This window comes from Netta rufina, assembly GCF_964035555.1.
Source record: "Netta rufina genome assembly, chromosome: 2".
NCBI lineage: Eukaryota > Metazoa > Chordata > Aves > Anseriformes > Anatidae > Netta > Netta rufina.
The window spans coordinates 31,493,544-31,637,722 of record NC_140124.1 but is presented as its reverse complement, the minus strand read 5'-3'; the positions used below and the strand labels follow the sequence as shown (position 1 = coordinate 31,637,722).

General features: G+C 37.8%; 1 protein-coding gene across 1 annotated transcript; it reads right to left on the bottom strand.

The window, feature by feature from the left end:
• Positions 1–55,402: 55,402 nt before the first annotated feature.
• AHR (aryl hydrocarbon receptor) lies at positions 55,403–125,307 on the bottom strand. The gene is made up of 11 exons (XM_084281311.1): positions 124,884–125,307; positions 117,161–117,348; positions 77,676–77,791; positions 73,869–73,958; positions 71,559–71,682; positions 66,536–66,666; positions 65,720–65,922; positions 65,228–65,337; positions 63,640–63,781; positions 61,814–63,095; positions 55,403–58,206 (listed from the first exon to the last, which is right to left on the bottom strand). The coding sequence occupies exons 1-11, from the start codon at positions 124,937–124,939 to the stop codon at positions 58,051–58,053; spliced, it is 2,598 nt and encodes an 865-aa protein (XP_084137437.1). The 5' UTR covers positions 124,940–125,307; the 3' UTR covers positions 55,403–58,050.
• Positions 125,308–144,179: the final 18,872 nt, after the last annotated feature.

Sequence of the window (144,179 nt, the reverse complement as noted above, 5' to 3'; positions counted from 1 at the left end):
TAACATCAATTTTTCTGTTTTTGCCAGTGGTTCAATTTATCAGCCAAGAACAAGCTGTGGTTTATGCAAACATTTTTCTAATTGGGTGGTAGTAATTAATTTCTGGTGTTCCAATAATAATCAGGACACATTATTAAACAGTTTCTTTATAAGTACTGTCAACCTAAATAGATCAGACAAAGAAAACGGGAAAGAAAAGAAAATCTGTTGCAGAGCTAGCAAGACTCTTGGTATTGTTTTGGCAAACTGCAACTTTTACCATGCATGAGGTTTTCCTAGTGAAGCTATCAGAGACATTTCTTTTGAAAACAGTATGCTTTTAATAAAAGCAAGATAGTACAAAATAGTATCTCCCTTTATTTCAAACCAAAGGTACAGCTTCCCCATGCTCAACACATGCACACACAAAATAGACAAATAAGCAAAAAATATATATATAATCAAAAGAAAGTACTGCTGCTCATTTAATGTGTCTGTGAACAAAGTTCTGACACTCTTGCAGAGTTGTGGCTTTTTTTCTGGATCACAGTTTTGCTTTGAGCTGTATGAAAGCTAACAATGCAAATGAAAGCATTTACACTGATAAATTGGAATTAACTTGGAAAACTGTTTAATAAAATCTATGCAATTGTCTCTGCAAAGTAGTAGCTGGAAGGAAAACGGTAATTTCTGTGTAGATACAACAATAATCAGCTGAACATGGTTTCAGCTCAACACTTGTCTCTCAGGCACCTCAATCTTATGCCTCATCAACATCTGCCTTAGATTAATACTCTTAAGACATAACAGCTGTATTTAATTTTACCTAGATATGACTCTGTACTCCCAAATTTTCTTGTAACATGTCAAGATTGCTCAAGATTGCCTATATATATATAGGCAGTGTATATTTCTCTGATTTTCTTCTGGGAGCTCTGGGATAGCAGTGAATAATCAGCCAAATATTTAACAATCTGCTTTTTTTTAACCAATAACCAAACAATCTAATATTTTTGTCAGTCATTCCCAATTCATTTGGACATTGATCCTTGATTAGAAATTCAGAGCGTCTCTTTTCTCCTGAGAGTTGAAAATGTAAAAGGGGTGAAAAGGGTTATCACTAGGCCCTTCCTTAGGGAAAAATGTCTGCAAGAACATTCAAGCAGGCACAGGCCTTTGGGCACAGGTAATAACAGACCTTCAAAGCAAAACACCAAGGGGTGATGGAGGCGGGTTTTGGCTGCTGTGACAGCCTCAAGACCCCATTGTGGTCAGTGAAGATTTCTCAGCTCCATGTATTTTTTCATAGTGATTCTATTTTTGTTTCCTTCTGCTTACGAAAATAAATCTTAAAACTAGATATTCCAGGATAGTATCTTCTCCTTTTTTTGACACACATGGGTCATGACATTTGTGTTTATATATAATCCAAGCCTCGCCAGCAATACGTGCAAAGCAAGGAAAAAGCCACTAGAGCAGGAAGAACTATTATTAGCAAGCAATTGACTCAGCAAATGTCCCTATTTTCTTTTTGTGAGTTACCTATTGGCCCCCACTGGATGATTTCCAAACCTGCAATAGTGTTTCTAATGACTGCTGCATGCCTCTGGCATGAGCACTTCAGTGAGCACATAACCCTGACAGCTTCTCATCCCATAAATAACTGCACAGATAAAATGAACATGAAGTTTCACAGGAAGTGAATGAAAAGGAGCTTTCAGTCCAAATGACTCAATTGCAGCCTGTATCCAACCAAATTTCCACAACTACTTATTTATTATGTTTGCTACCTACAGAATACAAAAATAATTATACAAGAATGACACAGAACTCATTTCCTTCTACAAGAGCTGGAAAATTGTGAAGTTGAAAACGACTATGTCTACTGCACAGAGTACTGGAAAGTACATTGGCTAATTCCCTTTTGTACTGAAGTAATGCAATTAAGTGTTCTTATTATGGTTAAATATTACAAGGCATATTTTAAAAACATATTTTACTGTGGTTCTTTGGCTTTTGAAATGCAAAAGCTTGTGTCAATGGCAATGCTTTTATCTTATAAAGTGGTATTGGATGCAGTAGCAATGAAATATTAATGTGGAAAGCTTATTATTTCTCAGTTAAACTAAATTCCTTACTTTACTCACCTGAAAGTGAAAAGTTATTGCTCTGTATAGGGTACCAGTTTAGAGCTAAAGTTCTGACATCAGTTCAGCATGATATTGTTTTTATTTTGTGCCTGCTTCTCCCTCTCATCTCTCTGTCTCTCTCTCTCCCCCACAGAATCTGGAAAAGAAAAAATAAAATAAAATAAAATAAAATATAGGGGAGCAAGGATAACAAGGATAATAAAAATAAATGCTAACAAATGGAAGCTGTTCAACTAACCACAAATGTGGCTGATTAGAAAATTAGAGAAAAGTGTCCTACCCTCAGGAGACTTCTGTTCTTGGAAAACAGTGTGGAAGCAGGAGACTTCAGTATGTTTTTTATTCATTGTCTCCATTAATTACATTAAAATAACTATCACAGTTTTGTTTGTGCCTGAAGTCCAAGTGGATAGCAGAATACAGTGAATGAAACATCCAACATACAATTAAATATACAAGCCAAGTCAGCCATTAATAGTTCACTCTCAAGCATCTGGATCCTGAACATACAGTTATACAAGTTGAATTAATATGGTTGTTTACTCACATTCTTCCGGAGCATTTTCAGCCATCAGGCCTTTGCAATAATATTACACCCAGCCAGGCTGGAGTCTGGTGACTAGTTATTCTTATGCAGATCCCTAAGTGAACTCCAGAATAAAATAAAAACAACAACAACAACAACAATAATAATAATAATATTAATAATAATAATAAAGTATTTATTTATTACTTCTTTCCTTGTGTCTGATATGCGAGCAATGGGATTTGAAGTCTATTTAACCTTGAGATATTTGTGTCCTTATATGTTTTATATCTAATATATACATTAGATATGGCAGAAATATGGAATACAACAACGGTTTAAGGCATTTTGATATTTCCTCAATTTTTGATCTCATGGACTTTCCTGAATACAACCAATGTTCAAAATGTTAACTTTATTTGGGAGCAAAACTGAAGCTTATTCTCCAACTGTAGAACTCAAATTCTCTCTCTCTCTTTTTTTTTTTTTTTTTTTTCCCCTGGGATCCTTGAAAAAACTCTACCCTCTTAAGAGATCATGGAAGCTCTAGTCTAACCTGATGACTATGGTTGCAAAGACTCTACATGAAAGTTCAGTTACCAATCCAACTTCTTTTTATCTTACTTTTTTTTTTTTTTTTTTTTTTTTTTCTCCCCACACTTGAGAGCTTTCTGCAAGGCTATGTACAAGCTGTCATTTCTGGGCTCTTCATCCACCATTAACATTTAAGTTCAACAAGGCCAAGTGCCTGGTCCTGCACCTGGGGCGCAATAACCCCAAGCAGAGCTACAGGCTGGGAGAGGAATGGTTGGAGAGCTGCCAGGCAGAGAAGGACCTGGGAGTGATGGTTGATAGTTGGCTGAATATGAGCCAGCAGTGTGCTCAGGTGGCCAAGAAGGCCAACGGCATCCTGGCTTGTATCAGGAACAGTGTGACCAGCAGGGCTAGGGAGGTGATCGTCCCCCTGTACTCGGCTCTGGTGAGGCCGCACCTCAAGTACTGTGTTCAGTTTTGGGCCCCTCGCTACAAGAAGGACATTGAGGTGCTTGAGCGGGTGCAGAGAAGGGTGACGAAGCTGGTGAGGGGCCTGGAGAACAAGTCCTACGAGGAGCGGCTGAGGGAGCTGGGCTTGTTCAGCCTGGAGAAGAGGAGGCTCAGGGGTGACCTTATCGCTCTTTTTAGGTACCTCAAGGGAGGCTGTAGCGAGGTGGGGGTTGGTCTGTTCTCCCACGTGCCTGGTGACAGGACGAGGGGGAATGGGCTTAAGTTGAGCCAGGGGAGTTTTAGGTTAGATGTTAGGAAGAACTTCTTCACTGAAAGGGTTGTGAGGCATTGGAACAGGCTGCCCAGGGAAGTGGTGGAGTCACCATCCCTGGAAGTCTTTAAAAGACATTTAGATGTAGAGCTTAGGGATATGGTTTAGTGGGGACTGCTAGCGTTAGGTCAGAGGTTGGACTCGATGACCTTGAGGTCTCTTCCAACCTAGAAATTCTGTGATAATCTGTGATATCAGGATGCTCTCACATTAAAATACTGCACAATTCCCTGGAAGATCCTATGTTTCTTCAAGGAATTTTACAGTCATTCAAAAAGCTGAAAAAGTCAAGATCATGTGATTTACTTCGTAGTGGAACTTAAATCTGAGATCCATATGGGTCATCTGAAGAACATCTATTTAAAATATCCCAAATCCATGCCATCTCAATGTCTCAGTAAGCGATTTGTTGTATAAAAGTAGATAAGGTTTTTGGTCAGCACTGAATAGCAGCTGTTTTAATGGCCTTAAAGATAGAATAGACTGTTTCAGCTATTACGTACTGTCATCTTTTAAAATATCAATATTAGGATTGGTAAGCAGTGAATGTAAGATACACAGTGTGTTATGAATTAAAGTGAAAATATTAATCACAATATAGAAATAAAAATAACAGCTGAGATGAAGTTTGGGGATTCTGCAAACAATTTTTATTCTGACACAACTCTTAAAACTATTTTTTGTTATTCTTCTTTCTCATGAAGTTTTAATTTTTGAACAAAAAAATCTGAAAATGTCCAAGTTTCCTGTGAGATAAAAATTCCAAATTTTGACGAGAGGTTATAGGGAGTCATGACGGACAGGCAGCTATATGTCAGCTCCCACTTCAACATTTTAGGTAAGGGCAAATATGGACAGGTAGGCAAAGAACAATCAACTTGTTGTAGTGTCAGGGAGGTTAAGACAGCAGTGCTATAACCTTTATTTTTATATATCCTATAGACAGAGTTCAGAAAAGTGTTTCTTGTGAGGAACATAATGATCCTAATCTATAGATTTAGTTTGAAGCAAAGGTTAACTTAGTTATGCATATTTGTGAAAATCAGGTTTTAGAGTATGGGGATCTCTGATATAGCTGATGAAATGTTAACAAGTTCCTATGGCTGGAAGGGGAAGCTTCAGTGATAAGTAATTCAGTGACAACGTGAAGAGCTTTGTGGCTAAGACTGGTTATTCACTAACAACATTTAGCTTTTGTTGCAACTGTAGTAATCTTTCAAAAAATAAAAATAAAATGGAAATCTTCTTGAAAGAGATTCTATACCCTTCAGATATATTGGAGACATGCTAAGGGAAAGCTGAGAGACTTTGCTATCCTGACTAGATAATCCCAAAATTGATGAGGGATTTCAGATTTCAGAGGATACTAGAGTGGTCACAGAAGGAATTTTTCTTCATTCAGAACTAGCTTACAATATAGTTAGCAACAACAGAAATAAAATGTTCTTCCAGTGATTTGTTCTCCAATTTTTCTCCCTAAAGGAAGAAAATACACTTTTTTCTCATCAAAATTGTTCACTGGCTTCCTATGGTATTTATGATGTTATACAAAATTTTGTTTGTCTGTTTGTTTTTTTGAAGACTCCTAGTTTTCCCCTTCCCTCCCTCCCACTTCACATTGACAGCCCATACACTTCCTCCCATCTTCTCTTTTTCTCCTCCTTCAGTTCTCTCTCTTTCTCTGTGTTTACCTTCTTACTTGAGAAAAAAACAAAAAACAAACAAACAAAAAAACACCTTCCTGTTTGCATTCACCTTCTTCAAAGCAAACATTATGGCTAATTCTCTTTTCATGAATGGTTGCAGCTCTGCACAGTGTCATGTATTTTCATGTATTTGTTACCTACCCCAATTTCCTGAACAGAGACACACAAGATTGCTTTTTAGGATACAAAGCATCATCCTAATGACATTTCTTCCCAGACTGAAAGAAAGACAGAGGGAGAGTGGGTGAATTTTCTGTTTTCCTGCTTCCAGCTTTATCTACTTTAGGATCAACTATTCAATCCAAGCTTAATGAAGTAATTAGGTCACTGCAAGTCAGTTTCCCAAGGGCAGAGCCTTTTGAAATTCTCTGTTCTTTCTTAAATGCAGAGATGTTATCCAGTACAGCACAACTATGTCCTACAAACTATGCTGTATAATGCAAATTAATATATGTGTATAACACAACACTGCAGCAAGTCATGATTATTCAAATTAAATCTCGTGATATTTCAACATCCTTCCCATTTTTCTCTTACTTTTGGGGAACCTGAAGAGTTTCTTTTTCTTATAAGTATTCTTTTTCTGGTCTTATTACTACCAACAATTCATTAAATTTTCTCAGTGATGAGTAGATTGTGTAATGTGGTTCAGTTAAGTACTTTTCCACTAAATGAATAAATAGTGGCAGAAAATCGTCATACTATCAGCACAGCAGTGTGCACAAATATGTATCAATATCATATTTGACAAAGCAGTCCATAAAAACAGAGTTACTCTATGTAACCCTAAATATATTTTCCTATCAGTAACATGATAAAAATTTCCCATGGCATTCTGTACATAATATTTCTCTTACAACTGTATAATTTATTTATTTTTTTCACATCAGTAACAATCACCTACAGTTTCTACATAAACTAGAAATGCTAGAATGAAAAAGATACTCTTACTTCAATTTAGCTATAAAGATTAATTGCTGGAAAGCCATAAAATACTTCTGTGCTAATCAGTTTAAGTACAATAATCTCTTTCTGGAACTAGAAATTCATTAATTAATCATCTCAACTGTAAATGTGGTCTAGGCAGAAAAATCAATAAAAAAACAACCATTCTTTTAAGGTCAGATTTTATCAACAAAAAATCCTCTGTTTTGCTTATGCAAGACTGCACAGCCAGTTGGAGATAAGGAAACTGCTGCTGAAAAAGATTTTTTGCATGTGGGGCTGAATTTTCATACAGGACTGAAGATAATATTTTCAGTTTTATTGAACTTGCTCTTGTCCTCCTTCTCACACCATTATTTTCTGACTATGCACTGCTTGCCTGTATGCAGGGAAGTAAGTAGGATTTTTATGTTGCCTAAGGCAAAAGAGCAATTTTGATTATTATTGAATCCATAGTCTTAACAGTTCTCATTCTAAGAAGGATCAGGGAGAGTACAGATATAATTTATAGGCAATGAAAAGTTTTATATATATTATAGAAATTCATGAATGATTGGGCAATAAATGTTTCTTATAATGAAGGATGGAGTGGGAGCATTCAAAGAAAAGAGAATATATGCAAAACCAGCCAAAGGCAGTATTTTTCACACACTCATAATTACATTGTGGTGCTCACTAACACAAGATGCACTTGGTACCTAAACAGTTATTAGATTTACCTGAATCAAAAATAGTTATTTATCAGCAAAATTTTGAAAGAAGAATCTATCCAGGACTGCTAAGCCTGCTCTGGCACATTAAGTGCCTCAGACACAGATTGTCTGCAGATTTGTGAGACATATATTGTAGTTTTCATGCATTCTTTCCCTCAATATCAGCTTCAGACCTTTGACAGAGGCAGGATCTTTGGCCTTTAGTCTGTCTTTAACATGAACATTTCTTATCTTCTGCCCTAGCTTTTGTATTGTATGACTCACTCGTCCATATTTCTGTCAGCAGATGGCATTACTCAATATGACCCATGAGTGTAAACAGAACAAAAGGGAGTTAATTGTTTTAGAAAAGGAAGTCTTCATCAGAGTACAATAACAAAGTAGTCTGATACATTTTCAGTTTGGAAATTTCATGCTAAATGTTAGGCAAAAATATATAAAAATGCTTCTTATACATATCTCTTAAAACATTACAAAATGTGAAGCATGAAACTCATTTTCTAGGATAACTATGAATCACAAGCAGTCAATCAACCTCTGTATTTGCCTTAAGAATCTTCCTTGAATTGTAAAATGTAACAACATCTCTTCAGATTCTATCTTTGAGAGCCATAGTCAAAGCTTCTGCTGTTGAAATGAATATGCATTGCCAAATAAAATTGTAATACTATTTAAAGGTAATGAAGAAATCAGCTTGCCAGACTAGTGACTATGACCCACTTTTGCCATCCTAACTCATGTTTCAAATGCCTTAATATATGAATACACTTGATGAAATATCTGTGCTGATATGTCCAGCTAAATATGTTGAGAATTTGTTCCTTGTTCAGAAATCTGCGTAACGATGATTATCAATGGGGAATGGGCATGTGAGGTGTGAGAGACAATGCGTGGCTTTCATTCTCCTAAACAACACTAATAGATGTTTTATGAATGTAATTCCCTAAAAGAAATGATCAGGAAGTGAATGTCATGAATGTGAACTGAATGTCATGAATGTGAACTGAATGAAAAACTTTGTTAAAATCAGGATTAAAACATTATGGCTCACCTTTGCCTTTGCTGGATAAACCAATTTGTGGACTTCGAGATACAACAAAACCTTATAACTGCCCCAAACCCTGTTTATTTAGGTTAGTCCCCAAGTGAAGGCTTTCAGAAACTGCTTTTTGCTGATCACAGTACTCTCATAATAAACACAAAATGACTTTCAGTCCATGTTTCACTTTGTTTAAGTTGCACATTTGGGAATACTTACAAATACAGGGAATGTGGTTGAACACATAGAACACCAACGCTGTACTCTTCAAAACATTTCAAACATCTAACATTGGTACCACTTCTCTTCTTCTCTTCTTCCTCCTCTGCCTTTCTGCCTTTGACTACCTTTGAAAGATCAACCCCTAAGCACCATGCCCAGAATGAAAAAAATGCAGATGGTGAAAATACCCATTGCTGTGTAATTACATGTACTGTAGAGGCAATAGAGAGCAGTCCCTTTGGGAAAACAGACTACTAAGAATTTACACACATATGTCATGGTCCACTGAAAGAAAAAAAACATTTTCTGGAGGAATGTTTTCAGGCAGTTTTTTATTTTTTTCTTATAAAAAGACCTCACTGAAAATTTGTAGAAAATCTTTTAAAAGAATTTACTTTATTTATGCTGTTTATTTTTCCAAATATTTTTGGTAAATGAGGATGTTCAACAGCATAATTATTATAAAATTAAATATATATATATATGGGAAAGAACTCCATATTCCAAATGATTAATGTACAGTCATGCTTGAAGGAAGAAAAACTCTGGCAAGTTATCTTTGCTTTTAGCTGGATAACTGCAGGTAAATGTATTACACTGTTCAGAATGTAATTCACATAGCCACTAAATTCCTGTGTGCAAAACTTAATGCATTTAAGAATGCATCTGGGCAGCATGATTTCAGACTTTATTTTTTCAACTCCAAAAATATTTCTAACTCCTATCCTTATTTCAAGAATTTCTTTCTGAAAGTCTTTTTTCCTAGACTGTGTCTACAAATAAGATAGAACTTTTCTTAGATTACTATCATGGAAAGAATTGCTGCTGTAATTTTATTTTTGCTTAAAAAAAAAAAAAAAAAAGAAAAAAGTTTATTAAGATGAAGATTTTAGGTATGTTTTGCTAAAACTGGAAATGCTTTGAAAACTTTTGTTGCTCCTACTTTTGCATAGTTTTGTGAACATAATTGTAGTGAAATCTTCTTCAAGAAAAAATAAATAAATAAAAGAAAATGAATCCCATTCAAACATGTGCAGCATTTCTGTGGATTTCTAATTTGGCAGATCTTGCAGGGGTGATTTTCATAATGTGCTTAGCACCACCCTCAGGAAATCCTTAAGATGTCTCCCCTAAAACTGGAGAAATGTCATATCACTACTTTTTTTAAATGGTTGCTTATACTTTTCTATCAGGGACAGCTAATTCTAAGCAACATATGAAGAAACATGAGAACTCATGCATGTTCCGATTTAAAGAAATCTACAGCTTAGGGGAAGAAAGAAAAAAAAAAAAAAAGAGTATTTCCATGATGGGTAAGATGAGCAGCAGGTGAGAAAAAGATGTATGGGGGTGAGTTGCAGATTATAGCTACCCATAGCTAATTGCTGTTTAGATGAAACATGTGCATCTGTTTTCAGCAATTAGTGAGGAGATCAATAGAAAACATATATATTTAATTAGACATATGGTTCAATTTACTATAATTGGATCCCCATGTCACTTCTGGCTCTCCATATGCAGTATGCTCTAAATTGTTTTCTGGGGTGTATTTGCATCATATGGAAGGTGAAGTGCAGACACCAGCTGATGCTCAGATCTCAGTGTCTCATGGTGCTGTTAAATGTAGGCATGTTCAGTGACTTAATCAGACCAGAAACCAATACAGTTTTGATTTTGAATGTCATTTAAGCCTTTCCCTAATGACTAGGCACTGCATGTCTTGCAACAACAGCAGTTAACACCAGGTCTATTCAGCAATATTCAAGCTTATCAATACTTGGAAGAAACTACTATTTCCCAAATCTCTAAGAATTAAAGAGGTTCTGATTTCATCCCTTAAAAAAAAAAAAAAAGGCATGTATATTCAGAATAAGAATGACAATGGAATTATGCTACTTTATTCACTGAATGCCTCTTAATCTTTTTTTTTTTTTTTTTAAAGTAATAAATAAATAAATGAACAAATAAATAATATCTTCCAGCAAAGTCTGAAGAGACAATCCCAACCCAGCTCCCTAGATTTACCCATTTACATAACACTTAGTACTATGGTTACTGTTGATCAATCTCACATACGTTATACTGTAAATTTTGCAGTGCCCATGAGCAGTTATAAAAAAGAACAGAGTCTGAGAGGGAATCAATACGGCTTCTAATTCTCAGTGCCCAAACTGTCTGCTTGTATATATGTGATACAATATATTGTGTCTCTAAACATTTTCAATGTTTTATTCCAATATCTAACTTAGACTCTCTTATACATTAATTTATATGTTCCAATATTGCTTACCAGATTTTTTAATTTAGCATATATAAAATGGATTATTTAGGAAAAAAAAATAATTAAAATCACAGCTTTTACAGAGTTCTTGCTCGGAATACTTCACCTTGTAAACATCTGTCTGGTTCAGGCTAGTAGATCCATTTTAACCAGAACTCTTAGACTTTCATGTTAAAGATTCTGTGCTCAGTCTTAGAAAGGATGCAGACACCAAAAAATATGGCACTGCATGTGATTAATTTTGAGCAGACTTGACCAGGCTTTCTGGTTTGGGGGTAAGGAAGGAACATCCAGAGAAGAAGGACATGTCTGAAAGTCAGCTTCCTGCCCAGGCACAGATGCTTCCCTCATCTGAGTCTTAGGGCCTTCTTCCAAAGGTAATTGCCAACCATCTGTACTACTAAGGTTTGTATGATGTTTCTTTGAAAGGATAAATGGGTACCTTTGACATCTTGTTAAATGAACCAGCAGGTAGAACTTACAAACAGAAAGTAGGATCTGAAGTTAGAGCTTCTGTCTGGGTGAAAGTGTTCCAACACACAAGTCAGGAGAGCAATTTTGCAACCAGATTCTGAGGTATTCTAGGTGAAGGAAATTTCCAGGCCTTTTGTTTTATGCTCTAATAATGTCAGGAAAGGATTGCAGTTTCATGGGGAGAGAACAGCAAGAGCACTAAGGTGCTGAGTTTTTCTTAACTTCATATCCCTTCCACCATATACAGTTTATAGGACGGCACATTCAGTGTGCATAAACAGCTTTTTTTTTTTTTTTTTTTTCTTTTTTTCCCAGGGTTATGTTTCTGGAATGGTAATCTTTGAACTGAACACTCTAAATTATAGGTTCAAAATGGGACATTTCCTCCCACTGTCCTGCACTGGAATGTCTGACTGTATGTACTAGGAATGCCACTTTCCAGTCTCATTGGAGTGTAAACCAACCACGCTTTCACTTACTGTAATGTACTGGCCTGAAAACTTTTGAAGGTACTGTAAAAGACAGATGATAAAGATTTGGCATTAAGCAAGATGAATAAATTTAGCCTTTCTTTCCAGTTCATAGGAAAATGCTCTAAACTGATAGAAGACACCACTACATGTTTATGAAGTCTGTCCCTGCGAGAGAAGGAGGTCTGCAAATTATTCTTCTCAGGAGTTTTATATGAAGAAATCTCTCTATATCTGGGGAGAAATTAGGCAAAACACTCTTCAGAATAGGGCAAAGTTGGATTTTAAATGTCTAGAGAATATTAGAATAAAGTATTTGCAGACTTAGAGGTAGGTATATCAGGAAGATTCTAGATCACCATCTAGGCTACAGGTTCTGACATGCCTCTCCATGCCTCTTTGAAGCTTTAAAGTCTTTTTCTTTTTGCAATCATCCCTCTGTAATACCATGCAAGTACCCTAAGATGTTTTTGAGCTCCGTCCTCTCTGTCTTTGCTCAATTCTTATTGACCTAAGAAACCTCTGGTCTTAAGGCAACAGCTGTATAAAGACACACTTCCAGTAGGCAAGTCAGCTGCATTAATTAGTTTTGTCAGCATGTTTCTCTTTGTCTTAATTATATAAATGGGCTCAGAACAGAGCAGACAGAGAGCATGTGTTAGAAACGCCATGGAACATCACATAGTTCCTTTCTCATGCACTGCTTCAAAGATCCACTTTGTCCTGACTAATACTTTTTTTTTTTTTTCCTTCCTGACTCTTTAAAATGAATCTGTCCAGTTCAGAAGTATTATTTTTGGACTAATGCCTATGGATATGGTCTGTAATTCCCCCAGTTAATGGGGATTTTCTATGTATTATTGTCATTGGATAAATTGCTATCACTCTCTCTATTTTACAAGGGGTAATTTCTTTCACTGTTATCTGAATTCTTGCTTGTGTCATGCTGCAGCCTTGGATATTGTTGCTGGACAGTGGAGTACACTGAAGGCCAAAATAAAAAATAAATAAAAAATAAAGTACCCAAGTAGAAATCTATTGAGATGAAATTTTGTGTGTGAAGTTTTGCATTTGCAGTGTTGACAGAAAGGCAACTGCTTCAGCCAGGTGACAGGGTGATTTTTGCTGGATCTGTAGGTGATTCCTGGCTGCACAGCAGGATGTGACCCCTATGGTCCTTCTCCTTCCCTACAGCCTGGTCACTGTGCTCAGGGAAGGGGAACACATGAGGCGTGAAGAGGAGCACTGGGTCTGCACTACATCTGCCAGGGGACCGCCATTTCCCCTGCCCTAAAACAGTCCTGCATCCCCCTCCCCTGCTGCACACTGCCATGTCAGTTGCTGAAAACTGATGTACATGACAAAAAAAAAGCCTATTCATATCAGGATACATATTTGTTGCTCCTAGCTGTCACTCAGCCACTAGCTTCGTGTGCATAAAAAGCATCAAAAAGCTCTCCATGTTAACAGTGTTGCCAGCATCTGTCCCTGTACTCACCAGCATCCTGTGCCCTCAAAAAAACAACAACCAGGGCAAGACACGGGACTGATCCCACACCTTCTCCGTGCTACCACCCACATTGAGATTATGTCTCTGTTCAAGCTGAAAGGATTACTGTTAGCTTCTGTGATTGAGTAAATGTTGGCAAATATTGACTTTTTCATGTCTAGCAGTGCTCTTAAGAATCAAAGAGAAAAGAAATACAATTAAAAAGCCATGAGTCTGTCTTGAGCTTTTTTTTTTTTTTTTTTCCCCCCACATTTTACGTGTGATTTTAAGATTTTATGAGGATTGATGAGCCTTCTTTTTAAATTTTTAATCCTCTTCTTTTTCTTTAAATTTTAGTATTCTTTTGGCATCAGAAGAGTGGGTGCAGAACAGGTAAATGTTTATGGCCGTAACCTGCGTTGCCTGGAGATCAGCTATCCATTCTAGGAAATGTACGACTTCTACTTCCCCCTCAATGAAAAGCCCAGTGCTTGCAGCCATCTCACTAACAACTCCTCTAAAGATTTAGTTGCTCTGGGGAAACTGGAAAATGTCATCTCCTCCCAGACCACAATTACTTAAATGCTCCAATGTCAACCAATATTATTCTGCTTTTATGTTTTCCTCCATTAGACAGCTGCTGGCTCTGCCTTTATGGGAAAGCCACCCTTGAAGTCACTTGACCTCTTGGTGCCTTAGTCAACACAGATGGAACATTGAATAAAACCAGGATGTTGCTAGAAATCATATGACTCATTTGAACAGGGGAGGGAGGGGATTTTGGGGAATTGTTTTTCTTTCTACTTGGGTAAATAAGAGTTTTGCTTATCTAACTATATGCAAAGGTGTACTGATTCTGTTTTGCAAATTTGTATTTTCACAGTCTGGCAGTCATCTTTGCAATGCCAACAGTTGTATAAGAAAAAGTAGCATATATTTTGTTCTGAAGCAACATCCTGTGCTTCTTGTATTCATATATGAGGATCACTGTATGGTAGGCATTGGCACATAGATGATATCTGCTATATTTATCAAGACTTTGACTTGTTTTATAATTCTAGTTGGAAGTGTAACAGACTTTTCATTACATGCAAAAAATTAATGCATTGAATATGTATTTTTTCACTGAGAACTCTACAACCCATAGTAATGACTTTTTCAGTATCATGACCCAGCAGTCTCCCCAAAGAGCTGCCAGCAATTGCCTGGAGGTCATGAGCTTGTTTCCTTCCCTTTTTTCTGGCCTTCTGCCAAGCAGATTTGTTTGAACATTAAAACCAGCTCTGCTTGCTGTTTCAATATACCAGTAATACCTTATCTCCTGCTCCAGAAAATTTCAGAGTGGATCTACTGAAACACCGTAGGAAGCAGATCTAAAGATACCACGTTGCTTTATAAGTGGGCTGAATATAAAAAAAAATGTAATCAAGAATCAAGTGAGAGCACAGGTGGAATCAGGAGAGTTTGAACTTCAAACTGGAATAATGCTCACATTACCTATTGATTTATCAGAAGGGCAGAGTCTAACTATTTTTCTTATGTCTATTTGGTTGATACCAGTTAGGCTCTCCATTGTAAAATATAGCATATTGAAAAGATGAGGCATTTAAGTACTGAAATGATATGAAGCTGCCAAATGGTGACCACTTCCAGACCCTTTAATTTATATTCTTGTAATGCAGACTGGGATGTTCTAGAGAAGCATTACAGGAATTTTACTGCAACCTCATTGTTATATATTTGGATACAGGGAATCTCTGCTCGCAAGCCAAGATCAAAGTGGCTTTGATCGGAATGCAGTGTTTTACCATCGTTCACTACTGCAGTGCACTGCTAACCAGTGTAAGGTCAGGTCTCCTTTTACAATTCCATACAAAAACTGCCTTTACTTCGGTGAAAGGACCTTATCAGTCATGATATTATCATTTAGCTTTCACATTTGATTTCAAAATCAGAAAAGATTACATTGAAAACATGCAGTATTTACAGTTTTTCTTGACTTTTGTGACCACCAATATATTGTGAAAGGTTTATGATCTTTACTGGGTCAGTTCACAATCCTGGTCTGCACTATATTCTATACAGGAAAAGATGGAATTAGGATGATCTCAGAATCCTAAAATGCCTCTGATGCATGCGGTGGCCCTTTTAAAACTGTGACATCCATTTATTGGGAGAAATAAATTCTGTAATAATGGCTGTAAAATAAATGACTGAGTGCACAGTATGAGAAAACTGCATATACTGGATGACTTGAAAGTCCGTAAAAGCAGCACAGAAGAAACAGATGCGTCAGTGAAACAGAAAACAAAGGGCAACAGTTAATTCCAAAGGAGATGATACATGAGCAGTTTAAATAAATGGCTGATCTGGCTGGAAGTCCAAATTTTAAGAGAAAGCCTTTGTAGAAAGGGTGGCAGTAGTTAGCATGGCTATAAAGTAGGGACTGCATTAATTCAGTCTTGGGGGGGTCTACTTGCTTGTGCTCACAAAAATGTTGATGGGTCTTCTGATAAGGGAACTGCCCCCAGAGAGGGCCAAAGCCCTCTTGTTGGTACATATGCCACATTCACACCACAAGCTCAGGAGTTCTGGGAAGTATTTTCACCTCACCAAATTTCTCTGGGAAAGGTGTGGCTCAAGCTGGAGCTGTGCCTGAATAGCACAATTAATCTTGGTGTTAACATGACAGATGCTCTTCAAGGTAATCGTACTTGCAACATGAATTGTATGGATAAAACTACTTGTTATTTACAGTGTACTCCACTAAATCCCAGCTTGTCTTGTTAGTGATGGGTCCTGTTAAGTACCCTACTCATAAGGCAAATAAAGTTATATTGACCATCATCACATGTTTGTTTCGTAACCTCTTGCCTATTGTGGAGCACTGGTATGTCTATGTAATTCAGGGACCTCCCTCTTGACCTACTTCAGTGATAACTGCTTTTTGTTCTGTCCTTTGATAAACATTATTTCACATCTGGAAGACAGTCCCACATATTTGTGTATCTGTAACAGATGTTTTGCATATAATTTAAAAATAGGTTTTAAGTGAAAGTTTAAAGAGCTGCTGCACATTACTTTTATTGCTGTCCTTATTGAATACAAATAATTTGTAAGTTTGCTTCCTCCACCATTACAGCAGTAGAACTGAACAGTGAATTCTAGTTGAATATAGTAGAGGTTTCTGCCCAGAAGTCATTTGATGACATTTTATTCAATTGTTTTGTTATTAACCATTAATGCAAAATCCTGAATCATAACTGTCCTCCCTCCCCCCCCCCCGCACACACACACACTCCTATGCTAGAAACCTTTCTTTCATACTGAATCTCATCGGAAGGTATGAGAAGGATATATATTCCTCAGGTAGCCAAAGGATATGGATATATAAGGATATATGTATTACAGGTAGCCAGAGGTTATTGTTTATCAGCAAATTTCATAAGTAGCATGAACTCTGATATTAATATTACAGCAAGGATTATTTTGTTTGCACACATCCACTCTGTAGGCATAAAACTTCCAGTAGACTTCACCTTCTGTTCTCTTTTATTGATACTGTCATTTCCTAACTTTAAAATCTAATTTTTCACGATTTCTCAGTTCCAAGGGAGGCATAACAGAAATCATTGCAGCAGATGATGTTAGTCTGTCTTTATATTTGAAATCTCTAGGAGAAACATTTGAAACATTTGAAATCTTCAGGACAGGGTAAGCATAGGAACAGTGTTATTATTACAGACCTATTTGGTTCTCCGCAAACCACAGCTGAATCACAGTAGCTCTGCTGCATCTGTTCTGTGCATTTAAAAAGTGTTTCAGTGCTCAGTGTACTCTAGATGGTACATGTCATGTGTGTGAACTCTTAAGGAAATGCATTCTCACCCAATATTTGAAGAGTAAAGAAAAACCTTCCCTGTTCTGTGTTAAAAGGGGTTCAATTCGGTTACCTAAGCAAAAAATGGGTTCATTCTCTCTCCCTGCATCTATGTCTTTATCCAAAAGTATGTCTGCAGAAAATAGTTGTTCATAAAGTTGCTGCATTTTTCACTGAATTATCCAAAGATATTCAGACTTTTATTGTTATTGGGACTAAAATAGTTATTCACAATCCAAATATTCACTTCCTCAAAACATTAAGAAAAAAAAAAATCACCATTTTGCAACAATAATAGCATGAATACATACTGGGAAGTTTATTACATTATAAATCACTGTTATAAAAGAGTTTTCTTTGGAACAGTTATACAATAAATTGATGAAAGACGATAAATAGAATGATTCATATGTCCATGTGAACACTGCTAAGCTACTTACAAAGTGAATGAGAGGTTTATAAGAAGTCACTGCATTCTTAGTTATGAAGTTTTGGTGTTTGATGGAAGAGTCTGATTGAAAATAATGACCTCATCTACTGATTTACAATTGACCATTCTGTTATTAGGGATATAATGAGACTTTCTGCTAATTAGAGCTTATTGGGGCTTATTATCTAGAGACTGACATTTCCCATAAAATGAGAGGGTATGCTGGAGCCACATATGTCTCAGCTATAGTCTGGCATTCTGGTATCATTTGAAGACTGTAATTTTGAAAAATAAATGAAGAACTCATGGACTGTGAAGAGGAGGAAGCAGACAGTATAAAGGCTGGGCATTGTGCCACTGTAAATACAGAAGTGTTTGCTATCCATCACATCACTGGTCTGGGCAATACCCATAGTTGTGCCTCCAGGCCAAACTCAAAATCAGGTTTTGTGGCTCTCAAAAACAATTAACTGAATCTGGTATTTGTTTAACCCTTTATTGTTTATGGAACTTATATGAAATGTGTCCGTAGATCAACCAGATATGTTGGCTGGTGTTCATGTAAACCTAAGAGAAAGCAGGGCTTAGAAAGTGTTCAGATTAAAGACCAATAATGTTGAAAAGTATTTCTTCCTAAATGTAGTATCAGAGAGATAAGAAAATACTATTTAAACTTCAATTGTGATGAACCTTCTAGAATAGCTATAAAAATGAAATATTTTCTGTTTTCTGCTTTCATAGGCTTTTGACAAATCTCCAAATTCTATTCCTGCTTTAAAATACATGAAACCAATGAAGTCAGTGAGGTTTCTTAGGTACAACAGAGATTGAAAAGGTATCTTTCTGGGCTTTGTCTTACTTCTTTTGAGGATAAACCTAGACATCTGGAGTTATGAAAAATTCCTGTCAAACTACTTGTATTTTCAAAAAATTTTTTTTCTAATATTTGTCAAACAATTTGAAGTTTTGGACCTTTTCCTGTTCTAATGGATTATGAGGTGTATACTTGGGGTACAACTTTATCTCTCATGGCCTCCTTCTGAGCAAAACAATGATTAACCATACATTCCTTTTCCTAACTGTATAGAATATCTTGGCAGATTTCCCACCTTCAAGTGTTTGTATGTCTCAGTAGAGGCATGTGGTCTGACAGCACCTTTTAATATTAACACAAACCTTGCCATAGCAACACAAGTGTTGCCACAAAAAGGTCATTCAAGTTACTTCAAAATTATTTGAATTACTATGGGGAAAAATATGGATTAAGACCAGATTCCCCAAATTGTTATAAGACACACAATTATTTCAGTCCCCAAATGTGTCTCAGTTTTACATTCCCTGTACATTTGCAAGGAAACAGCTACATTTTTCATTATATCTTAATATCAAGCAACAATACACTGGACTTTAGCTATAATTGCCAATAATTTGTAATACTTATGAGTGATTTATGGTGAACACAGAGAATCACCCCCCCCTTAACTAAGCCTTGTTAACCTGGACCCTCAGCAGATCTTTTGCTTCACCTCAGCCCTGACGATTGAGTCACCATAAGGGTGGCCAAACTCCTCTTCCAAGTGCCAAGGTGTTCAGCGAGAGGATGGAAGGAAGAAGTCAACAAACAGAGCTGATTCAGTCCATAGTGGAAACTAGCTGGCTGAAATGGTCAATACTTTAGGTGGATCTAGATGATAAGCTGTAGGACACAGAAGAGGGAATTATTGTGAAATGGTAGCCACTGATAAACCTACCAGCTCAGAGCTGAGATCTGGGCCAGGCAACAGACAGTTTTTCATGCCCTCTAAGCGTGCCTGACTTTCTCCTCATGTGAAAGCAGAAGTCTGACTTTCTGCCATGGGAGTCTGACCAATGTCTTCATGGCAAGAGCATCAATATTTTCTCACGCAGCATCTCAAACAGCCGGCGCAGTTGAGATGCACAGAAACAGAGGAGTGCCCAGGTGCATTACAAACTGTTCACATGATATTTCTCTTAATCCATCCTTTCAGTTACTCTCTGTTCTGTGAATCACCAGCACATGATTTTCCACAGGAAAAATTAATATGCAGAATCCTTGACCTAAAGAAAATAACAATGAAACCCACCAGCTCCATGGTCATAACTCTTCCACAACTCTGTGGTTCTTGAGTTCAGGGCAGAAGACAGCCAGAAATACCATGAGAAGCAGTCTCTGGTTAGGCCATGCTGCCATCCGTGTGTCAAACCACACTGTGACTCCACAGGCTAAGGTAAATTGTAGAGCGATATTCACTGTGCCCTTTCCTTAGCTTGCCCATTAAAGCAAGAACAGAGAAGATATCAAAATACACAGGCAGAAGAGGGATCTTCAGCTGTACTCTGAACTCAACTACCCTGACGAAACAACTTTTTTCATGCTTTTTGTCATGCCTTTCTGAGAGAACACTAAAGAAGCAACAGGCTTCTGTTCTTAAATGGAATGCACCATAGAATTTAACTACTCACTTTTCAAGCTTTTTAAACCCGAATACCTCCAGAAAGATTTTTCAGAAACAAAATATGGACTCTTCAGAGGCTCTCTACTTTGAATTGATGATAAAGATGCAAAATCCCTTTGCCTTTTGAAGTCCACTCATCATTTGTCAAGAAAAGTACTGAAGAAAATTTGTAGGATGTATCTGGCATTTTGGGCAAACATGAAAAGATATATCAGAAACAAAAGAAGCCATAGAGTTTGCTTTCATCGTGTGTTCAAGGATCACAAAAAATATTTCACAAGGATCAAATAGCTGGAATAGGTGTGGCTGATCTGAAGCAGCATGAAAGGACAAGAAAATTCATCTGTGCTAGGATCCTCAACTGCTTCTTGACAAATATTTTGTATGATAATGAAACATAATTTTGCAGAACCTGAGAGAAGGTGCTATGAATGGCAGCTATGAAATGATCATGTACACAGAATCTGTCCCCATCACTTTGGCAGCACTGCAGACAAGAGTCAACTGTGAAAGTATTATTACTAGAATATGTGGTAAACCACTCCCTTCAATGGACCCAGGAGTGGAAAATTGTCCCAAAGGGATTCTCAAATAGCTAAGAGAAGGCACCATCCCAGACCAGTTACATCTTAAATTCTGATCCTGAAAAAAATAATTATATATATAAATATATATATAAAATTACAGAGCTGTGGTGAAGTTATTAAGGCTGTCAACTGAAGCATGCAAAAGGATAATCTTAACAACCCCCTCATGTTTATAGGGATAGGGATTTTGACTAGCTAATTTAATTGTTTCCAAGACCTGCTAACTTGTTAATTGTGCTGGGTGGTGATGAAACAGCTCAGTTGAAGAAGTCCAGGTCCTGTCAGAGGAACATTCTAGTTAATATTTGGAGGCACAAAGCCAGAAACTGCTGCATGCACCCAGCTTTCACTGAGCTGGGAGACATACAGATGCAGTCCTACTTAAGCACTACAGTCCTCAGGATGATAGGAAAAATCAAGAAAAAATAATATTCTGTCTTGAATATGGTTGGCAGTAAATATAGTTGAGGAGCTACATCCATGGAAGATAAATGTATATATTTTCAAGTGAGAAATTGAAACACTGGGGCATATCAAAAATCTGTCTTTTAGCTAGTATTTCAAAGTTGGTAGAAGCTGAAAAGCCTTTTGCCTCCAAAAAAGACTAATCACTCTGCACATTAGCAGAGCAAATGTGGAAATATCTGGAGAATCTCTCCAGAATTTTCTCACATTTTCTAACAAGGTGAAACCCAAAGATTTTTGTAGTTTAAAGTGATAGCTTTTTGTTTAATGCTGCCTTTGAGCTCATTTAAAAGGAAATACTCAGCTTTGCTAAGAAGGTACAGAGCCACACCCATCTATTTGCTCAAACCTGCCACCTGCTAACTTTATTTAATGATCTTTTGTTTCTTGAAACAGAGGCATATAACTTTATTCACTTTCTCCATGTTTCTTACAATTCTACATCCCATACCACTCCTTAGCTTATAGGTGTCCCCATGCAAAAACCCAGTCATCATCTACATGCTTCTTTGTAAGGGCGTTTATGACCTTGCTTGTAAATAAGGCCCTGTAATACCCAGATACTGTTCTCTTCAGGCAGTTAAGTCTGTTTTCTAGGCAATCATAGATGACACAGCTCTTAAGTAGCCAGTTTGGAGGTGAGAGGAAAATGTCACTAGTTTGGCACAAGGGAACTTCTCAGACATACATTGAAGCTGACAGAAAGCAGCCAAATTTTGTGGGTCTCCTTTTTCTGTCTTCTAAACCCTCAGCTAATATGTATATCAGAGGGAAAAATCAAGCTAGGAAAGTCTGGAGGGATTGATTAAACTTCCCTTTCTGTCCATTCAGTTCATGTTCCTTCTTATCATTGGTGCTTACAACCTTTGGTACCTAAATTTGTTCACATTTCTGTCAAAATCTTGACATCATCAAAAAAATAGGTGTGTACCTCATGACTAGGCTCCGGAACATTGCAGAAATGTTAGTATGTCTTCCCTCTTAACTGCTTTCTGGAGCCTATCAGATGATTTTCAAGCAAAACATGATGATAAAAATCCCATGTCTTCCCCTGTCCTTCATCATTGAGAAGTCAATATTGAGAGGGTGTAGGTTGGATGGGAACATCCAAATTCAGATCTTTCCTCTACCTTATCTCTGTATGGGATTTAAACACATAACCACAGCAAAGCTAAAGGTGGTTCAGCTCTGATATCCTCTTAGTCTTTTCTACTGTGTAAATAATACTTAAATATTCATTGAGTTGGGACAGAGTGTAAAAAATACTATATTTAGAATCCAGACTCTGGTCATACAGCTACTAATGTGTGTAAAGTGGAACAGCTTCAACAAACAGACTAAGACTGTGCTCAGCTTATTCTACAATCTAGGTGTAAGAGAGCTCTCTTGGGAAGAAAGCAATTTTATATCAAAGGCTTGCTTCAAATCAGATGTAAGGACATGAACATAAGGATTAGCTATTTCAGCTGTGATGACAATTGGTGGTTTTTGTTTTGTTTTGTTTTGTTTTAATGACATTTTTGCATTAGTCCTACTTCTGAAGATGATTCGTGGCCATGAAGTGTATGTTTAGGGAATCCTCTGTCCCTCTAATCAAAAAAGGTGATGAACCACCTTTTAGATAAAAGCTAAATCCTGCCCCTGCCTGGGAATTCTCTTTCAGCCAGCTTAAACTGCCTCACATGCATCTGGCTGTCTTTTTGAAGCCTCCTGGGCATCAGTTGTTTAAACGCACCCTGTCAGTTGTCTGGCACCAATTTTGCTGTTGGGGATTGCCCATTTGTACATCTGTGACTCCATTTCCCCCAAACATATTGAGGCCAGCCAGGGGGCAGGGTGATGGGTCTAGTGGCTCTTTGAAGGTTATAGGGACAGCAAGACTCCTCAGCCAGGCAGAGCACCTGGGGAGGGGAAAAGTTTTGTGAGCCCCACAGCCATGGTGAGAGGGCACAAGGTACGACACAGCTCACCCCATTCTCTGACAGCACCTGGAACAGAACCTATTCTCTGAACACCAGGCAGTTGTGCAAAAGCTACATAAAAAACATATGGAAACAGTCAAATTAGGGAGCCTTATAAAAAAAAAATGCATTTGGAAAGATGAAAAACATGGAGAAGAACCTGAGAGGCTTAGCCTGAGGTAAAACTTATGGGTTCTGCCAGTCTTTTTCCTTGCAGCTAGAAACCCTTGGCCAAGGTTTGAGGTATTAGGTGATTGTTAGCAATCTTATGCCTAACCAATATCAGATTGGTACACTTGCAATATTTCCATTTTAAAAGTCTTGATTTTAAGAAACGAGGGGAAGTTAGACTTCCAGAACATATTGTACTTGATAAATACTAACAAAAACAGTTTGGGATCCTTGAAATAGTTATCCATGTTTTCCTTTCTTGTTCGCATCCCTTCACATTCTCATACAGAAGTGCGGTCTCCTAGGCCATTTACCAAGCAGAAACTTGAGGTCATCCCAGGCAAATTGTTCATCCATTATGTTTGCTGTTGCTATTTCCCTTTACTTGAAAAGGCAGAGAGGGATGTGTCTTGCCTCAGTGAATCTGCTCACCATAGTTCAGTAGAAAGCCAGAGGTACTGTTGCAAAACAAATGCAGCTAAGCTGTTCTCAAAATACTTGACTAACCCATCAGTTATGGCAGCATGCCTTGCACTCCTTATGGCAATCACAAGCAAAACAAAAGCTGACAGAGGCATGATGTACAATGTTCATGGCACAGCTGCAAGCACAGCCACAGCAAGGTTCCATAACTCTAAATATGAGTGAAAAAGTTTCTTTCTTGGAATATAATTGTCAGTCATCCTTCAAAGGATTAAAATGTTGTAGGTTAGAGTAAATTAATTGCATGCAATTAGTTGACTTATATTTTTGCAACTGATCTGCCTATTGGATTACATATGTGCTTATATTGCACAGTCTTTTTTATTTTGCTTCCTGTTCTATGTTTGTTTTATGATGTGTGCATATATCACAGTAAGTGTATTGTCAAGTGATTCATTAAACTAGTATTTCATAATTAATAAATTAGGAATTAATTGTGGGTTGCACCAAATCTTTCTCAGAATCCAACTTAGAACTTTCAAAGTTGATAAGCATACATCACCATGAATGAATCTAAGAGTCATTCTCCATAAATAAGCAAATTTAATAATTTTTATTAGATAACCACAAAAAAAGAAAAAATATTTATGCAAAAAAGATTACTGTTTGATAAAGTAAAACACACAATTTAAACAAATGAATGGATAAAAGAACATGTTAAAAAAACACGTTAAAAAAAAATAAATATATTAAAACTGAAATACTTTGTTCACACCAAAATAGATTTGAAAGGGACTGGATAATATCAACAATAAACTTTCAGCCAGTGCACCTGAAATGCAGTTAATATGTTTTGCTATTATCTGTACTTGTCTAGACTTGCTGCACTACTCCATACTCACACTAGTATGTCTGATGTCTTTGCTTTGAAACTACCAACCTCTGTTGTGGGAAATAAACAGGTCTGTGGCACACCTACTTTTTTTTTTTTTTTTTTTTTTGTTATGCCTGTGTTATCAGAGAGAGAATGTACACATTGCAACCTCTCCTGTTTTCTGTTAATGGAGAATGACTATGGAATTCTTTCTGGATTACTCTGCAATCTGCAAGAACAAGCAATTACAGTAGGTAAAAGATATTACCTATCAAACTCAGTGTACTTAGCAGAGAGTGTTTACATGATAACCATGTTCTGTAACTTAGTTATCTAAAACCCTGCTAAATGTTTTAAAGACTCTTTCACAGCGTTCCTCACCAATATCGAGAAAGAGGAGAGGAGAGGAGAGGAGAGGAGAGGAGAGGAGAGGAGAGGAGAGGAGAGGAGAGGAGAGGAGAGGAGAGGAGAGGAGAGGAGAGGAGAGGAGAGGAGAGGAGAGGAGAGGAGAGGAGAGGAGAGGAGAGGAGAGGAGAGGAGAGGAGAGGAGAGGAGAGGAGAGGAGAGGAGAGGAGAGGAGAGGAGAGGAGAGGAGAGGAGGGGAGGGGAGGGGAGGGGAGGGGAGGGGAGGGGAGGGGAGGGGAGGGGAGGGGAGGGGAGGGAAGGGAAGGGAAGGGAAGGGAAGGGAAGGGAAGGGAAGGGAAGGGAAGGGAAGGGAAGGGAAGGGAAGGGAAGGGAAGGGAAGGGAAGGGAAGGGAAGGGAAGGGAAGGGAAGGGAAGGGAAGGGAAGGGAAGGGAAGGGAAGGGAAGGGAAGGGAAGGGAAGGGAAGGGAAGGGAAGGGAAGGGAAGGGAAGGGAAGGGAAGGGAAGGGAAGGGAAGGGAAGGGAAGGGAAGGGGAGGGGAGGGGAGGGGAGGGGAGGGGAGGGGAGGGGAGGGGAGGGGAGGGGAGGGGAGGGGAGGGGAGGGGAGGGGAGGGGAGGGGAGGGGAGGGGAGGGGAGGGGAGGGGAGGGGAGGGGAGGGGAGGGGAGGGGAGGGGAGGGGAGGGGCTGATAAAGCTCTGTGGACTCAAAACAGCTAAAACTAAAACTTTCCCTTCAGTAACAAAACTGAAGACACCAGAAAAAATAAACTAGTTAGTCATCTAAAAAGATTGCAAGCCATCTTTGATCCTCATTTTGACAGTTCCAGGACTACATATTTCTTTCTGATCTAAATTACATTGGGACATCTCATTTTTCACACTAGTGTCTTTTTGTGTGTGTGTTTTTTTTTTTTGTTTTGTTTTGTTTTTGTTGGTATTTTTGTTTGTTTGTTGTTTTGTTTTGTTTTGTTTTAGCTCATTAAAAATAGATATTAATAATCACTTTCCATGTTGAAAGCTATTTCTTCTTGCTTTATAGCCAAGTCCTTACCCATGATATAATTTTATTATTAATGCTGTTGCCCTTTTATTGAATTAATATTACCTTAATAAATTTATTTTTCAAAGGGCATTATATTATTTATAGGCAACTCAAATATTTATTTCAGCCATTTATTCAGCAATCATATTTTTGTACATTCACTGAGATAGTTCTGATAAACTGAGATTAATTTTCTGCATGTGGAAGATTCACAGGAGGAGTTTAACCACAGTGTTCAGGTACTAGGTGTGCATGTTCAGGGGCTTTTGTAAAATTACTTTTCAGCTCTCCTGGGAGTTTCCAGGGCTTCTTCCATATGTGTAACCCTTTAGAGCTTTTTGCCCCCCTCCCTTTGACACCAACCAGTCCCTCCCTTTGACACCAACTTACTTCTTGCAACGCCTACTGTGCTCTAGGACTGCTGGGGCTTAGGGTACAGGGAACTGAAAGATGTTCAGACAGTGGAAAAAAAGAGTTTATTACATTGACACCAGCTGAAGGATAGAATGTTCTTGCTCAAGAAGTTCTGTGTTCCATGTAACATACAGGCATATTATTGAATATAATGAAAAAATATATAGTAATTTTGCAATGGCATATGATGTATAAAGCGGTTATTCTTGAGCTCCCCTTGCAAAAAGTCTTCATCTCAGTATCTTCCATGAGATAACATCTGTCCTTCATTATATTCACATTCAGGGTTCTCTCTGATGTGTTTTTGAATTGCTTTTTTTTTTTTCTTTTTTTTTTTCTTTTTTTTTTTTCTTTTTTTTTTTTTTTTTTTTTTTCTGTGATAACCCTGACATTACAGGACTCTTACTTACGTTAGAAAACAAGGGTTCTTTTTGTTGAATTGCAAGAACAGAGTCTTTCAGGGTTATGTTTTTAATGAAAGTTTCCATAGATGGTGGATTTTATTTGGATGGCATTGCACTTCCATAAAAATCAGTAGGTCTTTATTGTTTCCATATATACCTCTTACAGTTGTTTTTTGAGCTGGTCACAGGAAAAGCTGATGTCATGTAAAACTTCTGTGAAGGGACTTGTCCAAATTTTTTTGGATCATTATCACAGAAATAGAACAGGGTAGAAAAGTGTCTGAAAGACCAGAGAAATTTTTACTAACCCACCTTTCTCATGTTGAAGTACAAAGCTTGGATTAGCTGTGCCTGGCTATGTTTGCCCTCACTGAATCCGAAAAATCAGAAAATGCGGTGCGCTTTCTACCCATGGTTCATTTTAGTGCTAGGTTTTAAGTTCACCTATTGTCTAGGCAGATATCTACATATAAAATTTCCAGACATTTATATATAATGAGCTCTACAACAGTGTATAGCACTAGCATAACAGATAAAAGACCTATTATTTTCCCATTCTCTTGATTAAACTGAGGTTGAATTTCACCTGTAATTTTAGTTTAGCAGTGTCAAGTATGTAGAAAATCAAACTCCATGTGTCTGGAGAAGATATGAAGAAATTATTGCTTTCCAAAATTTCTGGAATTACTAAAATATCTATGAGGTCTTTTTTGATGGTCTTAGGGAAGTGTAAGAAATTTCCAAAGTGACACAGGGAATTGGGCTGGATTAATATTTTATAATTTTAGCTATGTAAGTAATGGGCACAGAGTATAAGCGGGTCGCCTAGGCTTCTACAAGCACTAGAGAGAAATAAATACATCCACAGGGCAATTTATCTCACTTGACTTAGCAGCCCTTAGAGGTCTAATATTTTTTGGATCTACACTGCCACACTTTTGGGGATAAAATAGTGGTAGGCACCCTTGAAAACATACCAATACCAACTATGTTGCCATAAAGCAAGGAAGTCTGCACGTAGACATATATGAAAGTCCATCCTGCTTGTTGACGTTGATGGATGGATAGCATGACTCACAGCATGATGGAATAAGTGACACAAATGAGGCAAGAAATTAAAGAAATTTTAAGCATACCTTCTAAGCATACCATACCCATGAAGATATATATTATATATACTCTAGCAGGAGTGTGTATGGTACTTTGCAGGCATAAGAAAGCTCCCAGGGAATTTAGCATCTAAGCTTATTTGTCAGTGTTTTACATGAAACTACTAAACTTGGCAGAATCCATATTCTTTTCTAATATTGTGAGGGATAAAATAAGCAGCCAGGGATCCCACGGACTGAGTAATGCTAAAAGAAGGTGTTTTATACTGTAAATCTGGCACCCTCCACTTCTGTATCTTGAAAGTTGAGATGCATCTGGTCTCAAGATGGCCTGGAGTGGAAGTGGACATCATGGTCATGTATAAAATTCCTCTATCTCAGCTTAAGAACTTGGCTGCTCCCAAGCCGCAGGTGGTCCTCTGCTGGGGACACTGTCTCTTGCCAGGAGCCCTTAGCTGAGATGGGAGAAAGGAAAGCTCCAGAGTTTCCTGTTTTTTTGAACTGAAGTGTCAATGACCATTATTTATTAACTGACAAAGGGGCCTTTTTTTACTTCCTTTTAATTAGAAACTACAACAACTTGCTTTTCAAAGCTGAAAATACTTGAAATGATCCCAAGTAATATTCCAAAACCACTAGCCTAAAGCTGGCAGTTAGAAACCTAATGAAATCTGATCGACTGGCTGAGCCCCCCTTTTCCTACACACATACTCACATGCACACATGCTCCCTTCACCCCGGCACCACAAAAAAAGACCCCAGACAAGGCGACCACATTCCATCTGAACAGCCATCTACATTTGTTACACAGCGGACAACTTGGGATCTATCCATGAGAGATTACAAGTACTGCTTTAAGAAGCAAATGCCTTATGAAACCTCTCAAAGCAGACTAAGAAAAGCACATTCATTTCACAGGCTATTTTTAATTCCATTCCAGCTCATCACAGGCCTTTATAATCCTCTTCTGTAAGGAATATCTTCACAGTTTGAACTCCTCTTTAGTGGGGTAGATTTAGCATTTGTTGCAGGATGGGGAAAAGCTAAATGAAGCTGCACTGAGTTGCCACAGCTGCTCCATCGCAGGCTCCCTCCTTCCCTGGTTAGGAGGATTGCTATCCTCTAACAGGCTTCTGCAGCACACACACCGGGTCACAAGATGTGAGGCAGATTTTTTTTTTTTTTTTTTTTTTTTTTTTAATGGCAGAGTTTGACAGACACATTGCTGCTGACGTTCAGCCAGACAGAGCTGGTCAAAGCAATGCTGCTCATTTACATCTGCCTCCCATGCACTGAATCCTGTCAGGTTTTATTTGTCATGGATGGAGTTAATTGCAAAATGCTCAATGCTGAGAAAATGTGGAAGAAACAACATAAAACAAGCATCTGTTCTATAAGAAATATGCAATGCTGACACAAAGCTGGCCTAAAGCTCAAGCAGTTTAAATGGCTGCAGAGGCACCATGTGTTTGGGTGCTCCAGGATTATTTAGTCTGTCCGTCTGTCCATCCCATCCTCCTCCACCTCCCACCCCCAGTAAGTTTCTGTGCCATAGCTTGTCCATTATAACAGCTTCCGAGCCTCTTCTGGCATTGTGGTATCTCAAGAACTGCTTGGAGGCTGTGGTAGGACACAGATGTGTAAAACCATACCACAGGGGTGTAAGCAGGGGTGAGGTTTGAGCGGGTGTATGTCTGAAGGGCTTGAAGGGACCTGTGGGGATGGGGAGTGGGTAGGCTGCGATGCAGCAGTCACATGGGGAAGAGACAACTTAAAACTTTCTAGCTGTGAAGTAGGGAAATACTTATTGAATTTTGCTTAAGGCATGCTCCCTCTGTCTCGGGCCTATCTGGCATGGATGGCCTGTGCTCCCCTTGCACATGAATGTCCATCTGCAACGTGTTTCCTTGACCTGGGGTTGGTTCATCTGTACATCCTCTAGTTGCTCCTCTTCAGCAGCAGCAGTCATTATTAGCTGGTCACAGAGCCTTCATGACATATCTGCCATGTGAAAAATAATTAAGAGATTTTTCAGAAAGTATTACGTTGCCCAGAAGTTTCCACAGGGCACATATTTAATCTCCTTGAAAGCATGGAAAAAACTCTTCTCTAGTAACTTTCAGTCAACAACTGCTTCTAGGAAATAATAGTTTGTATGAATATGTAAAACTGGCACGTGGTACTTCCCACACAGTATAAAGACTTGTTCCAAAAGCATATTATCTGTTAGAAATGAGGTTTCATTTCAGTCTGCACAGAATTTTATCATTTGTTGTTATGTTTATGTTTGATTAAGGGAGGGGTTCTACTAGATGAAGTTTCAGGTCCCTTCAAACCCAAATCATTCTATGATTCTATTGTATTATCTTTGATGACTGTGAAAGTAAATCTCATGAGAAACTTTCAAGAATATCCATGCTCTCTGTATTTAAAGTATACTTTTTCCTATGCTAGCCTTTGTACAGGCAGAACCAACAGTTGCAAAATATTCACAGCACTTCACAGAATGCATACACCAAGGCATATGCTCAAATCCTATTGATCTGGGTAGGGGGAGGGGGTTAGCACTCTAAGTTAAACACACACTTAAATTCTTTGCAAAACAGTGCCTTAAATACTTGCTTAATGCCTACCTCTTTCATACCAAAGGATCAAAATAGTTTGGTGTTAGTGATGCCACTTCTGAGTACTTTGATCTGTGCAGCAAACGCTTCCTTGCTGTCTGCTGCACATCTGTTTATCTCCTCACCTCGGTTGCACTCCATGAGAGTGTGCAGGCTCTCTGAAGTCCTACTGATTTGGGTATGGTGCCACAGAAATGCAGTGCTGACCCATCAGAAAGGCTAAAAGCATTGACACTTTTGAGTCAGGAATTGGAAATTATACCAGATATGAAACTGCTTACCAGATAGTTATAGAAAACTCATTGCAGCAATAGAAAATCCCACAAACTTCAGGAACAGAAAAAATTCTCCTAACCCATGGTGTCTTTGCAATCTTTCTCTAAAGCAAATCTCTAGTGCTTTTAATGTCAAGCTAGAATGTTTCTTTTGTGTGTATCAGTCTTTGCAATTTTGTTTCCACAATCCCAAACCTATAAAAATATATAAGTAAATAAATAAGCAGTGACTGTGACCTCTCCCTGACTTTGTTCTGCTTTCAATAGAAATGTGGTACACGCTGATGCTTGGGCAAAATTCGTAGCAATTTTAATCCTCCTGAAACAAATGTTTCACTGTCTTTGAACACTGTCTTTTATCCTGGAGCCTGAGGATAATTCTAGCAATAGAAATATGTTGTCTATATTTGTTTGCATTGTTTTCAAGATCTTTATATCTCTCTGTTTTCATTTGCAGATGGTATATTTTCCTCTACCAAAAAGAAGATCGGAGTATCTGGGAAGTCATAGTTATCTGTGGTGTATCATTAATTTGTGCTTCAGAAATTTTATTATTATTTACTTTTTGCTTGTTTGTTTTGAGGGAGACAAAACCCCTCAGCAGATCACCTTCAACATCTTCCTGAACAGAAAAAGCAACACTATTCACTAGTGTTCAATAGCGTCACTATTTCTCAATCACTGTTTTTTCCTTTGTCTTTGAAGTGTTATCATATGGAAGCATATACAAACAATAGATATTTTCTTAACTTCCTGATCCTTTTATGTCAGCAATTCTCTGTCCTTTCTGTTCATATCATTTCTCTTACATCAGCAGTTCCAGGATAAGAAAATCTGCCTAGTCTGCTGAAGATATGTGAAACTGCCACATCCAGAGAAGAGCACCTTTTTCACATCAGTGAAGCCTTTGTCACATAGACACTGTGTAGATGGTATGAAAGAAGGTTGGCATTTATACTCAGAGCCCACCAAAACTGGAACCAAGCACAGGACTATGAATTTTTTTTTTTTCCGCAACATTTGAAACTCTATTCTAAATGCAGTAGGTAACTAGTTTTGGACACTTTGCCAGGTGGTTTCCCAAGGAACTTACAGATTTGCCTGGACGAAGAGAGATGGATTGCCAGAATACATCAATTAGTGCACACTGAAAAGCAATGTTTGGCTACATTGTGAGCGTGTGCTTGCTGGTTCCATTGTAAGGTAATGGAAGGCCAGGTCTCAGCTTGTCCAGCTGGCAAATGTCAACATTTACACTTCCTTGTCTGTGCTAGGAATTCATAGCACATTAATTTAGAGCACATTAATATAGGTGCCTAATGCTTACTGAATCTTTGGGCCTACTAGCATTTTTTGTTGTCATTGTTGTTTTTAAGAAGTCAGAAGAAAGGATTAAAGAAATAAGAAAGAATTAATAGACTTGTAATTTTCCCATACTTTAAAGTTGAAGAAAGAGTTTTAAATGTTTAGTTGTTTTTAGGACTTTTAATACCAAGTCTGTGATCAAGCAATTTGAAAGAACAAAAAATTTATTGGAACCAGACTTAGCTTGTTCTTAAAAAACGACATTTTGGCTTATAAACTCAGATAATTTTCATGGGAAATTAATGGCTACTGCTAATAACTGGATTCAGTGTCTGAGAAATTACACTAAAAGTAATCATAAAGAGTTAAAGATCACTTGTGAGTTTATCACATGGTCCAGATTCAAATTTGATCAAGCTCCCTAGTGTCTTAGCATTAGTGAGAGCTAATTCTGGAATTAAGGGGCTTAGCTGTGAAATTTTTGAAGGACATAGATGATGTTGATTATCACATGAACAAAGCCTGGGATTTTTGAAGAACTTATGGAAATTAAATACACAGCTTGTTTTGGAATGTAGACACCTAAAACTTATAAAACTTATTTATATTATGACTAAAAGATGTTTTGTTACAGAGCTATGTCATTCCAGAAACATCACAATAATTATTAGTTAAGTTTTGGTCAGAAAAAATAAATAAATTGTAGGCATGAAAAATTAGATGTACATGACCCATATGTAGCACTGTCTTTCTGGGATCTGCAACAACATTCCATAAACAAAAATGCAAGCTGTGGTGGCATAAATCTGTAACCCATGCCAGGGAAAGACTCCTTGTTTCACATCATGCTGTCTTAATAGGTCATGAATATGAGCAGAACAGGAACAACTGAGAAGATGCAAACTCAAGGTGATGGTTAGTGGGTGCACGTGCCAGCTTCTGCCACCACAGTCATAGTGTAGTGGACTCCAAGTCCACTGATGGGAGAAGAGAGGATGAGATGAGTTTTCCCACTGCTGTATCATTCAACAATCTTTTTGATGTGTATGAGTTTTGCACTGCATTGTTTATTGCATTATTTTCATTTGTGAGGTTTATTAGGATGTCACATGTAAAGTAATGGGATTATTCAACACACATTTTCCCATAAAAGGGAACTTTTTTAGCCATAATAAACAATTGCAGAACATTAACTTGGAGTTTGGATCTGGATCTCAAAGAGATGATTAATATAATATTCACCAGATGAGGGCAAGTGAGCACCCATCTCCACTCAGTTACAGGCGATGGTAAGAAATTCTCAGACACATCAGTGTCATTATGTCCAGGGTGTGAATATAGGACTGGGAATAAATGCCACAGTCAAGTTGACTGGTTATTTTATAGGTGTCATCTCAGGCCAGGTTGCTGTGCCAAACATCAGGGTATATTTTCTCTTGACTCAGATGGCTAGCAGTAGCATCTTATGATGCTGTTGTGTTCTGTCTTACTGACTGCAAGGAAGAATAGGCAGAACTAATGTTTTAGACATGTTATGGATCATGCTTTGCAAAACCTGAAATGGTTAACATACATACTCTCACTTCAGGTTATGTTTCAAATTGAACTGATAACTCTCGCTTTTTTTTTTTTTTTTCGTTTACTTTAAACACAAGTAATAAATCATTGAGGTGCCTCAAATGAGCAAAATGAGCAGCTGGCTAGCTGTATTATTTTTCTTCAGATGAAGAAAAAGCACAAAACAAAATTTAATAGCCAAAACAGAACTAGTTTAGTTGCAATACAATAGACTAAATTTTTGGCTATAAACCCCATTGTGGTGTACAGTAGAGTTAGTAATTCTTGTACCCTGTGGATAAGACAAGAATGAATATGTTTGTTCTAATGCATATACATTAAAAACAAAGCAAAACAAAAAAAACTTACTCAGTTTGGATATGTTTGTGCTTATCTAACCATAATGGTTAAAACTATTTTGGCAGTGTAGCAACGTATTATATAGTTTATTGGGCTTTGTTTTGGAAAATGAAAGCTGCTAAGATATTGTGGTTTGGAAGCTGTCTGCAGAGCATGTACAGTGTTTCTTGCAGGCATACACTTTCACTGGATTTTTGTCTTGTTTACAATGGATTACAGGCATCTCTGTTATACTTTCATGTACACTTTAAATCCCCTTAAAAATTGTAGGTAGACTCTCAGCTGGTTTAATTAGTCTCATTCATAGGATATCAAGGAAGTTATACATTATATGATAATAAAATTAATAATAATGCATTATACCATCCCATGATCTGTTGTTTTTTATGCATTATTATTGCAATTTGGGATTCCCTACTTAATAATTAAATCTGTATTCCTCTTAGCTTTCCTTATATGTTTCCTTTCCATAAAAAGATAACCCTTCCTGAGATTTGTTGAATAAATGAAGGAGGATGAAAGAGCGATTATTTATTTATTTATTTCCAAATTGTGTATAGTGTCTAATGCCAAGACACATGCAGAAGCAGTGAAGGAAGAGAGGGGTAAATAGATCAAAGGCACTTTGTATGGTGGGGGTGATTCTGTTGGGGTTGTTACAGCAACAACAAATCCTAGTTTTATAATAAGGAAGGATTGCAATGCCCATGGCAAATGGCTCAGGTTGTTTTTATAGGACATTAAATATAAAAAGCTTTATATGTAGCTTTGCACATATGGATGCTGGGGCCGTCACAGTTGTACCAGAGTCCTGCTCAGCCTGGAGACCTGGAAAATGCTGAGGTACCAATGAGGTGAAGGTGGGTCATATATACTTTTTTCACTGGTACTTTCAGCTCTTTCAATCCGGTTCTAATTACTTCTTGAGTCCTTAAATCACTGTCTGTCTTACACTCAGCATGCTGGGTGCTGGTGTTGAGACTACTTGTCTCTTTTGCTCAAAATGAATCCAGTTGTGGTGAAATTCCAAGGATCACTGGGAAAAAAAAAAAAGCATAACCTATTTTTTCTAGCCTATAATAGTCTTTTCCTGCCACAGCCACAACCAGCAGCCATCCTGTGCCTGGCAGTGTGCTCCTCCCTGGGCACACCAGGGCAACTGCCCTGTGGTATGGACTTGGGGTGTGCCTGGGGTCATGGCTGTGGGCACTCCAAGGGATATTTTGGAGGTGTGAAAGCTGTCAGATGTCCACAAGCCTGACCCCATCTTTTCCCCACATCATCCTAGTGGCAATCCCCAACTTGGGATGTATGAATTTAGTCTGAGAAATGTTTCACAGATTTCTCTGTTTCCTTCCTATACAAATAAAATGGCGAGGTCCCATTTAAGCCCAGCTCAGTGCATTTGCCATCCTTTTTTTCCTCCCACCCATTTAATGCTACTGATGGAACAGTAGCCTGGGCAAGAAACAACTGGCAGCTTTTAAAAGGCATAAAAAAGTTCTTTGTTCACTTTTATCTCAGGACAGAAAGACTGGTGAAAGTACAACAAGGAAATAAATGACTAACTTATTAAAGTGCTTGTCAGAGAGAACGGGCTCCCATCCCACGCACTCTCAACACGTGAAAGTCGAAAGGAATAGGGAAACTATTTTTCCAGTGGAAAAATACTATCTCCAAGATAGTCATCGAAGTGAGCAGTGGCCAGCAGTGCCCAGGTGCCAGCCTTTTCTTGCCATGGCTGTGTCCTGCAGGCAGCCTGTGCCCGGCAGCGCACCCCTCCCTGGGCACACAGGGGCGGCCTCCTTGTGGTATGGGCTCAGGTTGCGCCTGGGGTCATGGCTGTGGGCATGCAGGGATAGAAGGCTGACCATGGAGAAAGCCTGGTCCGAGCCCCATGGGAACACCATCAGAAGTCCAGAGCTTGAGGTGTCACAGTTTTGAGCGAGGACACAGCTTTTCAAGACTGCGACACGTGGGGGTTGCAGGCTGAACTTTGTATGTGGCTAAAAGTATATATGTAATAAGGTAATCAATTGGCTGTTGCAGTGACTACACACAGTGGTTGTGATAACACTACTTCCTTGTTGTTGCTTTCTGTTGCTGTAGCCATGCATTGACATATGATAAAGATATGTGAGCATAATAAATGTTAGGGTGTTGTCATCTGCAGTATGCCACCAAGGGGGCTAAAATCAATAAAGAAGAGATAAAAAAGGAAATGAATCCTAGAAGGTTAAGCTATAAATCAACATTCTGTAAAGTGTCTGTATGTTTATTTGGTAATTTTTCTATAAAAATAAATAGCAATAGAAATTGTTTTGCAAGGAACAAAATCACACCTTTCCCTTCATTACCAGCATCTGTCCCTGCCAAGATAACTGTGCTCTGACACTTAATAAACGTCTCTTCTTCTGACACTGCTGTAGCTGCTACTACACCCATATCTGCTCCATTGCTTCCTGGCACAGCCAGGCAAGGTATGCTTTAAGATGCCTCCCAGCTCATGTCCCACAGGGGATGCAGGCCAAGAGATGCCTTGCCTCAGGACCCCGTGTGGCCAAGGGGCGAGCCCAGAGCCCAGCTGCATAGCCTTGTCAGAAACAGGCCTGCCACAGGAGCATGCTGAGATGTGATGCCTGGTGGTGGGGAAATTCTACAGAGAAGGAGGAAAGCATCTCTGGTGTCTGGGCGCTGGTGGAGTTATGTGGCAGTTTTGTGGTGGTATTCAGTGTCTTTATTTTGCATTCACCACCCAAATTCTGCTTGGGACCCTTAGCTTGAATGCAGGGTGTGGTTGCTGTGACTTAAAGTACATTAACTAGTCCACAGAATCAACCCTGCCCTCTCTAAAATGGCTCTTCTCCTCTCTGTCAGCTTATATTCCTTTATTTCACCTCTTGTTAACTCCATCCCTTTGGCCCCTTACCTCCTCTTCTGACCTGTTCCCACCCTCACAGGTCCCAGTCCTCTCCAGGAGGCCCCTGTCCAGACCTGGCCTTTCCTCCCAGTTTCATGCCATGCACCACAACTGTGGCTGATCAAATTATTACCCAAATATTTCCTAATCTTCTCCAAGGCTTCAGTCAGGACCCTTCCATGACCTCCCAGGCTTGGTGACATTTTCTGTCTTTAACTAGAGTTGTGGAAGAAGCCTCGGTTCCCAGAGGAAAGGGCTGATTCTATAGGGGAACTGCAGGTTTTGGGGTGGGTTTTTCTACGATATGTTTCCTGCCCCAAAGTCTTTCTTTGTGAAGGGATCACAGGTAATGCTTTACGGTGGATTGTGTAACTTCTTGTGATTTTGTGTCTCTGCTGGTAAACAAGCAGTGTAGAATCCAGCCAGTTCCCAAATTTCATACTTTCCCCAAATGTTTTCGCAGGAGAGAATTCACATTTCACTTCCTCTGTTGTTGCAAAGGTTCAAAGCATTCATACTTGGCATATGGTTCTGTTTTATTTTAATTTTTCTTTATCCATGTATTCCCCAAATATAGAAGCCACCATATCTAAGCTGTACTGTAATACAAATACATGTTTAACTGCATAGTAAAGCAATGAAAAGCAATTTTAAACAAAAAGTAAATGAACTCAACACTAAACCACAGCATATTTCCAAATGAAACTATTACTGCCCCACAGAATCATTACTTTTTCTGCTGGGTGGGGTAAAATGAAAATTACCTCCATGAACATTTTTCTGCAAAATGACAATGGATATTATATATATTATATATATATTCATATGTATGTATACATACATATGGGCTAATGTCACTTAATTTCTCTCTATGATATCCTTGATTACACGGCTGTTACCTTTCATTTATTTCAATACAAGTGAATGAAGGATCATGCTGTACCACTTACAGGCAGTAATACCATCAGGTCCTCAAAAGTAAGCTCCGTAATGATTATGTTTTCTGTGACTTTCTATTTCTTCTCATGTTGGGATGTGTACTTTTTTTTTAGCTCTGTTGTGATTTTTTTCTTATAAAAAAAAAAAAGAAGAAGAAAAAAGAAAAAAAGAAAAAAGATTCCTTTGTAAGAAGGAGGATTGAACTAATTTAAACAGTGATTGAAATTTTCAGAAGTAGAAACAGCGTTTATTTTCTTTCATTTTCTAGCATAGGTTCATAATAAACATTTTTCTTTTCTTTCTAAAACTTGTATTTCTGAATTGCTTGGAAGCAAACTGTATGTTGCACAAAAGACAGAGAAGATTTGAATACATAATCCTATTATTTTATTCCACCCAAGATTCTACAAAATCCACTTTCTGTGAAGAAGTGAATTTCCTATATTAGGAAGATAATACATTTCTAGCTAAAATAGCTTTAGACATGGGATTTATTAGCACAGGGAGATGTCAGTCTCTTGGCCTATTTGTTATTACCCCTTTCAAAGTCAATGTAGGTTAGTAGAATTCCTGTCAGTCACAATAAAACACTGTTCCATCTGAAGAAGAAAATGTTGGCAAAAACATGGGAGAGTCATAGTTAATCTCACAGAGAACAATGAGTTCTTCAATAAAAAAGGGAGTTTCTGAAGTGCAGTAATTGTATATCCCCCATTTAAAGTGAAATGATGATCAAACAACTTGGTGTACAGATGCATTCTCATTGCATTAATTGTGGTGGGGTGAACAAGTTCTAACAATACAGTGCTTAAAATGATCATATTTCAATCCAGACTGGAAAATTTCAGTAGGTAAGTATTGTGAGACAGCATCTTTCATCTTTCTATAGCTAGCTTAAAGCAACCCAGGTCAGTGGTAACCAAACATTTTTATTGTACTCGATAAAGATCTTCTGAAGTCTGTTTTCTGACTAAGTGCAACGAAGCAGCGGTTTTGGTTCCACAAACCAGTAAATCTCTTACTGTCAGCAGGGGCTTTGTGGACCAGGAATCTGGCACTTGGAACTGAGTACTTCACGCCTCTAGAAATATTCCCCTGGAGAGCAGGTCTGGGGAAGCTTGCTGTAGGAATGTCTCAAGGACAGACAACATTGAAGTCACCCATGCTAAATTACCTTGTAATACCTTTTAATTACCTTGTATAAATTGTTTCAAGTATATATAGCTTTTTATGTGACCTTTGCTGAAGACCTGTGACAGACCTGCTGATCATCTGTAGCGACTGCAGGAAATGCACTGCCACTCACGTGCTGCATGATCTTCACATGAAACCTGAGGGTGTAGGAAGGCTCTTTGCTTTGTCTTTGCCTTCTGCTCTGTTTCTGTTGGTTGTTCTTTTTTAACTGGTTTATATTAGCACTCAGTGAGCAACTTACACTGCGTGTTTCTGAATTTGAACCAGTCAGCAAGAAGGCAGTATTACGTTTAGAGAGAAAGCTTTGCCTTCTTTCTTTATTAGTATAAATGATTTTGTGATGAGTCAATATAAACCTCAGAGCTGCAAGACCTACGGGAAATGATAAGTAGGCCTCCGCTTTGCATGTAGGAGAAATAGGCAGGAGGGAAACCCCCAGTGATTTATTTGTATGAATGATTGTATTTTCTCTTTTACCGTGTTGTACAGTGCTTGAGGTAGTCCTGTTGAGGAGCTTATGTTTTGGTTGTGAAAATGACATCCTGTAATATCTAGTATTTTAGAATCCAAACAGAACTCAAAAAGTTTTGTAAAACAAATATATTTAAGAAATTAAGCTATATACGTACATAAACATTTTTGAAAGTTGATATATGTGCTACCAAGAAAGCTGAGAAAATCAGAGTCACTTTGCACAGATGAAAGTGTCACTTCCTAGTTTGAAATTGCAATTGTCTGAAGAGTTTTCACTCTGAAAATAGGAGCCAGCAAACACTTTTCTGTGGTGCCTGCAAATCAATTTAAGCTTGGAGCAGAATGAATTCAACTGTAAGAAAGCTGACTAGAAGACAATCAGGGAAATGAAAAGGACACACACCAGAAGTGTTCATTCTGCAAATGAACCACATTTTGAACTTTAATGGATTCTGGTTTGGCTGTAGTGTGTGCAAGCTTGATTTGTAATGTTTTATGTACATGTAATGGTAGGTTAAAGTTACATGTTTATTAAAAGAAAAGCTACAGGGCTTAGCCAATATATGATCATCCTAGATAAAAGCTGATTCATTTTGGCCCAAAGGCAGAATCACTGAAATAAATCCTGCTAAGCGCTAAAATCAGAGAGAATCAAAGCTACAAGTCTGGCATGCAAGAGCTTTAATCTAGAAGCACTATATACATTGTATTATAGTTCAGATTTTAATGTAGTCATTGCTTGAGGAAAATCCATCTGCTTTACATTATGCCTGCAGTGCAGAGTACATTGATTTCATCACATCTCTGTACAGAATAACAATAAATGGACTGTGAACCATTCTTCAAATAACTTCTTTAAGAATATAACAACTGGTATAATATTTCAAGGTATGAAAACATAAAGAGAATGAAATAGAATAACTGTAAAATGCACTTTGAATACATGTTTCAGAACTGTCTCAGTCATCTTCCATTTATTTTATCCTACATCTTGACAGTTGGCTGTCTGCAGGAGTCACTGAAGAAATTGGTTCAAAACTTTCACTTTGTTCCTATTTCAGGGATATTGTATTACATCAGGAAGAGCTGTTGATCTTGTGCAATCCGAAAGCTGCAGGACATGTCCTTTAGTGGTTTTGTTGTTCTTTGTTTGTATTACTTGTTTTTGTTTGTTTTTTTGTTTTGCAAGAAAGTTACTACTTACAACACAAAAGAAGAATATAGCAAAATTTCAGATTTTCAAGAATAGATTAAGGCAGAAAGTATTGTTAAGTTTTAAAAACATCTGTGTTTAGAAAAAATGGACATCAGGTTGCTTCTGGAACAGGACTTCCTGAACAAAACAAAAAGCAAAGCACAATACTTGCAGATGCCTTTTCAAGAGAATTAACATTTTGACACAGAAGCAAATCTAATTTCCTGGAACTTTAAGGAAAGGCAGAATAGACGTGATGATGGGGATAATATTACACAAGTCATATATCACTGGGCTGTATCATCTACAGTCTGCAGTGACATTCATGGTTATTATGGTCACCAGCCAGCACAAAGAAAGTTCAAAGGATGAGGTAAAGCAGTGAAAGAAAATACAGTCACCACCACAATTTTCTACTGCTTAGATGAAGAATACATGGTTCCTCTATGCAGTGCAAGGCAACAGTATTACAGCAGGAAACTCATCCATAAAAAAATGTCAGCTCATAGCCTGAAACTTCTGAAGTAGTCAAAACAGTACTGAGCTGGACATAAGTAACTCAAAAGAAGCATGATGTGAGGGGAAATCACACAGGTCTTGCTGTTTTGTCTCTGCATGTTCTGAATTCTCCTCTTTTGGAGGATAAATAATCATTGATCAACCAGGGTCAGGCCAGAAATCAGAAAATTCTTCCTAGCTAGAAAAATTCAATGATGCTTGATAACTTGCTATGACCAGACTCCTTTAACACTGAAAGGTTACCCTCGGTGACTCAGAAAGCCTCCCCAGGTGGAACCAGAGAGCCGTTCTGTTCACACCAGAGCAGACTCCAGTCTGAATCACTCTCCAGGCTTCACTAACTGCAGACTGAGATCTTTCCTGATGACAATAATTGTGCTACTGACACCAATCTCACATGCAGATTTCTAAAATTAGGTGTCTTTGTCTGGTGCTGACTCTCCACCCTTTCACTTTGCTCTTGTTCATGTTGCCCTTTTTGCATAGTATGAGTCAAGACAGCACTGAGTTATGACCATGCAGACTAGCTGGCACGGCTTACTCTGATTCATCCATGAATCTGTAAATCAAAAGAAGTTTCAAATGCTCAGTAAAATAGTCTCAGATGCTGAGCTCTGCACACAGGGAATATGAAGACAATTTATTTTTTGACTCCACCTTAATTAAAATAAAGGGCCTCATATTTACGTGGGGAGCTGGAGGTAGTTACATGCTATCACTGGGGTAATCTCCAGTGCTTTGGGTCAGCCCCATTACATGACTCAGTGTTTCACAGGAGAGCAACCAGGACTGCAGGTTCCTCATTTTCATCAACTGAATTGTAATTATGGGGGGAGGTGAACTGCTCACTTTGGAATGAAATCTGCTGGCGTAAAGGCAATAGAAGAAAAAAACAAGCAACCTTTTCCATGGGAGCCCACTCGTTTTCCCTGCTCAGACCAGAAATCTCTAGAAGTTGTATGGGGTGGCTCAATGCCTGTGCCATTTCATGCTGGTAGTACTGGCACTTCATCCTGCCTGATTTCATGAGGTAGTATTAACAACATCTGCCAAGGCAGTCTTGAAAACAGAAAGTTTAGAAATAAACAAGCAGTTTTGACTCCACAAATGATACACTACAGCTGGTCTGTGCTGACTTCTTTGCAGGAGAAAAAAGGTGATGGGAATAGGCAGGAATGAGGAGATGACACCTGCACATCTGAGCTCACATAGGGATTTTTCTCCCATTTTCTTATAGCCCTCTCTTAACACAACTGCTCAAGATCTAATCTTATTCTGGCACCCCAGCACTGCTTCTCCAGTTCTGAAGTGCATGTCTCCGTAACCATCATCTCAGGTGCTTGGGAACTCAAACTTATGTCTCAATTTTGGAAGTTCTGCTGCTGCCCCACATGCTCTAGTCCTATGCGTGCTGGCCCATGACTGTCTGTCATTGCTGCCCAGCAGCTTCTCTGTCTGAGTCCTGCTCTGGCAAAAAAAGGACAAGCGTAGTTTTGAGAACACATCAAAATAGTCTGCATTCCTCTGAATCTATTTTAACATATTTGTGACGAGAGGAAAAGACAGGAAGTGTCTAGTAAAAAATTAAATACAGGAAATAGGACCCCAATCTAGTCCTGCTTCCCATTTTACTATTAGCTTGGGACTGAATGAGGTTGATGCAGGGGCTTTTATGCCCTAATCCCTCATTTTTCCATTTTGTGGACATACTTCTTCCATTGCAATAGGCGGAGGAAGTGGCCACATGATTTTAGTTCCCTTTTTGGTACCTAAAAGAAGACTATGGAACTAAATGAAACTATGTTAACACTTTACTTGATGTGACACTGTATATACTCTTTTTTTCCTCAAGGCATGCCAGTGGTCCTCAGCTGATATCTGAATCCAAATAAATATGATAAAACATGATAAACATGGATTTAAATAGAAAAGGGGACTTTTACAATGGTAATTCGAGGGATGGGGAAAGACTATTAGAGTGAGTCGAGGGGATGAAAACAAAATATTATGCAAACATTACACTAAGTGCAAAGGAGTCTGGATGCCCAACCTTAGCTAGCATTTGTTGGGACCCAAATGTTAGAATAGATTTGTGGTGTTGACAGTCTGGCACATGTGACCAGTGGCTACATGACTTCACAGAACAGTCATTCTGTGTGTAGGACCTCAAGGAAATGTGTTGTACAAAAACGTAAGTAAATGATCTTCCAGGAACATATCATGTTGGTATTTGGATAAATCAGACTATGTTAAAAAATAAAAAATAAAGTAAGTGATAAAACCGTAATGAATGCCTCTGCATTTGGCACAAAGCCAAGGAAAAATGCTGTACCACTACTTTTGAGAGAAAGTGAAGTTATTATTGGTGGGTGTGGGATAATTATTATGCACTTCTTTGAAGCACAAGTTTTTCAAAGTTAATTTAAAGCTTCAGGTAAATTGCATGTATTTTAAAAGTAAGATACCTCTTTTATTGACAGTACTAACATTTGACCAGAAGGAAATCTATGAAAGAAAAAGACTTATTGGAAGAAGTGACAGGAATATTTTCTAAAAATCAGGACTCTATAAAACACTGTATAGATATATATATTTTTTATGACCGCATCTATTCCAGCAACCTGATTTCAGTGGGAATTCAGTTCCTGCGTGTGCATGTGTATGTATTGTAAACATGTATAAAAAAGTGCCTGATTCCCCTGTGAGACCAGACCTGAGAGGCATAGGTGTTCTTGGGCTCTTTCCCCTAATGCGGGTGATGCAGATTCTCAGTACATTTCCTGGAACCTCCCTGAACATACTTTTATTTTATTTAGAGTATAATGCTCTCTTGGATAGATAGCCTACATGATTTAATCACTTACAACAGCTTATACGAGAGGTTACATTCTGCATATGTCCCAGGTGATCCTTTCCACAGAGTCCTCAGAGTTTTTTGAGTCACTTATCAGCCAGAATGTAAAAAGGTGCATAATTGTTCACAGAATTTTTGGCCTGGTCAGCAAGCTTGTCTTTGGCCCATTACCTCAGCTGCAAACAGAAAGACTCTTCAGAATGATAAATAGGAGATAAGAGGGGAGCAGTTATGGCAGAGCTTCTATTGGAGATGTGGATGCAACATCTTACGAAAAACGTCCAGCACTGTTCCAGCTCACTGATGCTACCCAGATACATGCAGAGCATATGCTTGAGAGATCACAGCCGGGTTTAAAACACTTTGCTTCAAAAATATGTCTTCAGAAATTGCCTTACTCCCTGACCAGGCCGGAGACCTAAAGGAAGAAGAATTAACATAGAAAACTGCGTTGGGTGCCAGCAGTTCCAGCAGAGCTGCAGTGCTGGGCTTGCTCTATCTGGATTTTGTGTGTGCCCAAGGCATCTTGGAACAACTGCTACAACACACAGTGGTACTAGCAAATGGTCTGGCTCACGTAACAGCAACAGCTTTCAGGCTGGTGCTCTCATTACCCATCACAGAGAGGGGAACAAATTCCCAAGACAGGTCTTCTGGTCACAGGACACTTACAAGCAGCACAATATCCAGCTAACTGTGTTGGACACTTAATCAAAATGGTTTTATATTGAAGGCTGAGCACTGGAGGTAAGAACTGATGTGCTGTCATGTGGTCACATTTGGACAAAAGCATCACAACTCTCTTTAGTAAAATGAGATTGGCAGTTTAACATTTGCACATAAAAATGTACAGGTAAGTTGCTTCCAACTGCTCTGGTGACAAAACTTTACACTAAAACTTTGCACTAAAACGTTACACTAAAACTTTAAAAAGTTTTATAAATGTAAGTCCAACATTCACCAGATGATAGAGCAAAAATAAAGGACTATAACATGGTGATGAACTGGAAAAAAAAAAAAAAAGTTACTAAATTCAGTTTTGCCCTCCTAATTTCCAGGTCTGTGAGATGGTAGGTAATTCAAACTGCTGGACTATTAACATGCTAAGCATGTTGATCGTGCCAGAATGTAAAAGGCACGTAATTCTTTATTATTTTTTTCCTCCTAAGTGTTCTTCAGCAATGTGAGGATGCCACAATGTGGCAGTGATTCATCTGCCTGGCTTAGGCATCTGTATGCTCTGGCCTACCAGCTGCTGCTCTAAAAGGCTGTGAAATGCTTATGTAGATGTCTTGGCTAGCCTAAAGCTTCTAAAATGGCACTAGATGCCTGTGCTTAGGTCTCTGAATATCTTCCAGTGTGTCATTCATTAATGTGGGTAGGGAGATTGAATTTACAAGTTCAGAATTTCAAGATTTATTTGTGTAACCACTAGCTATGTATACCCTGAGTAATGAAATGGCTGATCTTGATCTTACACCTTAGTCACGGTTTTGATATTCTGTAAATATCAAAGAAAGCTTCATCTAACATTACATATAGTAACAGATCCTTTCCCTTTGCAACAATGAATGATTTGAAACAGTCACTCTTCATTCCTCAGAGTAAAGAATAAAATGGATGACATTATCACTGAGCAAGACAGGAAAAGATGCATGCTAGTAAGACTGTGTCAGTAGACTGCTAATACAGCAAAGTTTTAATTTTCTCAGTGAAGAGCAGGGATTTTGTTTTCTGAAACCTTACAGATAATGAGTAGCTGAGGGAAAAAAAAAAAAAAAAGCTGATTTCTCCCTTTGTAGGAAAGATAATCTTTCAATCTTCCAAAGGTGTTTAGAAAATGATGTACATTGTTCTTTCTATTGCATCAGACACTTCAAGTGGTATATAATCATTGATGAGAAATATCCGTGTAATGAGATGAGTGGTGCCAGGACTGAAATGTGGAAAGAACCTTATTTTTGTTCTAATGTAATATTTTCTATCTTCTCTGCTTTGGTGACAAAAAGGTTGTAGCGTAGATCAGAAAATTAAGGTTAAGGAGAGGAGAGGAGAGGAGAGGAGAGGGGAGGAGAGGAGAGGAGAGGAGAGGAGAGGAGAGGAGAGGAGAGGAGAGGAGAGATCAGTATGTTTACTAAGCTTATTCCATATTCGTGTATAAAATAGGCATGAGAGCTTTTCTCTGTTTTATAAGAATGACAACTGTCTTCAGTTTCAAAGGCAGTAACCATTACTGTTGGAATGGGAGCAAAATTAGGAGACCCAGTGGTAAAATTCAGAGCCAGGGACTGCCAGAGCTGTTTTAGGTGCATGTGGAGACTGCAGTTATTTTTACAAATATAGTCTGCATTTTTCTACATGGGTAGGCAGAATTGATCTTTTTCCTGAGGCATATTGTTCCTAAGTAAGGTAGGTTACTTTTAAACTCACCTGTCACCTTTAAACAGGCTAATTTTCTTACTTTGCAGACTGAACTAAATCCGCTGTGACTGGGCCTCCGGCTGAGGAGGAACATTCAAGGTAAGGACACTGGCAGGAATAGAGGGGAAGACAGAGCCAGTGGGTAATTCTATACTGTGTGCTGTGTTTTATTTTTCCCTGTAGACATAAAGGATTCCACAAAACATTGCCAGAAATATTTTGGAGCAGCAAATATAGGATTTACACGCAATTTTTGTAAAGATTCTTAGAAAACTTATGCTGCAGTTTGTCAAGTTCTATGAGGTAAAACAATATCATGAGTAAAGGGAGATGTGTGTTCACCTGCTGTGAGAGCATCTTGATGATAGCTGTGAACACCCACTGCAGGCTAGAGATATGACGCACATGGTCTGTCAGCTACAGGGTGAACACCTCCCCTTTCCAACAGTTCTGGATTGATTTTGAAACATGTTGGTGAGTAGCTTCCAAAGGTTTTGTGTGATTTTTATAAATGCACAAAACCAAAAAGAAAAAGCAATTCAGCAGGCAACTAGGAGACATTTTAAAAAGCAGACAGGCAAGTATCGACCCCTAGGCTGTATGCACATGCTTTTCCCATAGAATGAAAGACCCAAGTCATGGACTAAACAGTCATGAATTAAAGATGGGAGAAATCCATTAAGTCCTATAGATTGTTCCCAGAGTACAGGCTAGCTCAGTCAAGGTCTGACTGCCCAACACAATGGTACCTCCAAGTGATCCCCAAGGGACCATCCCTGGATCAACTAGTATTCCCCCAACATCCCTTAATATTTTGGTTTACCTTTCTTCCTCAATTTTATCTGAAAACTCCCTGCTGCATTCTCTTCAGAATGCAGAACAACTCTGCTTTTTTTTTTTTTTTTTTTTTTTTTTTTTTTGGTCTGTGTGTGTATTGTTTGGGAAATGCAGGCTGTCAGCTCTTTTAGGTATCACTTAGCTAAGTTTCTCTGAGTGAGCTTTCATACTTGCAAAATATGAAGAAAACAATTCTCAGTGATGGAGGGAGAGACACTGGAGAGTACATTTGACATGAGTTTGCAATATAATGTTCAGCACAACCAAACCAACACAAATCTGGCATGCAAAAGAAATTTCCTTATAAAAAGAAGAGAAATGAGATTTTCCCATGCATGTATGTCTCTAATATGATGAACAATTGATTCAAGTAATGTCTCTTTGTCCAGCAGTGATGTAATGGACTATATTCAGTTGGAAGGAAGGAAGGAGGGAAGGAAGGAGGGAAGGAAGGAGGGAAGAAAGGGAGGAAGGGAGGAAGGGAGGAAGGGAGGAAGGGAGGAAGGGAGGAAGGGAGGAAGGGAGGAAGGGAGGAAGGGAGGAAGGGAGGAAGGAAGGAAGGAAGGAAGGAAGGAAGGAAGGAAGGAAGGAAGGAAGGAAGGAAGGAAGGAAGGAAGGAAGGAAGGAAGGAAGGAAGGAAACCCTCGATAAAATTAAAGTACTTTGGATGTACAATAATAAAAATGGGATTGTGTTACAAGGGAAAGGATTGAAGACTTTCCTGAGGAAGGTGCTTTCTTCTTTTCAAAAAAAAAAAAAGAAAAAAAAAAAAAAAAGATGTTTACCTGCCCCTTCTGCTGTATTGGTCTATTTCTTTTAATTTGTCTCTTTATACTAACCATTTTATTGCATGTACTATGGAAATACCAGTCACGCAGTCACTGAATACATATTGTCCATCTACAAAATGACTGAGGGTGATAGCCAATAAATATTTTGTTATGTGCCTCTCTGGGGGACAATACCATCAGGTCTGAATGCAAAGAGACTTTAGGAAAAAATGAAGAGCAGAAGAGAGGAAGAATGGAAGGAAATAATTTTTCCATGGAGAGCTTGTATAGGCTGTCTGCTCTCATCAGTGAAGAGGATTTAGCTGAGTTGCTATAGTCAGACAGATGAAGCTTTTGGACAAGAGTGAGGAATCCTGTTCTGTCAGCAAGGCAGAGGGGAGAGATGATGTAAGAGGTCTTTGCATCATTCTGACTCACTGGTAGTATTTCTGTTTACTGATACAGTTGATTAAATTGAATCAGGTGATATACTCAAGGCTTTACTGTGAAATAGCAATTGTGAAGGTTCACAACTGATAAAGAGAGCTTACGCAGTCTTATCACAAACTATTAGAAAGCCAGAGGTCATAGCTTTTTTATGCAGCTCACCAGGAAATACTGTAGCAGAATGGTGACATGGCTACATGATTGGGGTAACGAGCATGCTGTAGTTGCAATTCACAAGGCTTGAGTATTTTTAGCTTCTAATGTGCCTAAAAAGCAGGCTTTGAGACATTAAGAATCAGGAAAATCAGAACAGGATGCAATTCATCCTGCAAGGCCCAAAATGTTGGCCTTAAGACCTCTTTAATGTGATCTTAATGGCACTGTACTGACATTCATCTGATATGAACGATTTTATTTAGGCAGACTAACAAAAAAAATCTTAAAAGCCACAGAACCTGCACTGTGGTTACAAATGAGCATGATCCCAGAAACAGATAAGTAGCTGATTTGCTCCCAAATGTGCAGGATCTCAAAATACGCTCATGGTGTGTGAGACTTTTTTAATCTCCAGCCAAGAGTTACTATTTTTTCTCTTTCTGCTACTAGGTAAAATGTGCCTGGACATTTTACAGTGTGTCATAAATTAAAGAACACCAAAGGGACCTTTCCTCTTTATTATAGCAATCTACACCAAAACCACAGTCTGATTTTATACTGTAAATAAAACAACATCTCTGGTTTCTAATTCCAGCAAGCTGAGCAGCTAGTTGTTAATGCGGCTCTGAAAAAGCATTTCATGCATGATTTCAGAAGCTGAGTGTAGGTAATTGTATCTGAAATTATACTACTAAAAATACAGGATGGTGAAGGAAAGGTCAAAGACTGGCTCTTGAGGGATGGAAGGAGGACCTCCATCATTTGTTGCATGCTATTTTTAGAGCAGTGTTTCTCAAATTTTGTGTTACAACTAGGAAGTTATAAAAGGCTTCAGAGAGGTGATGAGTGGAAGCAGTATGTAGAAGCTCCACTCCTCTGAGGCAGCAGGGAACGTGAGAGGGCTGCAGTACCCGGCTGGGTATGTTTGTCTCAGCAGGGAACCACTGCCTACCTGTCATTGCTGGCTGGGGCTCGGCTCCTCCCAGGCAGAACTAACTGAGGGCTGCATGAAGGTTGCAGCTGAGACAGGCTGCTCTAAGGGAAGATGTGACTCAAAAGCAGCTGCCAAGAAGCACTGAGCTGTTGCCTTGAGGCTGGCTCTAGGATGAAGTCCCTGTTCCCACTACACAGTGCAGACAGAGGAGAAGCTGCGATGGCAGAGGACAGACCCAAGAGAAGCACCCCATGTGCCGGCTCAGCCACAAGCCTGACAGCCCAGGCCTAAAGAAAAAGCAATCCACTGATGTGAATACAGAACTATTATGAAATTTTCTGTGTGCTGCAAAGTAGGAAAAGCTGTTTAAGCTCCCCCATGTCAATCCATCCATTAGATGCCTGTTACTTGTGTGCTACCAGAGCTGCAGTAGCAGCAACCATTCACCAAAGTGCTGAACGACAGTGGCAGTGAAGTGTAGCAGAGCTGGAAAAAGTGGGTAACAAACACAGCAGCTGTGCAAATCGGTCACATTACCAACGGCTTGATGAATTGGGGCTGCTACTGAAGTGATACTGCTAAGTGGACAAGAGCTGCCCCAACAGTTGCTTAATCAGAGGAAAACAGACTCTAAAATAGATTGGTATTTGCTTTAGGCATTTGGTGTTATAAATCATCCTGTTTACCCAACTTGCTGGAATTTTCCCTGCCTACCCCCCAATAAACAATTGTTAACTGATCTGTGTTTGCAGGGAGGGAAATCAGCTCGTTTTGAGCATCGAGAAATTTCATTACCCCACGTCTCTGGGTGGGAGCTCAACCAGTGTGCCTGCTGCTCAGCATCTGCTCTCAGTCCTTGCTGACAGCCAGGCCCTGGAAGGAGGGCTGTCCCACAGCTACGAGGCTGCTGTGAAAAAGGGAGTCACCAGTTTCTCCTTGGTTCTCTCAGCCAAGCCTGGTCTCAAAGCCTGTAGCCAGCTCCGGGCTCTGTTGTGAGAGTTGCGCTCTGCAATATGGATCTCCCTGCAGTGCCTGTTAAGGGGTTAAAAGCCTTTGCAGCATTTCTGAGCCTTATCCGTCCATCCCATTTCAGTTGGCGTGCAGCATCTCGGCAGGAGTCTGGTTACCTTGTTCCCTGAGGAAATGAGCAACTGCTCCAGCCGCAAAGCAGCTCTTGCTGTGCAGACTCCCACAGGCTATCGAAACTCCTTACCTGCCTCTGCCATGCGGGAGCAACCTGCCCAGGCGATCTGAGCACACTCCTACAATACTTTGGCCCTTTCTGCAGAAGTCACTCAGCTGTCTTAATTAGGAAGTAGCAGAGGCTACAAACAACACTCAGGGCATTGAAATGATAAGCTTAAACTGTTCTTATTCTGTTAGCATCTGATAGACCAGTTACTATCCAAGGGTTACATGACTCCTGAGAGTCAGCAGACAAGAGTGACTATTAATACAGGAATACTCTATGTCCTAAAAATAAATAAATAAACAAAAGCCCTGAAAAACATTCCTGGGGTGCATCCACTCAGATCTGGGTCTTTTGCTACATGTTTCAATTTGGCCCAAATGTTATTATTAAAGAGTAACTGGCACATTGACTTTAAACAACTTTAAACTTCCAGAGATTTGAAGTCAGAGCTGAATCAGAAAATCTGCATTTTTATCAGCTTTAGCAAGAAACATTTTAAATGCTGGTTTTAGATATTCCCAAAACAGGGAGGGAATGGAACCAAGTTGATGAACAAAAGAAGCATGACTTTAGAAGCATGTTAATGAGGTTTTTCCACATTCTTTTAACTGATCATTTCCATATTTCTGCTGCTTAACAGTAATATTCTTGGTCTGAAGTCCTTGCCATTGTTACTTTACCTAGCAATACTAAAATTGAAGTATTACGTTAGCAAAAATTTTCTTTGCTTGAGATTTTTTTTAATTATTTTTTTTTAAGAAATATTGAGAGACTGAAAGTAGACATGAGCCATAAAACTATGTACATAAAAGTTTATGTGCTAATTGTAAGTCCAGGTCTGAAGCCTAATGTGGATACTTTTTTGCATTGAATGAGGTGTCACAGGCTCAAATTAGCTTTCCAAAGTTTAATTAGAAGCCAGTGTAATTAAAACAATCTCTGGCACAAGATCACGTGCCTTCATGCTGTGTGTGTGCATGTGTACATATTACACAGCAATGCTACTTCCACCCACTATGGACTGCAATTTACAGCTTTTGTAGAAACAAGCCTGACGCTGATGATTATACTGTTGAAGAGAACTTTGAAAACGTGCTTTAAAAAACATATACACAAGCATGGATAGCTAAAATCAAAGGGAATAACCTCTCTGATAAGATCAGCTCTAGCATATTTCAGCTACTGCAGCTGTAAAACTAAGTATGAAGGTCAGGTCTTTTTTTTAATTATTATTTTACATTTAAATCTCCATCAAGAATTGATGACACTTCTCCCCTCAAGAGACAGAAGATGATGATCCTGGTGAAGAGCAAAATGAGTGCCTTAATTGCGGGTCTAGACTGTCACTGGGCACTCAGCACCTTCTGCTGAAGAATCCAAGCGAATGTCCTACCATTAAACTGAAGGATACATCTCTTGCCCTCTTTCTCTTTCTTGGCTATTTGTGAACTATTTGTTTAAAGTAGAACATTTTTAACTGGAGAGTTTGTTTTATTTCAGGATATCCTATGAACCATTTTAGAGATCTTGATTTCATTCATATCCTAACTCCAAACAACTTAGAGGAGGGAGCTGACTTATGTGTTTTGCTTGCCAATTAGTTAATTTTGACAGAAGACTTTCTTTCTGGCTGCCTTCTCTTGGATAAATTTGTTCAGTATGTTCTGAAATCACTTACTGCTTTAGGCCCCACAGAGATGCAGGAAACACCTGGTGTGCAACTTCTCAAGGGCTTGATAGCCAAGGAGTTCAGTGCTGCCAATGGTTATAGAAGAACTGAGGTAGTTGGCAACTGAGCAGAGACTTTGGAGATTTAAATTTTGCTCTCAAGAAATATGTGGCTCTCTCCACATGATTCAGAAACTAGAAAAGAACATAAATACCCTCAGATGTCTTTCAACTACAGTACAGGTGGGGCCATCCTTTTGCTTCCTGCATTTCCCTCTCTCTTTAACCCTCACCGACTAGTGTCACAAAGTAAATTTAATAGTTTCTTCTAATTCAGCTCTTAATTTTACTAGCAAGGAGCCAAGTTCCTCTGGCTGATGCCACCTACAAGGTGCAAGACCAAGATGGAAGACTTAATGTCCATAGCCAGTGGACAGGGGAAAATGCAAACAAAAATGTTTTTCTTCTCTTTTGTCTTTTCATAAATACAGGAAGAATTGTTATATTAAATATTATTATTACACAGCACAAAGGGATTGCTCCCAATATCTCTCAGGCTTCCTCTTCTGATTTTTATGTGAAAACTCATCTCATGAACTTGTTTGGATGGATCTTAGACATCCAGACAGTCATGAGCATGCAGAACCTTTACATTGGTGTAAAAAAATCTGTTTAAGTTAGTGATTTCTGAATACTGCTTGTACTTCCACCTGCAGCCCAGCTGGATTCAAGAGAAATAAGAACCTGTTGGCTTCAGCCTAAGTTATAACCACCACAGTGACTTTAGTGCTGAGGAACTTCTGTCTTCCTCAGAGACTGGCTACTTTAGAAATTAAGTTTTTTATAGCTTTGCTTAATGCTTGCCAGACCTTGATTAGAAAGTTTGCTATAAAAGATGATTCATTTCATTATACCATGGACTGATCAAATCTTCAATTTCACATCATAGGTTGAATCTTTTGATGCCTCACTGTAGCAGTCCTTCTCTACTTATCATGAAGGTCAACTTTGAGAAAGAAAAGGATTTATTAAATGTAGGTTTACCACTAAATCAATAATGTAGCAGTATGTGCTTGAGAGAAAGAATAGGTACTTTTTTATTATTTTTATTTTATTTCTGGAGAGCTGGCCCAGATTCCCTGGTGAATCAAAGTGAACAGTGCTCACTGGAACATCAGAAGTGAAAGGGAAAAAGTGAACACTGGCCCATGCTGGAAATTGTTTAATGTTCAGATAAAGAGGATTGTACAATGGATAGAATTTCACAATTCAAAGCCAACTTGTATTCTGGATGTCTAAAGCTGTTTTGATCTAGCGTTACTTTTTAGTGTTACTATTTAGCACTAGTTTGCAGGGAAGGATTCCCAGGACAGCAGGAAGACAGCAGGAATGTAAGTTGTCAATTTAATCAGCTGACAGAACAATAACATTAAAAGTCAAATCAGTTTTTTATTCTAGAAGGTAACTTTGACCTAATTTAATAAGCCAGCCGAGAGACCTTTCATAGGTGAACAAAGACGCCTATGAATAAAATAGCTTTTGGCTTAAATGTGTGAGTGGGAAACAAGGTTCCTCACCAGGAAAATCCATCTCCAAAAGAGCTACCTGGGAAAACCTCCCTGTGACAGAGCCGCAGCGAAGGCAATGACTTTCATCAACAAACTGCATGGGCTTTGATGTAACCTACTCAGGTTATGAACCACCAAGAACTTTCACCTCGAATTAAAAATAGAAGTGGAATTCCATAAATCAATGAAAATGGCTTAGAACGGAAGAAAACTCCCTCTTGCAAAGAAAACTGAACAAAGCATTTCTGGGAACAGGTTGACATGTGGCTTGAAGATATCCCTTTAACAAACACAACAGACTATAAAAAGGATGGCCTGTGTTGCTCATATTATTACCTGATTACTTCCAGATGTTACTTAATAGATTTGCAGCCTTGTTGAATTACTCTTGTATTTTAGCTTGTATGTTTGTGCTGTTCAAGGAGAGCAAACAAGAGGACTTACATGCAGAGTTTATAGCCTAGTACTGATTCTAAATAAGGCAGCAAGTGCACATATACATTATAAGATAATAGCATATTTGAAACCAATTAACTTCTAGTCCATCATGTCACTAAACCAAAGAACTACTTTAAATTTGCTAAACTGCATGAGGAATTATGAAGCATCTGATTCATTATGAATTATGAAGCATCTGCTTTAGTACTGTAACTGATTTTAAAAGACTATTATCACACAAAGTCAATATACCCTACAGTAAAGAGTAATATAAATAATTAGGAAAAAAAATATAGAATTGTTAGAATAGAATGTAACTTAAAATCAGTATTAACTAAATAGCAATGAACAGCAAATAGGCCACCAATAGCTAGCCACAGATCTCAAAACAGAAAATGCTTACCTTATTTTTAGCAGCATCTATGCAGAGATCTATTCCTGTCTCAGTACAGCTGAATTACAAATTTACTGTTCACAAGGCAACAAATACAGAAGCCTTTCAACTGCTAGTTGTGGCTCACTGTTTACAATGTTTATTAACAAACTCATTTTCATGCGATTATCAAATGAAAATACTAATTCCATGGGCAAATACACACTTGTTCAGCACTCTAAATTATACATATTGTATTTGCATCTTATATTCAGAGAAGTGCAAAGTCCACAGTGACATAAATAACAATAGTTTTGTAAACTATCAGATGACCAGTTCTCAAAAAATATTACTAACTGTATGATGACGTATCTTTTTGTACACTGCTGAAATCGAACATTTTGCAGTAAAAGAACATGCATTTCAGCTACATTCAAGTGATTATTTTATTACCATATATTATGTCTTACAAACTTTATTGAAGGTCAGCAACAGCGCTACAAAACCATACCTTAAAGTAAAAGATGTACTGCATGGTATGTGCAGGCATAGCAAATGAAAGATAAGAACTGGAAAGTAAAACAAGCTAAGAAAACTTGTACAAAAGTTGATAGTAATACTGTCTAACATGGGGTTAATATCTTACTTATAACAGACCTGAAGGGCTACTAGAGATCCAATTTAGAAACATCTGTGCACTGTAGGTACAGTTTGGTGCAGATCAAGAGTGCACTAATGCAGTCAATGTTGTACACATAAGATAATGCAAAAAAAAAAAAAGCTGATATGTATATAAACAACTAATTTGTTTACAGTAAGTAAGGCAGCACAATTGTAGTACTGCATCCTTGGCACTTAGTGAAAGGACATGTATTTGGTTTAACTAAATTCATAAACAGAACATACACTGGTTTGTAAGATGTAAAACATACATTATCCCTTTGAACCTTCTGGTTTTACAGCATTACTTTTCTTTCCTAATTTTCAAGTTCAAACTCAAATATACACTAACTACATATGGAAGACGTTTCAGATATTGGCTTAAAACAAGACCTTACATTAAAAAAAAAGTGACAGGATGACCAATTAATTCAAAAGACATTAACTAAAGCTTAGTGATGTCTTGTGTTGAAAACAAAATCTGAAACGTTTATAAAATAATAAAAAAGCAACCTCGTATTACAACCCACAATCTCTTTATGGGCTTTTCCCGAATAGTAATTGCTTCCTTAACGTCCCTTTCAAATATGGTAATTTCACTTAGAAAAAGTGAAGTCAGCCATCTGAAAAGTTGTAACTGAACTACGTTTGGCCTAGGATATTATATCACAGAATCGAAGACTTGTTCTTCCTTGAAGCAAACACATTACATCTAAGAATGAAGAATTCCAACCTGAAGTGATTGTCCTTGTATTAAATGATATTAACAACTAATTGGAGGGAGCTGATTTACTTTTGCCTGCTTTAAACTGACTACATTGCCATTTTATATTATATATAACAAAGGTAATAAAATTGTTCTTAACATGTAATGATGTAACACTTTAAAATTAACTGGTTTAAAATATGTTACAAAGACATTTTATTATATATGAACTATACAACACGCAAGAATACAGAAATATTTTGAACATACACACATTTCTGTATTTTCATGTAGACTATTATTTTGCACCAAACATTGGTGTCTAAAGTTCTAACAATCCTCTCTGATAAAAAGGAAAACAAAAACCAGAATGATGTTTTGCCTGTGTTTTTTTTTTTTTCCTCCTGAAAATAAAGCTTATTACAAGCAGAATTTCTTCAACGACTTTTTGTTTCTTTTTCCAATTTTATATTTTGCACAAAGCTTTTAAAATGGATCCACATACATTAAAAGAGTAACCTCTCAGTCCTTTGCAGTGCAATTTGCTAGGGATAAAGTTTAAACCAAAACTGACCCCTTCCCACTATGAACATTGAAAACTGCAGTCAAAGTGTCAATACCACTTGCTATTGAGACTCCTTTGCCCCTTGTTTAAAATGCAAACCTTTTCAATATCCATTTAAATGAAAGTATTTGCATAGAGCAGCCTTGTATTATTTCTAAAGAACATTATGAGTGTTTTAACACAAGATAAGGCACATGTTTTTCAGCATTAATAATCTAAAACTAATCCTGAGGAACTGCTCCTCCCCCTCAGCAAAATCTGCTTTTTAATATACCCTGTATTACCTGAAGAAAGCAGAAAAGCAGTATAGAATAAACCAAAACTCTTTAGCTGAACTAAGTTCAGAACATTTAATAGCTCCAGATAATAGTGTAACAAATCCACAGATAAAGAATTAAGACATACTCTAAACAAATTATCTTTAGGGAAGAAAAAAAAAAAGGTACAGCCAGTAGCACTGTAGATGTTAGATAAAAGTTCACATAATACAGATGACATTTATAGTGAGTTTTGCTAAAATAAGCTCCTGTCAGAAACAAGGTAGCTAAATTGTGAGGCACTTAAGGTTGACGAGAAAAGGAGGAATGCAAGGGATCTGTTTCATAGAAAACCTGAAGTTGCATATCATATCATTGTATTAAGCCTTCTATTAAAGTGCTAGAAATGGAGACTTAAAACAAAATGTTTTAAATATAAAATAAGTGATTAAAGAGCTTAGTATGCATTAAATTAAGTGCTTTTGATTCTCATGAATTCAGAGCGTTTTAATATATATATATTTTTAAATAAAGTTTGGAAATAATCCAAGTGTGAAATCATCTTCCTTGTGCCATTGATGCTATTTGTAAAGTGCCCAATTATTTTTCTAAACAACAAAACCATTTGCCTTATCTTATGTTGTATAGCATGACATAGTCTGTAATACATATGTAATCCATACTGGAACAACACAGTCAATCTGATGGAAAACAGCACATGCATACTTTTAGTCAAGAGTTTTAATTCCACCTGTCACCCTAAGAAGTTAGGGCCTTGGATTACATAGCCACCAGCATATAGTGCAACCAACCTCAAATTTTCAAAATGTAATTTAGCTGTTCAAGTCCAATGGTCAAAGATAGACTTATCGAGCTTTTCCTCAGAGCAGCCTGATGCCCAGACAAAGTCACAGATGGAGCTCTAGATCTGAATTACATAAATCCACTAGATGCCAAATCTGAGAAGGATCTGGGTTCTGTTGGATGATGAAGAGGCTGAAGATGTGTGGCAGTTTGTGCATTACTGATCACATCTAACTGAGAGGGATATGCTTCATTTACATTTCCTCCATTGAAACCGTTTTGAAACTGGTAGGAAAAAAGACAATGTAAATGGTTAATATGGGAAACAAATTTTATTTATTTTTAAATCTGCCTAAATGCACAGTTTTCATAAGATCATATTAAAATGTAATGAGTATCTTCAATTATTTTAATTTTTTTTGGGGGGGGGGCAGGGGAGGGCTGATGAATGACAAAAACATAATTTGTATCAAATTAGGGTCTGAATCACCAGTGAAACCAACCTTGCTGAAGTCACTGAGAGTCCCACTTCAGGCCAAGGGAAAGAAACAACATCATTATCTAAAGCATAATAGAGTTTCCATTTGTAGAAAGTACAGTCTAAGTAATCTTAAGTTCCACATCCAGCTGTCACATTTTAGAAGCAACCTATTTACATATTTTCATGTCTGCAATGGGATCCAGACTTTACGGCACTTCCAGGAATGCATATTCAGTCCTATTTGTAAGTGTACTGCATTCAATCCACAAGCTGAGCTATCTTAGGGTGGGCTTTTTTAACAAATGGTCTTCATATTGACAACACCAAGTAAGAGCAATGAATGGCTTTCATCAGTCTTGACATAAATTGTTCATAGGATTATTTTAACCATCTGATGTAATGCTTACCGTCATGCTCTGGAAAACTAATTTTATCTACAAAATACTCCATTCAGTCATGCAAAGAAAATAAAAACAAAATATTTTAAACATTTCCATCATCTCTTTGGGAGTAGCTTATTTTGGAAGTATTCATTCATTCAACGTTTGTCCTTAAAACATATTATATATTCTCTCATTCATCTATCAAGATATGCTGATTTTGTGGACACTTTTTTTTTTCCTGCTAGGCAAACACTGAAATTTGACAAACCACGCAGTTGTTGTTCTAAAATTCCTAATGACTATTCTACAACCATGTGGATTTGGCTTTAAATCAAAGATGCCATACTAACAACGATGGATACACGAACAAACTAGGATAAATTCTGGAAGAAGATGATATCATTATGTTTTATAAGATGAGTGAAAGGCTTTTAGTGATGGAGACTACAGTGGTTACTATCCTACCATGAATGCACGAGTTCAAAGAAGGAGTTAATTTTGGTAGAACAGATTAATTACAAGTTAGGCAGAAGGTCAAGGCAGATGATCACAACAGACCCTTCTGGCTTTCTAATCCTGCTGTCTTTTTGTGTAGAAATCGATGGGAGGTAGGAGGCTGCAGAAAGGACAGCAATCCCTGCTGGCATAGCAGACATCCGTCCTCTCTCCAGCCTGTGGCTGATGTCAGCAGGCCAAATCCAGCCACGCAGAATGCCCTGCTTTGGTTTGGCTGTGTGACTGCAGCTCCAACAGTAACACCCAGTATCAGCTTACTTACAGCCTTACTGAAGTTACCAGCAGCCAATAAAGTCAAACCTTAATAATTTTATTACCGTAATAGCGACACCTTCTCTCTACTTACAATAAATAAACACATTTTATTTGCCATCAATGCTTTGGCACAGATATTTTAAAAGACTACAACTTAAGTGTAGTGTAGCTATACAAGTGTATATATACTAAGTGTAGCTATACTTCCGAATTACTAATTTCAATGAGTTCACTTATTTTAAAGTTCTCTTAACTCCTCTTATATCTCTGCAATACAAGTATACATCATAAACATGGTTATTTTCCTTCCAGCAATTACATTTCTAGGCAAAATGAATAAGTTTTTTTTATATTAAAACAGTTCTCAACATAACATCTTTACTTACATAGAGCCTTCCTTTGCCCTCAGTCCATAAATATGTTAATTGACAGGTGTGAATAGAGATCAAAAGTGAGTACAGTCTGATACAAGAGGCCTTTGGTTGGTTGGTTGTGTTTTGTTCTTGTTTCAATGTGAACAGTATGCATTAGTATAGGCTGCAAAAAGACACTGCTACTTGGTTTAGGAGCAAGCAGTCTCTTCCTCCCAGCCACCAACACTCATTGGTATAAGTAAGTTGTGGACCCACTAGGACTTGGAAATGGCTTTCACCTATCTCTGATCACTCTTTTACAAAAAAGGGAAGGGGCAATAAGCCTTTCTTATCAAGCAGTGTGTTGCTCTTTTAAGCTAATTTGGACAAATGTCCAGCACTTCTCTTCAGATGTAAACAGGAACTGACAAGGAGCTAAATGATGTTACAGCGTAACAGCAGTTCTGCATTAGGCTTCTGCTTATGCAATGCCATCCAGATCCATTCAGCATGGGTATACCATAGCAAAAGGGGCTTAATTTGCCTCTGAACAACTTAAGTAAGGCTACGTTTTCACAAAGTAGCCTTTGTTCGTGTTTTTATGACAACCAAGCTAAAAGCAATGTTACTATGGTAGCACAACATTCCCGTAAATACAATGTAAAAGAAATTCATTTATTGCATTTAGAGATCTCTTAGTCATTAGTCAAACTTTTTACAGATAGAGAAGATAAAGTAATCAAGAAAAGAACAAAAAGGGGGCATAACAAAAATGATTAAGGCAGCATAACAAAATAATCAATCAAATAAATATATTTTAAACCAACCATTAGAAAGGAGGAAATTGAATTGCTGAGGTGCTGGCTGTTCGAAACCAATGGGCCACACCAGTACAGCTTTTGGGGAAAGGACATTTCTATCCTATTACAGGAATAAACTGATGATCTTGGAAATGCTTTGCATCCCTGTTATCAAGCACTATGCAGGATTAGTAACACTGACCACAGCCATGCAACAAACAGCTAAGTGCTGTACAAGCCTGTGCCTGCAGTTTGCCAAAGTAACGTCATGCTATTTCAGCCCTCGGACACTTGCTGAACTGTTTTAGCTCAATTTCTGTAATTCTGCAATTACATTTTTCCACTAGTGAAACAGTTTAGAAGGATGTTTTGTACTTGTACTGAGCATACCAAAAAAACTGGATATATTCTACTCGCATTCCTCACCTCTGGCTTGTGTAGGTTAAAATGCCAATTAATACTTTAATTCTGTAAATGCTTATGCACATGCACAAGCATTTACAGCAGGATCAGTACTTTAGAACACAAACTCACTGAAGTCCAAAAAAGAATTGTGGCTCTGTACTTGAGCATCGTAACAGAAATAAATGGTACAATTTAAAGGACTTCAACAAAGGTTATTCAAAACCAGGAACTGCCTTAATAACTGATTTATCTTTTATTTTTAAGTTAATTTTACCTATGAAGAACTGTGCTTAAAATTGAAATCTGTGCTAAAGAAAAGCTCCATTTTTCTACTGATATCATCCTTTTCCCTTAAAAATGTATAAGCCAATTCTAAGCTTATGACCTAATCTGTTGTGTTTTGTTTTGTTTTTTTGGCTCCCACTGGGAAAATTACTGGTAGGTACAATAGACTAGTTCACTCACTCCTGCTTTAATACTGCCAAAGAGAACTACCAGGATGTGGATATATGTACACAGAAACTTGACCAAACGCAACCTTGTTCAGTCTAATGAACAACTACAGCAAAGACATTCACTCACTGCTAACACACCAGTTTCAAACTCAGTGATTCAAGTATGGCAAACATTGCATCCTAGGAGCCATTCAAACCCCATAAAAATGTGATTCAAGCAATATAACAATGTTGCTTACCATACCTTGTTCAACAATGTTTGTTGACTTGCCATCATAGGATCATATTGCATTTGATCCATGCAGCTGGGCTGTGCTTCTTGCGTGCACTGGTACATAGAAACAGCGCCTGCATAGCACGTTTGAGGAGTTAGCATAACCGACTCAGAGTTTATCCCACAATCATGATTTTCAGGGACCTGCTGCAAACAACTGAGAAAATCTTCCAAGTTGGAAGAAGCAGAGTAGGTTGATCTCTCAAAACTTGCTACAGGGAAATTCATTTGGGAAAAATTAGAAAGCTGCGGCATCATTGCTGTGGGTTGCTTATAAGGAACAAACTCTTGCCTACATGCATAAGGTGAAGTGTTTACTTCTGATTTGTAAGAAAACTCAGGAGTTGTGGCATGCATGCCAGAGAATACATATTGCTGGGGCTGCTGCTGTGAGCAGCTAAGAGGCATGCTGGTGCCAGAGTTCCAATTTGTTAGCATCCCATTGACTTGCATATGTTTCATCTTCTGACAGAGCTGCTGCTGCTGCTGTTGCTGCTGCTGCTGTTGCTGCTGCTCCATGAGCTGCTTCCGATGCTCATGAATTTGATGCTGATCTAATTCTTGCTGTACCAAGCAATTGGCATTCTGGACCACAGGTTGCTGCTGGTTACAGCCTGAATATAAGAAGTCAGACTTATTTAAGGAATCCTGAACATAAGTCAGGATTTCATCGGTTATGTCTATGTCCCCAATATCATCCATACCAGATAATTCAGTTTTAAAAAATTCCTCATCCTGCTGAATGTACTTTAGATCTTCAAAGTCAATACCAAGATTTTTCATGATGCTGTACAAATCACTGGTTTTGTTATCTTGAAAGAGTGCCGCACTGTCTTCAGGAAGCGGCACACTACTGTCCTGGGAACACTCAGTTAGTTCCTGTTTGAGGATGCTGTGATTTCCAGCAGGCAGGAAACTATCCGTCCAGTCACTGCTTACAACACTGCCCAGTTCGTCCCTGCTGTCTGTGAAGAAGTTCCTCTCAAAGGAAAGTTTGTGTGATGCTGGAGGGCAAAGATACACAGACTCGTCTTGCCTTAACATGGCACCTAGAATGGAGTTGGGATCCACAGAATCGCCGTGTAGCGTAGCTTTACCTCCTTTTCCCGTTGTGGCCTTATTCCTTGGCTGAGAAGCATCCATAAGGCTTGACATTGGGAAAGTTACCTCATATAAAACAGCCTCACCCGTGGCAAACATGAAGGGCAGTTTCATGTTACGTTTCCGTAGATGTTCTGCCCCTTCTTCGTCTCTGAAAGTAAATCAATATATAGCACAATACTGCAGTACTCAACAGTTACAGTAATCTTTTTGTCTCCTGGAATTAATAAATAAATATCGAAGGCATTTTTCAAATTCCTAGCTATTTCAGCTCAACTTGGCTGACTTAAACCAAGAGGCAGATTATGAAATAAAGAGCTTATGACTGTAATATGACCTTTACATACTACATCTGTAATTAAATCTAGATAGCATACACCATTTGCTGTGCATTAGGGGCTGAAATAAACATAAATGGGCTTTGTTCCATATGTTATGTTTTTCTTGACATGGCAAGTAATCATTTTACAAACTCTTTGGGAAAATTCATTTAACCTGTACAATAATGCTAAATTCCATATTATATGAAACTCGATTAAGCATCATAAATTACAAAATATATAAATTCTTTATGCTTTTTGTTGTTTCCCCTACAAAACTGCAGCTGGATTTTTGAAGGTAAACAAGAGTGATCAAAAATGCTCAGTTTCTGAAGAATACTGCTTTATACTTTATACTGCTTCATGATGACTCACGTAAGAGGTCTTTGCGTGGCAATGATGTAATCTGGTCTTCCATTTTTGTACACAAGTCGCGCATTTGCCTGTACCCAGGCCCACCGATTTTCTTTGGTTAGAAGCCTGAAGACAGTCATTCCACTTTCACCTGTCTTCATCACTAAAATTGAAGAGCAAACATACCATTTACTGTCAAGTGAAGAAAAATAGGAAAACCTGGCTTGTTATGAGAATAATCCCATCTGTAGAGCAATTTACAATTTTAAGTCCTTGTTTACCTATTTCTGTACAACACTAATGTATTCCTAGTGCAATGGGATGATTGATCACTTTTCAAGGTATCTTTTACCGGTAAAATAAAAGCCAAAATTACAAGTAATTGTAAGATATCCACTACAGACAGCCAACATCCTGTATAGAGCCTCATCTATTATTTCTGCAATAATAGAGACTATTAAAAGTGTAGATGACAAAAGTGTAAATCTCTTTTACAGCTGAAAAGTGACTACTGTTTTATAAATTAGAAAATTTTGAGTTAGCCCTATACTAGGGCTATGCTAGCCTCTGTTATATGTTAACTCTGAATCAAATTCTTTCACATTTTGACTGGTTAATACTTCAAAATCCATTTTACACTCCCGTTTTCACTTTACTAGCAATGCTTCATAAACATACTATTGTTTTCGTTATACATTGCTGAAACTACTGTCTTTGTAGACAGAAAAATCAAATAAAAATAGTAGAAAAGTTCACAAATCCTAACCAAAAGTAAACTTTGATAAAAGACTATTCTTTATGTATTTATTTTTAAACTTAGCATCAGATATTGAGAAAAAAAAACAAACAAACAAACAAAAAAAACATTTCTAAGACAAAGTTTCCAAACTAAGTTTCCAACCAACCTTATTTTGGAAATTTTTTATTCCTTAAAACAAACAAACAAAACAAGTGAAAGGCAACAGTGACTGAGCTATCCCTGAAATACAAAATCTGCTTAATATAGGTTAAGAATTAACCTCCTGAAGGGATTTAATTAATTGTATACATGGGGACTAAAGAAATAAAACAGTTTTCCAAGAGAAGACAGTAGAAGAGAAGCATCAAAATCTCTTGAAGATGTTTCTGTAACTTTGAAAGAGAACCATGTTACACCTAATAAAAAAGGGAAGAAAGAAGTCTACCAAATGGTTACTTATCAGCCACTTTCTCCTCATACTGTTATCTATATCAAATCAAGCTACCAGGACTCAATAACAGAATATTTTTCTCTTTAAAATCTTACATTTCTAAGGAAAGTTATCTTTGAAATAGTCTCTTTGCCCAAATTAAGTTGTTGAAATAGCAGAAGTCTGACTGAGCACAGAAGGAAGTGAGAGAGCAAGATGTGACAGAAACTGGAATACACAACCTAAAAGGCTCTAGATAGGAATATTAAACATTTCCTTGTCCAGTATAAATTCTTATAGGAAGGGAAAGATCACATAAGATGAATAGTATTCTTTTTGTTAATAACTGCATAAGTTTAAGAGTCTTTCATAATATTTTTCAGTGTAAATATAATCCAAGCATTGATTTTTAACAGCCTTTCTTAGGGAATGGAGCTTACTTCGGACATGATTTTCAGCACAATAAAGCATATCAGCTGCATGAACAAACTGGTATCCCGTTCCTCTCATACACAGCTCTGCTTCAGTGTATCCAAGGACAATCTTTCCTCTGGAAGGTAAAAAGAATAAAAAATAAAAAAATTTGCAACACTGCTGATGAACCATCTCACAGAAGGAATGCCAAGCAAGTTAATTGTGGCTTGAACATCTCAGACATAAATGCTAACTACATTTTTTTTTGCAGTATCAGTCATTTGTTGAGACATTTCTAATAAAAACACAGTTAACAAATCATAAAACTTATACTAGTCCCCCAGGTTGGCTTCAGTTACCATTTCTATGAACTTACTAGTAGGGCTGAAGAGAAAAACAATAATGGATCCTAAACAATCATCAGTATTTACTGAAACAGTAACTAGCTATACATTTTAAATTCACTTTTGAAATGTTTCTCATCAGCATATGGGTAGAGTGCTATAATTTATACTTACTTTGCATCACAGCCCGTAGGTGTGAAATCCAGCTTGTGTTTTGTTCTGAAGATGAAGTTTTTGGTTCGTATCTCAAGGATAGATGGTGGCTGCAGGGGAGTAGCTACTGCAAACAAAGCTAGCTGAGGAGACAAAGTAGTGCCATCCTTCCCTTTCTTGTTTTGTCCATGGAGAAACTTTAACCGTCCTTGAAAATTCATTGCCTTAAGATGACAAAAAAAATAACCGTTAGTAACTGTTACATGTTGGAGGTATTTAAGAGTCAGATATTTTTGTTATGATGTAAAATATATCCTTTGTTTTATAACCTATTAGATTCAAGCTTTGTATCATGCCATACACAAAAGTTAGCTAAAAAGTACTGAGTACTGCTGTTATAACCCTGAACATATAACCTAGAGATCTAATAACAAGTAAACTCTCTAAAAAAAGAAATAATGAGAAGGCTGCTTTATGAAATAAATACACGCAAAAGCAAATGCCAGTTGGATCTTCTAATATTCCAATGAACATATCATTATACATACACGCAATTAACATAACTTCTTATGAATTCTTCTCAGTCACAAGGGCTTATATTTCACAGAGAAAACTGAGCCATGAGAAATGAGAGAACTTGCCCCTAGTTCTAACAACACATCAAATGGGAACCCAAGAATACAGTCCCTACTTGTCATTTAGTATCGCTAAATGGAATATGCTGGTTCAAGCACTCAGATATCAATAGAAAGTTAAATAAAGTAACTTGCTGTACATATTGTAAGCATAATGTAGATTACAGCATGTGTGAAAGTTTTTACATAACTCCATACTCACCAGGAACCCAGATGAATTATCCAGGAGGCATCGTAACCTGCAGATGAAATTCCTTTCCATAAAGGAAGAATTCTCTGGAGGAAGTTGGTCTGGGTTATAATAGGTTGCTGGCTGTGAAAAGCCATTATCTCCTACAGGAAAAGATTATTTATAAGGATTATTTTTAGAAGAACACCTAGTGAAGGCTATCTATAACAAATCATCTTCCGCCTCATAAACAAAGCCGTAGGTCGTGACCTGAGCAAGAACAATGTAAACTGGAAACGTTCTCAGAACTTCTACCAGTTACAATGCTAGGTTAAGCATCAGTTCTTCTAATGAGATTATGTTTTATACGTTAGAGTATTTTAAAACTGTATGGAACTTTAAAAAAATAATAATTATTTTAGTCAATAATCTAGATTCTGAATCAGTTGCAGAAAGCAGAATGACCAGAGAGTACAGTCCCAATGCTGCAATGGCACAATCTTCAAACGTGAAAAGTCGGCATTTTCAGCCATAATAAGTAATTTGAGTATTCAAAAGGTCAGTAAGATAGTATCAAAGATGGTATGTGAAACCACTGTTGTCCATACAGCTAGGTGAAAGCCATCAGTAGCAATAAATAAAAAGAAGCACCTTTAGAGATTTACTGCAATAAATCAATCTGAGCAACTTTTTCAGAAGATGTCAAAAAATAACAACAACAAAAAAGCGCTAATATTTTACTACTAAATAGTGAAAATATTTCTTCTGAGTTGTCGATCATGAAAATGATGTAGGCTCTCCAAAGCCTCCACAACCTGGAGTACTAGGATAGCAACCTGACAGTCTTCTACCACTTTAGAATAAGCATGTGCTTATTCTAAAATAATAAGTGGGATTTAGGAAATAGACTTAAGCATTTAGAATATAAAGTAAAAACAGGAGGTAGATCAATAAACTGCTGATAGAATACATATGTTCTGCATGGGACCACACATACAGAGATACTAGAGCATGTCTACTTAAAGCAAATTTGGCAAAGTAATCTTGTTTACAATGCATATTAAAAAACACAAAATTCTCTTTCCTAATTCAAACACACAGAAATTAAGAAAAAACAACAGTGTAAAAACATTGTTTTAGTGTGTTAAAACTCTGTAAATTTTAAAATACTCTATATACTGTAAGAGAATTAATTACCATGTATGTAAAAAAGACCATCATAGAAAGAATCTTGACTTGGAGGTAGAGTTGGAGGTAGCATGCCACTTGCTTACCAGACACATTATGTTCTCTGAAATACAATTCTGTCTTTTGGACAGCTGGAAAAACTTATGGATAGGCTAGCTGTTTTGCACAATGACAGATCAACCCCAAAGGAAAACAAATCATGACTAACTGCCAGTTCAGTTTACTCTACTATTAATTCAACGGACTGAATTGGAGTCAAATGAGATCACTGATGGCTCATCAAGAGGACATATAAATCCAACAAGAAAGCTGAGTCACCCAGCTCTTCAGACAACGGAATCAGGAGATTCCTTTTTTTCTGCTACACAAGGTCAATTTTTGATGAACAGACCTCCAGCTACGGATGAAAAAGAAAAAAAAAAAAAAAAAGCACCGTAGTTAATAGTGAATATGAAAAGGGATGTGCTGAAATTACAGCCATCTGCAGAACTGCATGATAGCCAAGGCCACCATTTTGAGATGATCCTACAGATATTCACATTCAGGGTGTTTGCCACCTAACCTTGGTATCAGAAAACAACATATTCCCTTATCATATGGATGGTTCTCAACAGACAAAAGCAAACTTACTTCCTTACTCCCTACTGCTGAAGTGTTTTTTTTTGTTTTTGTTGTTGTTGTTTTGTTTTTATTTTTATCGATTTGCTTAATTGCTGGTGGGAATTTTCAATACTTCTGTCTTTGAGGTTGGGCTTCTCCAAGAGGTGCTGAAATGGGTTAGAAGCCTTCTGAAGAAGCAAGGATAACAAAGAAAGAGCAAAGAAGCAGCTTGCAAATTCCAGTTCCTTTTTCAAAAATGCAAACTCCAACACTGCTGAGAATCCCCGCAAACCCATTAGTGGAGGTCTCCTTGAAATAGTTAACACACTGTAGATACCAATATTTACTTTCCACAACTATTAGTACCAAGGAACCACCTAAAATACCTTTTCTTCCAAGTATTCCCAATGTTTACATCCTTTTGCTATTGCCAGGACTTTACTCCTGCAGGGCCAGCTACAACTGAGAAATCTCCAGCTAGTGAGGCAGAAAGCCTACAATCCCTGTGAGAAACTAGTATTAACAGTTGGTTACTGTCTATGTAAGAGCTGCCTGGAAAATCTAGTGGCCAGGCAGGGGCATGTTGAGAACCCTGAGTAGTTTAGGGTGCCTTAAAGGCTTTCTGTTTGTTCAGCAGATTCTTTCATGGAGATTAAGGGCAACTTCTTGAAGGGGATGTAGGGAAAGACTTAAATCATCAACTGCAGGCTCCTCAAAGGGCTCTGGTAAGTCCTCCGGCTCAGAGAAATCTTCTGGCTGAGGATTGCTTACTGAGAGGAGCCCTTGAAACCAAAATGCTGTGCAAGGCTTTCTGTGGGAAACCTCGGCAGTGCATAGGCATGCCCTTCAGCATTTCTGCTACTGAAGCAGCTCAGTGCTACTCGTTTGGTAGCAGTATACATGGCTAGCATTTGAATGCTAATACCTTATCTTAGTTCTCTTGAGTGTCTGTCAACTCCCTCAGTACAACAGGCAGTTCCCAAGAGGGAACAAGACTTTGGTGGAAGAAGCAACGATCTGTAGCTTGGGAGAAGAGGGGGAAGGCACTCAAAGTAGGAGTTTCTGATCCTTGTGGAAGGGAGAAGGCTTTAAGCCCAAGCCTCCTACATTTGTGGACAGAGTACTTTTGCACATTCCCAGGCAGACCTGAGGCAGAGAGGTCTTAGTGCCAGAACCTTGGAGAACTGACATGCTGTAGGAAAGCAAAGAGTCTTACAGATCATTGCTTGGCAACTAAACTTTAAAAGCTAATCCAAACTTAATGCCCTGAAGGGGATATTTGGGACTGAAAAATCAGAATCTTGCAGACTTCACTGAGTTATGCCTTCCTATGCAGGGAGGCATAGGAACAGCTGAGGAAAACAGTGGTCTTGAGGCATACCAGAGCACTGAGTGGGAAGCATCCAGTCCGGGCTAACTGAAGCACAGCCACTTCCCAGACTGAGACTGAAATCTGTGATTAAGCCTGAGGACAATTATTATGTATCTATAAATAACTACGTAATGCTTGCTGGATACATTACAAAGGAAATGGATTAAATTAACAAAAACAGGGGTAGGGGGAACAGGGGAAGTTCCTTGTGATCATAGCGTTATCCTCAGTTATAAATCTGAATTCAGTTTAAAAATCTTCAACAGCCTAACATTTTACACTACTGAAGGCATGAAAATAATTTAGCAGCTTTTAGTAAGCTAGTAACACAAAACAAACGTTTGTTTGTAGTGCTGCTCAGCATTTGGAGTACTCCCATCACTCAATAAAAAACGAGGCCTAGTCGGCCTAGTATTGTGCTTTTCAAACACAACCTTCTGTAAATTCACATACACTTGCTTAATCTCCACAGAACACTACTTCACTCCGAGGTAAACAGTAAGCCACCACATAAAAACAGGAATCCTAAGTGCCAGCAGTTGTTTGTTAGGCTGAATTGCAGTATTAATTGTGTAGCATGTTTTCCCCTGTCTCGTATAGATTGACCTACAGATAGCTTAAGTGTTGACCGCTAAATGAGAAACTGAAACGCACTGAGCTGTGAGCCAAACAAGTAATATTAGCTGGTTTCTAAGAGTTTTTTTCTGTTAAATCACAATGTTTGTGATTTACTACTATAAAACATTAAATGGGAAATTGTTACAGTTTTAAATCAAGTTGCTTTATAAGTGGTAAATTAAAAAAGAATATGGACTTTTTTTTTTTTCTGGACTAAAAAACAACCTACAATCAAGTAACTTATAGTAACATAGGCCTTTACCTACATATTTAAACAGCTGTTGTGTGAAATTAAGCATTACAGTTGTCTCAACAGTTTTGTCATTATTGTCAGGCAGGTTTACGCTTACGTTATTGCATGTAGCCATCTATAACAAGACATCTCTCTTCCAATATTTAGGTAACATATTTCTCCTTGATAGTTTCTCAATATAGCTGCTCACATAAGCATCAGTCATGATAACTTGTGACAACCTGAAACTCTAGCCAGCATAATACTTGGTCTTAAAGGCTCATCTATTTCATCTTTTATTCCCAGGAGAAGTAGTGGTCAGTGCAGCAGCTTACTTAGCATACTAGCAGATGTGGAGGAGTAAAAGTCTTCCACAGCCAGGAATGTACTATTCCATATTAACATAATACTTTAACTAATATTCCTGGAATATATCTACCAGCCTGAAGAGCTTCATACCCAATTGTCTGATGGTCTTCCTAAGCTAATAAATGTGCTGTCATGATCTGTAATCAGGAACAGCAGATTTTAGAAATCCTTTTTTTTTTTTTTTTTTTTTTTTAGAATGAAAGCACTTTCCCATTCATACGTTAATTAAAGATGAGGTATAACTGAAGATGAACACGGGAAAAACAAAACAAAACACATCTTCCTCATTTATTGTATCAACAAAAGAAACTGTACACTTCTTACTCTTCTTACTGCCCTGTTTGCCACACAAACATGCAGGTTTATTTACCACTGTACATATATCAAACACGCATAACATTCATTTTTTTATGCCCCAAATCAAAGTCTTCCACTTCAGAGAAAAATTAGTATGTTTATGATGCTGTCCTGTGAACAGCAGTGCAATTTAAAGTGCACAAATAGCACTTCCCATTGTTGGCTAAACACATCCATAACATTTAAATAAATTTAAAATACATTATTCATTCTTTTGTTCATATAAAAGGATCCACACCTTTTTTTGCTTGTTTGTTTATGTAGACCCATTAAAAAAAAATAATTGGACAGGCAAATATAAAAGTTAGCGGCATTCTCACCTTGTACACTTGGTCCAGAATCTGCAGACTGAGCAGGATTTAATGCCCAGTGTAGCTGACGTTGAAACTCAGGTCGGTCTTCTGTGTGAATCAGTTCAAATACACTCTGGTGTATAATATCAGACTACATACATAAAGGAAAAAAGAGGGAAGGAAAGAAGAATATGAAACTTCTCTGAGACTATGATGAGAACTGTCTGGTTGATAATAGTGCTATTGCCATAGCAATAAAAAACTTATATAGAATAAAAACATAATTTGCATGCACATGGGAAAGCTTCCTGAAACAATTTTTAGCAGCACAGAGAAAGAATCAGTCACATCCATGACTGCAAACACAAAAAATAGTAATAGAAAATATAGATATTACCTTCCAACCACTCCCTCCCTTTTTTATTTTTAATTTTTAAAACCACTTATTATCTAAGCAAGCCTGGAACTATTATGCTCATGTTTTGTTTAAATCATTTCATTTTACGTACTTGTAAATAAAATAATTGCCAGCCAGTACTTTGACCTGACCCATTCCAGGTGCTGCAGGAATACAAAAGAAGTCAAAGTCCCTGAACAACAGAACTTTCAAAACTAAGCCAGATAGATTTTGAATATTGTGTTTGTTTGCCTAAGAGCCTGAAGAATGTATTAAAATCAGTAATTGCAAAGTTTTCATATCACCACTTGCGTGGTTAGGAATGTGATCTGAACGACAAAGTTACAACACCCAGGATTAAAAAAAAACACAACAACACACATAATTAAGGGGGAAAAAACACCCATAATATTCAAGAAAAGCATCAGTCAACTGAGAGGAATTAAAATGTTTACTTTCTACATAAATCTAAAACCCAATCAAAAAAATATACACACAAAATGTTTTTAAATAAAACTATTCTAAAGAGATTAAGATGAGCTACCAAAAGCAGAAGCCTAGCTCAGACTTTGCTTTGATGAACTTCATAAAAGAATCGGTGTTTTCCAGAATTAAAAATGCAAGAAATGCTAATTTTTGGACCTTTAAGATTTCACTTCTGTATCATGTACTTGATTTACTGGCATTGCTTTAGAATTTCTATGCACATTTCTTTTCCATGCTTTTTTCTTCGTTTCCCAACACCAAAAGACTCTGAAACCTAAGGAATAATGTTTTGTTTGGAATATTTTCTTTTACATAAACATTCCCCAACTAATTCTTATCAGTTAGCTAAAATTGCAGACCTAGCAGAGTTTCTCCCTATTTTTAGACAGCATCTGAATCTATCATCATGCAGTACCCAACAAATGAAGAAACAGTTATAAATTGACAACTGTAGATGTTTCTGTACAGATATTTCGCCACAGAAGTGCAGTAAACAAATGTATCTTGCGGAGATGTAACCCATTTGTAATTCAACACTGATGTCATAGCATAAAGTATTCAGTTTATGTATTTATCATTAAATCAAATTTCCCTTTGTCATCTATGCAATGCCCAGTAATTCAAGTGCTACTTCCATATCAGTTCTACACCATACTACCCAAAGAAGGGTTGTACTGGGAAGGAGGCTCTTGGCTAGCAGAATTTCTGCATGCAGGAAGAAAAAAGTGTCAGAGGTTGCCCAAGCCAGCATCACTGGGCCATCCTTGACTCAATCTCTTTAAGCAACTTTGCCCTATCTCTCATGCAGAGGTAAGAATCACCACAGTTTGTATCATCTTAACATAAACTAATCCTGGGAGTTGCATTCCTTAGGGAACATGTGTCCTCTGGATCTTGGTCTTTTTGCTATTTTGATACATGGTTTGCAAAGCCATATGTGATCTGCTCCATAAATTGTAAATAACAAATGCTTGTTTTAAAATAATAAATAAATGAGGGGGGCAGGAGAGAGAACACACTAAAAAAATCTAAAGTTACTAAAAATCTCTGAATACATTCTTAAAAAACCTCAAAGCATATGGACTTAATTTTGTATGAAAGGTTTCCATTAAAATAATTACCTTCCCATTGAATTACGTCTAATTCAGCATCATAAACTGGGTAACACCACAGTATAAATTTCAAACAGTTGTTCCAGTAAAGACTAATTAAGTGTGAGAATTTCCTATCTTGCCTAACTCAGCTTTGGAAATCATATTCCTGTTGTGCTTGGCTTGAGATCCCATTTTGGCTACGTAAGCTGTTAGAAAAGTAATACAGTTTCAAAGTAATCCAACTCAAAATATCTGACTGTGAATTTTATTACACAATCAGATCCTAATATGAGTACTGATGCCCTCAGAAACTATCCAAAACTTATGTGAAAAAAAAAAAAAAGGAAAAAATAAACTTACTTGTTGGAACCCCAGGTAGTCTTGGATAGTAGAAGAGACGTAAAAAACCAGAGCGTCTGCTGTCACAACTAACACAAAACCATTTAATGCCTGGGGAGGAAACACACCAATCTGTCAGCCTCAGAGACAAAATTCCAGATAATTATTGTGGCTTTAAGTCTACCTGTACCCTAGTCTCACATAATGTGAAGAATGCAAAAACATGTCTTTATCTAACAGCGTAAGCAGAAGGATTCATCATCATCTCTCCCTACAGTATGTATGATACAATAAAGAAAATCCCATCTAAAGAAGAAAAGTGTTTGGAAAATTCCAATGGAATAGTCAGGGGAGAAGCCAAAGCTTTTTGATGACTTATTTACTCTTTATCATAGGAGATGAGGGGCAGCAGTATGAAGGCCTATGGATTTATCTAACATCAACCACAGTTCACAATGCTTCAGCTCAAGCCTTCAGGATGTTCAAACGTCTGCAGTATTAAAGGGAGCAGCATCACAAACTGATTCCCAAAATCTCTTCTATTCATAGTGCAGACAGGCCTAAGTGGACAGGAAATCAAGTGATCAAGAGCCCCAAATGGTCCAACAAACATTTTATAGCTTACTTAAAATAGAAGACCTCTGCACAAGCCGACTATTGCAAGTAAACAATGTTTTCGAAGAGATTTCCCCCTCCATGAAGAAGCAGACTAAGTGGCTCCTTGTTCAAAGTCACGCAAAGGGCATTTATCTGAACTCCAAATCAATATGGTTCATGGCAATTGTTGTGATAGCAAACAGAACATTTGTGACTTGGCAGCTCATCTGAAAGGTGCTGATTTACTTCTGTGGATTTCAGTCAAGATTTAACAAAAGGCTGTCTCAAGGGACGGAATTAAGTATGTTGTGCCACTTAATTTCCTCAGCTACATTCAAAGTTGAATTTGGCCAGCATGATCAAAAAACATTTTTAAAACTCTTCGTTACACAAAATTATCGTAACTAGGAGAAAACATAAAGTAAGTGAAGGATATCCTATTTGTTACTGTAATATAATAATAATATATATTTTTATTATGAAACAGCATCATTCTTCCAAAAGCATTAACCCCCCATAACTATGGGAACCACCATAGCTGCTTTTCCATATTTAGCCAGGGTATCGTCTTACTATTTCTTGTTCTTTTATGATTATTGTCTAATTAAGACAACTATCTGATTACACTGGTTTTAAAATTCTGTCAGTTGCTCCTATTTCATTTGTAGATATTTCTTACTCTATTTTCATTTATATTCACAAGCTCTTAGAACCTCCATGTATTAGTTTAATGAAATTTATCTGAAAACAGTATGTGCTTAAAAAAAATATGAAACAGTGTAGTCAAACCAAGAGATCTTGAGGTTCAGAGCAGTGTCCCAACAGTTACATAAAATCCTTGGTTTTGATAAAGTTCATACAAATCCCAAGAGGGTGGGAAATCTGCAATGGCAGGTGCTTGTGTCCTCTGCTGACCTACTTTGCAGTGAATTTCACATGAAGTGTTTGATATAAAACTTCTTTGAACTGTACACTGTGTAATTCTGCACCACATGTTAAAATTAGTTATTCTGTTCTGTTTCATGCAAAGCCATGGAAAGATTCTTCTTTGTCCAATCTGTGACAAAGGCAAACAGCTCCTGTACCTGGAATTCAGTCACATTTTACAGTGGCTCTGCTAGGCAGTTCATTTTGAAATGGAACTGTTGCTACAGAAATCAGATACCTTCTGTAAGCCAAAAATTCTGTAAAAGACAAGATTGTTTTTTGACAAGAAATCTAAGACAAAACATTGCTAGAAGTCCCTTAAAATATGCAGGTATCCAGGATATGTCAATAAATGGGATGTTGGTTACAATGCAGGTTTTGGCAAAATCTAATCCTAAACTAATCATCTTTAAAGGTATAATGAAATTTGACAATGATTACTATTCTAGATCATTGGACATAATATTTTTGTTTATACAAAAGTACTCTTAATATTCCTAACACAAGGGCAATTATAAAATTGTTACTAGCAAGAACAAAGATGTTTTAAAAATTTGAGGATGTAAATTCCACTTGCATATTTTATCATAAACTTGCTTATACTACTACAGACTATACATCTAAATTAAGACTGAAATAATTTAAGTAATTTTAAGGGAGATAAATCTTAATTTTAAGGGAGGCACAGCAATGCACTCAATCTCTACTTCTGCCATACGTTGAATTGTTAAGACAAATAGTTTTTATGTTTGAAACTAAAGACAGCCCAATTTTGTTTGTTCCGAAATGAAAAAAAATACCTGATGAGTAAATACAAAAAAATGAACAATATGGTATATTTTCATACCATCCTTACAAAAAGTAGATTATAGTAAGGAAATGTTCATCATCAGTTGTAGTTTATGGAAACCTGGATAACTTAAAAGACTTCTGGGTTTAGGCACAACGCAGGATGGGTATTACCATTCACATCTTAATGTTGTTTAATATTTTCTAGATAATTCCCATTTTCATCATTTAATTTTTTATTCCCTGAGAAAAGTCTGTTTATATATTTTCATAAATTAGTTGTTGTTTTTTTTTTTGTAATAATTTTTTAAAAATTGAGAAATTCCATTAATTTTCCTCACTTCTCAAGGGACCAGAATTTACAGTAATAAATATGCAATCTATTTTGTTTTCATATTGGAAAGGCATTTGCTACAGCAGTTTCATCATAGATAGAACTTAGTAGTCAAGTAAAGTAACTGAATTTCATATCAAACAATTAGATGTCTTTAATACAAACATATACTGTGCCTTTTTAAATAATTTCCATCTAAAAGAAAGCTGCTTATCTGTAACAACCCTGTTACAGTTCTGTCATACTTTATTGAGGTTAGAAAAGTACACTCGTGTCCTAGTTTTTTCAGTTGGTTGGGAAACAATTTTCCACTAGCATTAATTTACAGTAATTGTTTTGTGGGATTCTTAGAAGCTGTTTTCATTTCTGCCCTTTGAACAGTCACATTTATTTTGTTCTAAGCAAAGCACTGTCTCTCACTGACCTAATAATTTGACACTTATGGTATGTCAGTTTGGAAAATGCGCATATAAAATAGATTATGAACGTATTTCAAATGGAGTTGAAGGTCACAGTGAAATATATTTTGTGAAACTAATTAGAACATTGGAATGCTTATATTAGTAATTTCTTGAATTTAATCTGGACCTAATATTGTATCACATTTCATATGTTTTGACATTCTAGGATATTAAAATAAACTAAATAATTTTTAAAAACACTATTTTTCATTAATTCTTTCCAGTAGTTCATATTGCTAAGTTAATGGAAATACTTTAACATTTCTCCTGAACCTATGCAACAAACTCTAGGTTCTTTCAAACCGAGAATTCAAAATATCCCAGCAAGCTTAATGTCTTTTGAAGAGAATTTTTTTCTAGACAGTCATCAGACTTGCAGTACATGACTAATTATCTACCAATCTTTGTAATAAAGGTCAATAAAGATATCAATATTAAAAAACCAAAAAAATAGACGCAAAGAGGTGGAAAAATACAACACTAAGATTTGACTTAAAGCATAGGTCCCTGCAGTCTAACAACCACTCTTCAAAGTCACTAGTACCTCCAGCAAAAAGTGCAAGGAAGACATAGTATTAACCTAAAGAAAATGACTAAGTAATTTGACAACAGGAAAACTTCCTTTTTAAACTCACCACTGAATAACTAGTATGTTAAATATAGTCTCTTTTTATTACTTGAATTTAAATGGTCACTTAACAGATTCATTTCAAAACATACCTGCAGTAAGAGTTCCCCTTCGAGGATCTGCATCCCCTCTCCAAGTTTTGCTGTTCTACAGTTTTCCTGAATGCCATTTCTTTCTGGTCTTGTAGAGTTTGAAGATTTTAATGCAACTACAAAAAAGAAAGAAAGAAAGAACAAAGATGAGTGATCTTCGAAAGGCTCACTAGAAATTCTCATGACATTATTTTGCTTTGTGTAAGAAAAAATGTTTATGAAGTCAGTCTAATGGAAGATCTCCATTTCAATGTCAGTCTTTTTTCCTTACCTTTAAAGATAACCCATCTTGTTTCTATGACACTTTCAAAACAGAATCAGTGTTATTATAAACTACCCAAATCTGTTTTGTTCCTTGTCTTTACTATAAGGCACACTTTTAGCTCAACACTTTTCTTTAATAAAGGATATTTTTGCTTCCACACAACCTCATATATTATAACAATCCTGCTTTAAGGTATAACAATTACATTTATTTTTATCCCATCTAAATTCAGACATCTAGGTACCTTAGATAAGAGAGTGCTCTAGAACTAAAGCTCCCTTCAGAGAGAGCAAGGAAACACAAAGGAACTCTAAATGAGTATCATACATTAAAGAAAACATGAAGAAAAGAAAGCCATTTCAAATAAACATTTTTATTTATTTATTTTTGGCCATTTAACTATTCAAAGAATTAACTTTCCAGTTTCAGCTAAACTACTGTAACCACGAATAATCATTATCCACGTCACAAAAAAACAAACTCAGTGAATAAGGGATGAAGAATCACACCGCACTGCTACAAAGATAAACATATCCTATCCTATTTCTGTACTGTGTGCTCTCATAAAGAGGACATTATCAAGTAAAATTAGATACTAAAAGATTGTCCATAATTCAATTATCTACTTTCCACCTACTTCTAAAAAGAAAAAAAAAAAAAAACTTTTCAAATCTGAAATTATTCTGACTGGATCTGTAATGTGGAAACAGCTTAAAATTACATTAGTAATTTTACATACCTTAAGCCTTTACCATAAAGTTAAAGGAAAAAAAATATATATACATGAAAATATATATATAAGTTGCAAGATATGGTAAATCTATAAAAGCAACAATGCTGCTGTAAAATACCAACAGTTTAGTTCAAAGATGAGATATCTACCCTAAACTCAAAATGGTTTTTCAATCTGTTTAAAGCCTTCATTTTCAGCTACTCAGAACTTTAGTCAAGAATCCTAAGGACCTCCCGTTCACTCGCTTTTCAACTATGTTAAATAATATTCTAAACTAAGTATATTAACTGAAGGATAAATTATGCCTTTCCTTTATTTTTTTAAGCTTTCACTACAGCTAACAACTTTCAAGCCAGACAGTTTTCATTAAAATAATTAAAATATCCCTCAAAGGCACCGCAGAGGAAAAATATGGTCTAAAAAAAAATAAATGATTAACTGATTAATGAGTCAGGAATTTATATTTGAAATTAAAACCTTAATGTTCTTCTTCCTTCCAGATAGTCAAAAAGTCCTGTAGTAGGTCACGTGGAGCTACAATCACTAATTCATTTTCAATTCAAGTAGTTGGAAAATAAGGTAATATTTTTTTCCTATGTATTATTTTAAAAGGAAATCTAGAACATTTGCTAAAAATCCCCAAAGTTCCCTGGCAGGAGGAGAAAACCTAATATCCTTTTAATTTCTCTTGTATACTTATTGAGAAGACCCATATTCAGCTTTCGAAGTTGCAACATACAGTTATGTATACATACACCATACAGTTATGTATATATATTTTGTATTGTGCAAATAGTAAATGAGGGGGAGGAATTATACAAGGTTATCTACTAAATGATATTCTGTCCTTCATCCATCAATTCATAGAGCTATAGAGCCTATATGCAACACAGCCTACACAATGGTATGGCTGTATTCCTCACTACTGGCAAAAAATGCACAGAGCTACACACGAACTTACATGCTTTGCTGAACTAAAACCTAAGGCTTTTGAAGAAATCAGAAGATGGATGAAAGCAAGTTGTTGTAATTTAAGATGGATGGAAAACTGCTGACAATCCAGGATGGAAAAAAGAAAATAAAGTAGAAAATGTATAGATCATCAGTAGTGCACATCTTCTGATAAACCCCATCCCTTTACCTTGCTTTGACAGATGAAGGGTGAAGACATTGCATTACAGGGAACTTCACATTTTGAGACTTTGAAGATATATCACTAAGCTACAGCTCTAAAACACCCACGCTTTCAAAGACCAAGTCTGAAGAAGGTTAACTCATGTATGGAAAGTTTTTATCATCCTGATCTAAATTAATAAAGGGTCATAAAAACTGAAGTGTAAGTGTTGCTTAGGTAGGAGTACTCTTCCCTTGTTTTCATTACTTTAATGTGTACAGTATAAAAACTAAATGCCATTTAGTGGAAGAAAAAAAAAAAGTTTAGCTGGTACTAGAAAAAAGCCACTTTTAGAAAAAAAAAATAAATTAAAAGCAAAGCCAGCTAGTAGAAACAAAAATCTGAATGAATTTTCCATTCATTTCACTATTTTGCAAAACAACAACAAAAAAACAACCCCTAACATCTTGAAATTGAAAAAGAAACATTCCTGAAAAAAATAAATAAATATCTAGATTAGAAAAGAATGAAGGCAAACAGAGCAGGACAGGCTATAGAACTTTACCCTTAGCAGGGATTTAGAAATGCCAAAATCCCCAAGATGACACTCATCACAACTCCTCTATCTAGAATAACGCAGCAAAAGTAGGTTGGAGGTTGGACTCGATGACCTTGAGGTCTCTTCCAACCTAGAAATTCTGTGATTCTGTGATTCTGTGAAAAGCTGCATTCTATCCCAAGACCATTTCCAAATTCTTCCTTCTTTATACAGCCTGTAGCCATGTGTAAGTGTAAGATGTATACTTCTGAATGAATTACTTACTGATGGCTAATTTTTTTAATAGAAACAGTCCGTAATAATCAACTAATTAGGAATATTTAATGCAAATTAGGATTTATTTAAAAAAAAAAAAAAAGAGCCAAAGCTCTCATGTCCATCAAGAGAGAATGAAGGAAGTCTGAGAAAAAAAATCCCAGCAACCCTACAACTGGTTTCTTCTTCAGTGGAAATTATAAAAATATAAATTATGTAGAAAAAACAGGAAAGATGACTAAGTATTTCTATTAAATATTTTTGAAAATAACAAGTGAGATGCTCACTTTCATGACAAAAGCCCTTTTACTCCAACAGAGCTACACAGAGTTGACCGAATATGGGTATTTTAGATCAAAAAGACTTGATAAATTTTAGTCAGTATTTTAAAAACAGCTTGTTGAATTTCATCCTGAGGAGACGAGACAACAGAGTGGATGATACAGAACTCCAAATAACAAATATTTAAAAGAAAGTAGTATCCCCAAAAAAAAGTATTCACAGGAAGTGCACATTTCAAAGTAAACAAAAATTATTTTAGTTTTTGTTGAGTGACATCATAAATGTATCCTGTAAAGGACATGATACTTGTATATTTAAGATAATTACCAGCCATATGTGATTAAACTTTTTAATCAATAATCTTTATGCAAACACACAAAAATCTAGCAATATTTCAAGCTGACATAAATACTACGAGACTAATGAACAGAGACAAGAGGACTCCCTGACAATGAGCAACCCAGGCTACCTGGATACAAACCTCCAATGTGTGGCTCAGAACAAACTGGTCTCCACAACATGCAAGTCTAAGGCCACAGCCCTGGCCTTACAGTATGGGGATGGAGGGGGCTATCCTGCAAAGCAGTAATTCTGAAAAGGCTCAAAGGTCACAGCAGACAATGCTGTGGCCTCAGAAACATCAACTAGAGATCTAGTAACAGACAATACTAAATAAGGACAACTAAAAATATTTCAAGTCATCAGTATTTCAAGCAGCCATACTGCATGCTGGCAGGTAAGAGAGAGATGCTGAAACAATGAAGTTGTATGTGTAATCATGTGAATGATTAAAACATGCCATATAATGGAAAAACAAACAAACAAACAAAACCCCTTCCATTTAAACTAAGAGAAAACTTGTGTTCTCACAGGAATCCAGGCCATAATATTTAAAAATTCATTCGACAAACATATAACAAGATTCACTAGGTCAATGAGTGCATTTGTAAAGTAGCAGAGCAGTTAGGATAACAAACAAGTAAGGTAACTTATCCAAAGGTAACATTACAGTGAACATAATCTACCAGTTATTTTAATCCAGATCAAGTACAACATCCTTGAGCCTATCCCCTCTAATTTTCAGCCTCAGGAAACATAAACATGAATACTCCCATAGAGTAAATAGAAAATACTGTAGATTATAGTATCTCTGTATATACTCTCAAAGACATGAAAGAGTGGGTTACTTCTTTGAATTTCACATTAATAACTTTAAAACAACAAAATATAAAGCAGAGCTGTTTATACCTGTAAAAACAAATTATTTTTTGCTATGCATTTTTAGCAAGAGGGCTAAACTGTAAGCACAAGGTTTTCATGTAGGTTAATCATTGTCACTTAATCCAGTGTCCATATAGAAGCATCATTTCCACTGCCTGAACTTTTCTGATTTAAAGTAAAAACTAAATCCTAGAGATAAATCTAGACAGTGGCCTAATTGGATTTCTAGACATAGAACAACGTTATAGTGTCTATTACATTTGTTTTACTGTTGTGAAATGCTTTAGCATTCAAAACAGAAAATGCACAAGATCCTAAGTCAGTCTTAAGTTGTCTCTAGAAAGACAAATTAAATAACAATGGTAACATCAGCATTTACCAGCTTCTTATCTCTGGTTCGAACTGTTGAATACAAGTGGTGAGAAACTTGTACAGATTCAGAGTACTTTCTTAGACAGACAATGTCTGGAAAAGAAAATTCTCTGCCACAACTGCTTCTTCAGGTCTGAAGCAGAATTCAAGCAACTCAGTTTTAACTACTGCCAAAAGCCATCATTAGGTGTTAAAAACACCTAATTATTTAAGAGGAGCAAATATTAAGCAGTCCTCCTTCTTTCCAGAGAATAGCATCCAGTAGAGAAACTGCTTTGGGACATACCCTACAATGCATGAGTTATAAGGAGTGTGCTGAATCAACCAGTAATTTATGACAGAAGGATGAATTTCCAGATCTGTTGAGAGATTCAGAAATTAATCTCTTTGTTACCATGCAGACAACCAGCATGCTTTTAAGCTTCTGGAATTTTAGAAATCACAACAGATCTAGGTCTTAACTGGCCTTTTAAATTACATTTCCCTCAATGTGAGTCCTTTCACTTTCACCTTTACTGGGAAAAAAACCTCTCAGTGTTCATCTCTTCAAATCAGGCTCTTGAACTAAGACACATTTAACATCAACTGTGTTTACTCAATGGATCCATTCAGAAACAATAACTTCAAGTCCCCAGTAACTGTGAGCAGTGACCAACAAATTAACAGGGAATTTTATGCAATACAACAGTTTTAACTCCTAGCAACAGGAGCATAGTAAGGAACATAAGTGATGATTAAAAAAAAAAAAAAAAGTTTATCTACCACCACACAATTCATCTTTGTGATAAATTAGTGGGGGGTTTGTTCATTGTCTTTGAGGAATTTGGAGAAACTGCTGAAGAGATAAGGTTGTACAAATTAACGGCCTTGGTAAAGGGGAGGATTAAAGCAAGCAGATAACAGGAGGGAGTATTGGATACACATCCTTGAGTGAAACCAGACATCCTGTCTGCCGCTTCATTACCCCCACCTGAATACGAGCACAACGTGTGAACACCAGCAGAGGAACAACGACCCCCCCTCTCAACAATAGACTGCGCAGCCTCAGCCAGTTCAACAAGTCCTGATAAGCCGGAATTCAACTGCTATAAAACAGCAACACTGGAAAGGGAAGTTGCGTGCTGTTGCGGAGCGGAGACTCCCCAGCCGCCCAGCGCTGTTTTGCTTGTGTCTGCTTACTTGATTAATAAAATAATTTCAATAGACCAGTAAATTGTGTGGTCTAATTTATAACAATTTGGTGCCGTGACTCGGATGAAGGCAAATCTGATTGAAAGACCTTCGGAGGGGGCGCCCCGCTGATTTCAGCGGCCTTCGCTAGGACTACTTTCAATCAAACCCTTCACCGACGAACCCAAAATTAGACACAAGCAAATAAAACCGGTAAACCCCAGGCAACCTTTGTGCACGAAGCCCGAACGAAGACCCACGGGGTGGGTAAGTATAGGCCGGTGTTCCGTTCGGTTGGGGTTGGGTATCCCGGAGCACGACATTTGAGACGTCCAAGTGCGGACGAAGCGAGTGCGGACCCCTCGGTAGTGCGGTTCCCACCTCCCGCGAGGGACTGGGCCACGAAAAGGGGGAAGCGTTGTGTGTGTGTGTGTGAAGGTGCTCCGGAAGATGGGACAGAAGAAAAGTAAGCCTTCTGGCCCCATGAGGGAGGGATCCAATGCTGTAGGGATACCCTCTGTTCCTTCTGATAGTCCGTTAGGACAAATGATTAAGAATTGGGATGATTCCCCTTTTAGGCGGGGAAGGAATAAAGTAAAAATGATACATTATTGTGTTGAAGTTTGGGGTGGTAAACAGATTCGAGGAGACCACCTTTACTGGCCTGTATTTGGGTCTTTTGAAGATTGGGTTTGTCAGGCCTAAATATTTATGTAAACTCAAAGGAACCCTTTAGTCTAGAAGAAAGTGAGTATGTGCACCTCTGGATAAATTCAGATACGAGGATGCATCTATATCCTCTAAAAGAAAAAGGAGGGCGGGATAAAAAGAGAAAGGACTTAGAAGTCCCGACACCACCCCCGCCCTATATTCCACCGCCCGCACCAACGGCTCCCGTCCTTAGTGGACTCCCCGAATTAGCTAATCCAGGAGAATCGGAATCGGATCATGAAACACAGGGGCCGGTAACCAGAAGCAGGGCAAGAAATCAGAAATCTGCTTTAAGGGAGGGATTATATCCCCTATGAGAAATAGCAATTGGGCGGACCCCAGCCAGGAATGGAATATGTGGCCATCCCCATTAACTCTGGGGATGTCCGAGATTTTAAGAAAAGAATAGGAGGACGGTAAGCAAGCTTTAATGGCAACTGGCATAGTGTTTGCAGCTGCTGAGGAATAATTCTAACTGGAATAATAACTGTACATTGTATATTGTAAATATAAAAGCCCGGGCATTTTTGTTAAAGTATTCTTTTATTCATATGTTAATATGTAAATATGTAAATATAAGAACTGCCATTGAGGTGTATGTCTAAGGGAACAAAATTTGCCCAGGCATATTATCGGCTCATCAGGTTTAAATGTCCTCAGTGTAATTGTCAACAGGCAGTTAATTTACAGTGGTTTGATTTTATTTGTGTATCTATATATTGTGAGTTTTGGAGGGATTGGGATTGACTAGTAAAGAGCTTCTAGGAAAACAGTGGAATATTAACCACTGTAGATTACAATAGGAAAAGTTCAAAGCAAAGAAATCCCGAGGAAAAGCCCCCTAGGGTGTATACTAACACATTGGAGGGATATAGTGGGGTGAGAGGGTACAGAAAGTAAAGAACTCTTATCAAATATTGTAATCAATGGTGGCCACTTTATAAACTAGAGGATGGAGCGGAGTGGCCCCTAAATGGAACTATTAATTATAACACCATATTACAGTTAATGTTGTTTTTGTGGAAAGAAGGAAAATGGGATGAAATATGGTATATTGATTGATATGTTGTTTCAGTATCTTGGAGGGAAAAGGTATGGAATTAAGTTGGACTCTGATTGAGCCTTTGGTGTTGGTATTAGAAAAGTACGGGCTGGAGAAAGATAAAGGAAGGGTTGCTGAAGGTGTTAAAGGTGTGGCATGTAGTATTTAACAGAGCTGTTTGAAATTGAATGAGCAGGGAAAGGTGATGTAGGCATTATCTAAGTAACAGTCTAGAAGTTTTGGTATATTTGCATATTTGCTGTGATGTTTGTTCAGTTTCCCAAGCATCGGGGAGGGGGGGAACAGCCTGCTCCACCAGGGGCCTCTCCAGCAGCCGCAGGGGGGCTTCAGCTCCAGCGCCTGGAGCGCCTCCTCCCCCTCCTTCTGCACTGACTTTGGTGTCTGCGGGGGGGTTTCTCGCTCTCCCAACTGCTGTTGAGCCGCAGGGTTCTGTTCGTTTCTTTGTCTGTTTGTTTTCGTGGATGTGCTCTCACAGAGGCACGGACTGTGTTGCTCATGGCTTGGCTCTGGGCAGCAGTGGGCCTCTTTGGGGCCAGATGAAATTGTCCCTTATCTACCATGGGGAGGTTTCTGGGTTTTTCTCACGGGGGCTGCCACTGCAGTTTCCCACTCTCACACCCCTCACACCCCCCCACCCAAACCTTGCCAGCAAACCCAATACACTGGTGCAGCTAAGTCATTACTGACTTGTAAAGCTTCAGGGATTAAATTAACTAATGAAACCCTAAATGTGATGGGGGTAGAAGGTACTGGGATAACAGTGCCACTTTCGGGGAATACTAAGCTGAGACCAGGGGATAAAATGATCACTGGGCAATTATTGTATGTATCCAAGGCGGAAACTAACTTGTTGGGAAGGGATTTGATGATTAAATTGGGCATTCAAATAGTAAATTGTTAGACTGGAATAACAGTGTTATTAATGGAGTGCTCTCAGGCCCTGAGAGCAAACGTATATTCACCTCTGACTGGAAAGACTCTGAAATGGGGGTGGAAGCAACAATATAGGTGGACAATTTTACCTCAGGGGTTTACAGGGCCACCTATCTATTTGGGTAAATTCTAAAAAAGGTTTTAGAGCAATTACAACCTCCCAAGGAGGTATTAATGTTACAAATATGTGGATCATTTTAAGGAAAATGGATACTCCCCAATGGGAAAGAAATGCTGAATAAAGTGATAATGAGGCAAATATTAACTGTTTTACATCAGAAGAGTCATTGGGAGGTGCAAGCAATGTGTGATGTTGTTCTAAGAAAGCATGTCTGTGTAGAAATATATACTTTAGGGAAGCACACATGCAGAGGATGTACTATATGTCAAAAGGTAAATAAAAAAGGTCTTCTGTAACCTATCTAGAGGGGGACGGGAGCCAGGGCTTTGACCTTTCCAAAGTATACAGGTAGACTTTACTGAGTTACTTGTTTGTCCTAATTGACCATGTGACTGAATGAGTGTAAAGTTTTACTGCAAGGATTAAAGCAGGCCTTAGAGATTGAGTGGGATTTTCACAGCCCCTGGCACCCCTCCTTTTCTGGAAAGGTAGAGCGAATTAATGGTGAGATTAAGAAACAGCTAACAAAACTTATGCTGGAAATTAAGGCTTCTTGGGTAAAATGCTTCCCCCTTGCACTGTTAAACATATGGATGCAGCCCAGAACTGATGTAGGAATTTCTCCTTTTGAAATGGTATGCCCTATGACTTGGAATTGCCACTTGATCACCCTCAATTCTAATGAAGACTTTGAAAGAGACTCTTTTTAACACCACGATGGGGAAGGCCCCTATGTTGTTTTGCTTACTACAGAAACAGCCGTTTGGACTGCGGAGAAAGGATGGACACATGCCAGCCGTGTTAAAGGACCCACCTGTGACAAGATGTGGGAGATCGCTCCAGGAAACAAAGACCTGAAGCTCACATTGCGACGAACTCGATAGGTACCGTGGGTTAAGGTAGAGGCTCTCCCCTGAAGAACACTACTGCTGCCGAGAAGAACTAAAACCTCGTAGTTGGCTGCAACCCAACTGACGAGTGAGGCAGAGGAGTGAATAAGTGGGGAAAGACATGGGCCTCAGCCATTCCTATCGGTATTTGGGGGTTCTCGCAGTGATTTCATCCTGCATAGCGACTCAACACCACTCCCACCAACCTTTTTAAATGGACTTTAAGTCGATTCGAAGATCAACAGGTTATTGCAACCCAGATAACATCGGGGGGGGGGGGGCAAGCTTTACTTCTACACTATGTCAGCTGATCTCGAGGCCCCGATGCTGGGAATATGTGGGATTTCATTTCTGCCAAAGTTCTAACCTGGGAAGGGGGTACTGTAAATGCCTGAACGTGTATTATTTTGCATACCGGGGGTGTGAAACCATTGCTACAGACTGGACACTTGGGGCTGGTCGGGATAAATTCTTACAAGTGGGATATGGGCTGCAAAGTTGTAACCGACAATTGGATCCCCGTTACAGGTGGTGAGGGCATGGTATAGGGTATACAGGAACCTTCCATGGAAATAAAGAAATTTGCAAGGTTCTATATATAAATATAACAAACTCGGACGATACTAGCTGGGTACTAGGAAAAATGTCAGATTTTACGAACACGGAACAGATAGGGGAGGACTCATCCTAATAAAGAAGGGAAAACCCGAGACTTCCAAGGTGGTCGGGCCAAATAAAGAGTTACTAGGGGAAGGTTTGGTTGTCCAGACTGTAAATATACCTGGGACTGCCCAACCTACTACAGTGTTTTCTAGTAAGTTGACAGAGTTATCCTTTCCCACACTGCTTCCAAGCATTGTGAAAAAAGAAAGGGGTTGTACCCGAGGAGATAACTGAAGGGTACTGGCTATGTGTAAGTGTTAAGCCTCCATATTCAAATTCTTCCAAGTGCAATTGGGGTCAGGAAATTGGGATAACTTTGACCCAAGTTACGGGAAAAGGTAGATGTATCGGCACAGTTCCAAGAGATAAAAATGATCTGTGCCATGCCACTGAAAAAATGGACCAAACACACAAATGGTTAATTCCTGCAAATAGCACTAGGTGGGTATGTTCATTGTTGGGAGTCACTCCTTGCCTATCTTTAAAATTGTTTAACACATCTCATGATTTTTGTGTACAGGTGGTCATTATACCAAGGATTCTATACCACACTGAAGAGTATATGTATACCCATCACACAGTGGCTGAATACCATCTGGTAAAGATCATACTGGGGTGGTAAGGGATACAATGACTAAATTGCGGGAAGGATTAGAAAAATGCAAAAGGGAAAATGAGGCTCGTCAGAATTGGTATGAATCCTGGTTTAATTACTCACCTTGGCTTACTACCCTGCTATCAGCCATAGCAGGGCCCCCTTGTTGTTATTAATATTAGCACTGACTTTTGGACCATGTATATTCAATCGAGTAATCGCAATTGTGAAAAGCCGATTAGAGGCAGCTCATCTTATGCTCGTGCGTGCTGAGTATGAATTTCTTGAGCAGGAGAAGGAAGACACAGAAACTTTAATGCTCAGCAAGCAAATATTGCAAAAATTCAATGAACAAAATATGTTAGAAAAAGAAAAAGGAGGGATTGTGATAAATTAGTGGGGGGTTTGTTCATTGTCTTTGAGGAATTTGGAGAAACTGCTGAAGAGATAAGGTTGTACAAATTAACGGCCTTGGTAAAGGGGAGGATTAAAGCAAGCAGATAACAGGAGGGAGTATTGGATACACATCCTTGAGTGAAACCAGACATCCTGTCTGCCGCTTCATTACCCCCACCTGAATACGAGCACAACGTGTGAACACCAGCAGAGGAACAACGACCCCCCCTCTCAACAATAGACTGCGCAGCCTCAGCCAGTTCAACAAGTCCTGATAAGCCGGAATTCAACTGCTATAAAACAGCAACACTGGAAAGGGAAGTTGCGTGCTGTTGCGGAGCGGAGACTCCCCAGCCGCCCAGCGCTGTTTTGCTTGTGTCTGCTTACTTGATTAATAAAATAATTTCAATAGACCAGTAAATTGTGTGGTCTAATTTATAACAATCTTGATGCTGTTGATTCTTCAACAAAGGCTTTTTTCACCATTTTCTAGTGCTTTTTCTGCTTTTAAACACTTGATCTCTGGGGTTTCTATGCAGCAGATAAACTTCCCCAGAGTGCAACCCACAACTGGTATCCTCTTCCAGGCTGCCACTCCTGTTCTCAGAGAGAACCGCTGCTGTTATTTCGTCGCTTGACAGCCAGCTGCTTTGAAGTCCCATCTCCAGTAGTATACTGAGTTCAGTTTAGAAAAACCAAAGACCATGCAGTCATCTGCAACTGATATCCCCATACATGAGCAACTTCAGCAGGAATCCTAGAAATAGTGACTCTTTACTCTGTTTACACAAAGTTACAACAGCAGAGGATTGCAGTTTGTCACAGAGCAAGTGCAAATACATTCAAATAGTTAATTCAGCATTACCTGTACCAACAACGCAGTCTGACAGAATACTCTGTTGTCTGGCCATGGAATGAGAGATGAGGATCTCCAGCAATGTGTATCATAGCACTGGCAATACTAAATTCATCCGGACCATGAACTATTTCACTATTTTCCTCAAATCTTGAAAATACTCAACTTAAAAAATGTGGGTTTTTTTGCAAAGCATCAGAAAAAAAAATAAAAAATACTATTTTTTTTAAAGGTAATTATTTCTGTGTTGAGTGAATAAGGAAGGTTTTCGTGATATAAATTATAAAAGTCTTACCAGCACTCTTACCAGTGCTCAGCTGTGGAGCCTGCAGAGATTATCTCAACTGAAACCTGAGTATTTCTATACCCAATGTATCTTATTATTAAATCAGTGAAGAAATGTATGATTACACAGGCTCCAACTCAAAATTTGCCTGAACCAGCTATAAGAGTGCTGAAAAAAAAAAAATGATTCGGAGATTGCTGGCTGAAAAGCTTCATGGAAATCACAGAAAGCTACTCAGTGGTTAGGACCTTCTCTGCTACCTTTACATTCCCAAAGAAAAGGCAGAGCAAAAAGTTGAGAAGTCAGGCTAGCTCATGCCAGTGAGGTACAAAGAAAGGGATACCAAGACACAAAATTTTAACTGGGCCTTCTGAAACCACATTGAGATGCAATCACTTAAATCTGAGTGGGTATCATTTTACTTTTAGGTGAATGATCTGTTAAAGCCTAAAACTGTATCGAAGGAACATTTGCCTAATATCACAAGTATATCATTAGTACATCAGTTATGCAGTCCTGGAATTTAATCTTAAAGAGCTTCCCAGAACTGTTTTATATCAAATTTTGGCACCATTCCCACAATTCAGCCAAACAGGTCAAAGTTTACAGTCAGAGCCAATTTAGACTGTTTCATAACCTCTTCAGTAGAATTATAAATTCAACTAGTCTGTTCTAGATTACTTTAACAAACAACAGTTCTCATGAGGGGGGTGGTCTTACTTGTCTCAGTCACAAATACTAACCCCCAGCACAAAGTTCACCAACCAAAACAAGACATTTCTAAAGGCCAGGAGAGCACTACTGAGAAAACCAAGTTTAATATTAAACTCCTGCCTAAATCATTAACATATGCTAAACTGCTTATACTGGCAGAAGATCCATTTTAAGTGGGAGAAAGTATTCTGTATCCATCTATATCTGTACACAACCTTAGCCATATCCATTACTTAAGATTACATGGAATATTTTGTATCCACTACTTCTGAGACTCTAAAGGGAAAAATGTTTACAGGTTATTAAGCAACCCAGTGAAAAAATATACATATTTAAGATATTATTTTTTGAAAGATATATAAAATGTGCACTGAGTGTGTATTTTGTACACAGGTACACTTGTTCTACAGAGAATAAACTGCAGGTTTCATTACTAAAACGCATGCACTAACGATTGTTCTGTACTTATAAACCCAAGAGAAAAACACAATTCAGAATTATCACACTTGCATCCCCAAAGTTTTAGTTATGTTACGCAAAGATGTAGAATTGAATTCTGTTCAGGTTGCAGACACAAGTAAACTTCAGAAGATACATGTTACTTCAGAAGAAAAAAAAGTTTTCAGTATATTGCACACTTAAATTTTGTACTTCCTATCCATTAATTTATAAATTCTGAATAATTTTCAATTTATCTTTATAGTGTTTATTTATATCCTGCTAACAGCTGATCAGATATTTACCTCATAGAACTGACAAAAGAAAAAAAGGCAACATATGTAGAAAATTTCTTACTTTGTTCACACAAATTCTGATAACTGTCAATTAAATTTATAGTTATTCTACTAATTTAGCAAAACTATGTCATTTATTTGGTAAGCTAGCTCTTGCTCTGTGAAATGAGTTTCCAAACAATCAGGTTTTTACACAGCATCCTTGTTTAGAATATATCCAAATACTGAGTATTGAAGAAATCCAGACTTCTGTTTCCAATTCCAATATCTTGGCTTCCAATTATTCTTTTATCTATTAAAAATGAAAGTTTTGATGTGTATCGTGATTTTCATTTCTTATATGCCTGAAGAGGAAACAATTTAAGGGCAGTCTTCCTTGTAAGTTGCATTACAATACACAGTTCAGCTTGTAAATTACATTAAACTGTGGATGGATGTATAACAACATCTATTTCCCATTAGCAACAAAACAGCAATACATGAATACATTAATAAAAATGTAAAAAAATATATAAAATAAAATCATTATTCTGATGAAAGCAAGGCCAGTACATGCAGGAAACAATTTATAAAAGTAGCTATGAAATTTGAATGACCAAATTTTGCAAACATAACTAAAATGAGGGTGAAATTGCACATTTGGTAGTAACTGGTGACAAAGGACTTATTTTTCTTCTTAAGCATGGGAATGACTAAACATGTCAGATTATGACAGTAATGGGCTCGCTTTTTAAAGACTATGTCTTAAAACAGGAACATACCAACAAAACATATTCAGGATCTGTAATTTTGGCTATTTCCAAAAAGACCAAATTAAGGTTAAAAAATTGCTGACAGACAACTCTCAGATTCAAAGGATGTTGCTTTGATTCCTAAACTTATTTTAAGCTGATGTTAAGACATATAAAGATGTCTACACTTTTAGACTAAGCAATTGAAAGAACCTATGAGCCATAGAAGACAGGTGTTTCTTCACTTGGCCTCCAGGAAATTATTCCTGGTTCAAGAAAGAGGAAACACCACGAGGCAGCTGTCACAAGACTATAAACCATATCACCATGAATACTTTCAAAGAAGAATTACTAGGCTACAGCTGGTGAAGGAAGAGAAAGGAGGCTGAGGGACACTAACACTTGTACAAGAACAAGTTTTAACAAGAGAGATGGGGAAAAAAAAAAAGCCTGAAAAAGTATTTCCACTAATAAAATAAAAAAAGAAAAAGGAGAAAAAAAAACAAGGGCAAAAGTAAGTGGCCAGACTCAGAATTTCCTGTGTCTTTGAGAGTTTACAATTTAACTGCTGTACAGACTTCCTACTGATGCATACAAATCTCTAGAAACCAGCAATTTCTAGCTTGCAATTCAGATTTTGTGATGGTGCCTCAAACTGGGGTTCCTCAGTGCCACAGGCCAGCAGTTAAAATGATGCCAGTTCTACACATGCACTCCTGAATTTTCAGTCATCAAGAGCTTTCTAGTTTAACCCAAATCCAAACCAACTGAATGCATATTCATCAGTTGTACAATCAGACATGGCAGACAGAGCACAAGTGTGGTAATCTGTGAGGACATATGTGGCAACAAGAAATTTTCTTTAAAGGAGGAAGAAATGCAAGGTTTAACCCCAAAAAGCTTAAGCTAGAAAGGCAGAAAAAAAAAAATATATCTCTCTGAAAGTGGATGATTACAAATGTTAGAATACAAAAGGTTTCAATATTAGGAGTTGCCACCAAAACAACTACTAAAATAAAGCTGTATTTGTTTACTACACTAAAATGAATAATTTGTACTTTAGTACTTTAGGACAAAGAACTTCCAGTATTACAGTTTTACTAAGAACTGACTTTGGATAACACAGATGAAAACAGACACACAAAACAAAAATTAAACAGTAAATATTTTGCAAATATTGCACTGAAATTACTCAAGATAGAACTACAGAACCAACCAAAGGTCCACTGTACTTAGACTTCAGACATTTTCATGCACATTTTACGCTCAACAACAGAAAAGAGAAAAAGCAGTACATATTACATCAATTGCTGCAGGAGTCTAAAATAGTCTCTTTATCATAACCAATATAATCAATATATATGAAGAATAAAAACAGCATCTAACATTTTTCTCAAGACCAAGTATTATGGTTTTCAAGCATGTGATAGTTCAGATTAACCTAACAAAACCCATCTACTTTTAAAATGACCTTAGGTTCCCCATATTATAAAAGCAAAGCTCCAAAATGCAAAATACTATTTTCCATTTATGATCTTAAATCATTTATCACAGAAGCTATTTTCAACATAAGGAAGTCTGTTGCTTGCCCTTTCAAAACTGACAAGTCTGCGAGCTCAGACCAGTGCTACTAGGTTTCCAGGACTATTACAAAGATACATTTCTAATTTTCAGAGCTATAAATCATAAGGCAGACAAAAACTTGGCAGGATTGTCTTTTTCTTTTTTTTTTTCTTTCCCTGTCTAAATTTAAATCAAATTTCACTGTCCAAAACTCAAAGGGGGCCATGAATTTCCCACAAATTACAGTTCTGAATCACAACATTATTTATGAGACAGTGAGTTTCCTGTTTTACTACTGTGTATATATCTATACATATATATACATATATATATATAATATATATGTATATATATATACATATATATACATGTGTATATATATATACACAGTTATATATATATGTATGTATTTATATATATATACAGTATATATATATATATATATAATATCTAAATCTAATATTGATGCTTGATAAAATTTTCCAACACAAACAACAAACAAAAGCAGAAGAACTTTTCAAAGGGTTTGAAAAACCTGTATACCCTTTGCTGATAAACCTTATCCTGGAATAATGTTATGTCATAACATTATTTTCCCCTTTTCAGTCTGGTTTTGATAAGTTGTACTTGAATACAGTATGCGCTCTAATATGTATCTTCTGTAAAGAAGACTTTCATTTAAATGTGTTATTTTTTATTGAATTACATATCTGTAGAAAGAATTCATAAAAATGATTAACAACATTTTAAATAAAAGGTCAGAATTGCAGAAGGTGAACCAACAAGTAAGTAACTTATTTGCTGTTTTACTGCAAGTTAACTTACATGTTTAATGAACCACAATTTCAACCATAAAACTCATTTAAAATAGATCTGTTTTAATAGTTGTTTGCACTGAGAAGGCATTGTTCCGCCAAGTGCATAACTACATAGGTAAATACTAAACACGAAGAACAAAACCATAAACCCCTGCTTTCTAACACCTGAAATATGGGCAAACCTCTATTGAAAAGCTTCTGTTCTCCCTGGTGTTCTTTTTTTACCTGCAGAAAGCCTATTAGAAGTGAACTTTAACCTTCCTCTCCTACAGAAAGCTGAACAGGTAACAGCAGGTAGCTGGGGCAGGAAGCATACCTTACCTAATGAGTGCATTTGAGATGAGCTAAACATATCGCAGCTTCCCAAACCAGAATGATGATGACAAGATGCTGGATTTCCACTGCTACATTAGAGAAACACCACAGACTTCAGAAGACACCAACCCTTTAACTAACTGCAACAGAAAAATGCAGTCTCCAAAACTGACAGCTGTCTTTTCCAACCTTATGACAGCATTTCAAGACAGCTTAAGTATGTATCTGTGGTGGTTTTACCGTGCTGGGCAGCTAAACCCCACAACCGCTCTCTCACTCCCCCTCCTTTAGATAAGGAGGGGGAGAAGTAAAGCAAAGAACAACTCACGGGTTGAGATAAGGATAATTTAATTAAAGGGAAATAATTATAATAATTAAATAAAGACTACCATGAACTAAACAATTTAACTAAGGGGAAATAAAAGGGAAAGGGGAAAAAGTGAGGAAAACAAACAAACAAAATAAATGAAAGCTATATGGAAGTGCAGAGGAAAGAAATTACTCTCTACTTCCCACAAATGAGCGATGATTGACCACGTCCTTGAAGCAAGGCCTCAACGCACGCAGCCGGTGTTCGAGAGGAGGACCGACGTCTTCTCAACGAGAGCCCACCCCTCCCCTCTTCTTCCTGTTTCCACCTTTTATTGCTGAGTGTGACACCACATGGTATGGAATATCCCTTTGATTGGTTTAGGTCAGCTGCCCTAGTGATGTTTCTCTCCTCACTTTTTTGCCCACCCCCTAGGAGGGTTAGAGAAAGGCCCAATGCTGTTCCACTGCTGCTCAGCAGTAGACACAACACTGGTGTGATAACACTGCTGTTCCAGCTACAAGTACAGAGTACGGCACTGTATGGGCTGCTGCCGGGAAAGTTAACATTCCAGCCAGACCCAGTACAGTATGAAGACTGAAAAAGGCAATAAACAGTAGAAAAAATGTATTGCTTTATACAGGTTTTAATCTTTGGTATATTTCTCTTGTAACACACACTGTTATACTATGTGTATTATGCTATAATTCTGTATAATAGGATTATAAACTGCACCACATCATATACATGGGGCTGATGTGTGTGTGAGTGAGACAGAGAGGCTGAAGACAAAGCAGAAGTTAACAAAAGTGCATATAAAATTTGAGAGGATGGATGGTTTTGTGGTTCTGACAGAGTCTTCCTGTGCAATGTGGTGGAAGGCGCTGTATGCTTCATTTCCTTAACTATCAAACAGGAATCACCTCCAACTGCAGCAGCACTGCAAGGATTAATGCAGGAAAGACCTAGAAGGTCAGATTCTATAACTGGGAACCTTGGAGAGAGATTTTAGTGGCTCATATGAAAATTGTATTTGATAACACATAGTTTGAAGCTTGTGGTTTCATGATTATTTCAGTATCATCTTGCCTGGTAACTCTGGTTGGTTAAACTGAACGGTAAAGTCATTGGATTAAAGATCTAAGAATGCTTACAGTCCAAACCTAACAAACATGGTAATGACTTCAATAGCTTTCTACATACAGAGATGAAAAATGGAAAAAAGAAAAGGCTAGACTAAATTTCAGCCCTTGCACTTCACTGAGGATGGGGTTTAAGAGCTTTCACAGGACAGAAGCCTGCATTTTTTGATCAAGCACTATAGAGCTGGTTAAGGGTTAGACTGTGATGCAGCAGAAAACTATATCCTATTCATCACAGAAGAGGGAAGGAGAAAGAGGTGAGTAGCCCTTTGAGGAAGGACACCTAGAGCAAACATGCCAAACTACAGAAGAAGGAGCTGAGGGAAATGGGAACTTCCACCTCCTGTCACCTCATCCCCACAGGGATGTGGGGCCTGCCTTGGGTTGTCCAAGAGTGGATTGGTGAACACCTCCATTCTCAGGCAGAAGTGTTCTGATATAAGAAAAACCACAGCCAAAACACAGCTAAGAGTTTTGCAAAGCTTCTTCATAAACTCTAACACCAGAGATGGTTGTGTTTTGTTTTTGTTATTTTACTAAATATTGAAATATACCTTAGAAGTATCACACTTTGAGTATTAACACACACTTAGTGCCGTACAACTCATTTACTTTTGGAGAAGTAACCAATTAATTGAGCAGGAAGTGTGTAAATACAGCCACAGTAAAGATAAAGCAAAAGTTTGATTGGTGAATTACCAGACACTCATCCAGTTCCAACAGAAAGAACCATTTTTTGCCTTTAAAATATTTTAAAACATTTTTGCCCACTGAGTCATATAAGCAAAGCTTCTGCCTTAGTAGATTGCCTTGAAGGGCAACCACACAAAAAACAAGGATGAGAGAGAGTACCTCAGACTTCTAAAATAGGATTTCAGTTTCTTGTCTTAGTTTCACTCTTTGTAAGAGCTATATAACTTGTGTGGACTTGCAGAGGGGTTTGTTTTAGTTTGTCTTCAGCAAACTATTTAGCAATACAATTTACTGTGAGAATCTGACAGCACAACAGACATTTCTAGTATTGCACCTCGCCATGGGGCTTATAAGGTACCTGCGCTGTACCGTTGCAGCATACTGCAGAGCTGGAGCTGACAGCTCTGTATCTCAACTTAGGAAGCATTTCAGTCCATTTCCGCAAAACTTTATTCCATAGACATATAGAATATATGAGCATTTGCTCATATATGATGAACAATAAATTTCCAATTTCATTGTCTATTGATTTCAAGCATTTTCTCAGATCTTCTAGATTCTGAGTTGTTTTAAACTGAATTTGATTAGTGGAGTAACCATGCAGCCTTTTTTTGATATATGTACATGTGTGGAGGAAGTTATGTAGCTCATTTTTACAGTATCAATATACACTATACCCAAGTTTCATACCATCTTCTACTACAGATGATTCCCAAACCTGAAAGTTGAAAATCAGGAGGCGGGTTCCCAGCCTAACCACAGAGGACAAGACCAGGCCCAGATCCAGTCCCCACTGACAGAGCCATTCATCTATGTTATGGAATGTCTGTTTTATGGGAAACACATAAGCTAAATGAGAAAACACAGTTCTGAAAGGACTTCAGATTAAGTAAGCTAATTAAGAGAAATCAGAAGTCATTTAACAGGGAACACAGTGAATTAATTTTGACAGCACATTTCTTACACTGTAAAAAGTGTTCTTTATAAGGTTACGACATCAGTACGGATTTATATGCACAGAGCAGAGACTGTAATGGAGAATTAGCATTCACTGATTTGGGCCTCCACAAAGAAAAGAAAAACAGAAACAAGCTAAGAGCCAAAATTTCATGGCATCTTTATTTTATTACAAATGTAATACTGTGCATACATTTGTTTGTGAACACCTGCATGATATTAAATTTGTTTTTACAGTTACATAGATTGTTCGGGATCTTACTAAGATAAATGTATTTTGGTTTCTTTACTTCAAATTTTCAGTTAGAAGTTTGTGCCATGCCTTTATCAACAATATTCAGATTCTTATTAGAGTAAGCACAAATCAACTCATATTTTAATGGTGCCATCTGTCTTTTTTTTTTTTTTTTTGTAATCTTTTGCCAATAAAAGTGAAAGATCAAATGAAATAAAATCTAAACATGAGGTTTCGCTTACTCTGCCACAAGGAATAGTGTTCAAGGTGGCAAAGACAGATCTGTTTGATAATTATGTATTTTCTGCTAAATTGTTCCATATGCTTGGAATGTTTGGGATTTAGCCAGAATCCCAAAAAGCAGAAACAATTCTGTTAGTTTTCTCCCCCAAATGTGCATCAAAATATCTTTAAGGAATTGCTCCTTAGGTAAAAAGATTTGGATTAGCTATTTCTGTCTACTATGTTGGATGGGGAAAAAAAGCAATGCAATTCCCGAAATGTACGCATTTAGCTTTAACAATTTAAAATACAGAGAATAAAACATGCAAAAACACTGAAATATTCTGTTGACAACCTCATGGTTTCATCTGCTTTATAAGGGCTTTTGAATACATTTATAAATATATTTTTCTGAGAACTATCATTAATGAGAAAATACATTTTGTATGAAAGTTACAAGTATTCACTGTCTTTGTTTAATCTGCTAATAGGAAATCAGTTTTACTCTCATGTGTAAAACTTAAGACCTTTGTGTTCTAAAATTAATATATCTAACTAAGGATTAGTTTTGGTAAAACAGTGTGACAAACTATTATTAGCCTTAACATGTTAGTGAGGAAAATGCTCAAATGACGAAGTACAAGATGATGCTGAGCTCTCAGGGGCTCAGAGGTCAAGCGTTAATGATAGCAACACCACTTCCTTCCTGCATTCCAGGCCTTTGTTCTGTAAGATTCCAAACTCATCAAGACTGTTTTTTTTTTAATAAGTCGTTTTAAGCTGCATCATATTCTGATACTACTACCTCCCCCCCAACATGCCGCTGCTATGAGGTGTTTTGTAGAAGTTTGTAGAAGTTAGCTGATTCTGAGCACAGCAAATGCTGCAGCTTTGTGTTATCACCCTGTCCTTACAGTGCAGTACAAGCAAGGACCAGCCATGTGAGAATTTTCAGGGAGAGCTATACACCTCTCCCTTGCTGCCTCTTACATTGTCATTTTGGAAGAAAAAAAAAAAAAAAAAAAAGAAAAAAGAAAAAGACAATGACAATCAAAATTCAAGGAATGAATTTTACTTTTTCAGTTAATACATCATCTAAGTTTATAGAAGGAAACAGAAGAATGTCTCTATTCCACCAAGAGACAAAATTGTTTTTTGAAGAGTTTGGTAACATTTACATACAAATAGATTTCTTATTTAGTTTAATAAATCTGCAGCAGTGTCATATATATACACATGTACATTCAAGAGCTCTAAGAATAAAAAAGATTTTTTTTTCATCTGCACATGTGACATGGTACCTATGTATAGCAGCCTGCTATTAAGGACAATGTTGATATATAACACTAAAGGAAACAAATCTTGTATTCTATTACCTTTACTAAGCTTACTCTAAGATTTTTACAAATCATTTTCATATGCTAGAATTAATTTATTCTGTTCACATGTTGTTGTCTTTGCTAAAATAAGAAAAAAATGTATGTAAAAGAAATGGAATGTTTTATAATTCCACTTCTACTGCTAATGTAGAATACGGTATTAGAAAGCAAGAGTAAGCCTTAGAAATACAGCCTAATTAAACGCTGGAAATGATTACAGTTCAGTTTATCTGCATTCAAAATTCATACGAAGTTAAGTGAATCTCATTCCCGGATTATAGTGACACAATATATAAGGGGCAAATAAATGCAATGGCTCAAAGGACTGAAGGGTTTGACTTGTGAAGATAAGAAATCTCTCAAACACTACCCTTAGCTTTCTTTCCCACCTGGAAGTGGATATGACTAGCTCTGTAGCCCGGGTAGCTTTAGTGAGAGATGTATTTGCCTTTAAGCTAAGTTCATAGCATATGGTGTTCATGTAAAGCAAAAACAATAGCACTTCCTTAATATTGTCAGCAGTAGCCTTCTGCAACTCGACATTCACAGCCACCCAAGCTTCAGCCATTTTTGCAAAGCTCAACTGCTAATGCAAGTCAGAAGCCTGAATAAAATTTAGCAGAACATATTTAGCAATATAACTGCAGTCTCCAATTTTGCAAGCCCCCCTCTGTGTATGTTAAATGATAGTTGCAAATTTGATGGCCAAATATTAAATATCCCTGCACTCAACATTTATCAAAATAACTACTACTAATCAGGTAACTACTATTTTTTTCCCTACAAAATGTTAGTATTTCAAACACAGCTCATTTTTTTTTTTTTTTTTTTTTTTAACCGTCTATGGTGCAAACATTCAATTTTTAAAAAATAGGCTCTGTAAAGCAGTGAGAAAAATTAGTGATTCATATGGCTTCACCAATTTAGGAAAGGTGAAAATGATTGTCTCCAGTTTTGTGGTACATACATGTATCAACTATCCAGTCAGTTGAGAAAAAAATGCCCTGCTGAAATCATGACTTTCAAATTCCCTTCCAGGTAAGTTGTTCAAGTGCAAAAGTTCAAGTGTAAAAGGGAAGTAAAAAGGAATATTGTTGACGATGACTATATAAATGTGTGAGCAGAGAAAGGTAGTGACCTCTACAAACCGAAAACAGCAGATGGAATAGCCATAGTCTATTTTTCACAAAGCATATCCAGAATGTTTAAGATGGAAAAAATATCATTCAGTCTCAAAACAAAAATAAAACACCAACACCACTAAATTTCCAGGCGTTCCTTTTTCAGGAGAGCTTGGTTTTCTAGGATAGATTGAGAAAGGTTATTATATTACTATGAACTTATTTGCATACTTCTAGCTTTAACAATGAAAGAAGTTATTAAAAGCAGTATCTATAATACCAGATTTGTTTTCCTGCTCTTCATGGATGAAAGGTTATGAAAACTATCAATACTTGCTTCTCCTCAAACATAACACTACTTGACTTAACAATTTAACTTGGCTTAATCTAAGGATGAATGATAAACAAATTAGATAGAGTTCAATGATGTATTTCTTTAAGAATCGGAAAGGAACTATGGGTGTTTAGTCAAATTAGAACCGCAGTAATTTACAACTTCTTTGTTTTTATGTGCCAAATAATACTTCCATCTTCAGATCCTAGTGCCAAAAAAACTATTATTACATTCCAAACGCTTAAGAGTAGTACACCAACTATGAATACATAAATACAAAGCTGCCAGCTTTGCAGAATATATTCAAGTGACAAAATTCTTGACATCCTGGAAGCACCTTACCCTGCAAGCAGCACAGTAAGAAGTTTCTACTATAAACAGATGTTCCTGTTCATAAAACTAAAAAAAAAAAAAAACAAAAACTTGGGTATAACACTGGAGTAGCATTATTATTATTTCAGAACATATAAAAGCTGATTTTTAAATTATTTTTAAAATTATTTTTTTGTATCTGCTAGGTACACTTACGTATGTAATTTGCCCCTACAGAATGTTTAAGTGGGATGCCATTTAAATCCAATTTTTTAATTAAATCCATAGCACACAGTCCATTATCACATTTTTCGAAAGGAAACAATTACATTTAATTTTGGAGAAATATATGTACAAGGTGATGGTGTAGCAGTACTGTTTTCAAAGTTACTGCCCTGGCTGATAATTTACCAGGCTTTGAGATTTGTTTTTGAATTACTGGAAAACAAGCAAATATAAGTATAAATATGTTATGGATGTTATAAATGTCCTTGGAGGAAAAGAGTTCAGTTTGTGGCCTTAGTATGTATCTAAACATAGTAAATATCCCTTATAGAATAAATTTTATTTTTCTTTGTTGATTTTTGATAAAAAAAGTAGTATCTGGTGAAGCATCATTACAGTTTTAGAGCTTTGGTTACTACTGATTACAATGACGAAATCACAAACAAAATCATAAAGCCATTAAAATATAGAACAAGCAATTCCCTAGACATCTCGCAGATGCTGCCAAATGAGCTACACCCTCTGTTAAGCATTAAGTTTCTAATTAAGGGAGATGTAATCCTCCTGTGTCATTTCATGGTGGTTAACATTGAAAGCGATGATCTTGACTGCTTATCTTCCCAAAGAACCTTCCACATATCAATAGGTCTGAAGGATGCCCACAAACACTCTGTGGTATAATCTACATCTTAAGTCTCTCAGAGCTGGCATTCAAATTGTCAATGCTAGGAAACGTCTTCATAGCATTTACCAAGTCCTTCCATCAAAGAAAGTAAACAAGGAGAAATTCTGGTCATGAGATACGAAGTCAGTAAACACCTCCATACATGCAGGAATTCCCTCCAGGGGAAGATCATGAAGCCCTAGAAGGATGCCTGTTAGGCAGGTCATAAAGCACAGTAGTAACAGGAATATCTTGGAGGAGGAAGGGAAAAAAAAAAAAGAATTTAAGGCAATTCCTCAAAAAGTCTCTTGAACCTTCTGTTTAGTTTAATACGGCTCTAGTTTGAGGTTTAATATGACTGTGGGCATGGCATTGGCTAATGCTGCCAAAGCATCTTCTGAATAGTTGAGAGATACCTCAAGTATGGAAATATTTATATACAGTGTAAATTCCCATGTTTTATTTTCACCCTGAAAGGAATGTGACCCACTCTACAAAATATAGCAACTGTAGGCTTGGGGGTCGTTACCAAATTAGAGGGAGACAGATCTTTTTCCCAAATGCTTTCACGCAGAGGACATGCCATAAAGTCTCCAGCAGCACATGACTTTGTACAGCACTGAAAGAAGCTGCAAACGCCATTTTCTCTGAGATGGGTGTAAAGCAGAAATGATTTCTGAATGATTCAACCTAATCACATTTTTCTTGAAATTATCAACCGGTGTATCACTTGAATCTGTCCCCTTTCACCTGCTACTGGAAGGGCATCCCTTCCCATTCATTTCCATTTATGACCCTTAACCAGACAAGCCCTCTCTGAGAGATAATTTACAGATGTGTTCACCAGGAGAGAAGAGGTAAAAATCAACACGATTGTATTCCCTCTAAGCTTAGACTAGGAAGGTAAGGTAAAAGGCTAAATATGAGGGAGGGTCTCAGCTTTTTAACACCAGGCTGGCTGGTGACTGCCAGGTACCTGACCTCAGCCAGAGGAAGGAACAAAACTGGCATCCAGCAGACATCAGATAATCTGTCCCCACTCTTGTACATCAGATAGGGTCTCTATTAAAACACAGAATAAAGCTACAGATAACATGTAATGGCCTTCCCAAAACCATATCTGCATATATAGATATAGCAGCCTCACCTGAGCCATCCTGTTCCAGAGCCACGATACATTTCACAACGTGAGCCACTCCTCAGCACTACTATGAATGCAAATCTAAGTACATGGCAGCACCAGAAACATGCCACCTCCTTTGCACTTAGCATGTGGGACTGGAATGGATGTTGCAGGTGACATAAAATGAAATGACAGCAAAGTAATTTGAAGTTGGGAGGTGTGGAATAGAAACTCTTGTTAATCTGTTAATCTTCCTCTCTAGTACAGCTATGTTACCCTGTACGCTTCCCTGTTTTTTTTGTTTGTTTGTTTTTTGTTTTGTTTTGTTTTTTAGTATTCTGTTTTGATGTGTTGAGATGGGTTTAATTCCTGCAAGACAGGAGTTTATAACAATCCTTACATGTTCTGGAACACAAGGCAGGTAGAATCTGATAAGGCTATTTTTACAAGTTTGCCTGCTCAAGAACTTCTGTCATTATCTGCTAATGCTTTCTTCTCATAAGCTAGAGAAGTTAGGTGTGATGCTTGCTACATTTGGCACATTATTTGTAATCCAACTCTTCGCTCTAATTCATTTTTCCTACATAGTTTATAATACTCACTACACTATTTCACCATTCCATCTTTTCCCAGGGTATTGTTTAATATAAAATGCTCTTCTTTGCTAGTCTATGCTTTTAAAATTCTCATTCGTATACGCAGATTTTTATAGCTTTCTCTCTCTCACCAGATGTCTGTCCTACTTAATTCTCTAACCAAGAACTCTAATGATTTTGCAGAAATGTCCTTTGCTTTTATCCAGTCTTGGTTCTATTTTAGTGGTTTATTTTATTTTTTTCTCCCAGTCTATATTTTACTGGACAAGCATCATCTGCTAAAGAAGTCAAAAATAAAACAACTGATCTGCTTCACACATTCAACACTTTTTGAAACCTTGCTCCAACTTTTCATTCTGAACATACACTAAGTCGCATTTTATGAACAGGCAGCACAGACAAATTTGGTGAAAGATGTTCTACTTGCTCATGTGTGCACACTTTCTCCCTAATTTTTTTTTTCCTTCTTTACAAAAAAGGCTTTTTATTACTTAGAAAAAAATAACCATTAGTTAACCTGTACAGCAAAATAAGAGTTTTTTTTTTTAATTTTATTTTTTTAAGCCTGTTCTACCATGAGCACTTTCAACTAATCAAGCAGAAGTTGTCTGAGAAGGAAACCACCTTGCACGACAGTACTCAAAAGTCCAAGCAACCTGCCAAGCAATTAGCCACAGCTTTTTTTTTTTTTCCTTTTAAAATAAATAAAAATCAGTGCTTCTTTCTGTATCATTAATACAAAATGTTAAAAGCAACGACAGAAACATCATAGCTTATCACAAACTGAAACTGCCTAGTAACCTTTTTTCTGCTGTTCTTTGAGTATCTGTTTTGTTCTTTAGATCTGAAGCGAGTTCAGTATTTAAGTGCTGCTTTTAAAACATTTTCAAATTAAACAAATCAGACTAAATGCAAGTGGAAAGCATATTGATGCATTATAACCAAAAGGAATGATTTTTTTTTCCCTCCATATTTGTAGAACTAATTCAGTTTTTACGACCTTGCATAATATTCTGTTCCTCTATTTGAGGCATTGATAGAGGGACAGTGAATCAAGCTAGTGTCCCATCTGCCTTTTACATGGCAGGTGATGTTAATCAACACAGCTGGCTTATACAAAGATGCCTGCTGTGGCCATAGAGCAAAATGCGTTGCAAAATGTAACTTGCAAAGTAATTGCATTACTTTTCCGTACAATGTGACAGCCACATAGAGTAAATGTTTCTTTTAAAAGTATTAACAGTAGCTTTGCATTCTTAAACATGGCTGAAGTTTCAACATTGAAGAAACACGTTTACTGATTTTAAAAGCACTTTACAGCATCGTAACACTACATTTTGCAAGATTTTCTTAAGAAATATACCATAAAGATATTAAAAGCTGTTTTAAAACACTCCCATAACTGATGAATTTGAAGTTTAACCTGATTCTCTATGTAATTTTCCTCAACTTTCATAGGATTCTTTCTTCTGTACATTCTCAAAATAGAGTTAAGAAAGCCATGAACTAATGAAGATGGGGTTTTCCTCTTTAAACTGCTACAAAGTGGAAAAATAATAATAATTAAAAAAAAAAAAAAACTTCTGTCAAGGATCTGAAACAAAACTGTATGGCAGCAAATTGCTCACAACATTGATTATAACCAACTCAAACTCTCCTACATGGGATTGCTGAACTTTTTCTTTTAATGTTCTTGTTTTTCTATGTTGCTTTTTTAAGAACGAGCAACCGTATTATTCAACGTGGAATGCTAAGTGTTTATGCAGAAGTCTCCCTTACAAGGTGAGGACGTATTTTCAGTTGCCACAAAGTGGTGCTTAACACACTGCTATGTTTTCTTAAGTAGAAGGAAAAAACAACAATGAAGTTGTATATTTTTTTTTCTTAAGTGACTAACTGAGTGATGCTGAACTTAGTTCATAGTGTGCTAATTAATCACTCCAGAAACACCACACTAAGTCAACACGTGCCTACCTCCAAAAATGCAAGTTCAGTAATTGCTTTTGGAAGACTTAGTCTTTGTTCACAAAAACACTTGCACTATCTAAAGTTGACGTTCCCAAACCACGGTATGCAAGACACTTCCAAGTTATTTTACGTGTGTGGTAGGCATCAGTAGCCACGGATCCTGATCTGGGCACAAAAGCCAGGAGCTGCTGCAACTACCACACAGTAAAATCTCATCACCTTCAAGCCTATAAGCATGTGCGTGCTTCTCACTCAGAATACCTACATCACACTCCCAAACTGGGATACAGAATGAGATTTAAATGATAGATGAAAGGCAAGCAGCCCTTTTTGAGGAGCAGTAAGAAGGTAGGTTGGTTACAGTACCATGAAGTGAAGGATTAGGGATAAGTTATTACAGTCTTTGTCCAAGAAGGTCATTGGTACCTACATGTTGTCTGGGAATTACTAAGCCTCTAATGAATCAGCAGTCATTCTCAACTTATATTCGAACCTGAGCAAGTGAAGGAGCTAAGAAAAGCAAAATAAAACAACAACAACAAAAAAACTTTCAAGCATGTCTACAAAAGATATTTCCATAAAGCAGCAGAACAGTGATTAGTGTCCAGTGCTTTTATGGCTAGCCAATTGCACTTGGTCACCTGATGTCAGACTTTACTGGGTGTTTATTAAAAAACACCAACTGGGAACAGAACTTTCAACTTTTACTTTTATCATTTACTTTAAAACAGAATAGAACAACTGCATGTTTCCTGCAATGTACAAATCTGTCAACTCTCACTTGGGCTTTGAAGCAACTTAACAACCACATACCAAACCGTACGCTGCTTGTGGTTTCAAGACTTGGAGGAAATGAACTCTTGTTCCATAACTATCACAAAGAAGAGAGTCACTTGCTGAATCACCAAAACCATATCCTGGAACACACACATTTCTTCTAAGGTATTTCCCATTCAACATCTCCTCTGTACATCTTCCACGTCTGTACAGAAAAAAAGCCAGCTAGACTTGCAATATGCCCACAAATTGTAACTTACCATCAGGCCTATTAATATGACGCTGGTTTAGACAAAAAAGAGGAAAACAAAAGAATCATAGGATCATTCAGGTTGGAAAAGACTTCTAAGTCATCTAGTCCAACCTTTAACCTAGTCAGAAGACTGGCTAAACTGTTAGATGTGAGCAATGAAGAATCAGAGAAAATGTAGTGATTTACTTCCTTATGGAATGAGATGTAGGTTTAGCCTAGATGCCCTGAGGTACCCATCTATCGTATTTTGGGTTGGTTGGGTTGTTTTTGTTTTTTTGTTTGTTTGTTTGTTTTTGGGTTTTTTTTGCACCCTTAAATCTTAACACAGAGTTTCTTTTTCCTGTCAATTAATTCTTACAGAGTTTGGAACAACGCAGAGCATTTATAACCATAAAGCAATCAGCCATTACATTGTGTTTAAAAATCATCATCTATTTGTTATTATTTTTGATTTCTTACTTCTAAGTAGAAAATTACTGGTAGCAGCACAGATTTATTTTTAATAAATTCTGAAACAAATGCTTGAAGCCTTGGCTAAAGAAGTCTTTTTGAAGTATCTGCTTTCTCAGGTTTGTACACTAATAATCATTTTTCATGATAAGGCTGAGGAATCTGGAGTGATTTTCAAATTTCATTTACAGTTCACAGTTAGTTTACTGTCTATTGATTTCAGAGAGAAACTCATCTCACTCAGACTTGGACCGGGTACTCAATGTTTAACTCAAGTCCACATTTTTATTTTTTTTTTTAACTATTAAATATAAAAACAATGCCTGAACTTTGGCTTCACACAATTAATGTCTCAATAGAAACCTCACAGACTTTTGCCTGGGGAATTTCTGTAAGCTTTCAACTGAACAAAAGGAAATGGTCAATTACATTTCATATCATAGTACATAACCAGACAACTCGATTATTCTCCTAACAAAACATGACGTTGAGTTTTGCCATGAATATAGTCAAACAGGTGTGGAGGTAAATTTGGGAGGTTGTTTTACAAGACCATTCAAGTCCAACCCTTGCTTTACATGGATGTTAATGATTAAGCAATTTCTAACAGAAATACCTCATTTAAATTGAAGCAAAAACATAACTTCATCTCTTTTGGTGGAATATATGTTTTTGTGCCAATTCAAAACCATTCAGCAACTTAACAGAGGACCTTCTGGAATGTTTAAAGCATGGCAGGGAAGTCAAATGAGCTTCTGGAAGTGTGCTTCCCTTCCAGACCAAGATTGTCTTCTACTTGGGATATAGGACTTATTCCCTGCTTATAACACTGTAAAGGCCCATGGACCTGTTCTGTTAAGGAGGACATTCACAGCACTGGCTGCAATGCTGAACCCTGAAGAACACTGCAAGTAACAGGTCACCAGCTGGGCTTTATACTGCTACTCACAATCCTTTGAGCCTGCTGTTCCAGGCACGTTTCCACTGCCATTAGAGGCCATCTATCCAAACCAGGACTCACTGGTTTGGCAATATAAAAGAATGAGAGATGATACTGAAGACCTTGCTAAAGTCAAGGTAAACATTATCCACTGCTCTTCCTTGCTCACAGAATCAGGTATTCCTCTTAAAAGGTAGTCAGGTCCACCACACTTGATTTGACCTTAGTGTACAGATTAACGAGACTAGCATTCTCGCATGATAAAAACTGAGGAAGAACTACTTAAGCCAGTAGCCATTTCAGAGTAGTACATGTAGATCCACACTGAAAGAAACATTGAGGACCTCGGGGCAGCTGACCCTCCTAAGCACTGAGGTAAGCAGTTGGAAGTGTTCCAGAAGAGGGTCCACAGCCAGCCAACAAAGCTTGAGACAGCATGGGGCTAGCAGAGGAAAGGGGGACACCTGAGAAGTACAGATGCTGATGCATTCCTAAAAACTCTTACAGCCATGTGCCTCAGACTTCTTGCAGAAGAGCATAATCATTGCACCCTACTTTCAAACGCTGATGCGTTGCATGAAGATCAGTATTTTTTTTCCTTCCACATTACTAGGTATAACACATTAACATTTATGCCATCTGTTTAACATACTGAATGAGAATTCCTGTTTGCATTGTTATCCTTTTCAAGAATCAGACATACACATACAAAAAAAAAAAACAACATATAATCGGTTCTACCTATCTACAAAGTTTCCCACTTAATAGGTCAATAAATAAAGACTATCAAAAAAAAGTACCAGTCCCGTATCAGTGGTCTAGATACATTTCTTATCTTTGTCCGATAAAGCACATCGAACAACAGATGGTATACCAAGAAGTAGATGGGGAGATACCATTATCTCTTCCTCTAAATATAAACAAATATTTATGTGGCACATTTTAAATCAATAAAGGAAAGGCATCATCCTTCAGCTGTCAACTCAAACGCAGACATCAAGAAGCAAACAATAAATCAAAGACTGAATACTTCAGCATGAAAAGCTCGTACCTTCTGCTTGCCCACAAGAATCATAACACTGAACACATGACAATGGATTCCGATGGGGTAAGTCAAAAATGTTTGACCAGTCAGACCACGGACTCACTCCAGTAAATTCCTACCTTATTGAATCAGCTAGAATTTGTCTGAAGGGCCCATACATGCACAACTTTCAGCTTATTGTACGTCATATGATGCCACGCATAAAGTCTGCAATACAGAGCAATTCAAATGGCACATGGGTTGAATTTCAAGAGAAATTATGCTGTGGAAAAAAATGAGCATCTCTCTGTTCAATTAAAAACATAGTTCAGCATGAATTACCAAAGTTGACCTATTCCTATTTATGTGTACCTTTTAATGTTCACAGCTGGCAAACAGCAAAACTGCACTTTCTTAAAGTAGTTTCAGATAAGCAGTCTGGTTCTTACAGTTTACTTCACGTAAGTTCCTAGAACAACTGCAATCAGTTTTGTCATTAATATAATATCTTGTTAAAACATACAGCTTTGACAGTCCATCGTTGCAGAGGTACAAGAACTCCTATGAGGCTTTCCCCAGGAAACATCTGTCAATACTTCATCTGAAGCTCTTAAAAGCACTTGAAATTGGCTATTTCTCTTACCTTTTTTATATCCTCTTAAAAAGAAGTTATAAATTAATCCATTGCAAGAAGTTCTGGTAACTAGAATGAACTTCTAGTTATGTAGTTAGATTTCAAAAACAATTCACAAAGCAATCATTCATTAACTATTAATTTATCAAAGCGTTTATGGAGCCAAACCTGTTTTAACATAGCTAAAGTTTTTTTGTTTACTTAGGAAAAATAAACAGGGTTATAACTGGCTAGAACTGTACAAGTCTACAGAGCTCAATCATACAAGCTAGTCTTATTTCCTTATCAGAATACAGATAAAGTCAAACAGGAAAAGCTAGGGCATTTCTCCTATCAACAAGCACACAGGAGCAAAACTGCTGAGTCATAAAGGCACACAGCATTAAAAGCTGTTTTGGAGTTCATAGATTATTTGTACACTTTTTTAAAAAAGAGTATTCATACTGAAGTGTTAAATTACCAGGACATAAGGTCACAGTCAAGCAAATAGTACTCATACGAATTCAGATGGGTGAATCATGAAGCCTATGAAACACAGATGTTAAAAGCCTGATGCTACCTCTAATTATACTTCCTTAATTACACTTTCACCGTAGTTTGTAGTACAACAAAACTCCAAATCTTCATGTGCTATAGTACAGCAATAAAAATATTAGCAAAAATCACAAGATTTGGAATATATAGATTCACAGAAGTCACAGTACTTCCTGAGGTTGACACACTTGGTATCCACCTGCTACCCACTCTGGTTTTGAATGTCAGACTAACCATCATATCAATCTCAAGAACATTTATACAATTTGAACAGATTTTAGGCTCTGATCTTGCAATCAAGGCAGAATATTTACTGCAATAGCCAGAACAAAGCACAGTACAGTATACATAAAACTAATCTCCCTATTCACAAGGGCTCCAGAGTAAAGCCAAATACTATTCATACTGGAACTGGGTTTCCAAGAACTGTTACAACAGCTTGGTGGAACATAAGAGGCTCCTACACAGACTTTCCATATATTTTTGATCAAGTAATAAACATAGCACAGACATGAAGAGAGAACCTTTTATTCTTCTTCCCTGCAATGGGAGCTCTAACAATGACTAACATCAATCACTGAAATAATACACTGCAACAGTCCTGGAAAAGAAAAAAATGAAGATGACATTAACTGTCAATATTTGCATCCAATTTCTCCTTTTCACCCTACAAAAATATTGATAGAGTAAACTTTTACTTTCTGATATGAAAAGAATTTACAGTTTTAGGTGTTCTGTATGAGGTATATTAAATGTAAGTTGTATCAGGCCGTAGCAGTATAGGTCTATGTAGCTGCATTACTCGCCTAGTGACACAGCGCTCCTAAAAATAAAACGTTTCTGGTCAAGTTAAGAATAAGAACGAGCATGTAACAGTGAAAACATACACAACTGGAGATTTAAGGTGATGTCACATCTACGTGGCTCCAATCAGCATTTGTGAGGATCAGAATTTAGGACTTCAAAGCCTAAATCCCTACTTATGTTCTGTTATGTAAAATACAGGCTAAAATAGCCTGCAGCAGACAAGCCACAAATGCTTAGTCTGACTCTGGGCTGGAAAGGGGAGGGGTGAATAAAAAAAGACAAGTATGGCAGCACGGATTAGGAAATAACTTGAATGGTACAACAGGCTGATACTTCAATACCCATACTATTCCAAGGTACACATTCTGTAATGACTCTGGATGGGGTGAAGTAGAAAACAGTGTGAGAGGAAATATATGAAGTTTTCCCGTTTTTCCTCCAAACCTCCAACAGAATGTAAAACAGCTCATTCAAAAATTTTAACATGAATTGATACCTATGGTAGAAATACAGAATGCAGAAAAGCCATCTGATTAGACAGAGAAGTGTGTAGCTTCTAAGGCCAAAAAACAAGCAAACTGAAATCTGAATAATATTTTAACAGAAGGATGCAACTGCTAGAAACAAGACGTGGTGGATTCTCCATTTAACTTCATCACGTCAAGATCAAATGGCACTCCACCAAAACCACACTCAAACTATGGGGGTATTTTTCCACCTTGTGAGTACAAAAACGCCTCCTAATGCAATGATGATTTAAGTAAGAGGAGTCAAACCCACAAGAAGCTGCTGGCATCAACATAAACACTTGCAAGCATTAACCGCAGCCTGACTGTACCGCTGTTCTGGAGGGCTTTAGCTTCTCCTGGCTTGGGAGGCAAGTGTCTAAGCATAGAGGAGGAAGAGCAAAGAAAGAGGGCAAACATGAAAAGGAAGTTGCCCATTTGAAAAAACATGAGGAAAGGTGCTTTAAACAAACAAGCCAGGTAAATGCAATCACCTGAAATAAAAGTGAGTCAGGCTGTATTATACTGGCCTTAGGAGGCTGAGCTTTAATCAGTTGTTTTGTAATTAGAGGTTTCTCCTCCACAGCAAAATTTAAAACTTGGATAAAAAAAAAAAAAAAAAAAAAAACATTATTTGTATCTGTTAGCTTGTAGATATATTGTAACATTCTTAATGAGACAGAATAAACAGAGTCTCCCATTTTACCTGTCTTTACTATCTGTACTGTACATCTTATCCTAAGCTGCACTCCTCAGAGCAGAAACCTCATGCAGTCTGTTCTCTTGAATATGCAGTACAATAGAACAGCAGGCATCACAAGAAAAACACATTATATCAAAGAATATATTTTATGTGATGACAATGGATGCATTGCAAATTTAAGCTATGTTATGCCAAAGAATGCGTGTTAATTATATTACAAAGTAAAATTAGGCAATGCAAACTTACTGGAAAAAATTCTTAATTATTCTGTTATTGCTGTGCTTGCCAGAATCACTTGCATCCAACATAAGAAACCAATTCTGAACTAATTTTGAACAGAAACTTTCTTCTGTAATTGCAGAACTGTCCAATAAGCAAGAGAAAAAAATATATACTTTAAACCACAGGAATTCTTAGCAAAATGGATAAAAGAATAATTAATAAGCAACACATTCAATTCTGTTTCTAACTTATGGGTACACATACAGAGTACAGCTACTTCATTTCAGTTTCTGCAAACCTCTCCTTAATTCTCAGTATACCGTAGAAAAAAAACATGCCTGTACACGTTAAAAAAAGTTATCATATTAATTATGTTTTTATTCCCATTTATCCCTTTAATCTAACTGCTTCACCAAAACCCTGAGAAGACTTAAGTGTTCTTTCTTGCTCTGGTATTTAAATAGTTGTCAATTTGTCACATAGGACCAGAGCTAGAGGCAAAAGGGCTTTCATTTTAGCGTGCACAGGGAACACAGGCTATGCTTAAATGACCGTCCAGTTGTGCTCCAGATGCTGAACTCACACTAACCTGCATCCACACAAAGAACTGTTGTCCCATACCCTACTTCTATATGCTTTTCACTGCTGAATGCACATATGTATTAGCACTTCACATCAAAACAGAGTGAAATAACACAAGGAGAACATACCAAGTCATTCTTTACCATCAGCAGACACCTGCCTGATTTATCCCAGTCTCTTAAAAATAACAAGCTTGCCTTAAGCCACTTTCAGAAAGTATCTTACATACAAAAAACAAATACTCCAGTGGTGATTTAAACTCACCTGCTTGACTTTGAGGACTGCTGATCTATGTCAGTACATGCAGGTATCAGCACACAGCTGAAAAGCAACACTACCTCAAATAATTTCTTAGCTTTGACTGACCACGCAAGAACTCTGGCTTGAAGCAGACTCAAGAGACATTATTTTAAGCCACTACTGAAACATCTTTCTTGACTCCAGAACTTCACATTCCAATTTTAGTGCATACAAGAGCATGCCAGAGTGCCTGATGCAGACACAGAAAACTTTCTGCCACCGTGCTGACTTGAGTAACCTGACCACACAGACAGCTACGGCATCATGGACTTGCGTAGCTGAAGGACAGCCATACAGGATTGCTTAACAGCAGCCACTGGGGAACTTCAACAACAAGCTACAACAATCAAAAGCAAGTGCTCAACACAATATAATCAGTTACCAACAGAGAAAAGGAAAATGTTTAAAGGTTATGGAAAAGAAAAAGACATACAATTTCCTAGAATCTGGAGTGTGTTAAGTGTGCTAAAGCCTACTGCATTTCTAACTTGATGCTATGTAAAAACTCATCTGTCTTTAACTCCAGGGAAAATTCAGTACCATCTTAATGATTTGGGAGGGAAGACTTTTTTTTTTTTAATACTTAGCTTTTAAAGGAACAACTAGACATCTAAGTGAGGCACATTTAGTTAAATGGACACGACTTCTTGAGATGTCTTTCATAAAACAGTTCTTCCCCGCCCCTCCCAGACTTCCGCCTTCAGAGAACAGACATCCACTCTGGATTATTTAAACTTGGAAAAATGCAAGTGTTTTCTTTGAAAAAATATCTATTGTTACAGCAAAAACTTGGGTTTCCTTTCAAGCAAGATCATATGATTACGCGTTTATATTTTACTTTCCGCAGGAATTTACACACCCCCCCATTTGCATCCTGTTATTCATTTAGCGTTTCCCTTTACTTCAGCATGCTGTGTTAATAACATGGACCTGCTGGCTCAGGCCAGGCACTCAAGGTGACAATCGATGATCACTCTTGGGTTTATCAGATTTGTTCTACAGGGCTTTCCTCATTATTTAACTACAGAAAACATTCCTTCAAAAATCAGTTCCGTGAGAAGCACTGTATGGGCAGATCATAAAACCAACTAACCTGGGGTGGTAGGGTTCTTTATTTTTGCTGCTGTTGGTATTTATTCACTAATTAGGTACTTCAAAGCACTTATCTCTCCTTTGGTGGGTCAGTTTCAACTGAAATAGATTTCATGCTATTTAAGTACCATAAAATAGTAAAAATTATTTTCCTGTGTGCAATATTGGATCTATCATAGTCTTAGATTGCATCATCTTGTTTACGTGTATCTTTAACCACCTATGTTAGCTCTTAAACACCTTCAGATTGATATTGATTACTAACCTGATTTGTAGTCCTACCTCTAAAGAAATAGCAAGAAGCCTCTTTCCAGAAAAAAAAAAGACCATGTAGCTTCTATGAAGGTAAACGTTACTCTTGCTTTATCTTAAATAATTTGATGTTATTTTTATTTTTTGAACAATGTTTCACATATACCAGGCTATTTTATTTTATAGAAATTACAGGAAAAATATTCTGTTGTAATACACCCAGTATATACACTCACTCATTGTTTGAAAAATACTTTACAATTCCTATCAGGCAAAGTAAAACTCTGCTACTTAATTCGTTATTACACAATAACCAGTATTCCACAACTGTGGTCCAGTATTATAGCCATAGTAGCTGCATGTGTCTGTATGTTGTGGATATCATTGGAACAGTACATTGTTACTGAGTTGCAACACAGCTTAGGTATGCTTCAACAGTATTTAAATCGCATCTTGAGATGGATATACAACTTCCCTGCTGCTGAATGGCTGAAAGCTACCTTCATTTTCAAATTTGAAACAAGCAACTGATGTAAATTTTGGTGTAGAGTGATTATAGGCTTTTCCATCCTTTTACATCACGAAACAAGGTAAAGCCATGATTTTTTTTCCTATACAGAAATAATATCACTAATCCCTTTATTCCAAAACCTTTGAGTACAAGTTGTCTGAACAAAATAAAAACAAAAATCAAGCACTTCCACTGCATGAGAAATTGAGATCAGTCCATATACCACTAAATTTTTAGCTGGTAAGGACAGAGGTTATTTTCGTGTCCAAATAACTGTCAAAAAAATAAATGAGTGAGTAAAAAGAGACTGTTCAGCTGCAGATGCTGAGGAATGTAATTCTATCTTCAGTATAGTGTCATAAAACTTCTGATTGATAAAAAAAAAAAAAAGAGTACAGTTTTATTTAGATACCAGCTCTTTGCTTTATTCCAGCAATGCAAAGGACCAGACTATTTCTGCTTTTGCAGAGACTGGCATGCAGCCAACCACCACATTTCACCCTACAGAACAACTGAGGTAATGAAGGAGAGGGGTTGAACTCCTTTGCCACCCTGACACAGTACAGGAGGACACGTTCTGCTGGCCTAATTACAACTCTGAGCGCGGCTGTGTTACCTTCTCCCAGGCTGGGGTCAGCGAATACCTGCCCACACAGTTGGAGAACCTCAGCTGTCATCTTAATGCCTCATATGCTGCTTTAATCAGGGCTTGAAGACAGGAAGGACATTGCCTCTATTTCTTTAGAAGTCACCTTCATGATAAACTATAAGAAGGAGTACTAACAGTTACCCTATGTAAGTCTTTTAACCTATATGAAGTCCTAACCTATTTTAAGTCTTAAACCCTATATGAAGCGTTTTTCATGCATCATTAAGCAAAGCATACAGCTGACGGGAATTCATACGACATGTATTGAACTGTAATGGCTTTAGGAAGGCTATTTTCAGAGGAGGAAAAAATAAATCTCATCTCTTCTCTTTGAAAGTCTAAGAAAAAGGACTGGAAGACTCATAAAGGGTGATACTATTTCCAAATGCAAAGCTTTGAAAGACTTGTGATTTTAAGTGGTTACATTTGGTTTTCAAGAAACTGGAAAGCTTACTTTATACAGTTACATTGTACATATCCGTGCAACTGGGTGTTCCCTTAAAATACAGATAAATTTAACAAGTTTAAGTACTTAAACAGCTGAAATCAGCCTACAGTATGAACAGAATTCTACAAGCAGTCCAAAAACATAAATTCCCAATCCTTACCGTCAAAAAAACTTTTGGCTCTCAGGTAACTGACGCTAAGCCTAAGCACAGACAACTTATCCAATTTGGCGATAACATCTTGAGGGAAAGGCAGAAGGCTAGCCAAGCGATCCAACTCCGCATTCAGACGATCCCTGTGTCTCTTGGATGGATTGGACTTGACTCCTTCAGCTGGGGATGGCTTTACTCTGTGGCAAAGAAACAAACAAAACATAAACAAAAGTTCCATCCCAAAATGAAGGTAAGGATTTGCCAAACCTAACATTACAAATAGCTTTTTAAACTGTAACATGCAAAATGTTTTTCCCAACTGACTTCTGTTTCCCACGGAAAAAAAAAATAGAATTAATCTAAGATCATTTAACTCCCCCCCAATACACCCACTATTAAATGAAGCAGTAAGAGCTGCGATAGCTATCTGACCACGTAACGACCATTTGAAACCTTAAGAGATTTAGCACTTATTAAAACCCTCCTATGGTTTCACTTAAACTTCACTTCAGTTCTTCCAAACATTTGTATTAAAAATAATTCAGTTAATATCTATTAATATTTGTGCACAAATCATTTGACAGGCTAGTTTTAACTTGAATTGCAATTTTTCACAGGTGTCCTTCATTCTTCATCAATGTTTGGAACAGGTTATTGTCAAGTGAACACAACAAAAGGCTTAGGAACTTGCTAGACAACAAGGCATTCAAAACTGCACAAGAAAAGAGATACAGCTCAGTCAGCAAGTAAAATCTCTCTCGCTCCCACTATTGAACTTGTCCTGTAGATCAACTCCTAGCTGATGGCATTCCACTTGAGTATGGCATGAAAAAGGCATGCCTTTGTAGCTCACATAGTACAATGTGAAAAGCTTTCTGTTATGAAGTAGATAATAAACTTCTTGTAAACCTGCTGTTTTCTATTCATATTTGCCCTGAGCTCCAACTCCAGATACCTGAATACAAATACTCATACCTTTTCATACATGCAGTAGTCTAAAAACAGAATTATGCCCCCTCCTCACTTGAATTATATTTAGCCATACCAAGCCAACACTAAAACCAATTAACTTATCTGTGCGAGCCATAATACATTTTAGAACATTTACCACACTGTTTCCTAACTAAAGAGTGATTAAATTCCCACTTCTCCCACATCACAATTGTATTTGAGAGCTGCAGCCATTACTGATCTCTTACAATTTGGCTGCTTTCATAGGGATGTTGGCTCTGCAAGGTGCATCATTCGTGAAAATACTGAACATAAAGACTTCAGCAGTTAAATTCTTCAGTATTTTGTTTAGTCTGCTTCCAAGTTTTGTCTTTAAAACCCTTTTTTAGATGAGAAACTACAAAAGCTCCAACAGTTATTTTTGCCGCTGCTGAACGTGAACCATATTGAAAAATAATCTCATCTTGTGCTTCCAGTCAAAAACATAGCGATAGAGTGGACATTCATTTTCTTAGCTTGTTGTTCTTTTTATTCCCCTCCTTTTATGTTTCAATTACACTTCTTAGTTTAAATTCAAACCATTCTTTTTACAAGCACTTGTCAAAAACTTGCACTTACGCCTGGCTACCTGGCCACTGGCTCTGCAGCTGCCCTTCTGTACATTAAAGGGCATGTTTTTTTATGTGTAACCTGGTAACTTGAAGGTGCAAAAACATAAAATGATAGTGAACGGATAAAATGCAGCAACTACTTACTCCTTAAGTTAACCTTGCGACAGACTAAGCACTGCCTAGGACACAGTTGTAGCACAGCTCTATACTACGAGCATTGGAAATGCAGGAAAAGAGATGGATCAAGAGGATAAATTAAAATTCTTCTACTACTACTTCTTAAAATAAAATAAAATACTATCTTAAAATAATTTAGTAAAGTTTTATTCACATTCTCTTATTCTGGCAGGATATTCACTTGTACAAGAATAACACAACTTAAATATAACCTTAACAAAATAAAGTCCAAGAACACCAAACATCACCACCAACATTCAACATTGCTTCATAAATATTTTTATGTATTAAACAACCATAAATACAAGCACAGAATAATGAATTCCAAACCTTTAGCAGATAACAGGTGATTAACAGCCAGTGAAGAGCTCACCACTATCAAATCAAACATGTTTCTAAAAAACAAAGGTCCCCAGGAAAACTGTTCACCATATGCCATCTTTTCCAAAAAAAAAAAAAAAAAAAGCACTAAATGCTACCTTCCTATTTTCACTACTGTCCTCCTGCCTTGCTTAAAACTTCTATGAGCAGTTTGGCAAGTTATGTTGAAATTATATGAAACTGTGCAGTTACCTTGTCAAACTGTGGGATCTAATTGTTTTTGCTTTACTTTCAAGTAATTTTTCTTTCATACTTCTAAGTAGTCCAAAGCATACAGATTTCCTAACCATAGCATTCATTTCTGAACATCCGGTATTTGCAATATAAATCTTACCATCTATCCTCTCCTTCCAAAGGAAATACTGATTTTTCCTAATTTTATCCTTTATGACACAACTAAAATCCATGATATAAACAGAACAAGTATCTTCAGGGACAAAAGAAATTAGTGTGTAAATGAAGGGGGAATAAGTAGTGACTTGAACCATTTTCCATTCACTTATATAAACCCTCGATGCTACGGGCAGCCCGAGCTGCGTTGCAGAAAGTTATCTTCAAGGAAAATGGAATGCTACGTCAAGATTAAATTCACACACATTTTATTTATAAAGGAAAAAAAAAAAGACTAAAAGACTGAAGAAGGGAACAGATTTTAAGCTGACTTTTTGGTTCTTAATCTTTTACCTTACAGGAAATTTGAATTCTCTAATCAATCAAAGGCCAGAGGTCTCTGTGCACTCACTATCTCTTAACTGAACTGAGTCCTTATCACCCAACAGCTGTAAAACAAGCAAGGACAGCTAATTCTAGTTCTAACATTAGAAGAGATTTGCCATCATAACATTAGTTGACTACTATTTTCAGAGGTTTACTACAAACAACTTAAACAGAAGTTTTAATTACTAATGCTTACCATGTGTGTACTCAGACATTAATAACACTATGTTCTTAAGAAGTGCACGAGTATCTGAGTCTTCTTATTAAGAGGCCAAAATAAATCTCAGTATTTATATGCTAAGTTGTATTTTTAAAGGAAAATTGATGCAGTCCTTTGAAAAAGTGAAAACAAGACAGATTTATTTTGTTCAACAAAGAATTCTATAAAAAAAAAAAAAAAAAAAAAAAAGAGAGAAGCACTGAAAAGCATGATGCCTTGTTCACAGGACCAAAGTGTGAAATGAACTCAGGAAATAAAATGATGTGCAAGAAGAGCATTCAAGAAACAGATAATTATGTTTAAAAACTAATTAAGAAGTTCATCAGAATGGCTTTATCACTTAGAAAAAAACCAGCATGAAAGAGAATATGCATGTCACCTAACCGATGGATTTAATCTTTTCAGCTGTATGTATTTTTCATCTCATCTTTAAAATTTCATGAAATAACATGTTTTTCTTCTGTACGTTACTCAATTAACTGTAGCTCAGGTATATGAAACACACCAGTTACCACTAAGCATGTGCTACATAGGTGACCTCCCCCCAAATTCTCTGTTTACTTTAACAACTGAAAAAGATTCCTACGCATGTATGCTCATTTCCCAAACCAAATTTACCATTAATGAACGTTCAGGTGATGATTCCTTTGGAAGCAACAGATACAAGACAAAATATCAACCTCTTTGACCAAAAGCTGTTGTTAACCTATCCTGAAAGGGCAAGATACACTTTCCAGTGCTTCCTTCAGCAGGCAATGAAGCCAGCAAAGGTTTAGGCAGCTGAAGGGATAAGGTTGTTTTTACAAAGAAAAAAAAAAAAAAAAAAAAAAAGAAACACCACACTCCAACCAGTGGTGCGCTGCTTATCGGATGCTGTACAACTGTTTGTCCTGAAGGACCAAACAGTCTCAGTTTGCTCAGGTTGTCTTGGTGTCGGAATGACCCCAACAGAGCAATGGAGACAGCCAAACACCAGCCAGGAGCGAAAGCTTCTTGCTCAGTTCTAACATACTGCGATAGTGTTTCAGATCACAAGCCAAGCCTATTCAGAAAGGTAGGAAAAAAAAAAAAAAAAAAAAAAAAAAGCATGCTCTTCACTGCTGGCCACAGTATCTACATTTGACTATATTCATTTGTGGCAGATTTTCTTTCCAAAAAGTATACTTTTGCAAGAAGCATTGCCAAAAAAAAAAAAAAAGACAACAAATACAAACAAAGAAACCACCACCACCAAAAAAAATCAAAGAACAAAACCCACACCAACCAAACCTTAGAAAGAGTCACTTTCAAGTAGCAGTCTACATGTAACATACAGGTAAACCAAGACTGGCAGGGTTATCATTTCTAAGTTTATTCTACTTATGGCAAACAGCTTTAATGTCTGCCTTTCAAACGAAAGGTGTAAACTGTTGTATATATGATACTGCATTAAACAAAGCAATCTTTTAATGATTGTTTTTCTTTACTGACGAAGTTGCATTTTGAAGGCTTGTTCTAGCACTTCTCATTTGTTTGTCTTGAAAGAAAACATAAACAGTCGTGTTTTTTTTCTTTTGTTTTTGTTTTTTTTTTTTTTTTAAATTAAAAGTATCTCTGCACTGCTTTCAGACATTATTGTGTCTTAATTTGTAGTCTTAATTAAGAAACAACCAGTCAAACATTTTTCTCTGGAATATTTAGTATCATGAATACTTTTAAACTAACTCAGAACAAAAGCGTATCATTTCTTATTTAGTCTTCTTTTTCAAGAAACATGCTATTACACTTTCTGCGTCTGCACAGTATGAAACATTTAGATCCCCCCACCCCATTCCTTGTCTATTACATTCATTCAGTTACGAAAAACAGCTCCTATCCAAATACTGAACAAAAAAAAAAATAAAAAAACAGCAAATCACAGCTAGATAGAGGCAGAAAAATATAGAAATAGAAGAACTACAAGGTGGATCGATTAGTAATATAACTTCTTTCAGATAATGTTAGGATCTATCTCCAGTAAACCCCACCTCAATAAAACTTTGCATTTTATCCTCCTAGCACGTAAAGTCAGCGATTCAGCTACCAATCACTTGAGAAAAGGAATACAAGACCTTCAGAAAAAAAAAAAAAAAAGGAAAGAAAGAAGGAAAAAGCGGGGGCCATGCCCTGCTCGCCAAGCCCCCGGGCACGCAACACCGCCACGGGCTGCGGCCACCAGGGGGACCCGCCCGGCTCCGACGGGAGGCTCCCAGCGAGTGGTTTCTGCAGCACATTACATTTTACTGGAATGCAGATTGTTTACTAGGCGCCTTTTTTTTTTTTTTTTTTTTTCCTTTCTTAAGATGACAAGATAACAAGATGAAGTGCAGGAGCACTTGCCATTATTGCTTTTCTTTTCCAGCCGCAGTACTGTAGCTCCCTGCTGAATCCGAAAGGCGCTTTTCAACGCTTGGCACTGTCGTGCAGCTCCCTGCCAAGTTCAGTCTTCTCAAGGCACATAAAGACAGGGTGGTTGCAGGGGAAGCTTCCTAAATCGGTTCTGAGTTATCATCATGGCTTTAATGAGTTATTTGCACCAGGAGCAAGACGTATTTCTTCTCCTTCAGTTTTTCCCTAAGCACAGTAAGGCATTGTATGAACAGCTTCTTCCAATTCTGTAAGCTAGCTGCCTATTGTTGCAGGTTAACAATCATCAGGATCCTTTCAAAGGTATATATATGGCAAATTAAATGTTTTTAAAAACTATCTACAGAAGCAATCATTATAAAAGGTACTACTCCCAGCAATACATCGCTTCTTTAATTTTGCAACTCTTTTGGAAGAGCTCTGAATTCTGCTGGGGACACAAAATATCAAGTTCAAAGAGACTTGGAGCACGGCAGCATCAAACCACAGCGCAAGGAAACAGCATTGGGACTTTTCTCCCCTCCTTCCCTCCAGTCAGTTACAAGAGCTTACAGCCTCTCCCTGTGGTTTTTGGCCCAAAGGTACATTCTGTAGTAGGAGACATGAGAAATCAGAGCTCTCTGACCCACCAGCAGTGATACGTAAGGTTGGTCTAACAGCACAAGGAACTAAAAAGTACAGCTGTTAGGAAAAGAAAAAGCGATGCATGCCAAATAAATTCATCTTGGATACTGATAATTCTTGGTAACCCAAACAAGATAGGTTAATAGTAATGCCTCCTCTTCTACGGACAGGTGAGCATACAACTTTAACATTAATACCTTTATTTTAAGAGGAAACACTTACTTCTCCCTTTGGCTTTAGAGGGAGAAATTCCTCAACAGAGATATGATTCCCATTAGTAATAAAAGAGCCTCCAAGTTCAACTAATAAGACAAGCACGGCCAAATTATATAAAGAGAACATCTATGCAGAAAGATGATTTACATAGCTACTATAGTAACGCAAAAAAAAAAAAAAAAAAAGTTTCACATCCTCTAATCCAGCCTAAGAATTTAATAGTAAGCCAGACATTAACCGATCTTACCAAAAAGGCAGAACACCTCACCCTTTCGCAATCAGAACTCAAGAATTATTTGCCTTCAGCAACTAATAGTTGACAAACACTACCAGTGCCTTTTTACTTCTTCATGAAAAACCAACACTAATTTCGCTCTTGAAATCCAGATCTGTAGAGCAAGTCAAATTCAGCACCTCTGTTTGGAAATGAGTGATCAAATGAAAGAAAAGCAAACACTGCTGTTCACATTATGACTGTACCTTCCAGCAAGGGCTTTAAAAAAAAAGCCACGTTTAGACTTCTTGTGCTAATTTGTAGACCGAGAATCTGGATATGCGTATGTATTCATTCTAACAGCTCCAACCGTAAAGGCGCAAGCACCCCAGTTAATTCCCCTCCCCCTGAGACGGTTGTCTGCTCTAAGTCTAAAACCATACAATTTACATGAGAGTTTCATGAAATATTTGTCCTTCTTTTTAACGCTTTTGGAGTTTCGGCAGTTACCTTCCACAGGAGCACTCCTCCACAATACAGAGGGCATTTTTTGAGCTTTGTATCACGCTTAGGTTATTTTCCCTGCAGCCCAGCAGTTCGGCTTTACTACTTTTTACGACCTATAGGTACTCGACTTCCAGTCGAAAGCGCAAGTTCAACATCTCCCGTGTCCTGCACATCGCCGGCCAGCGCAGCGCCCGGTCCTGCGGCAGGTGCACAACGTGCCACTGCCCAGGTAGCGAGCCGTCCCCCCGCCACCCGAAGTTTAAAAATAAAAACCGCGGCCAGGCTTCTTTCTCCTGGCCACTTTCGACCTTACACGGGACCCGCAGGGGTGCCGGCGGCGGGCTGTGACCGCTGTGGTGCGGCAGCGAGGCCGGGCCAGCGCCGGGAAGGGGCCGAGCGCCCGGCGCTGTCACCTCAGGTGCCTGCCGAGCCGGGGCGGCCGCGCACCCGGCTGCTGCCTCCGCCCGCCCGCCCAGTCGCGGGGGACGACCCGCTTTTAACCAAGCGAAATGAAACAAGATCACCGGCCCCGGGACACGGCGTGGGGCGGGCACGGCTCGGCTCGGCTCGGCGGCCACCTTCCCTCTCCTTCCCCGTGCTGAGGGGCGCGGGCAGGGCCGCGCAGCCGGCGGGCAGCCGCCCCCGGGCAGCCCCATCCGGGACGAGGCAGGGAAGCCGCTTCCCCGTCCCCCCCGTGCCCTCCTTCCCAGCCCGCCGAGCGCCGCTTACATTTTCTGCACAGGTTTCCGCCGCTTGCGACTGGCGTAGGTGACATTGGCGTTCATCCTGCCGCCGCTCCAAGGCCACCGCCCTCCTGCCCGCCTCGCTCCTGCTGCCGGGAGGGGGCGAGCCCCAGCGGCGCCGCAGCCCCGGCCCCGGCCTCGCCCGCGGGCCCCGGCCCTGCCGCCCAGCCCGCAGCGCGCTCGGCTTCCCCGGCGCGGCGAACTCGGGAGGCGGAGGCGCCACGGGGCGGGGATCCCAGGTGATCGGCGGCGGCGGCGGCGACACCCACTGGCCGCCCCCGCGGGGCACAGGTGTGGGGGCGGCCGGGGCTTTCCAGCGCCGCGCCCCCCCGCCCCTGCTGCCGAGGCGACACCGAGCACCCGGCCGGCCCCGCGGACTCCGCGCCCCGGCACGGCCGCCGTCTGCTGGCCGAGCGCCTGTCAGTGTGCGCGGCGCCGGGCCGGGCCGCGCCTCCCCGCCCAGCCCAGCCCAGCCCAGCCCGGCCCGGCCCAGCCCCGTGCCCGCTCCTCCCGCACGGCGCTGCCGAGCCCCGGTCCCGCCCCGCCCGGCTGACAGCGCCGCCGCCCCCTCGCCCCCCGGGGGAGGCCCCTCGCGGCGGCCGCGCTGAGGGAGGAGGGGGCGGCCGCGCCGCCATGTTGGGAAGGGCGGGCGAGGGGAGAGGAGGGCGGCCGGGGGCGGGTGGGGTAGGGGAGGAAGGTGGGCTGTGGGCACCGGCGACGTGAAAATCAAATAATAAAATAAGAAATGAAATAAAAGTCACGGTTGCGAAAGGAAGCCCAGCCCGCCTCGGTTGCAAGATGAGGCTTGTGTTGGTCACCTGCCTGCCCCGAGGCCTGCAGCCTCCTCGCCTTCCCGCTTCCCCGAGGCTGAAAAAAAGCGCTCAGGCTGCAGGTCACCGAGTAAACAAGCCAAAAACGAGGCGCTGCCACCAAAACGAGGGGCTGGGAGGGATCCCCAGGTAGGAGTGCTCGTGGGTGGACAAGTGGAAATGCACAGGGCTCCACCGAAGACAGGGACAAGAGGACGCTTCGGGGAAGTCACTTGGGGCAACGCTGCAACTTCCTAAGCACCAGAAGGAACGAAGGGGGTTATTAGCCCAGGATGTGGTTAATATCTCATTAGGGGGTAAATCCGTGAGTTATTATGCTGACATTTTAAACTAAACACTTATTTTAAAGGAAAGCAGCAGCGTCACAAAAAAAAGTAAAAGGTGCTGCCAAACTGCTGACAAATAAAACTGTTTAAGAAGCCTCCTGATGCATTTGTGACCCGCCACTGCTTTGCCTTCCTGTATTCTTCCTCTGTTTCCTCTCACAAGAGCAGAGCTCTTCACCCGGAATTAAGACAATAAATTTTGTCTCTGCACTAAACTTGGGAGACGGGGAGTCGCCCTGTGTAAACACAAGCTATACACAACCGTGACTGTGACAAGAGCCTGGCTGACCCGTGCTGAGAATGAGGAAGAGCTCCCTTCTGCTCCCATTGAAGCCCACAAAACTCCAGCCACTTCCCGAAGCAAGCGGCTGAGTCCAGCCCAAGCGATGCAGCCACAGCCTTGGCCCCTCTGCTGCTCAAAACTCAGGCTGTTGACTTTAGCACAGGTCCTTGCCTTTTTCCTTCTCCCAATTCTCCCTGCCTGGCTGGGAGGAGGCTGAGGCAGTGTCCTTGGTGCTGGCTTGCATCTGCCTGCAGAAGCTGGCCAGGCTGTAGGAATTAAAACAGCAGCTAAGAGCACTTGCGCATTCCCTCGCTGGCTGTTGAAACCAATACTGTGGTTATGCAAGTACTCCTGCTCCGGTATGCTGACAGAGGTTATTAGCTGTGGCCCAGGTATTACCATATGGCAGCTGCTGGGAAAATAGAGCACTGCGGTTGTGCAAACCTCAGCACAGCCAGTCTCCTGGCTCAGGGGCAGCCGTGCCGTGCCGAAATGCAGCAGCTTTGCTGAGGAGTCCCGGCTGCAGCCATGCTCTGGTTCCAGCATCCTGTGCATCCCACAGTGGCATGGGCCTCGTCCTCAGAAGCTCACAGCGTGAATTAGACAGCATAACACACGCTTGTTTACCAGCTTAATTGCTTGAGTTTAATTGCCTGGGAAGCTATCCCAGATGCAGAGTGTGCTGAAGCCGCAATATTCAGATTAAATTAATTTAACTAAATCTTAAAAATACTAGTGTGCAAGTAGTTGATCAAATACTGTTTTGAAAAATATATCTTCAGCAAAGAAAAATTGCTGAAATCCATTAAAAATATATATAGTAAATTAACTGTACATGTTAAAAGGTCAGTGCATTGCTTTTGCATTCCTGCCACATTCCTGGCCAAACACCTTGGCAGAGGATGTCAGCTATTTGCCATTATCTGTCACTCTGCAGTCCCTTTCCTCTTTATTGTCTTCTCTCTTCACTAGATGTTGCCAGCATCCTGACTGATAGGCAGTAATGTGTGCCATATCCTACTTCCTTCTCTTCTCCAGACTCTTTCTTTTGATTTTAGGACTAAAACTGAAAATGCCATTTACTCCCTCCAAATCCATCCATCTAGCCAAACACTCTATTTCTTCCCGCTTAAACTTCCCAGTCCCTTTCACTACTCTTTTCACCCCTAACCTCTTCCTGCTCTCTGGTTTCTTCCTCTGTCAACACAAGCATGCTCTGATCACTCCATACACAATACAAATTGCTGCTCTGCTTTCATTCTTCTCTTTAACTATATTACCTTTGAGTTGTAAACCTAATGACGTTGTTTAAAGCTCCTCTTCTTCCAATTTTTGATCATTTCCAGTCGGAGTTTCCTCACTGCAACTGAACAAAGTCTTCAGCAACTTCTTATTCTCTAATGAAAATCCACCAAGGTCTCTCTCCACTGAGATATCCTCGAGATCACAACGTTTGCGCTGCTTAGATACTGTCAGACACGCCCATACTTTGCAGAATCACAGCATGGTTGGGGTTGGAAGGGTCCTCTGGAGCCCATCTGCTCCAGCCCCCCTGCTCGAGCAGCACCACCCAGGAGCATGTCCAGACAGCTCTTAAGGATCTCCAACAAGGGAGATCCCACTACATCTCTGGGCAACCTGTGCAAGTACTCATGCTGACTCATCTATCAGGTCCAAATGTACTGGAGGCCACATGAAGAAGGAGGTAGGCTTTAGCCTCCTCTGATAGATGTCATCTCCCAGTGAGTTCCTTTTTGGGGCCATGGGAATTTACATGGTACCAGTGGAGGTCTGTGGTTGCACTTCAACTCCCAGATTTGGAAGCAGAGAGTAAGGAAAACTTGCTGCTAGGCAGAAACTATATCTTCTGTACATCCATCCATACAGTGCAATCCTTTTCACTGCCTGCAATTGGAAATCCGTTCCTATGGGTCAGATACCTTTTTAACAACAGATAGGACATGCCAGATGTTCAGAACACAGACTATCATAAGATGCATGGAGAATTTCTATTTGTGTCATTTAAGCCTTTTACACAGAGTTACCTAAAAACAAACAAAAAAAACAAACAAAACTTAATATCAGGTTATCTACCACTCTATGATTCTATGATTTTTCAAATCTGTCCTCTCCTGACACTCTTGCTGTCTCTTTGCCCAACACATCATTTCAGTATTTTCTTTTCCAATTGTTTATTTGGGTACAGTAGAGATCTTGCCTCATATTCAGTGTAAAATGGACTAAAATGATAGAACTATGATTCAGCTATCTTACAGCCTCCTTTACAGCACAAGGTTGTTTTGTTTGTTTCTTTCTTTAATTATCACTCTTTTTTAGCAGTAATACTTGGTCAGGTTTAACATGTTTTGTCTTACAAATGAAAACTGTGGCCGATATTATGTGGACAATTAAAGGGTTTAATACGTATGTTGATCATTTTCATGTATATAGTAGTACAACTGACTGACCTCCTCTTACTTTATCTCTAGGATGCTACCCAGCTGGCTTACTAGGTCTAAACTAAAGATCACAATGTCCCTTAATAACTTGTCTAGAACCATCAACAATCAGTTTTCTCCTCATTACTCAAATCCAGCATTTCCACTTTTAAAGTCATGAATTGTAATTCTATCCGATAATGAGATTTTTAAGAGAAGTGTGCCTGTGTATCTCATGAATCCTGCCTTTCCTATCCTTAACATGTGGTGAGGTGCCACAGGCTCTTCCATATCTGCATAATTATGATCCACTGAAGCTTCCAGAGCTCTTGCTGGTCAGCAGTCACATCTGCTGTCCTGGCTCCAATATGAGCAATTACCTTCTGACCCAAACATCAGTTCTGCTCCATTTCTGCTTCTCCTGCCCTACACAGACCCCTCACTCATTTCAAGAGGTGGGCAGCTGCTTGGAGGAGAGGACTTCTACTAAACAGACAGAAATTCCTGAGTGGGATGGAGTTTCACAGGATCACCACAAGACCAACAAAAATCTTGTCCCTTGGGAGGAATTTATAAGAATTATAAACACTGCTTGCTATCTTAGCGTCATCTCTGACTCATTTCTCTCCTTTATCCTACTCTTTCTGTCCATGGCCAAAACTTTACTCCCCTCAGATAACTCTGTGTGTTGACTTGTTCTGGTTGTCTTCAGTGCAAATAACATGGAAGAAATCGGGTTTGATTATTTGTGATTTCTTTTCTGACTCCCTGGAGACGAGAAAAGAGAACTGTGGTTTAAAATTGTAATTTGTGCAGTTCAAGTTTTGGGGATATGCAGAACTGTCACTTGTTTAGGAATTATTTGCCATTGCGCTTTTGTTCTGCTGAGAAAGGATATCTGTGGTGACTCAGATAACTCTCTTCATACTCAATTCAGGGAACTAATCATTTAGGGAAGTTCACTTGTAACTGAATACCCTGTATATTGATTTTTTAGTGACTGAGAAAGTCACACAAATGATTTATTGTGAGGAACTAGGTTTATTGAAGAAAATTCTTCCTTGCCTTTTTGGAACTTAAATGAAAACAATTTTATCTAGAAAAATAAAAGCTCTGAAATGTGACTGACCGTACTTTATGGTGACTGTTTTTTTATAGAAGCCTTATTTTCAGGTACTAGTTGAACAGTAGGTAGTTTTTATGAGAATTAGATTGAGAAGAAGCTTTTTTCCTGCTATTTGTATTTGTGTCAATACGGGAAAGAACCTGTGCATTCCTTTTCTCCTCCTCCCCATCTCCACTGTGTCTGTGGGAGCTTCTCATATGTCAGTGTTTAAAATTACACCCAGTTTTCCATTAGATATACAACCTGAGGAGCATTTCTAGAATGAAAGAAGAGTCATACAAAGCACAAAAGATTTGAAACAATTGATATTTGGGCAAGTTGCCTCTGATCCTTATAAAATTGCTCATGCTGAAAGGTTTTGGTTAATAATGGTATGTTAATTACTTTAAATTCATTGAATTACACTAATCCAATGAAATCTGTAATCTCAATTGTCATGACAGAGGCCACAAAAAATCCTGAGTAGAATAGAAACACAATTAGAGACAGCATTCAAGACTATTCTACTTCCAGAAAACTTGAGAAATTAATAAGCATCATCTGTGAGACTATCATGATTCTTCTCAGATCCTATAATGTGGAAAACAAGAACCATGTTTCACCCATAAGTACAAGAAAATAAAGGAACAAAGGAACAATATCATTACATAGTAAGTGTAAAAATCAGCACACTGCTTACTCTTCTCAGGTTTTTCTCTGATATACAGAAATGAGCAGACTGGAACAAGTTTATAAAGAAACAGCCTTCCAGTTAGAGAACTGGTGCTGACCTGATGGAGAGCAGCTCTGCAGAGAGGATCTGGGAGTCCTGCAGGACAGCAGGCTGTGACCAGGAGCCAGCAATGTGCCCTTATGGCCAAAAAGGCCAATGGTTTCCTGGGATGCATTCAGAAGTGTTGCCAGCAGGTAAAGGGTGGTGATCCTGCCCCTCTACTCAGACCTGGTGAGACCACACCTGGAGTATTGTGCTCAGTTTTGGGCCCCCCAGTACAAGAGGGACATGGAGCTAATGGAGTGGGTCCAGAGGAGGGCTATGAAGATGATGAGAGGACTGGAGCACCTGTCATATGAGGACAGGCTGAGAAAGCTGGGCCTGCTTAGTCTGGAAAAGAGAAGACCTCATCAATGTGTATAAATATCTGAGGGGAGGATGTCAAGAGGATGGAACTGGTCTCTCTTCATTTTTTTCCAGTGACAGGATGGGAGGCAATGGGCATAAACTGAAGTGCAGGAAGTTCCAGCTGAATATGAGAGGGCACTTCTCTACTGTGAGGGTGACAGAGCACTGGCACAGGTCACTCAGAGAGGTTGTAGAGTCTCTTTCTCTGGAGACATTCAAAATCCGCCTGGACGCCATCCTGCACAATGTGCTCTAGGTGATCCTGCTCAGCAGGGAGGTTGGACTGGATGAGGTCCCTTCTGAGGACTCTTCAGAGGTCCCTTCCAACCTCAATCATTCTGTGATTCTGTAACTACATTTATTTTTGTCCAACCCTCTTCTCCCACAAGCATTACGAATACATTTTATTATATGGGTAGAATAATTTTTATGTTGTCATTCCAAATACCAGCATGACCTCCACTTCTTCCTTCTCCCCTCCCTCCTTGTCAGTGGAGTACGTTTATGTTAGTTATGTCCATAAACAAGGAGTTGTCTGTAACTACAAAACCCATTTAAAGAAAAATGCCATTTCTACATACATCGTACAATGTCCATCTTTCTGACAGTTAGATTATTGGGATCAACGAATACCTTCTGTTCCTTTCTGGACGCTGAAGCTCACTGGCACAGAGTGTAACAGACACATTATATTTTCTTGGTTTCCTTGCTACGGTGACTGCATACAAAATGCAAATTGCAGATTGTCACAGGCATGTGTTAACCCCTAAACTGTTCCTGGGAATTATGTGAGAACACACTAAAGCCATGTAAAGGACCATTCTAACAATTTTGAACCACCAATGATTGATTTTTCATGTCTTGGATGTTGTCATGGTGCTGGCAAGTTCACTAGTACAGGTATAATTCTAGAGTGTATTTCTGATGGTTTTGGCCATACAGTTAAACAAATAGCTTACACTTTTTGTAAGCTATTTGTATGCAGAGGCAGGAAAGTTTGGGTCACAACAGTAAATCACCATGACAATCAGCAAATGTGGGCAACACATGATCCAGCTGCACCAGCGTATGATCTTGCCGCACCAAGACGTTCTGTGCCGTTATACTCAGAACATGAAGAGCTGACCTTTTTTTACTTCTGCTTTAAAATGCTGTTGAACTATATTTATTAACAGGGCTTTCCCACTAAATTGGCTTATAATATTAACAAAACCTGTGGCTTGAGAGGGTCTGAAACAAGCTTACAGTGATGATGGCTAACTCAGTAGGCTGCAAATTCTCTTTCTGCTCTCATTAAGAAGAAAGGGTATACACAAAGTAAGACTAATGAGTAAAAAAAATGATCTAAATTAGAAGCGACAATACAGTTACTGTGCCAGAGCCTAACTTCTGTACCAACAAACCTGAGCTAATTTTAATAAATATAGCTAGCTGTCATAAATTTTAATTTAGCCTTATAAAACCTTTCTGTGACTAAGACAAGCTACAGGTATCACATTAATGGCTTCGTATTCTCTCTTTTGCTTGGGACTACCTATCAGTTATAGAATGTACACATAGAGAAGAATATGAAAAAATAACAAACATATGCCAATATCTAAATGCCAAAGGTCAAGGCTAAAACCAATTTGTAATTCATGGAAATTTCTCACACAGACAGCTTTCCATGAACACACTGCATAATTAATAACAAAAAAGAACAAGCAAAGAAGAAAGCCAAAACACAGTGTTTTTAACACCTACTCAGGAAATAGCCTGCCTGAGAAAAAATGTGGCATGTGTTTGTTCTTTTGAAAGTATTTTCATGAACACGATAGAAAATACATTCACTCATTGAGTCCCTGGTTCTTAAGAATGAGCTGAACCTGTGTCCTGGCAGCTGATTGCCCAGCCCATCCCTTAAAGCTTTCTGTCACAGAGAGACTACAGCTGTGCTAGGTGACCTGTCTGGGGCTTACTGAGACACTGTCTCAGAAAGTGACTGCAATTTTATGTAAATTCTGTAATTTAGACCCATAACATCATTTTTCTATCCAGCGTGACTACGACTTCCCCTCATTTCAGCATGGTTTTCTTTGATTTCAGCTGTGACTGAGGCAGCCAAGGAAGTTGAAAGAGGAGAGGGGACAGTGAGTCTGTTAGGACAGGAACACAGGGAAACAACTGTCTCTGGAGAATGAGTGCCAGCACAAAACCAGAGAGTGACCACATTGCACAGAGCAAACAGCATTGCAGAGAAGGCAACAGGGGCAGGTATCTGTCCTAGAGAAGCACTTTAAGACTTTTGTTCTGCAGAGAGTAGTCCTGGCATGTTTTTTCTGCTCAGCACTACAGAAGAACATGCATGCACTGAAAACTGCCCGCAAGCCAGTTGATATATTGTTTGCTTTATCTCCTCTTTTTTTTCCACATTTATCCTGTTAAGTGTCCCAACCAGACTGTGTTTACATGTATCCCTAAGCAAGCCACAACTGTTGCTAGCTACATATCATCTTTATAGTCCCATTATCTCCAGTTCTTTTAATTCAGTCTGGCCCGCAGAGTACCTCATAGTATTTAACACTTACTAGCAATGAGTGTTCTGAAAACTTCTTATTAGTGTGCCCTGCATGCAACAGAGGTGTTTAGCTCTTTGGTTGTAGTGACTCACCTGTTAATTTTCACTACCAGTTATGTAGCATTAGCTTCAACATAGAGCCTGAAGTACTATCTGAAATGTTGGGTTTTAAGTCCTAGCTATGCAGAAGTTGTCTCTTAAAAGTTAACATACTATGTACACAGACAGAAAGGTTCAGAATGTTCTTTGAATATTTTTCCATTTGCACTAATATCATTGAAGATGCTGAATTGGAAAACTCTGTCTTGTAAGAACAGCTACACTTAATTATTACTTAATTATAATTTGTATTTGTATTTTATTCTATATAAATAATTTTGTAAGATTCCTAATGAATAAAATACTGAAGTGGAAAAGCCTATCATAGGCATATGTTGTATAAAAGATCTTTCCAAAATAAGTGCATTGTTTTAGTGATTATTTAATCTTCTAGAAAACATTAGGAAAAACAGCTTCAAAACCTACACATTGCCAGTTTTTATGACCACAAGTGCCAATTAGCAATTCCAGTGATATCAGCGCAATAGTGTTCACTAAAAGTGTTTCCCATGTGCTTCACACAATTATTCTTACTACGTCCCTATAGCTACAATACATTGCATCACCAAGATACCACAAAGCTTTAGCAGTTTATCATTTCCCCTAGTCAACAGAGCTGCTAGCTAGTCTATCTGCTAGAGATTAAAAGTTGTTCATTTTAGATGTATAAAATATAGCTTTTTTTTTTTTTTTTTTTTTTTTTCCTCTGAGGGCATATATTTGGAGCCACTTCACAGTTTTTCATAAGAGAGGCTTACTGAAAGAGATATCCTAAAGGCGGCAAGACTCCAGAAAACATGATTTTTTGATCCAGGATTTCTCCTGTAAGAATTCCCTGACTCTACACTTGGTAAATTTGGATCTGTTATAAAATTAAGGGTGATGTTTCTATAGCAATGGGCAGTGTGAAGGATGTGCCTTCAAAAATATTTCAAGGAACTTCAAGGAACATAGGATAGTACTTTCAAATAGACTGTGATTTGAAAAAAAAAAAAACAAACTAAACACAAGAATTGAGCGAGGTGGACTCATTGATGTTAAGTACAACAAACATCTGTGAGCTGGTCTGTCTGAACTTTTCAGCTGACCTTCAAGCTTGGCTTAAGGTGACCTGTGGTCTACATAGCGGCCCAAGACTAGTGGGATTTTTTAATTTTAATTTTAATTTTTTCCAAAGTGGGAAGAAATCATTTCTGATCTTGTTTCTGCCTAAACCATTAACAATTCAGGAGTTACAGCTGAAGGATACCTAATTAAATGCAACAACTCTTACTTTTTTTCCCTTTTTTTTTTTTTCTTCTGTTTTCTAGTAAATATTTCTACTATTCCTACTAAAAGTATAGTAGATTACTCCTATGGTACTTTTCCTAGGAGTACATTGCTACAGAATTGATCAGATAGATAAAACTGGAGAAAAGGAAAGAGAATAAGCAGAGTGGACAAGGAAATCCAGAAAGAATAAAAAGCCAACAGTTAAAAGATGGAGTTATTGAAGAGAAAATTGTAAATGGTTGAGGAGAAACTTGTTTCCAATAAGAAGACATTAAAAAAAAAAAGTCGTAAAAAAAGCCAGAGTTACAGTAGTAGCTCATAGAATCATGGAACCTATTGATTTTTAATAATTCATTGAGGAAAGTGACTGTAGGATCAATTGGTCATATGTTGTTCCATTAATAAAACCTTTTGCAGAGTTGTTCATGACAGAAGCTACTGTGGCAGAGAGCCATACGATGAATCCTAGAAATTTAATTTCATACGTATGGCTGAGCTGCAGCATCTGGGTATTTGCTAGCCTCTACAGACTGTAGACATAGCCTTTATACAGCCATGTTCTAGATTCAGTCTGAAAAATGGACAAGGAAAGGGAAAGACACAGGAGCAATGTTCAGCTTGTTTGCATAAAAAATATTCTGTTGGCCTCTTGACTCTATTATTTACAATAATTCCTTCTCAGTGAAGGCTTCAGGGAAAGGCATACACAGGGAAACCTCTGCCCCCCCCCGCCACACACTCCTGCTGTAAACTAAAAAAAAAAAAAAAAAAAAAAAGCCTTTCTAAAAATGGAGACCTGAAATAAAGTGACTTTGGGATATTTGTCTTCCTGTATGAACCTCTCCCCAGCCACAATTGTTCCAGCAGCCCATGTTCCAGAATGTTATGGCTAGGTAATGTTTGTTCAACATGTATTGCTAATCTTGTATAAAATATTCCGGTCATTCCCATAACATTCTCAATATGTAGCAAGTACATATTTCATGGTCTCCATTGTTTAAGACCAAAGGTTGAACTAACGTCATGACAACATTTATAGTGGACACAATGAGGCAGTTATCTTCATTAGGGCACAACCTGGTAGTTACCTTGTGTGTGTTTTCCCCTTGCTTTCCTTCCTTTTGTAGTTACACCAAGAGAAGAAACATAGCTTGCTGTTTTCTACCCTTCATCTCAAACTTTTCTATTATAGGCAGGGCAGAATAAATTTCCAGCATATGACTTTTGTCCTAAAATGTTACAGTTCTTGATAAGGCCATAATATCATGGCTGTGGGTCACTGGAAAAACTGCTTTTATTAGATTAAAATGCCATTAAGCACAAGAATTTCATCATCATTCTGTTCTTGCTATGGATATCGATGCTCTGATGTTGCTGAGTTTGTTCCTTCAGCATCTAAGATCTTCAGCATCTACCCCTAAGCAGCTGAATACTTGCTACAATAACATAATTTCACACAGACATGACTAATTGCATTAAGCTTGGTGATTCTGTTGATTTCTTAGGCTTGTGGTGGCTGGAACAACCTATTGTAATCCTCTCCAAGTTTATTACAACTGCTTTCCATAAGCAGTGCAAACTCAGTGATATACATGCATCTAACTATCCTATAATAATTTATATATGCCTAACATTCAGTCAGAAGAAAAAGTAAATTTCAAACAGTAAACTGTATTCAGACTTAGAATAGAATTTTCTACAATGAACAAGCACTTCTGATATATGCTGCAATGCTTCAGGAGGCGGGGAAGGAAAGAATATAATATACTTGCTGTTAAATTACTAACAGTATGCTTTTTCTTGACATTCATATGATAAAAGAACTGCCAATATTGGTAATATTTGATATATTGTGCTCATTCAATTGACTCTTCCACAATAACAGCATATTTGCATGCATCCAAACAGCAGAGGTACTCCATATTTTCAGAAATACTTGATAAAAATGATGTAACTTATAGAATAAGGTTTGAACAGTACTCCTTATTCTAATACATCTTTGTCTTTATGAAATAAAACATTGTTTTTGAGTAGCTAGGTCATTTCCATCTATATAAAGCATAGAGATCACTGTTTAGTCTCATTTTAGTCTCTTATTTCCCAATCCCTTCAATCTATTTAGCTTAGCAGATGTACAGAGGCACACAGATGGAAACAAATCATTCCTTTTCAAGCTTGCTGTCCTGATTATTTACTTAAACAACAATCTGATGGCACTATTCCTGTCTTCTCTTGCAACTGCAACAATTGCGAAGGAGATATGGGGAGAAAAAGCATGCTAATTTCTAAAAAAAAATCATGATAGGCATCTTGCCTATCTTATTGCCCTAAATCAGTCCTATTTAAGAGAGGTGACTCTCCTCATTGACTCTGAGTAGCATGCTGCATTGCACGGGCTTCTGTTGAAATTAATTGTTCACCCAAACTAGGGGTGCTGTTTGTATCTGAGTGTGGGTACACGTGCTGACTTCCTTCTACGATGGGATGAGCTGCAGTTGTATATCATTTTCTCTTTTCCTTCATTTCCTATACTCTAGCTTCCACTGAAGAAACAAGACATCAATAGGAAGGAAAGTCAGTGTGCCCTGTGCATCAGGATAGCTGAACTGCAGGATTAATTGCAGACTACTCCATCGCTGTAGTCTAAATGCAATCAAGGAAGAGATATTGCTGAATATCAGGTTAGCAGAAGCTAACCAATTATATGTACTTCTGCAATTTCATCATACTATTCTATATCCTTGGTGACAGGATTCAGAAAAAAGCCAGTGGTGCTCACTGCTTTGATGAGCAGACACCTGTACTACCAGCTGTACAGATGCTCAAGCTTTTATGCCTTTAAAGTCAGTATTCTGCAAGCCAGTCACTCAGACCAGCAATCAGGTAACAGTCTCAAACAGCAATTATGCTCAGTCAGGAATTTCAAGTGATATTTGGACCCTACAGGACTTTCCTTGTGGGAACTTGTCATGGCAAGTTTGCCCTGACAGAGGGCTTTAGAAAGGAGAGAAATATATATTATTTCATGCAAGGCAAAAAACATTTAGGAGAAGTTAAAAAAAAATCTATACACAAGGGTTCAACCTATTTCTTTGAAAAATCAACTTTATCGGCAAATCACACCACTGAAAAGAAAACAATCACCTTGTTTTAAGCAGATAAAAGTGGCACACTTTTGATGGACTCTCCTTTCTTTTCAAACTTCCTCCTACTTGACAGATTCTTGAGATTTGCTGTTTCCTTTGATCCCAAGCTTACTGACTTCTATATGTTGCATTCCTCCTAAGCATTCTTACACCAATACAACCAACATACAGGAATTTTTCTCTGGACCTTTGAAGAGGTATGAAGAGATTGTACCATTGTTTTGCCTTTTTTAAAAAAAAAAAAAAAAAAAAAAAAAAAAAAAAAACTCTTCCTTTACTGCTTTCTTTTATCTAACTCTTAGCTTTTGAGCAGGCAAACAAAAACACAAAGCTAAACCCATTAGTCATTGAAAGTACCTACATCACCCACCATCAGAATGTATTTTGTTTCTTCTGCAGCTGTACACCACACAAAAACACATTCATGTAACCCCACATGAATGTGGATGTTTTGAAGGCACAGGGAAAACAAGGAAAAAGAGCAAAAGAAGAAAAAAAAAAAAAAAAAAAGTTGAGTAGAAGTATCTTCTTTAATTGCTTTCTTACTGAAATTAAACTGTATTCTTCAAGATATCTAAGGTATAAGTTAACATGGAAAGTAGTATTACACATGATTACAAAATACATTATTTTGTGGATAGTTCTTAAGACAGTGCTCACATGCAGTTTCATTTATTGTGACTCTTACTGTATTAGTAAAAAACAGAGGCTGAAATTGGAAGACAACAGTAACAGTGAATTGGAAAGGTAGTGGAAAATTACAGGTGTAGTATGCAAGTTGAAAGCTGTTCTTATAATTCAGGCTGAAGTGTTTCTATTTCTAGAGAAAAAAATAAGTACCTAAGTTGCATGTAGGGCAATTTATTTGGATTGAGCAGAAACAGCAAAAATTCAGACTTGCCAGAAAAATCAACACTATGTCCAAATTTCTTTTCCAGAAAATAAATCCTTCATTTAGGCATGGTTAATATTTCCAGCCTCTGAAGCAAACACTTTAAAAAAACACATTGTAGTGCTTCTCAATGTCATTTGACATAAGGTCAGGATTAATGCTCAGTGCATTTGCTGAAATAAATGAAGCTCATCTGCATCATAAATTAACTACATATATCCATCTCTGTTCAAAATGGATGCAGATTTGCTATTTGTTATGGGTTTATACATTACCTTGCATAATGAATTCAACAAAATACAGGCTCAAATTTCACATACACACTCTGACACTTTCCATGTACTACCTGTTCCATGTGAAGCTATGAAACAGAAGTAAATAGGCATCAGTTTGTATTCTGTATAATAATAGATGTGAATTACAAGTCATCTTGAAGAGTCAGAATTAAATTGAACATTCAGCTTGAAATCTAGCAAATACAGAATAAACTATGTTTCCTAAAATACCACATTACAAATACAAATAAAACAATTAACACAATACAGATAACCAAAAGAGCAAACCCCAGTAGCAACATACTGAAGTCCAGGTGCTAAGTTGCTCCTGAAGAGCTGTTGCTACTAGGTGGGTTACAACGCAAAGCATGAGAGGAGGTCCCATGGAAATGTTGCTTTTAAGGAATTATTACTTTTATGTGGTTTTGCTGCAAGCAAGCATACAGATAATACTACTAATTTAAGTAACTAATAAATAGTTCCTGAACAATAAAGATACTGTACACACCCTTACTAAGCAAAATGCTGTCACACCCATTTGCTTTTATTCCATATTTTCACCTCTGAGTGAAACAAAGTCAATCTCCTCTGTCAGTTCTCCCCATAAGGCCTCCAATAACCAGTGTTTAAAGGCTTTGGAGGGCCAGAGGCAGTGAGAAAGCATGGGATTTTAGGGGCTGTCATAAGGAATTTCAGATGGCAGCAGGAAATCCAAATCCTTCCCATCAGCCACTTTGGCAAACATTTCAAAAGCTCTGTAGGAGTGAGCTGGGATTCGTAAATCCATACATCCCTAGGCTTCAGGTGTAGTTCAGGAGGCTCAGATTTTTAGCATAAATAATGCAAACAGCCTTATTGTTAACAGGTGGTGGTTGGTCTCAGTTTGTGAAGAAAGATTATTATTAATAGCATAAACTCGTGTTATAGGTACTAAAAAAGTAGGTAGTTGTAAAAATTACAAAAAACAAAGCTAGAATATAGCACTGACACAATCCTAATGGAACCAGGCTATGCGGTAGGAATAGGCCAATAACTAAAAATATAAAATCATAGTAACAAGTAAACATATCCTGTATCATGACAACAAAAAGGAAAGAGTAGCCAGGAAACAACACAAACTATTTCCGAAATCAAACAGAACTGACCTGAAGCTTGGAGGCAATGGAGTAGAAGAGAGGTTAATCTGATCATGCAGCAATCCTTATGACCCCTTTATGTTGATAGGATCATTCCTCTTAAGAGGTATTAAAACCTTTGGAGGAATAAATATGCTAAATTATGCTGAGATTAAAATGCTCATCAAATTTTATTTTGCTAGTCTTCAGAAAGCTGTAAATATCCGTACCGTGAATTCTGCCCATGATACCTCAACTGCCTCTGTATCTGAAGGCAAGGGGCCGGTTTTGATTGACCTGTTTCTGCAGGAATTTATTGATTTGTCCCATGTGTTCCCTCACTGCTTCAGTAGTCTTCTCACTTCAGCATTTAGAAAACCATTAGGTTTTCCATTTGCTTCAAATAAAAATAATGCTAGTGAAATATAAACAGTCATGAATGAAACCTGGTTTCAATTAAGTTTAAATTAAGATGTCTATAATTTAAACTTTTGGAAGAAATTGAAAAACCCAGAATTTCTGATGCATATTGTGAACACAGGAACACGAGTATGAACACTGAAATAAGACTGAGAAGATCAATCAACTTAGATGCTTTGAACCATCCAGAAGTCAAACAACATTGCATGAGAAAAACAAATGGACCAAACAAAAGGGAAAAGATGTAATGAAAATAATTAACCAAATATTTTTCTTTAATTATGATGTACTACTGTTAACGATGTTCACTTCCCACTTTTAGCTCCTACAATTGTCTTCCTTTGTAACATCTAATCACAAAACACAAACTGCCTCAGCACAATGTAATTCTTTTGGGTGTAATAAGCTTAATGCTTTATATAGCAGTGCTAAACCTAACAACTGTATGTGGTCCTCCACATGTGAGGTGTAACTCATGATCATATAAACTACAATGTATAAATACCCCAAAGTAGACAAAGCTATAAATTACTTTAAGTGGATTTCAAGTGTCAGCAAATTGTGTAACACAAAAATATTTGTCCAAGACAACTTTCAAGGCACTAAAAATATATTTACAAAGCATGAATGAATTTTTCCTTTTGCAAGAATCTGCAGCATAGGAGGTCCATACGTACTATCCTCTATAAACCCTAAATAATCAGATGCAGTTTCAAAAATATTTGAATTAAACTAAGTTATCAATGATTTTCAAATAAGAAATAATGAAAAAAAATAAAACCCCAGTTCCTTAATTTTTTCCTATCTGCCAAAAAAAAATCCAGTAAAAGTAATAATGCTTTCTAGGGGGAGGGGAAAGTCACTGTGTCAGCAGGTCTGTTTGCCTTTTTTAAACCCAAGGCAACTTCTGGGTGTACTGTCAAATCCCCAATGAAAATGCAGCATGCCTTTAGTTTAAAAGGGAAAGATTTTCTACGTATAAATGTGTGCTATAACTTTGTAGACTCATAAGGATCGATATTTGCATTAATACCAACAGTTAATTATCGCTTCACCCCTCTCCCTTTTTTTTCTATTGAAATATTACACGTATTAAAAATAATTCCACATCTTTTGAATCTGATTTTTTTCATGAGAAAGTCCTCTTAAGTTTACTTAAGTGAGTCCCATTTCCTTTCCTATTATAAAAGACCAGTTCCAGTATGACAATTTCAAATGTCAAACATTTCCTGCCTATCTACAGTACTTCAGGTTATTGGAAATGAGGCATATTTCTTATTCCAATGCACCTTCTGAGTTTGCTGTATTTACTTGTTTTTGCATAATCTGCTTCCTAATAAAAAAAAAAAAAACAAAACAAAACAACAACAACAACAAAAAAAACTAGAGTTATCAACAGACCTAAGCAATTCAGCATGTCATGATGTAGTTGTGTAGGTTTTTGTGTGAGCAAATAATTCGGTGGGAAAGTGAAACCCATGTGTATGGTTTCACAGCTATACGACTTGATGAACTGACATTTGCAAAAATACATCTGACTCATAGTGCTTCCTATTTCAGGGAAAACTTCTGGAGCCTCACAGTTCACAAAAGAAGAAACCTATGCAGACCTTTTGAGTTGACTGGGTGGTGAGACCAAGTTCAACCACTTCCCATCACCAAATGGGACACCAGTTTCTCTTTTCACTGACATTTTAGCAACAGGCATAAAGTCTAATATTCAGGGGAAGTATTGGACTTAAAGGTTATTCCAGACAGAAGCAGAAATATGGGCCTTTTTTTTTTTTTTTTTTTTTTTTTTTTTTTTTTTTTGCATTAAACAGTTTGGAAAATATTGAATGAAGGCATGAAACAATAGTTTTAAGGCTGATGGGAGGGTATAAGGATAATGCCACAGGTATCTCTTGAGGGTTAAAGTAAAAGCAGCAAATGCTGGGGAATTACATCTTCTTCAAAATGAAAATTTAGCCTATCCCATTTCAGCATCTATCATAAAACTACTGTATTTCATCTATAGTGATTGTAATGCCAAATTAATGCCAAATGCTGCTAATTGTTTTAAGACTTCAGTTCTGTTAATTGCTTTACTCTGTAATGGGGAGTGGAAAAAAATAGGGGTGTGACTATAAATAGTCATTCCTTCACTCAACTTGATACATTTGCTCATTTTATTATTTGCACTGAAACAAGGGAAACCAAGCAAATAGAAAGAAAAAGAGGAAGAATAGTGAGGTTTCCTGGACCTAGTCAGACTTCTTCATTCTCAGAATTTCCTTGTCTTTTTTCACATAGCATACACACAGAAATACACTGGCAGCACTGACAAGTCTGCTCAGTTCAGGTTTACTTCTTTTTTTTGCTTTACTATAAGAGCAATGTTAACAATAATTAAGATATACCAGTCAGCTGATTTCACAAGAAAAATCAACAAATTGCTATGGCTGGTGTGCAAAATGACATTAGACAACTGCCTAATTAAAATTTAAGAAAACTGATGTTTAGAGACAAAGTGAATGATACACTTCTAAATTATAGGCAGTCTTTTCCTAACTTTGAAAAGATTTCTAAGTGTTAATTGGATCACAGAAAAGGCCTTCTTTTCCGATTTTTCTAAATAGCAGTTTCCAAAAAGAAGACTGAGATCCAATACTGCTATACAAACACCCTCAGCACCTGCACACATTGAAAACCAGGTGTGAAAAACCCTTCAAGTCTAGTGACTGTAACCCAGACACTGGCTCAAAAGAAGCTGGCATGCAAAACAAAAGTAGATAGCTAAGGCCTATCTGTATTTAATGATATTTATTGTAGTTTTGAAAATCTAAAACAATCTTTTTTCCCCTCACATGAGACCCTTCTAAGTTTCTTAATTCAGACTGCACCTCCACCCAGGACAACTGATCATACACTCACTTGCCTTTGGGAAAAAAATAGAAAAATAGTATGTATGTGGTTTTATTTATATATTTTACTAAACAGATATTGATCTCAAATTCTCAGGAATTTCACCAGCAAATGTAATGTCTTGATTATTTAGTCATTTAGCTTGTCATGACAACAAAGTGCAAACCAGACATTTCTTTAACCACCCCCCAAGTCTTCTGTCTTTTGATAAGAACAGAAGAAAGAGGAAGCTGAGTTCTCTTCCTCCCCCTCCATGTCCAGAAAGGTTGGAAGCAGTCAATCTTACAGGCCTTGCAGCAAGAAGACTCAACAGCTGTAACCTTTCCATTAGCATCAGGAAGCCAGGCCTTAAAACAGAATAACCAGCATATAGAATTAAATGAAGTTTCTTTAGGCTAAGAGATAGAAACAGGAGGGACTGACTATATATTAGAGAATTCAGCACTATGCTAAGGTACGGTGTAGTTACCAGAGAGGTT

What these genes read in the sequence shown, in the direction of transcription:
- AHR (XM_084281311.1), bottom strand. Translation starts at nt 124,939, where the DNA reads ATGAACGCCAATGTCACCTACGCCAGTCGCAAGCGGCGGAAACCTGTG. An exon ending in AGCCAAAAGTTTTTTTGACG is followed by an intron (nt 77,792 to 117,160) that starts GTAAGGATTGGG and finishes TCTTTTTTGTAG; the next exon opens with TTGCATTAAAATCTTCAAAC. An exon ending in GCCACGCAAAGACCTCTTAC is followed by an intron (nt 63,096 to 63,639) that starts GTGAGTCATCAT and finishes ATTTACTTTCAG; the next exon opens with AGACGAAGAAGGGGCAGAAC.